We start from the raw sequence: 144,179 nt of genomic DNA on the forward strand, positions 1-144,179 counted from the left end.
CAAACAGCTGCCCCCAATCTAAATACTTCAGTTCCTGCCTAATATTGTTATAATTAGCCTTCCTGCAATTTAGCACCTTCACCTGAGGACTACTCTTATCCTTATCCATAAGTACCTTAAAACTTATGGAATTATGGTCACTGTTCCTGAAATTCTCCCCTACTGAGACTTCGACCACTTGGCTGGGCTCATGCCCCAATACCAGGTCCAGTATGGCCCTTTCCCTAATTGGACTATCTACATATTGTTTCAAGAAGCCCTCCTGGATGCTCCTTACAAATTCTGCCCCATCCAAGCCCCTAGCACTAAGTGAGTCCCAGTCAATATAGGGGAAGTTAAAATCAGTCACCACTACAACCCTGTTACCTTTACATCTTTCCAAAATCTGTCTACATATCTGCTCCTCTACCTCCCACTGGCTGTTGGGATGCCTGTAGTAAACCCCCAACATCGTGACTGCACCCTTCCTATTCCAAGGCAGATGAGGCCTTGGTTTAACGCGTTAACTGAAAGCCGACAGCTCTGACAGTGCAGCACTCCCTCGCCATTGCACTGTGGTGTCAACCGGAATTATGTACAAGTCTCTGCAGTGGGAATTGAACCCACAAATTATCTGACTCAGAGGTGAGTGTGACCCACTGAGCCACAGCTGACATAAACAGGCAGATAAAGAAAACACAGGAAGGGAGACAGGGAGAGAGAGAGGCAAATGGAAAAACAGGGAGGTACGAGAGAGAGAGAAGCAGACACAGCCAGTCAATCAGACAAAGAGACATGAATGCAGATAGGGGCAGAGAATGAGAGAGAAAATGGAAAAGTGTGAGAGATAGAGAGCAACAAACAAATCCAGTTAGAGACAGAGTTGGATAGTAATAGACAGAAGCCTAGAAATTACTGTTGGGGATATTGGTGTACAGTTAATACCGCTATCAATTTTACAGGTGTTCATTTTTAAATTAGTTGATGCCTCTGCTAAAATAATGAACAAAGGAATGTGTTGCAAAGGAATTCACAGGTTTTTGACGTCAGATTCTGGCAACGAAGAGCCAATTAAGTTAAAAGCTGCCAGTGAGTCATCCGATCGGAGGCAGAGTCTGTCCAGCCAGTGTTTGCCTGCTGACTAATTCCTTCATTCTCCTTTCTGATCTGAGCATTTATCTCTTGTCTGTGTTAAGAAGTCCCTGAACAGCTGTAACAGAGAATTGCTTAAATCCTGTGTGCAGCCTTTTTAATGGGCAGGGAATCAGAACTAATTACTGGCTCTCAGAGCAGTCCTGGCCTCACAATGAATCATACAATCATGCAGCATAGGCCATTCAGCCCACCAAGCTTGTGTCAGCTCTGAACAACTTACATTTATATAGTGCCTTTAACATAATAAAACATCCCAAGGCGCTTCACAGGAGCGTTGTGAAGCGAAATTTGACACCGAACCACACAAGGGCAGATGGCTTGTTCAACGAACTCGGTTTTAAGGAGTGTCTTAAAGGAGGAAAGTGAGGGTACAGAGGTGGAGGTTCAGGGAGGGAATTCCAGACCTTGGGAGGCCTAGGCAGCTGAAGGCACGGCTGCCAATGATGGAGCGATTAAAAATCGGGAATACTGAAGAGGCCAGAGTGAGAGGAGCGCAGAGATCTTGGAGAGGTGTGGGTGTTGGAGGAGATTAGAGATAAGGAGGGGCGGGGCCACAGTGGGATTTTAAAACAAAGATGAGAATTTTAAAATTGAGGTGGTGTTTAACTGGGAGCCAGTGTAGGTCAGCGAGCACAGGGGTGATGGATGAAAGCGAATTGGTGCGCGTAAGTACACAGGCAATCAAGCTGTACAACTAGTTCCACTCCCCCCTGCTCTTTCCCCATAGCCTTACATATGTCTCCTTTTCAAGTATTTATCCAATTCCCCTTTGAAAGTTATTAAATCTGCTTCCACCACACTTACAGGCAGCGCGTTCCAGATCACAATTCACCGTGTAAGAAAAATCTCTCCTCATCCCCTGATTCATTTGCCAATTATCTAAAATCTGTGTCCACTGGTTCCCAACCCTCCTGGCCAGTAGAAACTTTCTCCTTATTTACTTGTTCAAAACCAGTCATGATTTGGGATCCCTCTGTTAAATCTCCCCTTAACGTTCTCTGCTCTAAAGAGAACAAACCCATCTTCTCCAGTCTCTCCACATAACTAAAGTCCCTCATCCCTGGTACCTTTCTGGTAAAATCTTCCTCTGCAACTTCTCCTAAGCTGGTACTGAGAATTGGACACATTACTGCAGATGAGGCCTCACCAATGATTTATAAAGGTTTAGCATAACTTTGTTGCTTTCACTGCATCACATCCCTGAGTAACTAATAATGTTGGCCTGGAAACAGTATTCATTTTTAAAAGAGACAATTTTCTTGACTATCTCATTGACATTAGTAAGGTTGGGCAGAGATAACATGAAAAAGCTTGCACTTATAAAAGCCCCAATTTTAACCCCCTTTGCCTGATGAGAATGGGGTGATCATGGGGTTAAAGTCCCAGCTCCTATTGCCATTTAACATGCAGAGCTTGGGCAGCAGGTGATGACCTCATTCACATTCGATGATGCGATTCAGACCTCGATGGCAATTTAACAACGAACAGCTGCTATCAATGCCGGGTGCTAATTTTGGGTGACCAACTGCGGTCGGACATATTCCTGGAGGTTTAGTCACACGATTTCCTGCCTCCCCTCCTCAAATCTCCAATATTTTTATAACAAATAAACAAAAGTGCTCAAAGGAAAATAAACTATCATTTATCTTCTGGGTTTTGCTTTCAGCAGTGTCCAATAGATTAATCTTTAATTCCCGGAGACTGCAAGACGATTCTAGAGAGGTGGCAACATCATTAGCTTCACCAGGAGTGAAGAAGCAGCGGGCCGAGTAGAGGGTTGAAAATTTTGTCCTCTAAAGGTATTCGTGGGTCATGAGTAGGATTCCCAAATGAGGCATCTCGGGTCCCAGGCTTCCCAATCACTTACGCACCACTTGCGTGACTGTTGTGGAACTTTGACACCAGGCTCGAGTGGGAGTTTGGCTTGGGCCTCAGGCTGAAGGGTCAGGGCATGCTTGATACTCAACCCACTCACTCCACGCTCACCCAGTTAAAATCAGGAGCAAACAGCACCTTTCACAACCTCAGGACACCACACATCACTTTGCAGCCAATTAAGCTCCTACAAACAGCAGTAATGAGATTATCTGTTTTATTGATGTTGGTTGAGGGATAAATTGTGGCAATCTCCTCAGCTCTTCAATATGGTACCTTGGGATCTTCTACTGCACTTGAGGGAGCAGTCCAGGCAGCAAAATGGGAAAGAAACTATTTTTGCTGTTTTTCCACTTTAAGGCAATTAAACCCCGCTCATTCCAAATTCTCACATGCTTTTTTGGCCGTTCCTGTGACTCAGCCCAAGTCAGTCAATTACATATTATAACGAGAGCACACGGTTCAGCAAACACGAGTGTTCTGCTTTTCCCATCTGCGATGCACTGGGGTAAGTTAGACTGGGAGCTGCGAGGTGCAGCTGCTGCCCTTATCAGCTGAGATGGGCAGAAGCGAAGAGCCTGCGGACCTGGACAGCATGGACTGTATCAATCGCAAACCCTTATTTTGGACATTTTCCCCTCAGACCTGGATTTGCAACAGCGACATTTGACTTTGGAGACAGAGGGGCACGGCAACGCAAGAAAGCACACAAAGTGGACACTAGGAATGATGGGCTGTGCCCTGCCTTTCTTAACCTTATTTCCAGTATCTCCCTATCACTTGCAGAGCTCCCCGTTTGTGTGGTGTTGAGAGCTACAGTATTGGTGCTCCTCCAGCTCCTGTTTTCTGTCAGTGGTTGCACAACTTGGTAGGCAGAGCAGACATTGTTTCAGGCGGGCAAGTGGCATGCACATATGAATGTGCACATCCTTCGATGAGGTGGAACTGGTGTACTGTCCCTTTAAGTGTACTCCAAGACTAGTAGAATCACTTGTGGATCCGCTCCCTATGGAGGCCCAGTACTGTGGAGGTTCAGGCTATCTGGGTGGCTGAGAGTTCAGATGGTATTTCAGTGTTTGCAGAGTTTGCTCTTTTCCCTGTGCCCAGGTGATGATTTAAAACAAAATGAGGGGCAAGAGGTGAGTGCAGCCTCCATCAGGAATACAGGATTGGCAACAGTGCCTCGACTTACCTTAGCTGCCCTTGTGAGTTCATTGAACTTCTTCCTGCACTGGGTGAGTTCTTGTGATGGCCTGGACCCTTCATCAAAACTATGTTACACTTTTATTTAAATGAAATCCCAAATAAACTTTTTATTGTACTTTTTTTTCTCAAAACATAAATAACAATTGCAAAATGTCACAGTTTTCAGTAGTTTGATACAGTATTCAGAACATGACTAAACACTTCACAACCGAACTAACCAGCAACGTGCTAAAAGCTTGAGCCTGCAGTGGAAGGCAATAACATTTGTTTGGATGATTTCGAGTGCAATATGTACAGAGGATCGATAGGTACTTACTGAGACACAAGTGTCTCCCCTTCCAATCGAGCATTGACCCAAAAATTACCATGTAAAAATTGGTTCCTTAGTTTCTCTTCGAAATTGTGGTGCATGCTATTAAATCTCTCATGCACCCCCCACCCACATCCCACATACACAACGCTTCCTATGAAGTACCCCGATTTCTCCTACCTGATGTGGAAACATCCCCTTGCACCAGCAGGCTCCTTTCAAGTGGGTCGCCGGCTGTCTTTTTTAAGCTTCCACATTATACCCTGTTCTGACTGAGTGTGGCTGGGCCTGCACATCTCTATTGATTTTACTATCGCCTACAACATTTCGTGCAAAACATTGGGGGGTGGATCCGAGACTCACAAGACACACTCACCTTGTATTGAGATCCACCAACCCGCCCTGCCCTGTTTGACCTGTGGTCTCACACTGTGGCATTTAACCTGTGCTCACTGCAGTGAGAGTTACATTTCTGCATGTGAAATGCATTAAGCCATTTGAACAAAGTCTCTAAGACTTTTTGTGAATACCCTGTTCTGGGTGGGGCAGGTTATGTAACGCCTAAACTACTCATCGCTTAACCTTTATATGATTCAGGGACTAAGTGCTACACGTGCATACCATTATGCCATTCCTAAGGACACTAACAAACCAGAGCTGGATACAAACGATATATCCAGAATGAAGGCCATGTACCTATCGCATCTGGAAAGGGTTGTCTTTCAGGCTGATTGGATTATGTCGCAGGGATGAGAATAGAACAGTGTAGCAAAAGGAGCAGCCAGCAGTGAACTAAAGTAGGCAATGGGGAAAAAGAGAACTCCGGGAATCATTCAAGAAGCAGTTAAATAAAAGCAAAATACTGCGGATGCTGGAAATCTGAAATAAAAACAAGAAATGCTGGAAATACTCAGCAGGTCTGGCAGCATCTGTGGAGAGAGAAGCAGAGTTAACGTTTCAGGTCAGTGAAGTATCCAGGTTCTTGAGAAGCAGTTAAATATCGTGATGGGGAATTAAAGACACCTGTGGGAGGACGTGTCGTGTGGGCCAAGTGACAGGAGGTAGACATTTGGCCCATTGTACCTTTGCTGTTGAGACGAGCAGGCAGCTCATTGACCAAAAGTAAAAGGGTAGGTTAATGTTTCAGATGCAATGAAGGATCTGCTGAAGTGTTGACTGGCCTTTTCTCTTTCAGATGCTGGTGGTCCTGCATGTACTGACAGCAGTCTCCGTTTTTATTTCAGATAACCAATATTTGTCTTTAAAACAAAAAAGGTTTCTGTTGAGTCGGGCAGATCTTCTCAGGTTTATAAAGCAAGGCAGCACACCTGCAGGTGGGTACAATGTCATTGCTGTGCATTAATGTATGACATTTGGAAATACAGGGTGAAGCAACATCTATTGGTGATAAATTGTATGGCAGCAGTTGAATGTTCCTGGACAGAGGCAGTGAGGTTGTTGCAAACTCCTGGTAGAAATGCTTTAGACAGGGTGATGGGAGGCTATGGGGACTGGCCAGTGTCACTCTAGTTTTAAAGTAAAAACGGAAAACACGACACAGATCAAACAGCATCAGTTAACGTTTCAGGGCCGCGCCGTTTCGCCTGAACTGATGGACCTTTCATGAATGATGAAAGCTCATCGCTGTCTCTCTCCACAGATGCGGCTTGACCTGCTGAGTTTTTTCCATCCTTTCCTGTTTTGATTCTAGATTGCCAGCATTCGCAGTATCTTTGCCTTTGGGTTTCCCATTTTAAAGATGGAACTGACGCGGTCCAAGAATGCAATTACACTACAGCAGCACCAGCTTGCTAGAGATCCAAATACCACAGCGACACTACATCACAATGACCGCTGGTTCTTTGCTGAAGAGCCACACTGAGTACACAGGCAAGCAGTTCCTTGCCAGCCTGAATTGTAGGATATTGGAATTCCAATGGGATTACAAGTCCTGGAAGGAGCTAGCTGGGGGAAGGGAAAACTTCTTGTGTATACTTCTTGTAATAAAATCATGAAAGGGTTTAACCAAATCACACAGAGGAAATCTTGGCCCCCTGGTTTTCCAGTAGCAATTCTGGTGAGTGGCATGTATATCTCTCCTCTGCACCCAGTGAAATTTTTACTCAGTTGTTAGAATGCAGAACTCACTATCACAGGGAGTAGATGAGACTAATAGTCTCGAGAGAGGCATTTAAGGGAAGCAAAAAGCACATGAGGGAGAAAGGAATAAGATATGTTAAGAGGACGGAGGCTTTCGTACAGCATAACCACCAGGATAGGCCCGTTGGGCTAAATGGCCTGTTTCTGTGCTATAAAATGTATTGTAATTCAATGAAGTACACAGCACTGGTTGTAAATTGGGCCAGTGTAAGTGCAGAGAAAGGGGCTAATTGTAGCATTATCGGGGAGGAAGATACTGGCATGGGAGGGTTGAAACACAGAATATATTTTATAAGAGTACGATGTTGTGTGGCCTGTTCCTATTTATGTTTATGTAGGGGAAGCTGGATAAACACAAGAGGGGGAAAGGATTAGAAGGATATGCTGATGGGGTGAGATGAAGAAGGGTGGGAAAAGGCTCATTTGGGGCATAAACACCAGCAGGGACCAGTTGGGCCGAGTGGCCTGTTTGTACTGTAAATTCTATGTAACTATGTTGTGCATACAAACATTATGGCATTGCCTCGGAGGTGAATGAAATGGATTTGGCTGCACCTAATACCAGACTGAATGGGAATCTCAGACTTTTCAAGAACTGGGAGCCTTGTGTGGGTGTGGGGGAGTAAACTGCAGAGTCCTGAGTAACTTCAGACGCTCCTGATGCCAGGTGTGCCCTAGCCTGATTCGGTCAGAGACCCGCGGCGTGCCAAGTGGCTGTGGCTGGTGCTCAGAGCCCGGGATTCCGTCAGGCTGCTGGAAGGCCGCTGCAAGGGGAGTGGGGGGGTGGGGGGTGGTGGTGGGGAGAGAGAAGAAACAGGGAACAGTGAATTCCGAGATACTGGCCTTGAAATCTGTGCAAGGGAACTGCTTGAACAAAATGAAGACATCCAAATTTGGAGCTGAAAAATTTGGTTCCCCGTAAAGGATCAAATCATAGTCATTACAGCATAGAATGGGGCCATTCGGCCCATCGAGTCTGTGCATGACTGGCCTTGTAAAATAGATACTCCCTCCCCTCTCAGGCTCTGAGCAGTGGTGGTTCCAAGTTCCCTTATGCCCACTGCTGGACCCAGAGAATATGACTAATTTCTCTCATTCATATAGGGTCACACCTCCGCCTAATGAGCGGGGCGGGGGTAGTAAGTGGCCATGGACAAACTCATGGGAATTTCTGGTGAAAGAAAAGGACTTGCATTTGCACAGTATAGTCACTGTTATAATGTAGGAAACGTGGCAGCCAATTTGCACACAGCAAGATTCCACACACATCAATGTGACAATGACTAGAAAATGTGTTTTTGCAATGTTGGTTGAGGGATAAATATTGGCCAGTGGGCCAAGGAAACCACCAGCTCCCCCCCCCCACCCCGATCATCTTCAAAATACTGGCCTGGAGACCTTTTACGGCTACCCGAGGGGGCAGACAGGGCCTTGGTTTAACGTTTCATCCGAAAGACAACACCTCTGACAGTGCAGCACTCCCTCAGAACTGTCAGCCTCGATTTTTGTGCTTGGGTCTTGCAGTGGGACTTGAACCCTGGGTTTAAAAGGACCTTGGGGTTACCAGGTACTGCTCCAGACTAGGAAACTTTGAGACCCTAGGGTCCCAGCGCCTCTGACAATGCAGCACTCCCTTAATACTGCACTGTGATGTCATGCAGAGAGCAGTGGGACGCAAAGCCCTAACGTTCTGATCCAGAGGTAGGAGCTACCTCCTGAGCAGGGTTAATACACAGCAGTGAAGATGGGTGAAGGAGGGGGGGGCGGTGGGGGGAGGGTGCCAGGTTAGCCAGGTAAACCCCATTAAAAATAACTTTAAAAGCTTGATCAGAAGGAGCTTAAATTGCTTGGATAAAAGATGAGATCTTGCAGGAGAGGGGCAGCAAAACAAACAGTTTACCTGATAGGTGTCTCCAGTTGTCCTGCTGCCCACATTCAGGACATTCAGAGAATTTGCTCGTTTCATCCTGCAAGAGAAACAAAGACAACACTTCAATAAAAGAAAAATACGAATTAGGAGCAGGAGTAGGCCACTCGAGCCTGCTCCGCCATTCAATGAGTTCATGGCTGAACTGATTACTCCACAATTCCACCTACCCCGATAACCTTCCACCCCGCTCATTATCAAGAATCTATCTACCTATCTATCTAAAATACTGCAGATGCTGGAAATCTGAAAAAAAAAAAAAAATGCTGGAAATATTCAGCAGGTCTGGCAGCATCTGTGGAGAGAGGACAGAGAGTTAACACACCCTTTTTGCCTTTGCTCCATGACCTTGTCAGTTATTCTCTGTGACCCTCTGTCCTATCAACACCTTCCCTTTTGTTATCTCTTGCCCCACCCCTGCTTTATTTCCTTAACACCTATTACATTTATAGCCTTTGCCAGTTCTGATGAAAGGCCACTGATCTGAAACGTTAACTCTTTTTCTCTCCACACATGCTGCCAGACCTGCTGATTATTTCCAGAATCTTTTTGTTTTTATTAAAGACAGCACTTTAATTTTTATCCTGCTCTATGAACTATGTACCATTCTCAGTCTAGGGGGGCGGAGTAGCTGACATGCTCTCAGAACTCTTACCTCACTCACAGCCTCCAGCAAGTAAAGAACTGCAGCCCAGTTACGCAATTACAATTTAATCTTCCCTGAGCAAAATGCCTAGCCTTGGGTTCATCCCAATAGGGCAAAGATAGTACCTGATGTAGGACTGAGACATGCACACGAGGACATCCCATAAAATACTCCCAGGGCAAGTACAGCACGGGGTTAGATACAGAGTAAAGCTCCCTCTGCACTGTCCGATCAAACACTCCCAGGGCAGGTACAGCACGCCTGAAGAGCGGAGGAAAGTGACGGAGGCTCTGGGAGAAGGCAGATTAACTGAAATGGCAGAGAAACGAGACTTAACGGAGATTTCCACCTTCGACAAGAGCAAGTTGAAGAAGATTGACACAGAGGTCAAAAACACTCTCCCCACTAAAGAAACTATTGATCAGGAGAAGGCGGACAGCAACTAGTTTCATTGCCACTTCTGTCAGCAATGGGTGGAAGAATCTCTAGGGTGCTTTTAAAAAAAAAAAATTTAAATCCTGGTCAAGACTGTGAATTGAACTACTGAAGGAGGCGAAGAATTGCCATAGGGCGTCTCGGGGCTGCTGGTCCCCTGCAGAGTCACTTTTGCTGTTTCTCTCAAGTTCCCCATTGCTGTAAAGGAAATGAATAATGCATAATAAAACTCAATTTGTGCAGAAAAAAAAACAGGTTATACAGAGTAAAGCTCCCTCTACACTGTATATAAAAACAAGGGTTACATACAGAGTAAAGCTCCCTCTACACTGTATATAAAAACAAGGGTTACATACAGAGTAAAGCTCCCTCTACACTGTATATAAAAAAAAGGGTTAGATACAGAGTAAAGCTCCCTCTACACTGTCCCCATCAAACACTCCCAGGACAGGTACCGCACGGGGTTAGATACAGAGTAAAGCTCCCTCTACATTGTATATAAAAAAAAGGGTTAGATACAGAATAAAGCTCCCTCTACATTGTATATATAAAAAAAGGGTTAGATACAGAGTAGAGCTCCCTCTACACTGTCCCCACCAAACACTCCCAGGACAGGTACAGCACAGGGTTAGATACAGAGTAAAGCTCCCTCTACACTGTCCCCATCAAACACTCCCAGGGCAGGTACAGCACTGGGATTGGCTGCCCACTGATTTGGGAGCCTGAGTGTTGAGAGCCTCAACGAGGTGCAGCTGAGAGTGCTGGTGGCAGTTGGAGGTTGCAGAGGTGGAGAGAGGAGCTGCACTGAGCAAGGGAGAGCAGCTACCAACAAGCAGTGGAAAACTCCAACAACAGTCTCCATTAAAGAGAAGAAAGGGACATTTTGTGGAAACAAGGCTTTGTCTGGAGGTGGGTGCTGAACACCAGTAATTTACTTTGGACTGTTGGGGGAGGAACAAGTGGCTGGAACAACAAGGGGTGGGGCTGCCAATTCAACAGGAATCTGTGCTGCTGCAAAAGCACACAGGAAAGCTCCCTCCCCACCCCAATTGCCAAGCCTGGGTCAGCTGAAGCTGCCCAGCTAAACAGACGGAAGGGGATAGATAGTGCCTGGGCAGCTTCAGCTGACCCAGGTGAAGACGACTCCCCCAACCAGAAGACCGGAAGACCAACTTCAAAGACTGTTTTAAGTGTACTGTGAGCAGCACCTCCAGAAAGCAAGTCATCCCTTCCAGCCTGTCTTTACCTCTCCTCTCTTACCTCAGCCTCTCCACTAACCTGTTGTTTGTTTGTTTGTCTTTTCAAATTTTTCTGTGAATCTGTAATTTAGTGTGCAAGTCCACAATTTGGGGTGGGTTTAGCTCTTGGACCCATGGCAAGCCCTTCATCACCGGTGGCGGGGCCCTCTACTACCTACGCAGCTGCAGCTTCTGTGGCTGCCCACGTGGCCCCGTCACCCTTTAAATTATTGACATGCAGCCATGGGGTGAAGAGCTATCCCCACCCCAACATGTCTATTGAGGCCTGCGTTAAGGCAATGGCCGTGGTTGTCGGCCCCTCGGCCATTGTTGCGGCCTCAAAGATGTATGGGAAGGCTGTGTTCTTTTTGAAGACCGAGCGGGCGGTGTCCCTGGCCCTGAGTAAAGGGCTCACTGTGGGGGGGACCTTCCTGCCAGTGGACCCTCTGGGGGCCACTGCGCATCGGATAATGTTGTCCAACGTCCCACCCTTCATTCCCAGTGAGCTTCTCCTCCCCCACCTGCACCATCTGGGGGAGGTGAGGTCGAGGATCACCCCAGTCCGGCTTGGTCTTCGGGAGCACAGCCTCCAACATGTCTACTCCTTCCGCCGCCAGTTATTTATGCAGCTGGCGCGGGAGGAGGACACGGAGGGCCAATTTAATGTGGAGTTCCAGGGGACAGCCTACCGCGTCTTTTGGACCTCGGACGGGGCGCGGTGCCACGTCTGCAAGGGGGTGGGGCATGTTCGGAAGAACTGCCCCAACCTCCCGGCCGCCAGCTCCACCTCGGCGGCCCAGAGTGGTTCCACAGCACCTCCTCCCACTCCCCCCGCACATCCAACAGACACCGCTCAGTCGGTTCCGGAGGCTGTGGTTTTCACAGCCTCTGGCGGGGAGGGGAGCGTCCGTCCGAGCGGAAGGAAGACGCGGGGAAAAAAGAAACATCGTGAGGCGCGTCCCCTGGACACTTTGACTCAACCCGAGCCTGAGCTCAGCCCAAAGCCCATTCCCATGGAATCCACCTGTCCCAGGGCTGGGCTCAGGCCCAGGGTGACTAAAAAAGGAAAAAAGGGTGCGGAGGCGGAGGCCTCTGATGACATGGAGGTCTCTGAGTCTCCGCGCCCAAGTGCGAAAAAGAGGAGAAGGCACCCCTCCACAGAAATAACACAGGGCCCTGAGGTGCAGGGCCCATCTGTTGGAGGGGAGCTGCCTCCTGTTTCTGGTCCTCAGGTGCCCCCTACCGCCACCACCAAGGCTGCAAAGTCCGGGCAGGTGCTCCCTATTCCTCAGGATGGAGGGGAGGGGATGGCCCCGGTACGTGAGGCCCCTCCTGAAGGAGTAAGTGGGGCCCTGCTTGTGGTGGGGGAGCCTGGGGAAACCGCCCATTCCGCCACTGCGACTGGGTCGGGTGTCCTGAATGAAGGGGAGGGCGAGGCCCCAGAGGGTCGGGCCTCCCAGCCGGAGTCCACCACCAACCAGGAGACACCCGACCCAGTTATAACTGAGAATGCTGCCCCATCTGCTGGGCCTGTGGGTGCTGGCGGAGCGGGAGATGGCCTCCTCTCGCCGCCTCCAGTCTCGGCTCCGGCTGGTTTCCCGGAGTCCGGAACTTCTGTCTCCCCTGGACCAGTCATTGGCCTGGGGATGGAGGTGGAGGGGGGTCCTGAACCGCTGGTGCCTACAGGCTCCAGTTTCACAATAGAACCCAGAGAGGACTCCTCCGCCATCGATCCTGGGGGTGGGATCGTGACGGAGGCGGGACCAGCTGGCGCGGCCGGGACGTCCGCCCCACAGTGTGTGGTGGATGTGTTGGCCGCTGGCGGTGACGACCCGGAGGAGGATGGGGATTCGGTGCGGGGCACGGAGGATGATCTTGATTCCATCGCCAGTGAGGTGGTGGAGTCCCTCGTGCCTCCCACCGAATCTCCTCTCATCCCCACGGCGGAACTCCGGGATTTCCTCGCGGCTTGCAGGGGTTGCCGCAATAAAGTTCAGCTGGCCCTCGACCGTTGGTCGAATCTGGCGCTGATCATCCAGTCCGTCCGTGCCGCCCTTAAGATAGCGGGCAAGCGCGCGGACGTGAAACTGGTTGAGAGGCGCCGTTTTAATGTGTTCCTCAATGGGTTGCTGGGGGAGTGGAGGGCCAGGTGCACTTCCACTCCCTCCTCACAGTGAGCTGTTGGTGACGGGTTTTAAGTACCTTTGACATGAAGATAACCATAGCCAGCCTCAACATCAACGGCAGCAGAGGGGCTCACCGCAGATTTCACAATCTCTCAGTCCTTAGGGAAGGGAGATACGCGGTGAGCTTTCTGCAGGAAACCCACACCGTTCCGGGAGACGAAGCCACCTGGCTCCTGGAGTGGCAGGGTGGGGTCTACATGAGTCACCTCACCCCTATTTCTAGTGGGGTGGCTATCTTGTTGGCCCCGACTTTTCAGCCGGAGATCTTGGGGGTCAAGGAGCTAGTGCCGGGCCGCTTGCTCCACCTCGCCGTTCGCCTGGGTAGCGTGCCGCTCCACTTTGTGAACGTGTACGCGCCCAGGCCCGGCGCTTTGCAAGCGCGCTTCTTTGAAGAAGTGTCCGCTCTCTTGAGCTCCATCGATAGCGGCGAGTGCATCATCCTCGGGGGGGATTTTAACTGCACCCTCGAGGTGGGGGATCGCTCCGGTCCCCAGCGCGGCCAAGCGTCGGTGGAGAAGTTGAGGGGACTGATCAGCTCCCTGAACTTGGTGGACGTCTGGCGGAATCTCCATCCCGACTCCAGCGCCTTCACATGGAGGTCTGGAGGAGGGGGGTCGCGAATCGACCGCCTCTACATTTCGCAGGCGTACGTCTCCCGCGTTTCGGCGGCCTCCATGCGGCTGGTGCCGTGCTCGGACCACCGCCTGGTGTGGGCGGAGTTCACTCCGCTCCGCACGCGGGCGGGGTCCGCGTACTGGCACTTTAACAACCGGCTGCTGGAGGACGTGCGATTTCGGGACTCGTTCTGTCGATTCTGGGCCGACTGGAGAAGGAAGCAGGGGGGCTTCCCCTCCTTGAGGCTATGGTGGGATGTGGGCAAGACTCACATCCGCGTCTTCTGTCAGGAGTACGCGAAGGGGTCGACCAAGAGGCGGGAAGCCGAGATCGGGCGCCTTGAGAGGGAGGTGCTCGACTTGGAATCCCGCCTCGGTCATGCCGTCGCGGACCCGGCACTGTGGCAGGCGTACAAAGAGAAGAAGGGCGCGCTGAGGAACCTGCAGCTCATAGGGTCCCGAGGCGCGTACGTGAGGTCGCGGATCCAGATCCTGGAAGATTTGGACCGCGCCTCACCCTTCTTCTACTCGCTGGAAAAATGGCGGGGGGTCCGTAAGCAGCTCGTCGAGCTGCTGGCCGACGACGGATCCTCCATCACGGATCCGGAGGGAATGGGCCTCCTGGTCCGGACGTATTACAGTGCGTTGTTCTCTCCGGATCCGTCCAGCGAGGATGCGCGCAGAGTTTTGTGGGAGGACCTGCCGCAGGTCAGCCCGGAGGGCGCCGAAGGATTGGAGGCTCCGCTCACGTTGGCGGAGCTGACTGGCGCCCTCCACCAGCTCTCGAGGGGCAAATCCCCAGGGCTGGATGGGTTGACCGTGGAGTTCCTCAGGGCGTTCTGGGACGTCCTGGGGGACGATTACGCGCGGGTCCTGGGGGAAAGCCTGGCGACCGGGGAGATGCCCCTCTCGTGGCGCAGGGCGGTCATCGTCCTGCTGCCGAAGAGGGGCGATCTCCGCCTGCTTAAAAACTGGCGTCCGGTCTCCCTCCTCAGCACGGATTATAAGATCTTTGCCCGGGCTATGTCTACCCGCCTGGGCTCCGTGCTGGCCCACATGATCCACCCCGACCAGTCCTACACGGTCCCGGGCCGGTCCATCCAGGACAACATCCACCTGGTCCGGGACCTGATCCATCTTTCCCAGAGGACTGGTCAGTCGGTCGCCTTTCTCTCCCTCGATCAGGAGAAGGCGTTCGACAGGGTGGATCACGATTACCTTTTCGGGACTCTGCGCGCTTTCGGACTCGGGCCGCATTTCGTGGCCCGGGTCCGACTTTTATACGCCGCCGCAGAGTGTCTAGTCAAAGTTAACGGGTCCTTGACGGCGCCCCTTCGATTTGGGAGAGGAGTGCGTCAGGGGTGCCCCATGTCCGGCCAATTGTATACCATCTGCGTGGAGCCCTTCCTGTGCCTGCTTCGCAGGAGGTTGACGGGATTGGCTCTGCGCGAGCCGGCCATGCGGGTCGTCCTCTCGGCTTACGCCGACGACGTGCTCCTCGCAATCACAGATCCCGTTGACTTGCGGAGGATGCGCGACTGCCAGCAGACCTTTTCTGCCGCGTCCTCCGCGAGGATCAATTGGGAGAAATGTTCCGGACTCCTGGTTGGTCAGTGGCGGGTGGACTCCCTGCCGGAGGAGATGACACCTTTTGCGTGGAGCACCACGCACCTCCTCTATCTGGGAGTCCACCTTAGCCCCGCTGAGGAAGCCTGGCCGGCAAACTGGCAGGAGTTGGAGGCGAAAGTCACCGCTCGGCTGGGGCGCTGGACAGGACTGCTCCGAGTGCTTTCCTACAGGGGCCGAGCGTTGGTCATAAACCAACTGGTGGCCTCCATGCTGTGGTACCGGTTGGTCACTTTGGCCCCGCCCCCTGTATTTGCCACCAAGATCCAGAAGAAACTCGTCGATTTCTTCTGGGGCAAGAGGAAACACTGGGTCTCTGCCGCGGTCCTGAGTCTCCCGATCGAGGAGGGCGGTCAGTCGCTGGTGTGCGTCCGCACCCAGGCTGCGACTCTCCGCCTTCGGACCCTGCAGAGATACCTGTACGTCGAGCGTCCTCCCAGATGGTGTGCGCTGGCGACGTATTTTTTCCGCCAGTGTCACTGCCTTCAAGACGACACGCAGCTCCCGGTGGAGTCCATTAGCCGCGCCTCTCTGAGGGAGTTGCCTGTCTTTTACCGGGATCTTTTCCGAGTCTGGAACATGGTCGCCTCCAGTCAGGGCGCTCCCCCGCCGGCGGAGGAGAGCGCCTCGGCTGTCCGGGCGGCCGACTCCGGGGACGGTCCGGCGGGCGGAGGAGTAGCCGAAACCCCCGGGACGCCCCTCACTGCGGGTGGCGAGGGGGCTCGGGAGTGCGGAGCGATCCCGGCCGAGCTGACCCCCGCTGGGCCGGAACTGCTCATCGGACCCAGGCCCCGAAACCCTCCTCGGGAGCCGGTCCCGCACAACCCGAGCCGCCTCTCGGGAATGCCCTCCGTGCCATTCCAATCGGCGCGGAGGGGTTTCCTGTACGGGCTGCTCCTGCACACTTTCCACTTCCTCGCCCTCGTCAGCCGGCCGGACACGCCCTGGCGGTCCGCGTTGCCAACTGGCGGCGAGGGGAAACCCCGATGGAGGTCTCTCTACGCGGGAGTCTTCCCCCTTTACATCGGGGACCTGGGGTGGAGGGTGCTGCACAGAGCAGTCCCGTGCAATAGGCTTTTAAGTAGGTTCACGGACTCCCAGGCCAGCTGTACTTTCTGCGGCCTGGACGAGTCCGTGTTCCACATTTATACGGAGTGTGCGAGGTTGCAGCCCCTATTTGAGTATCTGAAGGGGCTGCTCCTCAAATTCTGGCTGCACTTCAGTCCCACGCTCCTGATCTTTGGGCACCCGGTGCGGAGGGGCTTGGGCCGGGAGGAGGATCTCCTCGTCGGTCTGCTCCTGGGCCTGGCCAAGGTGGCAATTCACAGGTCCAGGTTGCGGGCCGTCGGGGGGTCCGTCCTCCCCGATTGCCTGCCCCTCTTCCGCGGTTACGTTCGCGCCCGGGTGTCCCTGGAAAAGGAGCATGCGGTGTCAGTCGGTACGCTTGAGGCCTTCCGCGACCGGTGGGCACCGCAGGGACTGGAGTGCATCGTCGACGCCGAGAATGGCATTTTAATTTGAGTTTTTTGTTTATTTATCTGTTTTAATTTATTTTAAAACTGTAAATATGTACATAAAGGGGGCCTGAGGGATAAAGGCCCCCTCGTCATGAAAAATATAAAAGGGGCCTGGGGTATAAAGGCCACCTCAAAAAAAAACGGGGGTTAGAAAAAAAAAAAAAAAACAGGGTTAGATACAGAGTAAAGCTCCCTCTACACTGTCCCCATCAAACACTCCCAGGGCAGGTACAGCACTGGGATTGGCTGCCCACTGATTTGGGAGCCTGAGTGTTGAGAGCCTCAACGAGGTGCAGCTGACAGTGCTGGTGGCAGTTGGAGGTTGCAGAGGTGGAGAGAGGAGCTACACTGAGCAAGGGAGAGCTTCTACAAACAAGCAGAGGAAAACTCCAACAACAATCACCTTTAAAAGAGAAGAAAGTGACATTCTTTTTTTGTTGGAAACAAGGCTTTGTCTGGAGGTGGGTGCTGAACACCAGTAATTTACTTTGGACTGTTGGGGGAGGAACAAGTGGCTGGAACAACAAGGGGTGGGGCTGCCAATTCAACAGGAATCTGTGCTGCTGCAAAAGCACACAGGAAAGCTCCCTCCCCACCCCAATTGCCAAGCCTGGGTCAGCTGAAGCTGCCCAGCTAAACAGACGGAAGGGGATAGATAGTGCCTGGGCAGCTTCAGCTGACCCAGGTGAAGACGACTCCCCCAACCAGAAGACCGGAAGACCAACTTCAAAGACTGTTTTAAGTGTACTGTGAGCACCACCTCCAGAAAGCAAGTCATCCCTTCCAGCCTGCCCTTGCCTCTCCTCTATTACCTCAGCCTCTCCACTAATCTGATGTTTGTTTGTTTGTCTTTACTACACATTCAATATTTTCAGTTAAATCGCTGATATTTGGTGTGCAAGTCCACAATTTGGGGTGGGTTTAGCTCTTGGACCCATGGCAAGCCCTTCATCACCGGTGGCGGGGCCCTCTACTACCTACGCAGCTGCAGCTTCTGTGGCTGCCCACGTGGCCCCGTCACCCTTTAAATTATTGACATGCAGCCATGGGGTGAAGAGCTATCCCCACCCCAACATGTCTATTGAGGCCTGCGTTAAGGCAATGGCCGTGGTTGTCGGCCCCTCGGCCATTGTTGCGGCCTCAAAGATGTATGGGAAGGCTGTGTTCTTTTTGAAGACCGAGCGGGCGGTGTCCCTGGCCCTGAGTAAAGGGCTCACTGTGGGGGGGACCTTCCTGCCAGTGGACCCTCTGGGGGCCACTGCGCATCGGATAATGTTGTCCAACGTTCCACCCTTCATTCCCAGTGAGCTCCTCCTCCCCCACCTGCACCATCTGGGGGAGGTGAGGTCGGGGATCATCCCAGTCCGGCTTGGTCTTCGGGAGCACAGCCTCCAACATGTCTACTCCTTCCGCCGCCAGTTATTTATGCAGCTGGCGCGGGAGGAGGACACGGAGGGCCAATTTAATGTGGAGTTCCAGGGGACGGCCTACCGCGTCTTTTGGACCTCGGACGGGGCGCGGTGCCACGTCTGCAAGGGGGTGGGGCATGTTCGTAAGAACTGCCCCAACCTCCCGGCCGCCAGCTCCACCTCGGCGGCCCAGAGTGGTTCCACAGCACCTCCTCCCACTCCCCCCGCACATCCAACAGACACCGCTCAGTCGGTTCCGGAGGCTGTGGTTTTCACAGCCTCTGGCGGGGAGGGGAGCGTCCGTCCGAGCGGAAGGAAGACGCGGGGAAAAAAGAAACATCGTGAGGCGCGTCCCCTGGACACTTTGACTCAACCCGAGCCTGAGCTCAGCCCAAAGCCCATTCCCATGGAATCCACCTGTCCCAGGGCTGGGCTCAGGCCCAGGGTGACTAAAAAAGGAAAAAAGGGTGCGGAGGCGGAGGCCTCTGATGACATGGAGGTCTCTGAGTCTCCGCGCCCAAGTGCGAAAAAGAGGAGAAGGCACCCCTCCACAGAAATAACACAGGGCCCTGAGGTGCAGGGCCTATCTGTTGGAGGGGAGCTGCCTCCTGTTTCTGGTCCTCAGGTGCCCCCTACCGCCACCACCAAGGCTGCAAAGTCCGGGCAGGTGCTCCCTATTCCTCAGGATGGAGGGGAGGGGATGGCCCCGGTACGTGAGGCCCCTCCTGAAGGAGTAAGTGGGGCCCTGCTTGTGGTGGGGGAGCCTGGGGAAACCGCCCATTCCGCCACTGCTACTGGGTCGGGTGTCCTGAATGAAGGGGAGGGCGAGGCCCCAGAGGGTCGGGCCTCCCAGCCGGAGTCCACCACCAACCAGGAGACACCCGACCCAGTTAGAACTGAGAATGCTGCCCCATCTGCTGGGCCTGTGGGTGCTGGCGGAGCGGGAGATGGCCTCCTCTCGCCGCCTCCAGTCTCGGCTCCGGCTGGTTTCCCGGAGTCCGGAACTTCTGTCTCCCCTGGCCCAGTCATTGGCCTGGGGATGGAGGTGGAGGGGGGTCCTGAACCGCTGGTGCCTACAGGCTCCAGTTTCACAATAGAACCCAGAGAGGACTCCTCCGCCATCGATCCTGGGGGTGGGATCGTGACGGAGGCGGGACCAGCTGGCGCGGCCGGGACGTCCGCCCCACAGTGTGTGGTGGATGTGTCGGCCGCTGGCGGTGACGACCCGGAGGAGGATGGGGATTCGGTGCGGGGCACGGAGGATGATCTTGATTCCATCGCCAGTGAGGTGGTGGAGTCCCTCGTGCCTCCCACCGAATCTCCTTTCATCCCCACGGCGGAACTCCGGGATTTCCTCGCGGCTTGCAGAGGTTGCCGCAATAAAGTTCAGCTGGCCCTCGACCGTTGGTCGAATCTGGCGCTGATCATCCAGTCCGTCCGTGCCGCCCTTAAGATAGCGGGCAAGCGCGCGGACGTGAAACTGGTTGAGAGGCGCCGTTTTAATGTGTTCCTCAATGGGTTGCTGGGGGAGTGGAGGGCCAGGTGCACTTCCACTCCCTCCTCACAGTGAGCTGTTGGTGACGGGTTTTACGTACCTTTGACATGAAGATAACCATAGCCAGCCTCAACATCAACGGCAGCAGAGGGGCTCACCGCAGATTTCACAATCTCTCAGTCCTTAGGGAAGGGAGATACGCGGTGAGCTTTCTGCAGGAAACCCACACCGTTCCGGGAGACGAAGCCACCTGGCTCCTGGAGTGGCAGGGTGGGGTCTACATGAGTCACCTCACCCCTATTTCTAGTGGGGTGGCTATCTTGTTGGCCCCGACTTTTCAGCCGGAGATCTTGGGGGTCAAGGAGCTAGTGCCGGGCCGCTTGCTCCACCTCGCCGTTCGCCTGGGTAGCGTGCCGCTCCACTTTGTGAACGTGTACGCGCCCAGGCCCGGCGCTTTGCAAGCGCGCTTCTTTGAAGAAGTGTCCGCTCTCTTGAGCTCCATCGATAGCGGCGAGTGCATCATCCTCGGGGGGGATTTTAACTGCACCCTCGAGGTGGGGGATCGCTCCGGTCCCCAGCGCGGCCAAGCGTCGGTGGAGAAGTTGAGGGGACTGATCAGCTCCCTTAACTTGGTGGACGTCTGGCGGAATCTCCATCCCGACTCCAGCGCCTTCACGTGGAGGTCTGGAGGAGGGGGGTCGCGAATCGACCGCCTCTACATTTCGCAGGCGTACGTCTCCCGCGTCTCGGCGGCCTCCATGCGGCTGGTGCCGTGCTCGGACCACCGCCTGGTGTGGGCGGAGTTCACTCCGCTCCGCACGCGGGCGGGGTCCGCGTACTGGCACTTTAACAACCGGCTGCTGGAGGACGTGCGATTTCGGGACTCGTTCTGTCGATTCTGGGCCGACTGGAGAAGGAAGCAGGGGGGCTTCCCCTCCTTGAGGCTATGGTGGGATGTGGGCAAGACTCACATCCGCGTCTTCTGTCAGGAGTACGCGAAGGGGTCGACCAAGAGGCGGGAAGCCGAGGTCGGGCGCCTTGAGAGGGAGGTGCTCGACTTGGAATCCCGCCTCGGTCATGCCGTCGCGGACCCGGCCCTGTGGCAGGCGTACAAAGAGAAGAAGGGCGCGCTGAGGAACCTGCAGCTCATAGGGTCCCGAGGCGCGTACGTGAGGTCGCGGATCCAGATCCTGGAAGATTTGGACCGCGCCTCACCCTTCTTCTACTCGCTGGAAAAATGGCGGGGGGTCCGTAAGCAGCTCGTCGAGCTGCTGGCCGACGACGGATCCTCCATCACGGATCCGGAGGGAATGGGCCTCCTGGTCCGGACGTATTACAGTGCGTTGTTCTCTCCGGATCCGTCCAGCGAGGATGCGCGCAGAGTTTTGTGGGAGGACCTGCCGCAGGTCAGCCCGGAGGGCGCCGAAGGATTGGAGGCTCCGCTCACGTTGGCGGAGCTGACTGGCGCCCTCCACCAGCTCTCGAGGGGCAAATCCCCAGGGCTGGATGGGTTGACCGTGGAGTTCCTCAGGGCGTTCTGGGACGTCCTGGGGGACGATTACGCGCGGGTCCTGGGGGAAAGCCTGGCGACCGGGGAGATGCCCCTCTCGTGGCGCAGGGCGGTCATCGTCCTGCTGCCGAAGAGGGGCGATCTCCGCCTGCTTAAAAACTGGCGTCCGGTCTCCCTCCTCAGCACGGATTATAAGATCTTTGCCCGGGCTATGTCTACCCGCCTGGGCTCCGTGCTGGCCCACATGATCCACCCCGACCAGTCCTACACGGTCCCGGGCCGGTCCATCCAGGACAACATCCACCTGGTCCGGGACCTGATCCATCTTTCCCAGAGGACTGGTCAGTCGGTCGCCTTTCTCTCCCTCGATCAGGAGAAGGCGTTCGACAGGGTGGATCACGATTACCTTTTCGGGACTCTGCGCGCTTTCGGACTCGGGCCGCATTTTGTGTCCCGGGTCCGACTTTTATACGCCGCCGCAGAGTGTCTAGTCAAAGTTAACGGGTCCTTGACGGTGCCCCATGTCCGGCCAATTGTATACCATCTGCGTGGAGCCCTTCCTGTGCCTGCTTCGCAGGAGGTTGACGGGATTGGCTCTGCGCGAGCCGGCCATGCGGGTCGTCCTCTCGGCTTACGCCGACGACGTGCTCCTCGCAATCACAGATCCCGTTGACTTGCGGAGGATGCGCGACTGCCAGCAGACCTTTTCTGCCGCGTCCTCCGCGAGGATCAATTGGGAGAAATGTTCCGGACTCCTGGTTGGTCAGTGGCGGGTGGACTCCCTGCCGGAGGAGATGACACCTTTTGCGTGGAGCACCACGCACCTCCTCTATCTGGGAGTCCACCTTAGTCCCGCTGAGGAAGCCTGGCCGGCAAACTGGCAGGAGTTGGAGGCGAAAGTCACCGCTCGGCTGGGGCGCTGGACAGGACTGCTCCGAGTGCTTTCCTACAGGGGCCGAGCGTTGGTCATAAACCAACTGGTGGCCTCCATGCTGTGGTACCGGTTGGTCACTTTGGCCCCGCCCCCTGTATTTGCCACCAAGATCCAGAAGAAACTCGTCGATTTCTTCTGGGGCAAGAGGAAACACTGGGTCTCTGCCGCGGTCCTGAGTCTCCCGATCGAGGAGGGCGGTCAGTCGCTGGTGTGCGTCCGCACCCAGGCTGCGACTCTCCGCCTTCGGACCCTGCAGAGATACCTGTACGTCGAGCGTCCTCCCAGATGGTGTGCGCTGGCGACGTATTTTTTCCGCCAGTGTCACTGCCTTCAAGACGACACGCAGCTCCCGGTGGAGTCCGTTAGCTGCGCCTCTCTGAGGGAGTTGCCTGTCTTTTACCGGGATCTTTTCCGAGTCTGGAACATGGTCGCCTCCAGTCAGGGCGCTCCCCCGCCGGCGGAGGAGAGCGCCTCGGCTGTCCGGGCGGCCGACTCCGGGGACGGTCCGGCGGGCGGAGGAGTAGCCGAAACCCCCGGGACGCCCCTCACTGCGGGTGGCGAGGGGGCTCGGGAGTGCGGAGCGATCCCGGCCGAGCTGACCCCCGCTGGGCCGGAACTGCTCATCGGACCCAGGCCCCGAAACCCTCCTCGGGAGCCGGTCCCGCACAACCCGAGCCGCCTCTCGGGAATGCCCTCCGTGCCATTCCAATCGGCGCGGAGGGGTTTCCTGTACGGGCTGCTCCTGCACACTTTCCACTTCCTCGCCCTCGTCAGCCGGCCGGACACGCCCTGGCGGTCCGCGTTGCCGTCTGGCGGCGAGGGGAAACCCCGATGGAGGTCTCTCTACGCGGGAGTCTTCCCCCTTTACATCGGGGACCTGGGGTGGAGGGTGCTGCACAGAGCAGTCCCGTGCAATAGGCTTTTAAGTAGGTTCACGGACTCCCAGGCCAGCTGTACTTTCTGCGGCCTGGACGAGTCCGTGTTCCACATTTATACGGAGTGTGCGAGGTTGCAGCCCCTATTTGAGTATCTGAAGGGGCTGCTCCTCAAATTCTGGCTGCACTTCAGTCCCACGCTCCTGATCTTTGGGCACCCGGTGCGGAGGGGCTTGGGCCGGGAGGAGGATCTCCTCGTCGGTCTGCTCCTGGGCCTGGCCAAGGTGGCAATTCACAGGTCCAGGTTGCGGGCCGTCGGGGGTTCCGTCCTCCCCGATTGCCTGCCCCTCTTCCGCGGTTATGTTCGCGCCCGGGTGTCCCTGGAAAAGGAGCATGCGGTGTCCGCCGGTACGCTTGAGGCCTTCCGCGACCGGTGGGCACCGCAGGGACTGGAGTGCATCGTCGACGCCGAGAATGGCATTTTAATTTGAGTTTTTTGTTTATTTATCTGTTTTAATAAAGTTATTTTAAAACTGTAAATATGTACATAAAGGGGGCCTGAGGGATAAAGGCCCCCTCGATGTGAAAAATATAAAAGGGGCCTGGGGTATAAAGGTCACCTTGTAAAAAAAAAAAAAAAACGGGGGTTAGCTACAGAGTAAAGCTCCCTCTACACTACAAAAAAAAAGAAAAAAAAAAAAAAAAACGGGGTTAGATACAGAGTAAAGCTCCCTCTACACTGTCCCCATCAAACACTCCCAGGACAGGTACAGTACTGGGTTAGATAAAAAAAAACAGGGTTAGATACAGAGTAAAACTCAAAATTTTTTTTTTAAAAAACGGGGTTAGATACAAAAAAAGAAAAAAAAACAGGCTTAGGTAGAGTAGAGCTCCCTCTACACTGTCCCACTAAAACAATGCATGGGTTAGATACACAGCAAAGCCCGCACTAAATTGTGACTCAGGCCCAACCTCGGAAGGATGACGCAAACTACATTCACCATTGTCATGATTGGAATCATTTGCCCACGCAGCGGATAAACCCCGATTTAAATTGAAAAACCTGATTGAAGAGCTAAGGCTTACACTACTGGACAGCACCCAGGTTGATCTGGAAAGTGGGAAAGGAAGTGAAGCAAATGCACAATAGTAATTAGGCAGTACAACAACAACAACATGCATTTGTATAGGGCCCTAAATGTAGCAAAACATCCCAAATCACTTCACAGTAACGTTATCAGACAAAATTTGACACCAAACCACACAAAGAGATCATTAGAAAAACAAAATACTACGGATGCTGGAAATTTCTGTAGGTCAGCCAGCATCTTTGGTCCTGGACCTGAAATGTCAACTGTTTCTCTCTCACAGATGCTGTCTGTCCTGCTGATTATTTCCAGCAATGTCTGCTGCTTGTATTAGAGATATAGGAGGAGGGGGGACCAAAAGCTTTGACAAAGAGATTAGTTTAAAAATGCCTCATAAAAGGAGGAGAGAAGTGGAGAGGTTGAGGAAGGGAATTGCAGAGGTTTGGGCACAGTCTGCTGTGCGGCAAAGAAAATCAGGGATACACAAGAGACTGGAATTGGAGGAGCACAGAATTCTCAGAGACTTGTGGAGGTTAGAGAGATAGAAAGGGGGCAGAATGTAGATTTCAAAGCCTGTGGATTGTAGGGAAGACCAGAGGAGAGGCATTTTCCTACATCATCTGGTGCTGGCGCGTTTCGTACCCTGGGTTTTTCGGCCGCATGTCTTGCGCTGAGACACCTTTCAGCTTTCGGACAAGTTTCTCACTGCTTCTTCGAATGGAGTCGCGCAGTTTGGTGAAGGATCCGCTGCGTTTCAGACTCCCGAGTGTGTCCTACAGCGGGACATTAAAATAAAACAGCTGCAATACTTCGTTGTGTTATGCCACTCAACCTGCAGCAACACTGGTAGAAAAGGATTAATTAAAACAAATCATTTGGAGCGACTGAATCCCCTTTGAGAAGGAACAGCAACAATTTTGGCTGTAAACACATATATAGTTTTTGGTTTTACTTCAGCGAAGACTGTGTAGTCTTCACTGCCATAAGTGCTTGATCAGAAAATAAATATTTAACATAGTCGAACCTAAATTCACATTCTTGATCGTTTCCCAGGAGACAATTCTTAACAGGGTTAACTAACTACTACTTCATACACATCCTTCAAAATAACATCATCCATCAATAGATTTATTTATTGCAACCTCAACCTCAGGCGATTGTTTGCCTGTTTTGAGACTACATATGCCCACTGTTTTATTCTGTTTTATCCCCACTCAGTCACTTGGCAGAGGCGCTCACATCAATATCCAGAAAAAAAAGGCATAATGTTAGACACACCCCCATCCCCGCCTTAACACAATGAAGGTTATCAGACACAGAGCAGGAGAGAGGGAACAGAGGTAGATGTTATATAGTCTTCATATGGTGGGTATTGTTAGTATCAGGAGGGTCTCTGCATCGAAGAGACTGAAAAAGAGAAGAGAAGGGCGTTATAACGTGGCTGAAGAAAGATCCGACAGTTACAGATTTTAAAAAAATACAAAAGCAAAATAATGCAGATGCTGGAAACCTGAAATAAAAACAGAAAACGCTGGAAATACTCAGCAGGTCAGGCAGCATCTGCAGAGAGAGAAACAGAGTTTCAGGTCGATGACCTTTCATCAGACGGGCTGAGTACTCCCAGCATTTTTTGTTTTTATTTATTTTTTTAAAAAGTGAATTCCTGTGCTTATCAAACGTAACTGAATCAGCTGCAATATGGGTTAGAAACAGAGGACTTGATATAACTCCACCACTCCCCACCACCCCTCCAATCGAAGGGCAGAAGGAGGTCTTCCTACTGGTTTCACTGCCCAGCAGCCAGCAAGCCGAGTAAAGCTCCCTCTGTACGGCCTGAACAGTGTACCTCAGTCCCCTACTACATCAGTGTGGCTTTTAAAAAAAAAAATCCTACACCCGTTGCCGTTAGATTGGGAACTTCATGTTGAATTAGGGATGGTTTTGTATTTAATGGGGTGAGTGGGTAAATATTGAGCAGCCAATTTGTGCACAGCAAGCTCCCACAATCAACAATCTGTTTTTGTGATGTTGATTAAGGTTTAAATATTGGCCTGGACATGGGGAGAACTCCCCTGCTCTTCCTCAAAATAGTGCAATTGGATCTCTTACATCCCCGAACAAAGTAGCCAGGACCTCGGTTTAACATTTGATCCCAAAGACAGCACCTCTGCCAGTGCAGCACTCCCTCGGGACCGCACAGGAGTGCAGCCTTGATTTTTTTGTGTTCAAGTCTCTGGAGTGGGACTTCAAACCCACATCTCGTCTCGGAGGGCAAACAACTGAGCCACAGCTGACATTAAATCAATGATCTCCACTCATCATCCAGCCTGATCCACTCCTTTAGTCTGGATTCCTCTCTAGACTCATCAATGTCCCTCAGATCACACCTCCAATTCTTGGAGTGCAATGACTGAATCACTGCACCTCAGTCTCCTCCTTGCCTTTCAACGAGATGATGAAAATCTCATTTATTTCAATTCCTCAGGAGACAGCGTCTCCCCCACATTCAACCAACATCTCTGTTCATTGATTCCACTCTAGAGCTTCTTTATCTGTTTCCCTATACTCTAATCCCAAATTAGATTCCACCCCTGCTCTAACCCTAACCATTTCCTCCATGGATGATGCTGTCTCTAAGGAGTTTGGTTTCCTTTTTTGTGCTCAATACATTTCCCCTCAACAACTCTTAACCCTCTTTAAAGCTCAAGTCTATCCAGAATTAAATCCTACTCCTATATCTGGGGTAGCTCTTCCAGGACCTCTAACACAAGTCCCTTGAGAGAATACAAACCTGACAGGACTGTTCTCAATTCTAGCTCCCAATCTGCCTCTTGCATATTCTATTGCGGCGATTTCATCAAGGCCAGTTTCCTCTGCCTCCTTTATTCCAACGGCTTTTACTATCGACCAATCTCTACTCCTCTGATTTACTCTGCATCTCTTTCTACTCTTCTCAACCTTGGTGCCGTCCTGAGCCCTTCACCTGGGTTTTGGAATTAAAATATCGGATCTGCAGCAGTGGGAGATGAATAATAACAGACACCACACCAGTTTCCCTCTGCATCTACTTTACCTCCCAAACATAAAATATTACTCTGCACAATACCTCAAGGGATTCACTCACCTCGTGTGAATCTTGTAATGATTAGATATTTCTCCAGCAAGCAACTAATTCCCGTGATGTTTCCGCCCCACCCCCAACTGAACCCAGCCACAATACGTAATCCCTCCCTGCCTCCCGCTAAAAATCGGGGCCCTGAGTCTTTGATTATTTCAATACTAGAGCTGCTTTTTGTTGAGTTGGTTAACCTATGATGTACTTACCCCATTCCATTCTACTCCCATACTCACTTCCTCGCAACCCTCTGGCCCATTTGCAAATATCACAGCGCTGGAGTCCAGGTAGTCGCAGGGGTAGGGCCGCCTGCAGGGAAGAGTGTTGGGTGTGATGCCAGGTGCCTATGGAGGAAAGCATATGGATCAGTAAATGGGCACTGCTGACACCCAGAACATTCAACAGGATTGTGCACCTGTTGTTGGCACAATTCCAAAGTGAAATGTCACTTCAAACGATAAAATCCAGACATTAGTGTTCACAAGTTTCTTTGATTGGTGAACCCGGAGGTGTTGGACTGACAGGTTGCCCTGTGTGAATGCAGTCAGGTTAGAAGACAGGGTGCTACAAGATGGCCTCGTTAGGGAAGGAGAATGATCCCGAGAAGCGTCTTGGGACATTTTATTATGTTAAAGGCGCTATATAAATATACGTCGTTGTTATTGTGGAAAGGAAAAATCCAATTAGGAATCATGTTCCTGATCGGATAAGAAAGAATGTGTGGTCAGGCGGTGAAAGAAAGAACTTGCATTTAGTTAGTATCTGTCACAACCTTAACAAAATGCTTTAAAGACAATGAAGTACAAGTCGAGGGCCAGGTTGACTATGATATCCCAAACCCCACCTTGATAAATAATCGGCCAAAGCTCACCAGCTAGGAACAGACACTGAGACCAGACAGCACCCACGTAACCATATTCCAGTTTTCAGTACCTTCAGGATGGAAGGAGGTGGAGGGAAAGTAATCCTGCTTGTGCGACCCTAGTACTGTAAAGCCTTTGCAACTACAGTCTCATCTGTTCTTGTCTGCAAGTCTGATTCAGTCTCTGTGCTGCACCTTGCAACAGCTGGACAGTGTGTTAATGTGGCTGGAGTGAGATAAAGGATTCCTTTGCGGTGAATGGATTTCTCGACCATCTTTGACCTACTGACTGCGTGTGGTATATTTAAAATCTTTTACGCATCATCCAGCTGCACATACTTGGGCCATTAGACAAACATTCCTGCTTAATGTCTAGACAAGATGTACCTACCCCTAGCATGCCTCACTCTGACTAGAGAAGATAATTACTCTTCTAACCCCCCCAATTTTCTCTCATCCTTTCCTGAGTGTGCTGTCTGACACTGGGGTACAGTACCCTGGTACCTCACTCAAATAGGCTTTAGTAAGCCTTGACAGTGAGAGCAAGTAGGCTATTTAACAAGGAGGGCATCACAGCTGAGCCCAAAGTCCACATGCTCATTTTCCATCCAGGGAGACGGAGTGGTCACTGGATAGAGATTAGGTGTGGGCACTAAGACTGATATTTTCCCATCCCTCGTTCAGGGACACTAAAATCACTGCTGCCCGAGCTGGCCAATCTAGCTCAGGATATCCTCCTATTATCGATGGCTCATTCCACACTTGATAGTACTGTGTTCAGTTCTGGGCACCACATCTCGAAGGATGTACTGGCCTTGGAGGGTTTGCAACGCAGATTCACCAGAATGATGTTGTGCTTAAAGGTTCAGATTATGAGGACAGGTTGTACAGACTAGGCTAGTATTCTCTCTTGAGTATAAAAGATTAAGGGGTTATCTAATTGAGGTAGTTAAAATGGTTAAAGAATTTTGTAGGGCGGACAGAGAGAAACTATTTTCTCTGCTGAGGAAGGGGGGGGGGGGGTGGTGTAGAAGGTGGTGGGGTGAGTCCAGAACAAGGAGACATAACCTTAAAATTAGAGCTAGACCATTCAGGGGTGATGTCAGGAAGCATTTCTTCACACAAAGGGTAGTGGAAATCTGGAACTCTCCCCCACCCCCCCAAAAAACTGAAAAGTCAAAATTGAGAATCATAAGGTTTTGGTCGGGTAAGGATCTCAAGAGTAAATGGAGCTGAGATACAGGCCAACCGTGATCTAATTGAAAGGGGAACAACCTCAAGGAGCTACATGGCCTCCTCCTATTCCTATAGTGGACCAAGCTGTTCAGTCATTAGGGGAAAGGCCAATATTGAAGGCGGGGAGCCTGGTAACACGTCTATTTAATTAAAAAAGCTAGGCAATGCTTGTCAATGCTCCAGCATGTATCTGCCTGCCCATCCACTGTGTGGTATGAGTACATCTGAGAGCAGGGGAAGGAGGACAGCAGTAACAAAATGGGAACAATCCTCTGGAGGATCATCCCATTGATTTCGCTGAATAAAGTTTTGGAATAACGAAAGCGACAACTAAAACTGGGCCACGTCCCCCGGGGACACAACTACCTTTGGCAAGGAACCTGTTTCCCTTTTGAAGGGGATTGGAACACTCTTGTTCCCTTCCTGTTGCAGCTGCGGAGTTCCGTCACCACCTGGTAGTCCTGCTGTATCACTGAAAAGGGTAGATTCTGTCAATGTTTAAATCCAGCTTCTAGTTAAGAAAACAAAAATATTATTAGTATACATTTTAAATTTATAATCCAGATGATCCTAGCTCCCAATGGCTGAGTATACATCACAGAATCATACAACACAGGAGCCCATTCGGCCCCTCCTGCCTGTGCCAGCTCTTTGAAAGAGCTATCCAATTCACCCCACTCCCTGCCCTTTCCCCATAGCCCTGCAAGTATTTAACTAATTCCCTTTAAGAAGCTACTATTGAATCTGCTTTCACCGCCCCTTCAGGCAGCGCGTTCTAGATCACAACAACTCTGCATAAAAATCTCATCTCCTGCCTGGCTTCATTGTCAATTATCAAATCTGTGCCCTCAGTTTACCCACCCCCCCCCCCCCCCCCCCCAGCTAGTGGAAACAGTTTCTCCCTAATAACTCCTCATACACGAGCCTACTTTCAAAACCTAATGACACTTGTTGCAGTTTTAAAAGAAAAAATTGGTGAGTTCTCCTTCCCATTGAAGGCCAGCCCTTTTCAGTCTCCTTTTCTTTAATTCCTGCAACCCTCCCCCCCTCCCCCCCCCCACCTCCACCCCCATCAGATGGGTGTCTGCACCCAGAGGGACTCCCATTTACATCTATGAGCTCAGAACTCCAGAACAGACTGCCAGCTGATCCAGAACTGACCAATCCGAATAAAATTTGTGAACTGGTGAAGAATTCAGTGTATCCAGCCAGTAGCAGGGTCGGAGAGCTCCATTTGGCTGCAAGGTTATTCCCCGCAGTTGAAACAAACAAGGGCTCTCGGAGATAGTGGTGAATCCTCCCTCCATCAGTGACATCACCAGAGCAGTCTGGGAAAGGAATCCTCAAAATGGGGAACTTGAGTATATCCTGTGGCATTGCTTATGGGTGGTCTGGGGTCTGGCACGTAGTTATGATGTTCAGCTGCTCACTTGGCCTGTTCCTTTAAAGGTACTGCCCAGGGAAAAAAAGGTCCAAATAGGCAAACCCTGAAGGTCAATCAAGGGTTAATTGTTGAGGGAAGTTTCTGTGGATTGGCAGCTGCTTGTAAATTATCTGCCTGGGGATAGGCCAAATTATCATGGTTTAAAAAAAAAGAAATGGCATTTAAAAAAAAAATATATACATCTGATAGTTTTGAAGTGTGATGGATGTCTACTAGACACCCCCAACAAACACTGGGTGAATACATAGAACCATAGAATGGTTACAGCACAGAAGGAGGCGATTCAGCCTTTTGTGTCCATGCCGGCTCTCTTTAAGAGCAACTCGGCTAGTCCTACTCTTCTGCCTTTTCCCCGTAGCCCTGAAAATTTATTCTCTTTTGAAAGCCACAATTGAATCTGCCTCCACCACACTCTCAGGCAGTGTATTCCAGATCCTAACCACTTGCTGTGTAAATAAGTCTTTCCTCATGTCGCCTCTGGCTCTTTTGCCAATCACCTTACATCACCGTCCTCTGGTTCTCAACCCTTCCGTCAACAGGAACGGTTTTTCTCTATCTACTTTGTCCAGACCCCTCATGATTTTGAACACCTCTATCAAATCTCCGCTCATTCTTCTCCTCTCAAGGGAACAGCCCCAACTTTACCAATCTATCATCGTATATGAAGCCTCTCATCCCCGAAACCATTCTCGTAAATCCTCTCTGCACAAGACATTGCTGAAAAAGTACTCCCTAAAATTATAGATGGTCTGTAGTGCATGGGATTGGGCTGAATAGCTCCAAGCACTGGACCCTCTTAATTGTGGAAGGATATGAGGTGATGATTTAAGAGAATCATGGACATGTACAGCACAACATTAAAGTTTTTTTTTAGTTTAAGTGCAATTTTCCTATAATCTGTTGCTACCATTAAATTAAATAAACCCAGTGGCAATATTGTATACGAAGCTTTGTTAATCTGAAGTCGTTTGCAATGGTTGATTGTGCAGTTGCCCATGTCTATTCAAATGTTTTACAGGAGGGATCACATACAAGGCTTCTCCATTAGAAATACAGAAGTTTACAGCACGTCTGTGCCGACCCTTTGTTACAGCAATCAGCAACTAATCCCAAGGTCCTTCTCTCTCTCTCTCCCCACCCCCCACCTCCACCATAGTCCTACTTAAAATACTTATCCAGTTTCCCCCCAAACCTGCCATGGCCTCTGCTACATCCAACTGCTGTGGTAAAGCATTCAAAGCTCCAAAAAACCCTCGGCAAAAATAAATTTTGCCTAACCTCTCTTCACTGATAATTTTAAATTCATCATGGAGTCCCCCCAACCAGAGGAAACAGTCTTTCCTTATTCATCGTCACAATTCTTCATAATTTAAAAAACTTAACATTCCCCTTAGCCTCCTCTGTTCCATTGGATATCGTACCAGTGTCTCAAGTCCCTGATTACAACTATAACTTCACACCCCGGGCATCATCCTGGTAAATTCTCCCGTGAGGAAGGCATAAGCACAATGGATGCGGTACATCAAAGGTAGAGTGGATGCTTTTCACATTGCTTTTACTTTTTGTGCCCCCCCCCCCCCCCCCGATGTTAGCAGAACCCAGCCATCCACACATGAAAATTTTAAAACCAACAGAAAATATTTCTATGAAGCTGGACACCCTTCCCCTCCCACCCGTACTAGGGTGGTTTGAGAATTCTATGGAAGAACAGTATAGTAAAAACATACAGTTCGAATCAGAGGTTGTGGGATAACATTAGCATGAAGTGACAGAGAGTGAATACTTGGGGACTGAGCTGTCATGTGGATTGACACTATCCCTTTCAATCCCTTGACTGAATCCATTGCTTGACAATTAGATTTTTCATTATCTATAAATAGAAGTGTTAAAAGTCTTGCTCAAATAATGAGTACCTGGAGACTGTGCAGTAGACTGAAGCCTCAACGTGTTCCCAGTAGCTGTCTGCAGGGGTCAGTCCGTCCTAAATGTAACAAGAAAAGGGGGAATCCTCTTCAAAGGGTCCCAGCTGTTCATTCACCCTTGGCAGCAGGAAAGAGAAAGAGGGAGGAAAGAAAGAGAAGAAATAGAGAAAAAGAGAGCAAGAGAATGTGTGTGCGTGAGAGTGAACAAGGTGGAAGAGACAAAAAGAGAGCTCAAAAAGGAGTTGAGATACAGATCAGCCATGATCTAATTGAATGGCAGTACAGGTTCGAGGGGCTGAACGCTCTCCTGTTCCTATAAATCCTTTCACATCTTTTTTTAAACAATTAAACGTGGAATGTGTAAGCAGAGATCCCATGAGCAAAATGTGGACGGAAACCAAACAGAGAAAGGAACAAGGATATAGGGCACAAACAGAAGAGAACTCTATATGTATAATTGCTAGTATTTGAGGTACTTGCTAACTAGGTACTGCAAATAACTAGAGGTGCACTCATTCCTTCCTGATACTATCAGAAGTGACCCAAGGAACATGTTCCCTCTTCAGCTGCATGTGTCATTCACACTAACAAAGGCCTGATTATCTTCACGTACAATGCATAGGTAAAATGTTATGTCCTGGCCAACGTTTCTCCTGCAACCAAGACCACTAAGACAGTTTAAATGGTCATGTTAGTTTGTAGCATCGGGCTGCATGCAAAATAGTTGTCACATTTGCCAACGTAACAAGTTAATCACTTCAAAGTAATTCACTATCCATTAAGCAATTTGGAGCATTTGAGAAATGTGATAAGGTGCTGTATAAATCTGTTCAGTTTGATTTCAGTTTATCAGGGAATCTTTCATTCTGTATTCAACATTCAATCACATTCTTTCAGTAGATATAAATGATTAAAGGGTGATCTAATTGAGGTATTTAAGATAATTAAAAGGTTTCATAGGGGAGACAGAGAGAAACTATTTCCTCTGGTGGAGGATGTCCAGAACAAAAGGGGCATAATGTTAAAATTAGAGCCAGGCCATTCAGAGGTGATGTCAGGAAGCACTTCTTCACATAAAAGGTAGTGGAAATCTGGAACTCTGTGCCCCAAAAAGCTGTCGAGGCTGAAGGGTCAATGGAAAATGTCAAAACTGAAAATCGATAGATTTTTGTTAGGGAAGGGTATTAAGGGAGATGGAACCAAGGCGGGTAGATGGAGTTGAAATACAGATCAGCCACGATTGAACTGTATGGTGGTACAGGTATGAGGGGCTCAATGGCCTCCTCCTGTTCCCATGAACCCTTTCACTTTTTTTGGGCAATTAAACTTAAATGCAAATGCCAGAATAAAACCGCCCATCCAAAAAACCCCACAACAAAGACATATAATTAAGAATCATCATAAGGCTTTACAACTGGGAGTCACATTACTGCCATATTAGAGACAAGGTGCCAAAATATAAGGAGTCAGTAGTTAGACTGAGCTTCCAGCACCACTACTACTCCATCAGGAGAAATGAGCAGAATTTGGAAGGATTGAATGGCGATGAGGATTTTGGTGTAGACAGGGCTCATGTTCCAGAGTGTAGTTGTGGAATGCAAAGACTGGAAAGATCATAACTTAACTTTACAAAACCAGCTCAGAATAGATTGATATTTACTGGGCAGATTTTCCTCTGACCATACTTGGGTGTAAAGTATCGCATGGGGCCCCATTTCCCTTTACATTCTCTAATTGCACTTGAATGGAGCCAATCTGTCCAGATATGTTCTTCCCAATATCCGAATGTCCCACACCTTCCTGCTCCCTGTGTTGAATTCAAGACATATCTCACCATCTCCTACTTTCTTAGAACGCCTTACCATGCTTAGTCTTCCCTTCCTCTTCCAATCTACAAACTTTTGAAGATCTAACTTGTTACCTCATGTGCTGTGCTACTCTTTTCAACCTTAATGGTGCTCACATTGTGGGCCTTCATCCTTCATTCACTGGTCACAATAAAAAAAAGCACAAGGCTTTTTCTTCCCCCCCCCACCCCTGTATCCTATATCCTGGAGTAGGTGAATGCTGAATCTGTTGCAGGTGATTTTTCAAATGCGAGTCAGGCTGACTAGAATTTGCACTGCTAGAGACCACATATTGACAGCGTGCAATTAAGTTTTCCGTTTGGTTCTGGAAAATCAGATGAGCCAGCCCTCAAGTGGTTAGATGAAATAGTGCAGACACAGCAAAAGGAAGCAGAGATTAGGAGAGGAGAGGCCAGGCAGACAGAGAAAGAGGCAGCCATGAATCACCTCTGTGGGATGCACTAAAGAAAGAAAATGTAGTTAGATTATACCGACTACCAGGGCTACAACTATAGGAGAGCTTTGAACACCTCTATGGATTTCAGCTGTTGTTGGTAACATTGTGGGGCACTGATTGGAAGATGTTGAGTAACTTCACTGTAATAAGAAGCCTTATAATGGGGATGCGCTGTGCAATTGTCAACCTGACCATTATTGTTCCAAGCTACTTAAAAAGAAACAGTTAACTCACTTGGTGGGTACCTGCGCCAGTCTGGTGTGATACTCAGATTTACAGACATCGCAAGATCTCGGGTAGATCCCTGGTCTGTGCTGAGCGTACTGATCTCAACTTGGGTAGTCATAGGATTGCCTTAATTGGCTTTGGAACCTCTGGGATACAAAGAGTGAGGGAGTGGGGGAGGACAGGAATTCAGCTGCTGTTTCCAAACACCAAATAGCAGCCCTCCTGAAAACTGCAAGTGGGCTTATGTTGAGAAAGGACAGGAATATAGGTTCAGCAGGCCATTGAGCCCCTTAAGCCTGTTCCGCTCTGCAATTGGATCACAGGTGGAATCAGGGTTGTCTGTGATGCTGCCCTCGTGGAAGAATAGTTGCCTGACACTCAGTGCCTGGACTCAGACATGAAGGTGGCCAGTTGGGTGAGAAAGAGGGAGGGTTGGCTGTGACTTGTGGGACTGGGACTGAAATCAAAAACTTCAGGGAGGAGGGGGAACTTAGGGTGGAAAATAACCCATGAATACCCTTTGTGGGGAGTGTGCGTTCCAATACAATGGGCAGGGCGCAGGCTGACAGCCACAACTCCCCATATGGGAGGTTGTAGGCCTTGCCATAGCATCAGGTGACAACCAGGGACTTTCCAACATGGAGGAACAGATAAATAAAATTTAGTTGATGGTGGGAAATAGGACTGCGCGGCACTGGTTGGCTTGAATCTGGTTTTTAACCTCTCAAAGATTTAGTTTAGATCAAGTTCAAACTAAGAGGATGAAAGTCTCTGGCTGGAAGCAACCAATGTGGAGTCTCAGTCCAGTTCCTAGTGCGTACAATCCTACGGTGTAAATATCAGTTCGCAGTGTCACTCAGAGAATCACCGGGATGGCGGTGTGGGGACATGGAAAAATATCATGCCAGGGCAGTGAAAGGAAGCTCTTCTGAGTTGGGCCAAATGAGCAAAAGCTTTCCTCTGTATATAACCATGTGACACCTAAATTGGGGAGTGTTTCATTGGTACACAAAATGAAAAGTGTCCCATTCCCAGTACCAACATCCCTCACCTTGAAGAGCAAAAAAATTCACAGACAAACACAAAAACAAGTGTAAATGGTCGTGGGTCTTTGTGGTACAAATCTTAGTGACATTGACAAGGGTTATGAGCAGTTTGCCTGCTGACAGGCACGGTATGGTACAACACAACCTAGATGAGGGGGGACAAAAAGAACAGAGTAACATTTTTAAAAATATAAACACTTTCGTACAAAACTTTTTATATTGTAGAACTGTGAAGGAATAGTAAACCCATATTACTGGTAACAGAATAACAAAGCTTTACAATATCGCATGGAGCAAGCAGCAAAAACACTGCATCAGAGAAAAAGCCAGTTTGTTGTCAAACATCTGCCGTAAAGCAGGCATGAATTTAGCAAAATGCCAGAGGTATTGCACAGTAGCAATTAAAATCAAATCGCTCATTTACTGCTTAATCAGATGCAGGTTGCTTACTGACTGTTGAGTCTTGCCAGTACGTGACTGAGTTGAGGGATAAAGTGCTAACAATTTGGCACTTGTGCAGAATTTACAGCACAGAAACAAGTCCTTTGTCCCAACTGATGCATGCCATTTACGCTCTACACAAGCCTCCTCTCACTCATCTTCATCTCACCCTAACATAATAACCTTCTATTCCTTTCTTCCTCATGTGTTTCTCTAGCTCCTTCTTACTGCATCTAAGCTGTTCACATCAACTACTCCCAGTGGTAGCAAGTTCCACATTCTAACCAGGTTTCTCCCGAATTCCCTAATGGATTTATTAGTGACCATTTTATGCTTATGGCCCCATAGTTTTGAAAGTATGACTGGAGGGAGATGACTGCTGTGGTGACACAGCTCCCACCAATGGAGCACGTCAGCTACAATGAGGCCAGTGTTAAAGGTAAACTTCTTTCACAGAATAGTTTTACGGATTAAAAGGAGTTTTCCTGCTGAGACTGCATCATTACTGGAATCGACTGAGTAACTCTGCAAGATTACTACATTGATCATCCGCCTGGAAAGAAAGACCTATCATTTTCCCCCATCACAGCATCCACTTGGCTCTTGAACAACATTCGCCTTCACTACATGGAAGCCTATTTCAAGAGCTGAGCACTCCTAATGTACATACCTGCTCTAAAATCAATCCCAAATTCTACCCTCGCCAGTATGAAACTGTGTCCCTGGCCTTGTGACTTGTGATCATGATTTACAAGGTAGTAGTCCTGGTTCACCCTTTCTCGACTGTATTTTATCACAGCTTCTGCAAGGATCCCCCCCCCCCCCCCACCCCACGCAGCTCAGTTGCCTTCCTACAAGGCTAAAGAGTTGTAGTTTCTCTGGTCTTTTCTCATTGCTCAGCCCTCTGATTTTGGGGGATCAGCTTTGTGATTCTCCTTTGCTCCACCTCCAGGGTTTAAATACAACCCTTATATCATGGTGACCAGAACTGGATCTAATTATATTAAGTTGGAAAAAAATGGTGTTTTGAAAAAAACAAGTCAGTTCCTCATCTCAGTGCCAGGCTCTGTATCTTGCTATTCAGCTAATTCCCTATCTGAGTCTCAGGATCCTTATCCTGGATTTCAGTCAATTCCTTATCTCAGTCCCAGGTTCTGGACCTTGACATTTAGCCCACACACAGGCAGCTAAAACAATACTATCCATGCATTGCCTGGCTCCAAGTGCAATAGACTCACTATCAAGTTTGCTCTTGTAACACACCTTGATTGATTAGATTAGATTAGAGATACAGCACTGAAACAGGCCCTTCGGCCTACCGAGTCTGTGCCGAACATCAACCACCCATTTATACTAATCCTACACTAATCCCATATTCCTACCAAACATCCCCACCTGTCCCTATATTTCCCTACCACCTACCTATACTAGTGACAATTTATAATGGCCAATTTACCTATCAACCTGCAAGTCTTTTGGCTTGTGGGAGGAAACCGGAGCACCCGGAGAAAACCCACGCAGACACAGGGAGAACTTGCAAACTCCACACAGGCAGTACCCGGAATCGAACCCGGGTCCCTGGAGCTGTGAGGCTACGGTGCTAACCACTGCGCCACTGTGCCCCCCAGTGGACAGTGGAAGCTGGCAGGAGCAGCCGTTCCAGGTCAATTTAGGATAAATATTCATGTCGATATACAAAATAGAAAGACCTGAAGATATCGAGGGTCCAAACAGAACTGCTGCCAAGAATTTGTAGTTTTTTTTTTTAAAGTCCAATTTAAAACTTTTTACTTACATTGAAACCCAGCACCAGAAGTAGAAGAAGAGTACATGAGGAGACAAATTTAAACCTACTTTAATCCTGAGGCTGGAGGTGGATTTCTCCAGTTCCAAAGTAACACATTGAAACCTTGAGTCTCTCCAATCCCAAATCTCCACAAGAACGTTTAAGCAAGAACTTAGCTTTGCTTGAGCCAGTTATGATGGTGTGGGGCTCTTTCTCCACGTTCTCCCTCCTTCACAGTACCAAAACGTGGAGAGTCATCAGGACAACCCTGTGTCCCACTGAATGACATAGAATGTCAAAAACCATCATACAATTGTACAGCACAGAAGGAGGCCATTCAGCCCATCTTTCCTGTGCTGGCTCTTTGAAAGACATATCCAATTAGTGGATGATGAGAATGGACTTGGAGAAGGATAAGCCAAATAACCTTCTGTGATGGATGAAACCGCAGGTTTTGATCCAAAGATTTTGGGTGTCGTGTGCATCATTTGCTAAATAGCCGACTAATTTTTCGGTTACATGCAAAAATATTCTGTCCCGTGTTGTCGATCCACACAGGAAAAACATGTGGGCTGTAACCAAAGGTAGCACTAATAGACATTGAAAGGGTAGAAGTCCAAAAATTAAAGCAAAAAAAAAAAGCAGTGTGAAAATAAATCAGTAGAGGCGGTAAAACCACCAGGAATACTGGCCAGCCAAACAACAGAACACTCTGGAAACACAGTGCATCTGAAAAACCATTGGTCAATTATTTGGACGTGAAACACAAAACTCTCACAAAAGGTCTACATCCAAAACTCAATCCCATCTTTGCTATTTGCAGAATTTTCGGTTTTTATTTCATCTTTGCAGCATTTGCGGTTTATTTCCTATTTTTTTTTGATAGATACCAACTGGTCTTCCACGGCGTTGCTTACAGCGACTGCAGCGGGGGAAAAGAAACAGTTTGGAGGCTGAATACTGTGGCGGATGTGTGGCTATTACCTTGTTTGAATCTTCTCCGTTCTCAGACTTTATCCATACCCGTTTGTTGTCACCTGTATGGAAAGTAATGAGAGATTCAACTTTATCCCTTTGGTTTTGGTTTTAACTAACCCACACTTGCAGAGCAGATTCATTTAACTCAAATAACGCTTCACACAGTGACGTCTCTCAGAGGCACGTCAAGGACCTTGACTGGGATGGATATGTGAGGATGTAAAGCCAGAACAGAATACAAAGTCACCATGAGCACCCCTTGTATACTTTCCAAGGACCTCTCCCCTGCATCATTTGGAGGAAACACCAGAGGTCTTTCACACTAGTGAATCCAAACATGACCAATTATTTTTACAATTAACTTTCTTGCTGTCTTATTGAATAATGGTTGTGCCTTGTGCATTAATCAATTTGAGGTCGGTCCTGGAGAGGGCTGGGAGGGAAGTGGCTGGGATTATTGGAGAAATCCAAGCTCCAAATTATGAGAAGTGACTCGAGAGTTTTAATTTATCATCAACAACTTGCATTTAAATAGCACTTTTAATGTAAAAAGAAAGTCCCAAACCACTTCAGAGGTGCAAGGTAAAAATGGGTGTTGAGCCAATTGCTTCCTTCAGAAGGACTAATTAAAATCTCGGTCAGACGTGGGTTTTAAAGAGGGTCTTAAAAGGAGGAGAGGGAGAGGCAGAGGGGTTTAGGGAAGTACTTCTCACCTGAGGGGGCTGAAAGCACAGCCAACGATGGGGCAAAGGGAGGTGATGAGTTGCACTCTAGGCCAGAGACAAATGAGGGCAGGTATGTGTAACTAGTAATCAATAAAGAGAGTTTGGGGCAAGGCCACGAAAGGATTTAAATCACAAGGCTGAGAATATTAAATTTAAGGCATTGGGGTGCTGGGAGCCAATGTAAGTCAACAAAGACAGGATGGGAGAGCAAGACCTGGTCCAGGGACAGGATACGGGCTGCAGAGTATAGATGAGCTGGTTTACAGAGGATGGAGGACAAGAATAGTCAAGTCTGAGGTGAAAAAGGCATGGATGAGGGTTTCAGTACCAGATAGTCTGATGCAGGGATGAAGGCGGCAATGTCATGGAGGTATACTTTGTGATGGAGGGGATATGGGGGTAGAAACTTCAGGATTGAATAGAAGCTGAGGTTGTAAACTGTCTAGTTTAGCCGAAGAAATGGACAGGGAGGTAGATGGAATCAGAGGCAAGATACAGAGTTCATGGCAGGTACCAAAGAGATGCTTTGGTCTTATCAACGTTTAGCTGGAGTAAACTACAGCTCATCCAAGATTGGACATCAGACAGGTTGGCAACACAGGGGCAGTGGAGGGGCTGGGAGAGGTGGTGGAGAGGTAGAGCTAGGTGTTGTCCCCATGTCTGCAGATAGGAACATAAGAAATAGGGGGAGTAGGCCATACTGCCCTTCGAATCTGCTCTGCCATTTCTTAAAATCATGGCTGATCTTTGACCTCAACTCCAGTTTTCCACCTGATCCCCATATCTCTTGATTCCCATAGAGTCCAAAAATTTATCAATCTCAGTCTTGAATATACTCAACGACTGAGAACTGACAGCTCTCTGGGGTACAGAATTCCAAAGATGCACAATCCTCTGAGTGAAGAAATTTCCCCTCATCTCAGTACTAAATGGCCGACTCCTTAACTTGAAACTATGAATCTAATTCTAGACTCTCCAGCCAGGGGAAACAGCTTCTCAGCATCTACCCTATCAAGCCCTCTCAGAATCTTATCTTTCAACGAGATCACCTCTCATTCTTCTAAACGCCAGATAGTACAGGCCCAATTAATTCAAACTCTCCTCATCTCAGGAATCAATCTAGTGATGATGTTGTCAAGGGATGGCATGTAGATCAGGAAGAGGTGGGACTAAGGATAGATCCTTGCGCGATTCCAGTGTTAATTATGTGGTGTCTGGAAAGGAAGTCGTTACTCAATCAATTCCTTCAAAAAGGATCTGGATAAGTATTTGGTTAGGAATGAAACTTGACATTACAGATAGGTACAAACTGAGATGGTGAAATATACCACAGGACACAATGGAACCTGTGCTGCACGATAGAGAGCATTTCCTGTAGAGACAGGGGTGATTGCAGATAAGCAGGGGTGACTTTTCTGTCATTTTGGTTCTATCACCGTTGGGGATTGCTAAGTACTTACACACAACTTTCCCGTAGGAGATTCAATGAATGGGTAAAGTCCATGACAGGACAGATTGTACAAAAGTTATGGAAGCAGTTGCCTAGATGGCCTTTCTCTTGTTCCACGTTTTCTTAGATTCATACATAATATAACGGGCCCTACCTACTATATATCTTTACGCAAACCACTTTGTATAGTGTGCTTTTTTATGGTAGTCACTCAACGCTAACATGAGTCTCTTTGATAAATTATTGCCTTGTTATTCCCAGGGGCTCTCCAAGGAGGAGTCCACTTGAAATGTTTAACTCACCATCAACAGACCCGAACTCCCTCTCGTGGGCCCGTGTCAGGATCTCTTTGTACAGAGCCTCAGCCTGTCTGTATTTGCCTTGCTTCAAATAACAGGAAGCCTAGAACAGAAAAGGTGAGAATTACAGAGTTGTACACTCATTCAGTCATCTCAACACAAACTGCAGTCCAGACACAAGTTTCTATTTGCAAGGCAAACACAGTCTCCAATGCAACTCCTCACATCTCTATTGCTACTACTGTCACCAACATCCTCTGATTTTTCTGGTTTCCCCCATGCTGTAAATTCCCTGTCCTCCTCCTCCTTTCCTGCATTCATAGTGTTGAAACCAAGGCCTCTTGCACCATCTTCTATTCCAACTCATGTTTTCCATGACTTCAAAGCAGTGAAACCTTTCACCTCTCTCGGTATTCCCTTTCCTCATACCATCTAAAGTTTTTAAAACCTAAGCTTGGAGCTTTCTAATCGGTGATTTGTTTCATCTCAACTCCCAATCTTGGTGTCTTTTTTACTTCATTCACAGGATATGGACATCGTTTGTAAGGTCAGCATTTATTGTCCAGCTCTGATAGCCTTTAAGAAAGTGATGGTGAGCTGCCTTCTTGAATACAACGGAGTGGTTTGCTAGGCCATCTGAGAGGGCAGTTAAGAACCGACCACATTGCTGTGGTTCTGGACTTACATGTAGGCCAGACCGGGTAAGGATGGCAGATTTCCTTCCCTAAAAGGACATTAGGGAACCAGATGGGTTTTTATAACAATCCGTTAGCTTCACGGTCACCATTACTGATACTAGCTTTTTATTCCAGATTTATTTAGTTAATTTAATTTAAAGTCGCCCAGCTGCAATTGCAGGATTTGATCTCATGTCTCCAGATTATTAGTTCAGGCCTTTGGATTACTAGTGCAGTAACATAGCCACTATGCTACCGTGACGCTTCATTTTGGTTTCTCAAATGTGGAAAGTGTCAAATCATCACATCTGCCTGCTATTAAGATCAAACAAAACATCCTCTGGAAGGTGGAGCCCTGATGTCTGTGCGGTACAGGATGTCAATGTTGGGGAACTGCAACAATTTCCACTTTGATCCCAACTGCCAGCATCAAGCCCTTCCAAGTCATGCATAACATGGATTAGATACAGAGTAAAGCACCCTCTAATATGCCTCAGCTACTCCCTCAGAAAAGCACCCTTAATGCATCTGTGAGGCAGTTTCATTTCGCACACCAGCCTCCATGTGGCCTCTCCACAAACGAGGCTTCCAAATCACATCTACTTGGAACTGCACTGAGATTGTCCCAAACTGATTTCGCACGGGGCTTTTAATATTCAGCAGAGAAAGCTGCCTTTCACCCTACTGACCTTTGCGGGATTCAAACTTGGATCTGAGAAGTGACAAGTCTGTGCTTTAACTGCAGCCGGGCCTCAACAAGGTTGATTCTAATCCACATCACGCATAACGGAGGGATGGGTTTCCTCAGCTTCAGTCCATTGTCTCCAATATAGAACTACAGAATGACAGATACTAACTGCACAGAAGGAGCCAGTAAGCCCCACGTCTATGTCTTCTTCAACCACTTTCTGTAGCAAAACATTTCAGACAAAGCAATGCCTGGGACTAGGAGTAAAATATCTCCCAACTCCTCTCCTGACTCTTTTAATGACAATCAGTACAGCTCTGTGAAATAACCCCGTTTCTGTTTAAAAACTGTAAACAGACTACCTACCCCTCAACAACCTAGTTGGCAAGTATAATACTGAGCCATACTGCCCAAGGTAGGTCTCAAGAATGTTGCCCAATCTGTGTCGCATTCACTGATCTGCTGCGTGCTATAAGTGCTCTCAGTGCCTCTGGGCAAGAGGGGGATAATTCAGCCACTGATTTTTTTTGCTTTGTTCTTGGGATATGAGCGTTGCTGGACGGCACAGTGGCGCAGTGGTTAGCACTGCAGCCTCACAGCTCCAGGGACCCGGGTTCGATTCCGGGTACTGCCTGTGTGGAGTTTGCAAGTTCTCCCTGTGTCTGCGTGGGTTTTCTCCGGGTGCTCCGGTTTCCTCCCACAAGCCAAAAGACTTGCAGGTTGATAGGTAAATTGGCCATTATAAATTGTCACTAGTATAGGTAGGTGGTAGGGAAATATAGGGATAGGTGGGGATGTTTGGTAGGAATATGGGATTAGTGTAGGATTAGTATAAGTGGGTGGTTGATGTTCGGCACAGACTCGGTGGGCCGAAGGGCCTGTTTCAGTGCTGTATCTCTAATCTAATCTAATCTAAAAAAATCCCCCAACTGCCCTTGAGAAGGATTGCATCCTGGTGAAATGGACACACTTATGGACATCATGTGAGGATGGGGATTCAGGTGGGGCTGTGATGCCCCTACGTCAAATAACCTGCTGATACTCAACTGGATAGGCTCATACGTGAAGAATTGACATGCTTAATTGCAAAATCTTTCTCCTCTCTGTAATACTCTGATGAGCTCATTTTCTCACCAAGTTATTCTTCGTCTTGGCCACGTTGGGATCCTCTGATCCCAGCTTGGTCTGGTAGATCTCCAATGCCCGCTCATAGTAATACTCCACCTCCTCGTACTTCCCCTGGTTCTGGCATAGCAGCGCCAGGTTATTCAGTTGCTTTGCTACATCGGGGTGGTCCTTGCCCAGCACCTGAGGATTCATAATAATAAAATTAGCAAAGCTCATTCAAAGAAGACTTGCACATGTACAACACCTCATATAGCTCTCAGAAAGCACTTCACGCACCATGAATTACTTTGAACTGCAGGGACTTTGTTACTTAGGCTGCCAGTCTACAGATGGCAAGATTTCAGTGAGATGAATGATCTGCTAATTTGCTTTCTGGAGATGTTGGTTGAGGGAGGAATGCTGGTCAAGACACCAGAAGTACTCTCTGCTCTTAGAATCACACAGCGCAGAAGGCCACTCGACCCATCGTGCCTGGGCTGGCTCTTTGAAAGAGTTATGCAGTTAGTACCATTCTTCTGCTTTTTCCCCAGAACCCTACAAATTTCAAGTATATATCCAATTCCTTTTTGAAAGTTACTACTGAATCGATTCCTCCACTTTTCAGGGAGTGCACTCCAGTCATAACGACTCATTGTGTAAAATAAAAAAATTCTCCTCACCTCTCCCAATTTGGCAATTATCTTAAAACCATGTCCCTCCTACCAGCGGAAACAATTTCTCATTACTTCTGCTATCCTTTGAATAGTGCCAAGGGATTTTTAACATCCACCTGAACAGATAGGTGAATGTCTGATGGTGCAACACTCCCTCATTATATGCATAAGCAAGGCTTGAACTTTCTGATTCAGACACAATGGGCTGGATTTTCAAATGGGGGGGGGGGGGGGTCAGGAATTCGGGTCCAAACCCCATGCCTCAGCTGCATCACTCTTACAATACTATTTCTAGCTGTAGATGCCCTAACTGGGCAGGAGGTGAGCTTGGCGCCCAATTAGTGACAGTGAGCATCTCCAGGAGACGGGAGATGCCTGCTTTCTTCAGCAAGGCAGTGGCAGTACCCTGGCTCTCAGTTGCAGGCAGCTCCTTACGGGGCCAGTAGCGCTGACGGGAATGAAAGCGGCCATGCAGGAGAAATGAAGGTCCAGCGCTCGCATGGTGCAAGAAGGTACATTAAAAAACAGTTTTAAGACAAAGACAAATAACTTTGTTTGGCCCCACGGAAAACCCGACAGCTGTGCATTAACGTGTACCAGACTGTTTGGGGTTGTCAAAATAAAGTTTAAAAATTCCATTCTGCATCCGACAGGCCCCTTAACAAGCTCCTTAAGGAGCGTTAATCGACAGTGAGTGGGTCTCCCATTCCTTCCCCACCCCGCGGCCCTTTGAAAATCCAGCCCAAGGGTGCTACTGACTGAGCCACACTGTTAGTTAATAGCTTCAAGAGAGGAGGGAAGATAATGTGAGAGTAAAATATCACAAGAAGTTTTTAAGTTCGGGTGTTTTTAAGTTTTTGGGACCAATATGGGTAAGTGAGTGCAGTGATAACACTCCAGTTACGGTTCTGGCTCTAAATTACAATACACAAGGCACCTCTAGAGCTCTGCTGCTAATTATATATTCCATAAAGCATGGAAAAAATAGTTAACATTTTCGTCTTTTAAACCTAATTTGGAGACAGTTCATTTGAGACCTAAATTGGTTAAGGCTGAAAGCCATCTGGGATTAGTTAAAGGTGTCTGTGGGAAAGAATTCCTAAACGACCTCTTGGAATAAAAATGCTGACTCCAGGCATGCTACAGAAATCAGCAGTCATGAGAACTTCATCGCATTGGGGTAGAAAAAAAAAGGAGATATTCTGTGATGTTATTCATAATAAGGATTCACTGTTTTGTAAGGGACAAAGTGTTCTATCATATCAAGCACAAGGTATTCTGTGTAACCTGGCATATCTCTTTCAGCCAGGTTACATACAACAGAATAGCACACAGAATTATACAGAATTTTACAGAACAAAAATCAGGCCATTCGGCTTAACTGGTCTATGCCGGTGTTTATGCTGCACACGAGTCTCTTCCCACCCTTCTTTATTTAATTCATCTGCATTTCCTTCTCTTCCTTTCTCCCTCGTGTGTTTATCTAGCATCTCCTTAAATGGATCTACCTTTTGTTTTTAATTTGTTCATGAGATGTGGACATGGCTGGCAAGGCCAGCATTTATTACCCATTTCTGATTGCCCTAGAGAAGGTGGTGGTGAGCTGCCTTCTTGAACCGCTGCAGTTCATGTGGTGTAGGTACATCCACAGTGCTGTCAGGGAGGGAGTTCCAGGATTTTGTCCCAGCCATGGTGAAGCAATGGACGATATATTTTCAAGTCAGCATAGTGTGCGACTTGGTGGGGAACCAGCAGGTGGTGGTCTTCCCACGTGCCTGCTGCCCTTGTCCTTCTAGACGGTAGAGGTCAGGGGTTTGGAAGGTGCTGTCGAAGGAATCTTGGCAAGTTGCTGGAATGTGGTAATGGTAGTGTGGTAGTGAGTTCCACATTCTAATCCTTCTTCTTTGGCTTGCTTGTCTTAAGAGACAATGGGTAAGCACCGAGAGGTGGTCAGTGGTTTGTGGAGCAGCGCCTGGAGTGGCTAAAAAGGCCAATTCTAGAGGAACAGACTCTTCCACAGGCACTGCAGATAAAATTGGTTGTCGGTGCTGTTACACAGTTGGCTCCCTCCTTACACTTCTGTCTCTTTTCCTGCCAACTGCTAAGTCTCTTCGACTCGCCTCTCTTTAGCCCCGCCTTTATATCTGTCCGCCAGCTCTGGCGATCGCTGACAACTGACTCCCACGACTTGTGGTCAATGTCGCAGGACTTCACGTTTGCAGACGTCTTTAAAGCGGAGACATGGACGGCCGGTGGGTCAGATACCAGTGACGAGCTCGATGTACAATGCGTTCTTGGGGATCCTGCCATCTTCCATGTGGCTCACATGGCCAAGCCATCTCAAGTGCCGCTGGCTCAGTAGGGCGTATATGCTGGGGATGTTGGCCGCCTTGAGGACTTCTGCGTTGGAGATTCGGTCCTGCCACCTGATGCCAAGGATTCTCCGGAGACAGCGAAGATGGAATGCGTTGGCTGACATACGTTGTCCAGGCCTCGCTGCCATAGAGCAAGGTACTGAGGACACAGGCTTGAAACATTCAGACTTTTGTGTTCCGTGTCAGTGCGCCATTTTCCCACACCCTTTTGGCCAGTCTGGACATAGCAGCAGATGCCTTTCCCATACGCTTGTTGATTTCTACATCGAGAGACAGGTTACTGGTGATAGTTGAGCCTAGGTAGGTGAACTCTTGAACCACTTCCAGAGCGTGGTCGCCGACAACGATGGATGGAGCATTTCTGACGTCCTGTCCCATGATGTTCGTTTTCTTGAGTTTGATGGTGAGGCCAAATTCGTTGCAGGCAGCCGCAAACCTGTCGATGAGTTTCTGCAGACACTCTTACGTGTGGGATGTTAATGCAGCAGTCAGCAAAGAGGAGTTTCCTGATGAGGACTTTCCGTACTTTGGTCTTCGCTCTAAGACAGGCAAGGTTGAACAACCTGCCATCTGATCTGGTGTGGAGGAAAATTCCTTCTTCTGAAGAATTAAATGCATGTGAGAGCAGCAGTGAGAAGAAGATCCCAAACAGTGCAGGTGCGAGAACACAGCCCTGTTTCACGTCACTCAGGATAGGAAAGGGGTCTGATGAGGCTATGCTGAATTGCGCCTTTCATATTGTCATGGAATGAGGTGATGATACTTAGTAGCTTTGGTGGACATCCGATCTTTGCTAGTAGTCTGAAGAGACCACGTCTGCTGACAAGGTCAAAGGCTTTGGTGAGATCCATGAATCCTGCAAAGGGCAGGGGGGTGGGGGGGGGGAACGCATTCTAATCACTCTGGGTAAATCCTTATTGCATTTATTCGAAACTGTCTTAACATTGTGATATAATATATCTGTAAATCCTTGGATTAATTATATGCTTTTCCAGCATTTGCAGTCTTTATAGATCTCCTCAATTAAAAATGACACATCTCGCGAGTACCAGGGATCACACCAGAGATATCACACTTTGTGATGCTAATTACTTTGGACCTGGAGCTGAAATTGAAACACAGGACAAAAGAGGAGCAGGCCATTCAGCCCGTTGGACCTGCTCTACCACTCGATTAGATTATGGCTGATCTGTATCTCAATTCTATCTACCTGCCTTTGTTCCATAACCCTAGATACGCCGAATCATCAAAAACCGATACATCTCAATCTAGTAGAATTTTAATTATATCAGCATCCACAGCTTTATAGGTGAGAGTTTTTCAGATTTCCACTAAGCTTGCTGATTTCACTCCCGAATGACCTAGATCTGAATTTATTGTGTCTGGATTCCCCTCACCAGACGAAGCTGTTTCTCCATATCTACCCTATTCAATCCTTTTATCAGTTTAAACACCTTGATTCGCTTGTCCTTCAACCTTCTAAACACAAGAGAATACAAAACATGTTCATGCAATCCATCCTCATAATTTAATTCTTTAAGCCCTGGTATTATTCTGGCAAATCTTCACCTCACCCCTTCCAAAACCAAGCACTTTAAAACTTGTGAAGCTTCCTGTCCTTGCATTTACTTAGCAATAATCAAACTTTTGTGGCCTTGAACCGACACAGATCCGGCTTAAAAGAATAATACATTGTACATAATATCCTGTCCTTATAAAAGGGGACTTACTGCACTCACCATAAGCAACGTCACGGGATATCAACTAGTGTATAAATTAGTGGACCTCCCATGACGTTGCTCAATCTCTGTTTTCTGGGGCAGAGGCAGTTCGCACACTGTCTAGTTTCTACTATGTCGCTGGAATGTGTTCTTGTTTTTCTAACCTTTTCTCGGATTTCCAAAGCTCTCTTACATAGCGGTTCAGCTTCTTTGTATTTTCCTCGCTTGCCAAAAAGTACAGCAAGATTGTTCAAAGTGGCAGCCACCTGCGTAGGGAGAATAAAAGGCCAGGTTAGCACAAGGTGCTTTTTTTTCTACCATCTATAATTTCCTCATTAGATTCTTGAAGAGCTGAGTGCTCCCACGCAGAATTCAGTGTTCCACAGGCACTGGATGGCCTTCTACTACACTGCTCAGATTGCCGATATTCACATCTGAGGTTTGAAAGCACCTTTCAGCAAGCTGTACGACCATGGTGAGTGTCAGGCGAGACCGATTAGTCCACATCCAGTGATCACGGGCACACCAGCCAGGGTGACTGTAGTGATCAGCAGCTGGAACTCTGGCTTGTTTTCCCCCCTCCCTAATCCAGGGGCATTAAATCCAACTGGGGAGATGGTGGCACAGTGGTAATGTCACTGAACTAGTAATCCAGAAGCACAGGCTAAAGCCCTGGGGACACAGGTTTAAATCCCACCATGGCAGCTGGTGGAATTTAAAATACAATTAATTAATACAAATCTGGAATTGAAAGCTAGTCTCAGTAATGGTGTCACAAAACTATCGTCGATTGTCATAAAAACCAATCTGGGTCACTAATGTCCTTTAGGGAAGGAAATCTGCCGTCCTTACTTGGTCTGGACTACATGTGACTCCAGACCCACAGCAATGTGGTTGACTCTTAAATGCCCTCTGAAATGGTCCAGAAAGTTACTCAGTTGTCAAGGGCAATTAGGGAAGGGCAACAAATGCTGGCCTTGCCAGTGATGCCCACATTCCATGAAAGAATTTTTAAAAAACTGCCAGTCTGGTGGCAATCAATCAATTCAGCTCCAACCAGTGATTCAGAGACCAACACAACTTCTCTGGTAGTTATGGCACAGAAAGAAGCCATTCAGCTCAACAGGTCTGGCACCACACGAGCCTCCCCTCACCCCTCTTCATCTCATTCTATCAGCATTTCCTTCTATGCCTTTCTCCCTTATGTGTTTATCAAGCTTCCCCCTTAAACGTCATGTGGTCACGAGTTACACATTCCCACTACTCTCTGGTTAAGAAAGTTTCACCTGAATTCTCCATTGGATTTATGAGTGACCATCTTACATTGATGGCCCTTAGTTCTCGTGTCACCTGACAGTCTACCCTATCCAATCTTTTCATAATCCTGAAGACATCAGTCAGGTCTTGAGACATTTGGTTAATCTACATGATTTTTCAGTTTAAAAAAAAACTTGCATTTATGTAGCGCCTTTCATAAGCTCAAAGTCCCAAAGCGCCATTTATTTACTTCTGAAGTGTAGTCACTGCTGTAATAGGAACATAGAAAATAGGAGCAGGAGTAGGCCATTCAGCCCCTCGAGCCTGCTCCACATTCAACTAGATCATGGCTAATCTTCTATCTCAATGCCACTTTCCCGTATTATCCCCATATCCTTGATATCTTTTGATATCTAGAAATCCAACGTCCTCTGTCTTGAATATATTCAATGACTAAGCCTCCACAGCCCTTGGGGGTACAGAATTCCAAAAATTCACACACCTCTGAGTGAAGAAATTCCTCCTCATCTCAGTCCTAAATGGCCTACTGCTTATTCTAATGTCGGAAATGCAGCAGTCAATTTGCACAGAGCAAGATCCACAAACAGCTATATGATAATTTTAGTGCTGGTTGAGGGATAAATATTGGCTAGGAATCCCTTGCTGTTCTTTGAATAGTCTCGGGATCTCTTACGTCTACCCGAGAGGAGACAGGGCTTCTGTTCAACATCTCATCCGAAAGACGGCACCTCTGACACAGTAGCACTCTCTGCAATGGGAAAATGTGCTCAAGTCTCTGTAGTGGGACTTGGACTGATAGGCTTTTGACTTAGATGCGAAAGAGCACTAGACACTAGAACATGGGCAGCATATAATGGGATGGTGTTTTAATGGAGCAGCTGCTGCTTTACTCCAGCACGTGTGAAGAGCATTCAAGAGAGAGAAAATTCAGGGAAGCAACCTCCTTCTCCTTTAACCACCCACCTGCATAAAGAACCAACTATCCCAATGCATTCTGACAATCCTAGTTTCCAAATCCCTCCATGGCGTTGCCCCTTCCAATCTCTGTAACCTCCTCCAGCCCTACAACCCTCCGAGATTTCTATGTTTCTCCAATTCTGGCCTCTTGTGCATCCTCAGTTTTAATTACTCCACCAGTGGTGACTGTGCCGTCAGCTGTCTGGGCCCTAAACTTTGGAATTCCCTCCCTAAACTTCACCGCCTCTCTACCTTGCTTTCCTCCTTTAAGACACTCCTTAAAATCGAGCTTTTTGACCAAGCTTTTGGCATCTGTCCTAATATCTCCTTATGTAGCTCGGTGTCAAATTTTGTTTAATAATGCTCCTGTAAAGTGCCTTGGGACATTTTACTATATTAAAAGTACTATGTAAATATAAGGGGTTGTTGTATCAGTTGACAATCCATCCTTTCTGTCCCAGGTATTGTACGGCACTAAGCAGCAACTGATCATCAGACTATACAGCCTGGTTAGAGACTGTACATTATAACAAGAAACTGACCGCTGGATGATCCTGGCCGAGGGTTTTCTCTCGGATTGTCAGGGCATCGTTTAAAAGGTTTGCAGCTTCTTTGTATTTGTTCTGATCTCTGTAAAACAGGAGAAAAAGGATCTTTAGGAGGATTTCCCAGAGGCACTTTGAAGATCGTGGATGCAGCGACAACTAACGTTCTCTGCCATTGACTGCCCTTACAGCAGTTGAGAAAGTGCAGGCAGCAAGCACATAATGACTGCAAAAAAAGGCAAGTGTCCAGTTACTGACTAAATAACAAAGCAGAGAGATAATTTCCAAGGAGCGCTGATGGATTTGAGAGTAAATGATTCTTGCTTCCCACATTATTTACACTTCCAATACGGAAAAAGATTGGGCTTCCACTGATATATAATGGGCTGCTTTGCTTTTTTCATTACAAGTACAGCATATGGCAATAATATCTCTCAAATTATAGTGCTCTATAAGATTGCAACATTTGAACATTATGTGCTAATGTGATCTGGTCCCTGGCTTCCCTTAGTATTGTTTTTCTCCATCCCCCTCCACCCCCAAATATTCCCCCCCTTTTCTGAAGGTGTACAGTCCCTCATTATCCGGGCAATGGCAGCAGGTGCCTTCCAGTGCCTCAAGTTTAGATGACGGTGCCATTGGGTATGTGGAGGATGTGATAGCTGAGCCCTATCCTGTCTTTACCTGACATGTGCAATTACAGTAATGGCCACTGGACAGTGATCAGGGATTGGAATCTCAGCCAATCTCATTTTCCCTAATGTGGGGGTACTGCCCCAGCTGAGACGAGCTGGCTGACGGAACCAAAAAGCCCTCCCCATCTCTGCAACTTCCTCCAGCCCTTCAATCCTCTGAGATCTCTGTGCTCCTCCAAATCCCCGATTTTCATCACTCCATCACTGGTGAACATGCCTTCACCTTCCTAGGCCCCAAGCTCCGGAAAGCTCTCTCTAAACGTCTCGACCTCTCTCTTCTCCTTTTAAGATGAAAAGTTAAGAGTGGGATGACTTCTTGAACTGCAGCAGATGGCGTTGTGACGGTGCTCCCGCAATACCCAACGATAAAGCACTGTTTCAGATTTCCAGCATCCGCAGTATTTTGCTTTTATAATAAAGCACTAGCCTACTGTTACAGATGCAGACTAATCAATCATTGCGGTATAGAAGACCAGAGCAAAATGAAGTTATAACCCAGATTCATGTATTGTATCCCCATTTTATATTATAGACATCAATTGGGAATTTTACTATAATCTGGATTTGGATGGGGTGGAGGCAGGGACCCTGACAATTCCCAGTCATTGGGAGCAAAATGAGCAGGAAATAACAACCTTTTTGAAAATCAGGCAGCAGCTCACATGCTCGCGCTGTCATCCCGGAGATGAGTTATGACGTAGGGTAGGTTGTGGGGGGAAAAGAGGCAAACAGGAAATAAAATCTCAAGAGCAGAGAACAACAACAAAAAGGCAGGCGATAAGGAACTGCTTGCTGAAATGAAATGTTCTCTTTTGCCTTGAGAAAATCTACTGTTTTCCTCCTACCCTTCCAGGGGAAGGTGGGTGGCCTTTTCCTAATTCTGCCCTGAAGCCCAGATGGGGAAGAGCAACAGTGCCTCCAATCCTCCCATCCCGTTAAACCAAGCTTCTCATGTCGCACACTGAGGCCTCCATTCTGTGCTCTGTTTAGTTTAGTTTAGTTTAGAGATATAGCACTGAAACAGGCCCTTCGGCCCACCAAGTCTGTGCCGACCATCAACCACCCATTTATACTAATCCTACACTAATTCCATATTCCTACCACATCCCCACCCCACCTGTCCCTATATTTCCCTACCACCTACATATACTAGGGGCAATTTATAATGGCCAATTTACCTATCAACCTGCAAGTCTTTGGCATGTGGGAGGAAACCGGAGCACCTGGAGGAAACCCACGCAGACACAGGGAGAACTTGCAAACTCCACGCAGGCAGTACCCGGGTCGCTGGAGCTGGAGCTGTGAGGCTGCGGTGCTAACCACTGCGCCACTGTCCCTAGCGAATCTAAGCTGCCTTTACAATGGCATTTTTGACAACTCTTAATGGGTGCTGGCCTTAGCAAGTTTCAGCAACTTTACATTCAAGGTGCAGCTGCCTGTGTGAGGCCTGCATAAGGATCAACAGCTAGGGAACTGGTACGGGTCTCAGGGTGATATAAAAGCAGCTTTGGTAATGGGTCATGATACATGTCAAGGGAAAAAATATTTTTGAAATCCAAATTCTTGTTGATATATATTAGAAAGAACACTAAGTACCTCTAAGTGAATTGAAAAGCACAAATCTAATTCTTGGACTAAAGCTAGGCATTTAAAATCTTGATGACCTTCTGTAAACCCCTCAACAGCACTAATTCCTTCAGGTATTCATTATCCTCTTATTGAGCTAAATATAATTAATCTGCTGCCAAAATTCACCTGGAGATGACTGCATTGTAAAAGTTTGATGGAAATTTAAAAAAAATACTGCTCAGAATTTTGCAGTGCTATTTAGACACAAGTCCGTACCTGAAGGATCACACAGGCTGTAGGACTAAGATTTGCCAATTTACTATTTCCAGCGCAACATTCCAATTGAGGCACAATCCTACTTTGAGCATACTTATGCATTTAACAACTGTACTATCTTAACAAAAGTAAAATACTGCGGCTGCTTGAGGTCTGAAACAAAAACAGAAAATGCTGGAAACACTCAGCAGGGCTGGCAGCATCTGTGGAGAGAGAAGCAGAGGTAACCCTTCAGGTCGATGACTTTTCATCAGAGCTGGAAGAAGTCAGAGATTTAACAGTTTATTTCTATTTTAGTCTTTGCTACCAATTTTTGTACCAAGTTTCACTTTGAAACGGAAACCAGAGTCCCCAGCCTTGATGGATCAATTGGTATTTACCTTGTATGGAATGAAGCTATTCTGCCTGGCAATGGGAATGGGTGCCCATGCAGGTACTGTGTGTACATAAGATAAAACGCAGTGTAAAGAAAGTTAAATCCAGAGTACTGCAGGTAAAAGGATGAAAATAGGAGAAGAAGCACTGTTCCAAACCAGAAAAGGGTAAATTTAGAACTGACTTAGGAAGTTCTTCACAGACAAAGAGTGACCAACTTGCTCTCTGCAAATACTGACACACTCCTGGGGGACTTCCTGCAAATACAGACACAGAACCTATTAAAAGTATTTTTTTTTAAATCCAAAAAGGAGCACATCTCTGCTATGAGAGCAGAGGTGCGCTGTTAAAAAACTTAACAGAAAATTGCGCTTGTGGAAATATTTTGCAAAAAGGAGTATATTACAGCAGAGGTTATGTGCCAGTAATTCAAAAAGATGCAGAAACTTGATAACCATGCAGATCCATGAGACCTCGCACGCTCTGCAGTTGTACTAAACCGTCACCCATGGTTATAACAATTTGAAGTGATTGACTAAAGTATCATACGAGAAGCAAACTGATACAATAAGGTATACTGGCCCAAGTGCAATTTATTTCCAATTGTCCTTCTTGGTATATGAAGTAAGTTTGATGTTGACACTGACGATGTGGCTCTATAGCAATAAATAGATCATACCTGTACACCAAGGCGAGAATATTTAACATGGTGGCCACATCGGGGTGGTTGTGGCCTGACGTTTTCTCCAGGTCCTCCAGTGCTTGTTTACAGAGAGGAACGGCCACTTCATAGCGGCCTTGTGAAGCATACTGTATGACCAGATTGTGCAGCGTTCGCAGTCGTGCTGGGATCTCGTATCCTCCCTGCTGGGCTGCTGCTGCTGCACTGCTATGTGGCTGGCGCACTGCAACACAGTACAAGTACATGAATCAATCACTTCAGTGTCCAGTGTCCTCTCTGCTGCTGAATAAACACTATTTCCAACTCCAAATTTTCTTCCCTCCCCAGACAGACTTGATGATCAGTTTCAAGGGGTACCAGATTCTATCATTTACCTCTGCTAAGGAGGCCTTACTTAGCTTAGGCAACAAGTATTGAAAGATTATTCAATCGCAGGGTCATCACTGCCAGAGCCAATGTCCTCAGTCCAAATTGACCACTGACGAGAATTTAACTGAACCAGCCACGTAAATATTGTGGCTGCAAGGACAGGTCAGAGGCTGGGAATTCTGCAGCAAGTAACTCACCTCCTGATCCCTCAAAGCCTTTCCACCATTTACAAGGCACAAGTCAGGAGTGTGATAGAATACTCTCCACTTGCCTGGATGAGTGCAGCTCCAACAACAATTAAGAAGATTGCCATCATCCAGGCCAAAGCAGCCTGATTGACTGGCACCCCATCCACCACCTTAAACATTCACTCCCTCCACCACCAATGCACAGTGGGGGCAGTGTGTACCATCTACAAGATGCACTGCAGCAACTCATCAGGGTTCCTTCAACAGCACCTTCCAAACTTGTCACCTCTATCACCTGGAAGGACAAGGACAGTAGGTGCATGAGAACACCACCGCCTGCAAGTTCCCCTCCCAATCACACACCATCAGTGCCGCTAGGTCAAAATCCTGGAGTTCCCTTCCTAACAGCACTGTGGATGTACTTACACCACACGGACTGCAGTGGTCAAGAAGGTGAATCACCGCTATCTTCTCAAGGGCAAGCAGCCACCTCATCAAGATTAGTTAATTCAACACAGATTGTGAATCAAATACGGGACCTTTCTCTATAGCTCAGTAGCACTCCATGCCTTTATTAATTGAGCCATCAGGGGAACTGTGCATCAACATCTGACACAGATGATGTTCAGGTCTGGCGATGCAGTGGTTATGCTATGGGGCTAGCAATTTAGATATTGTCCTATTTCAAACCACATTACGGCAATTTGAGAAAGAGACTTCAATCAATCAATCGGTAATTTGTGGGGTGGCACCAGAAACAAACTCAGTGCGCAAACCGTGGGTTATTGTAAAAACCCAAACAGTTCACTCATGCCTTTATAATAATTAGGAGGAGTAAGCCGTACGGCCCCCGAGCCATTCAGTGAGATCACGGCTGATCTTCTACTTCAATTCCACTTTCCTACACTGTCCCTTGATTCCCTTAGTACCCAGAAATCCTTCGGCCTCTGTCTTAAATATGCTCAATGACAGAACATCCACAGCCTTTCAAAGTAGAGAATTCCAAAAATTCAGAACCCTCTGAGTGAAAATATTTCTGCTTATCTCAGTTCTAAATGGCCGACTCCTTATTCAGAGACCATGCCATCTCTACCCAGTCTGGCTCATACGTGAGTTTAGTCCCACATCATGTAGTTGGCTCTTAATGCCCTCTGAGGTAGCCTAGCTAGCCACTCAGCTGTACAAATGATTGCTACAGAAGGTAGCCCATCACCACTACCTCCTCGGGGCATCAAAGAATGCAGACGGCCTTGTCAACATCGCCCAAAATCCTGAGAATTAAAAAAAACTACTGTATCCGGGGAGACGGTTCAGGGATGATAGGAAAAATATACTAATTATTTCATTAAAAAAAGCACAAGTGAGACAGCCATCTCACTCTCCATAAACCTCCACCTCATTAAAGCCAACCAAATATTTAACACAGAACAAAATAACAAATAGCAACCTATGTCAGTCTGTCTCCACCCCTTAATTATCCCCGCCCTTTTTCTGTGAAATGTCTTTTATAAAGCCTTTCACCTTTCAGATGCAGGAACTTGTCTGCTTTCCTTTTGGGACCTTTCCAAATAAAGCTTCTTGCTCATCTACTAGCACTGATGGTTCGTTTCACATGCACATGTGCTGACCCCTTTGGCTGAAGAGATCCTACCTGAATTGCTTGTTCACTCGAGTTTTGCTACTATCAGAAGCAACTCCGAAAGTGTATATGATTTGGGGGAGGGAGGAGCAACTGAATTTAAAATAAAATAAAATTCCAAAGTTAGTTCTCCTAACTTGTACAAAATACATACACTGAGTCTGTTCATCCTCGTTGGGGAATAGATCATCCAGTGGAGCCTTTGACAACGCACTGTCTTTGTCTTCCTGTCAAGGTAAAGAAGGGAATCGGGAAGAACAGTCACAAGAGATTCAGAAATACATGACAATAGAGACTACACTTCACATTGACTGTAAACCTCTTTGGGACAACTTGTGGCCGTAAAAATTATCCCTGATAGAAAGGGAGCTTGCATGGACATCAAGAGAGGAAAGATTAGCTACCAACACACACTAAACTAATGCATGAAGAACTGGCCACTTGGGCGTGGAACCAGGGTTCTGACGGAATCAGCACCTTCTGGAGAGGAGGCAGGAAAAAGGGAAGAAATTGGATTTAAAAATTCATAGAATCATACAGCACAGAGGAGGCCATTCAACCCATCATACCTGTACTGGTTCTTTGAAAGAGCTCCAATTAGTCCCACTTCCCTGCCCTTTCCCATAGCCCTACAAATCTCTCCCCTTCAAGTATTTGTGACGTACCGCTGCTTCCTCGTCATCATACTTTTTGATTTGGTTCATGAATTCAAGGTGCTTCTTCTCCTCCTCCAGCTGTGCCACCATCTGTTCACTCTTCTGGAGCTTCTGCTGGGTGCTGGCCAACTCATCCCGCAACCACTGGTTCTCCTGGCACAGCCGTCGCACCTGCGCTCGTAGCTTCTGCTTCTCTGCCTCCACTGTACTGAGATGGTTAGACAGAGCAGTCACCACCTGAAAGATACATTTAAGAATAAAATTACATGGGGAAGTTAACCAAATGCTTCCAGTCCCTCCAGGAATTTATTTCAATGGCTTCTCTATTTCCTGCATCTTTAAGAAAAAACCATTAAAATGGTAAATATTTTATAGCTAAAATTCTATTCAATATAACTTTGGGTCTGTTGTTTCCAGGAGTCGGGATCTGCAAAAGCAGCAATGCAAAGGCGGTTGGACCTATAAAGTCAACTCAATCGGTGCAGTTTGCTGGAGGGAGCACTGCTGTCTCCATGGCTCAGAGAAACTCAAGCGATTCAATAACTGGCACTGCAGTGTTGCAATGAGAAGACATATCCTTGTTAAATGCCTCAGGATCTGATTATTTAAGAAACCACAGGGAAAAAGTTTCACTTTCTTTACGTTTGCCTTTACGTAAACCATACTGATGCAAACCAATTTTAAAAAAAGGTCAACAAAAAGCAAGACATAAAGATTGGATTTCAGATCCTTGAAGGAATGTGCTCTCGGCCTTATGGACTTTTTGATTCATCGTAATCAGTTATTTGTGGAAAGGTGCTGTGAAAGTTTCTTTTCCAGACATCTGCTAGGCTCCGAAACACTACAGTCCTTCAAGAAAGGATTTAAGGTTGCTGAGGTACGGTGTCCCGCCAACCAGTGTGTGTGTTGGTTAGTTAAGCTTACTTAGTGACATGTTTCAGCCAAACACTGTCTTGAGGAGTTTGAATACTTCACGGATCAGGGATTTATTTCTCAGAACCTTTCCTGAAATTTGCCGCAGGTTTTGCTTTCATCGCCCCTGAGGGTTAGCACAGGTGGTGGGTGCTTTTTGGTATCGAGGTGTTGCACCTAGAGTGGATGATCAGGTACCCCATCTTCCCTTTATGGGCCTGTCCTTCCCTCTGCTGTGGAGCTGGTCAGCAGTGGAGTGGGTGGGGGGGGGGGGGGTGGGGGAGGTGAAATCCAGGAATGTGCTCCGAATGGATTGGTGTTGTTTTCCCTTTTCAGTGCCTGCTACCCCTGGATGGTGTACCTGGTACCAGTGATAATCGTGTCCACACCCATCGTCTTCACTCATATATCCGTACCACGATGGAACACTTACTAGTACAAGGAGTCTGTTGGCATAATTGTGCATATTGGTATAGAAGTTCTGTAAGCTTCAGGATCAGGAAGGTTGTGAGGGGCGAGGGTGCACATGAGCTAAGAAAACAAAGGAGTACCTGGCGAGAGTTACAGGGGTGCGTATCTGTGTAAAAACAGAGGAACTCCAGAATGTGCCAAGTATCTGTACAGGAAAAGTGCCAATTGGAAAACACAGCCCATAATTTGCTTCTATACGTAGGAATATTTTGCATTCTTAAATCTTTGAAAATCCACAAGTACCACACCCCCTGTAAAATGAGAATTTTTAGGTACAGCAAAATACTGCACATATAAAGAACAAACAAAGAACAAAGAAAATTACAGCACAGGAACAGGCCCTTCGGCCCTCCAAGCCTGCGCCGATCCAGATCCTCTATTTAAACATGTCGCCTATTTTCTAAGGGTCTGTATCTATTTGCTTCCTGCCCATTCATGTATCTGTCTAGATGCATCTTAAAAGACGCTATCGTGCCCGCGTCTACCACCTCCGCTGGCAACGCGTTCCAGGCACCCACCACCCTCTGCGTAAAGAACTTTCCACGCATATCCCCCCTAAACTTTTCCCCTCTCACTTTGAACTCGTGACCCCTAGTAATTGAATCCCCCACTCTGGGAAAAAGCTTCTTGCTATCCACCCTGTCTATACCTCTCATGATTTTGTACACCTCAATCAGGTCCCCCCTCAACCTCCGTCTTTCTAATGAAAATAATCCTAATCTGCTCAACCTCTCTTCATAGCTAGCGCCCTCCATACCAGGCAACATCCTGGTGAACCTCCTCTGCACCCTCTCCACAGCATCTACATCCTTTTGGTAATGTGGCGACCAGAACTGCAAGCAGTATTCCAAATGTGGCCGAACCAAAGTCTTATACAACTGTAACATGACCTGCCAACCCTTGTACTCAATACCCCGTCCGATGAAGGAAAGCATGCCGTATGCCTTCTTGACCACTCTATTGACCTGCATTGCCACCTTCAGGGAACAATGGACCTGAACACCCAAATCTCTCTGTACATCAATTTTCCCCAGGACTTTTCCATTTACTGTATAATTCACTCTTGAATTGGATCTTCCAAAATGCATCACCTCGCATTTGCCCTGATTGAACTCCATCTGCCATTTTTCTGCCCAACTCTCCAATCTATTTATATTCTGCTGTATTCTCTGACAGTCCCCTTCACTATCTGCTACTCCACCAATCTTAGTGTCGTCTGCAAACTTGCTAATCAGACCACCTATACTTTCCTCCAAATCATTTATGTATATCACAAACAACAGTGGTCCCAGCACGGATCCCTGTGGAACACCACTGGTCACACGTCTCCATTTTGAGAAACTCCCTTCCACTGCTACTCTCTGTCTCCTGTTGCCCAGCCAGTTCTTTACCCATCTAGCTAGTACACCCTGGACCCCATGTGACTTCACTTTCTTCATCAGCCTACCATGGGGAACCTTATCAAACGCCTTACTGAAGTCCATGTATACGACATCTACAGCCCTTCCCTCATCAATCAACTTTGTCACTTCCTCAAAGAATTCTATTAAGTTGGTAAGACATGACCTTCCCTGCACAAAACCATGTTGCCTATCACTGATAAGCCCATTTTCTTCCAAATGGGAATAGATCCTATCCCTCAGTATCTTCTCCAGCAGCTTCCCTACCACTGACGTCAGGCTCACCGGTCTATAATTACCTGGATTTTCCCTGCTACCCTTTATAAAGATGCTGGAAACCTGCAATACAATCAGAAAGTGCTGGAAATACTCAGCAGGACAGGCAGCATCTGTGAAGAGAGAAACAGAGTTAACGTTTCAAGTCTGTGACTTTTCATCAGAACTGGCCAGATGGCTGGTGTGTGGCCTCACTCCATATACCCGCCTTTATTCCATATCCATAAGTAGCTTTGAATAACAAAAATCTATCAATCTCAGCTTTAAAATTTACAATTGATCCAGTATTAATTGCCCTTTGTAGAAGTATTCCAAACTTCTACCACTCTTTGAGTGTAGAAGTGTCTCCTAATTTCCCAAAAGGTCTGGCTCTAATATTTAGACTATGTCCATCAGTCCTAGACTCCCCAACCAGCAGAAATAGTTTCTCTCTATCTACACTATCTGTTTCCCTTAATATCTTGAAAACTTTGATCAAATCATCCCTTAACCTTCTAAAGAAGAACAAGGAGAGGCAAAATAAACTAAAGGGTACAATTCTAAAGAGGGTGCAGGAACAGAGAGACCTGGGAGTATATCAATCTTTGAAGATAGCAGGGCAGATTGAGAAAGCTGTTAAAATGGCATACTGAATCCTAGGCTTTATAAATAGAATACAAAAACAAGGAAGTTATGATGAACCTTTATAAAGCACCGATTTGGCCTTAACTGATCTTATTGTGTACAATTCTGGGCATCATATTTTCGGAAGGATGTGAAGGCATTAGAGAGGGTGCAGAAAAGATTCACGAGAATGGTTCCAGGGATGAGGGACTTCAGTTATGTGGATAGATTGGAGAAGCTGGGGTTTTCTCAGGGAAGATAAGGTTGAGAAGAGATTTGATAGACGTGTTCAAAATTGTGAGGAATCTAAAAAGAGTAGATAGAAACTGTTCCCATTGGCTGCAGGGTCGAGAAACAGAGGGCACCGATTTCAAGTGATTGGCAGAAGAATCAGATGCAACATTAGGAAAAACCTTGTTTTTTTATGCAGCGAGTAGTTAGGATCTGGAATGCACTGTCTGAGAGTGCGGTGGAGGTAGATTCAATCATGGCTTTCGAAAGGGAATTGGATAAGCACCTGAAGGAAGAAAATTTGCAGGGGAAAGGAGGGGGATCGGGGCTAGCTAAATTGCTGTTGCAGAGAGCTGGCATGGTCTTGACAGGCTGAGTAGCCCCCTTCTGTGCTGTAACCATTCTATGATTCTATTCTATAAATTGCAGGGAATACAATCCTAGTTTGTGTAATCTCTCCTCGTAATTTAATTCCTAGTCCTACCTGTGCCTCACTTAGCCCCAGTTCAATCATCTCCAATGACCTCTGGATCAGGCAGGTCTTCTCTTCCACTAGGTGAGCTTCTTCATCCTCGTTCATTCCGTTCAACGCTTCTTGCAGGTTCTGCAGGATGGTGTTGTTTTCATTCTTCAGTGCCTCCAGCCCCTGGATGACCTGCTTGGTGCTGGTAATGATCTCGTCCGCACTCAGCTTCTCATTTAACTGCACCATCGTGGACATGACGCTCTGGGTTCTGTGTGCAGGAGGTAAACAGTCCATTAGCAGGAATTAAATATTCATCTGCATTGATGCAGAACTCCCTGTGATGGAAAAGAAAACGCCTTAAGCTTTCCCATGAATATAAGTACTATCCACTGTATTACTTGACCACACATCAGAAAATCCCAGATTTATTTTCCGGTCTGGGCCAGGGTAGTTCATCTCAGATAGGGCATGGAATGAAGAGCTAAAATTGCCCCTTAAACCCCTGACAAGGAAGGGGGAAAGTAAAAACTGCTCCTGAAATGGGATATCCCCTACTGCCAAATAACCTGCTGAAATTTATCATTTAAACCCATACTTGGGAGTGCCCATGCGGACAAGATCCCAGAGAGGTGTAATGCCTGTGAGACAGTGTACCAGGAACATATGAAAGGAGGGCAGAAAATTAGAAGGAAGACACACTTGGGACCCAAGGTCATGCAGGAACTTGATTTCCTCCCCAATGTATCTGAAAAATTTTTGAATTTTAATAGCATCTTATCACATCTCTCAGTTTCAAAGTGCTTCATATAATAATAGTCACAGACTGGTGGCAGCCATTTTACGCATAGCAAGATTCCAAAAGCTGCAATTACAGGAATGACCAGCTAATGTTTTTGGGGGTGTTAGAAAGAGCAGTGATGCCCAGGATATCTGGGGATTCTCCACTCCTCCTTGAATAGTACCTATAGTGTCTTCTAAACTGCTCTGTTTGGTTCTGATGATGATGAATTATATACGTGGGTGACAATACCATATTTTCTACCAATTCTTAGCTCCGCAAAATCGTGTTCTAAGGACTGTAGTGGCTCAAGGGGAAGGCCCACCACATGACCAATAATATAGGACAACTAAGGATGGGCAATAAATGTGGCCTCACCAACATCACCCAAATCCTGAGAACAACTTATAAAAAAAAAAATGCAAAAAAAAATGTTTTAAAACTCAAAATTTAGTCTATCATATATCAAGTAGGGAAAATGAGGAAAAATAAATTGCTTTTTGGTGTGTGGTTTACCTCAGAATTTTCCTGATAAGGCACCGAGATAGCAGCTGTCCTGCTCGAAGATGAAGAGGTAGAATTCTTAGGGGAAATAGAGGAGACAAGGGCTATGGAATAGTCGAGAAAGAACTTGCATTTCTATAGCGCCTTTCACAATCTCAGCCCCAGAGCGCTTTTCAGCCAGTGAAGCCCTTTTAAAGTGAAGGCACTGTTGTAATGTAGGAAATACAGCAGCCAAATTGCGCACAGCAAGGTCCCACACATAGCAAAAGGATGACCAAATAATCTGCCTCAGTGATGTGGATTGAGGGATAAATATTGGTCAGGACACCAGGGATAACTCCCCTGCTCTTCTTCAAAATAGTGGCAAGGGATATTTTACATCCACTGCAGGGGCAGAAGGCCTCAATTTAACATCGCGTCCAAAAGATGACATCTCCGATAGTGCGATAGTGTGGCACTCCCTCAGTACAGGCTCTGGAGTGTCAGCTTGAATTTTGTGCTCAGGTCTCTGAGGTGGGGCTTGACCACCCCCACCCCCCAAAAGGGCTAACACTTGAGTAGAGAAAGGGTAAGTAAGGCTGAGAGGAAGGGGACTGCTGGGGCAGAATTACTCTGATTGATCTCTAGTGACATCATAATCCACTCTCCTTTTGAAATACATTCACAAAGCAGCTAGTGGCTGAAGATTTTATCCTCCTGAAGTGGCAGATGGCAAAAGCATAGAAGATTATTCAGAGAACTGGATAATTATCTGGAGAGAAAAAAATTGCAGGGCTACGGGGATAAAGTGGGGGGTGTGCGCCGCGGCGAGTTGCTCTTGCAGACAGCCAGCACAGACATGATGGGCCAAATGTCCTCCTTCTGTGCCGTAACCATTCTATGATTAAAACAACGAACGGGTACAGAAATCTTAAGTTCCCATCCTGCCTCGTTAGCTTTGATTTCCTTTTTGTTGTTCGTGAAAACATGCTTCTCTAAGGATATTGCAGCTCTTTCTAATGTGCTGTAATCACTGATGGATTACGACGTCACACTGCCACGTGACTTACAGAAGGATACTGCAAGGTTAGTTCTGCAATCACACTTCCAGTTACTCTACAGCATACATAGTGAACCAACCTCTGACCTATTCCCTTCCACCCACCCCTCCCCCACTATATAAAATTCTGGCCCAAGCATAAATATTGAAACCTAAACAGACAGGTTTAAATATAAAATGATCCCCTATTATCAGGATTTTTAAAATGTTCAGCTCATTAAAATAGTCAATTCACTGCCAAAGTTCAGGTAGCAATACCGGTGAACCTCAGCTGCTCTCCCACACTGAGTACTCTGGAGCACAGTTGTGATATTTAGCTGCTAACCTGGTTTATCCCTTTAAGGCCACTGCTCTAAATAGGCAAACTGAGGTCCTTATAGTTGGTTGTAAACTAAAGTCAGAGTGCGGTGGTAAAGGCTTGTAAACGGGTTATGCACTGACATTTACCTTTGTGACTTGGTTCAAATCCAGCTCCACCTGCAAACAATGGTAAGGTCTCAGTGGGTAGCCCCTAACTTGGCATTCATTGAAGTGGAAAATGGAAAGAAAAACACTCTGGTACAATAGGAGGCCCTTCTGGGAGGCTCTGGGTAGAGCTTTACTTGGTGTCTAACCAGGTTATATCTCAGGGCTTAATGCTGGCACTGGGGACCCTGAATAGAAAGCTCCCTCAGCTACACATCTCAGTTTGTAGAGCACAGAAATTGTAACTTTAAAAAAAGTCTGTATTTCAAAGATTAACTAGTTGGCTGTTTTAGCGATCATGATGTATTCATTGTCCAATGATTAAAGATTAGAAACTGTCGGAGGCATCCTGGTCAATAAGGCTATAGCTTTAATCTCCGGTCTGTGCTATTGGCTGATCTTGGCCAAGGCAAGGGTTTTACAATTGGTACATGCACTTCCTCAGTGAGAGGCAGAAAGAGAGATAGCGAGGCAGATTGACTTTACACAGAAAGTTGCTGAAGAATGAAGTGCTTTGCCACAGGGGATTGATTGGATTTATCTAAACTTGTCATTATCTTGTACACCTCTATCAAATCTCCCCTCAGTCTCCTTTACTCCAAGTAGAACAACCCCTGCTTCTCCAACCTAACCTTGTAACTAAAATCCCTTATCCCTGGAACCATTCTGGTAAATCTCCTCTGCACCCTTTCAAGGACCTTAACATTCTTCCTAAAGTGTAGGGGCCAGAACTGGATGCAATACTCTAGTTGAGGCCTAACCAGAGCTTTATAAAGAGCATAACTTCCCTGTTTTGTACTCAATACTTCTATTTAGAAGCCCAAGATCTCATATGCTTTTCTAACTACTCCCTCAATATGTCCTGCCACCTTCAAAGATCTATGCAAATTAAATGGTGAGAATAGAGTTGTTTTTGGCCAAACCGGATCTCTCAATGTTGGCCTTGCAAAGCTATCTGAGCAACAAAATCCCTTCCATTTCCCATCCGGCCGGTTGCGGAAATAAAAGCTGTTTTACGCACGCTGAAACCACTGTGTACATAAAACTTAGCCTGCAGGCAATTTCTGAACCAGGGGACCAAAATTAGAACAGGAATGACAGAGTGTCAAATGCAATCAAACAGGATCTCGCACAAAAAATGTACAGGGTTTGTCAGTCTTTAGCATTTTCTGGTGCCTTGCCCAGGAGTCATAATCTTCTTAAAAAAAAAATATACGAATGATTCAACAAATAAATTTAATTAGGTATCTGTGTTAAAACTGTTGCCAGTTTTCCTTCCTCTTTATCCTTCCCCGCCATCACATCACACTACTTTGCAAAGACCAAGGAGATGAACGGATCTTCACAGCTACATAAACGACGAGCTGTACAAATGTAGGAATCAGGATTAGGAATACAAAATGTTTGGGACGCACAGCTGGTCAGTCAGCCATTGGAGAGAGAAAAGAGGCTAACGTTTCAGGTAGGACTTTTCATCTGAACATTAGGATATTCCATATGCCTGCCTTCCCAAGATCCTTGTAGAGGGTCCCACTTGAAATGCTAAGCTGACTTTTCCCTTTCTGATGCCAAGTTGGCATTCTCTGTTTTGCTTCAAGATCCTGGTGGTGCCAGCACCTGGCATGTGAACGCACAGGAGCATCAATGGTGAACATGCTGCTGGAGTTTTCACTGTATTGGCTACTGTGGGAGTGGATGCCCCACATTACATTACGTCTCGCAATGCAAAAAAAAAAGTGGTGTACCAATTTTTAAAAATTATTAATTCTTTGAGGGAACTAAAATCGAACAGCTTCTTGCTCCATTGATCAGTGGCGTAGCTTTGTCACACTGCCTTGTGAGTAAGCTATAGTGGAAGGGAGTGGATGGGAGTATATCCAAGTCTCTATCTAACAACATGTCTGTGATCCGAGCCGCACCCATACAGCCAACTTGCCTGCCCTAAAGGCAAACATAACAAATAAGCTTTGCCCATCACAGGACTACAGTTAGGGGCCATCCATAAATGGCTGCATCTTTTTGCAAGTGTATTTTGCTTATCCTTTTCCAAAGGGGCTGCTGTAACAATTCTATACTTCAAAACAAATTTTAGACAGAATTATCCTGACAGTGAACACAAAAGAAAAGAATAACTTGCCTGACACTAGTGATCATGTGCAAAGTCAGTATTTCATTACATAGTTGCACATAATGTATATATACACAACACATTGAAATGTCTACAAGTACTTCATACAAAGCACTATCTTCGGAATTACAATGACGTAGGAAATGCAGCAGCAATTTTGTGTCCAACAAAAGAGAGTCTAACCATCTCCCCATCTTCAGGGTGTCCTAAAGTGCTTTACATCCAATGAAGTACTTTTCAAATGTGGTCACTGTTGCAATATAGGAAATGTGGCAGCCAATTTGTGCACAGCAAGCTCCCACCAACAGCAATGTGATAATGACCAGAAAATCTGTTCCAGTGCTACTGATTGAGGGATAGATATTGACCAGGACACTGGGGGATAACTCCCCTGCTTGTCTTTGAAATAGTGCCATGGGACCTTTTACACCCACCTGAGACGGATAGACAGGCCCTTGGTTTAATGTCTCATCCAAAAGATGGCACTTCCAACAGTGCAGTGCTCCCTCAGTACTGCACTGCAGTGCCAGCTTTGATTTTTGTGTTCAAGTCTCCGGACTGGGACTTGTACCCACAACATTCCAACTCAGAAGCATGAATGATACCCACTCAGGCACAGCCACAAATACCACTGCCAGAAATCAATGCCGCAGGATCTTTAACATCCACTGGACCAAACAGAGAGATGGGCCTTGGTTTAACGTCTGATCAGAAGGACAGTGGCCATAACAAAGCAGCACGCCTTCACTGTCGCAAGGGTGCATCAGCTTAGATCAGGGTGTCAAACACATTTTATATGGTGGCCCTGATTCAACTACCACTTGGCATAGGACACATCCACAAAGGTCATTTGGATACACTGGGACAGGAGGTGGTATGATTTTCGTAGGTTCTTTTTGGGCACAAAACCTGTGCAATGTATATCAATTTCTGGGTCCAGGCTCCTGCACCTAATCTGCACTGGTGGCTCCTTACTATTTTCAGACGTCCCTGATGGCTGCCTGAAATCAGCATTGGATGAATTTAAATTTGTGAAGAAGGGACCACTGAAGAAACACTAGGGAAAAAGCACCTCTCGTGCTCCACAACACAACTGCACTCGGCCCTCCTGCAGTTTCACCACCCTATCATTCAGGATTCACTGTAGCTTGACTGCTCCAATTCTGGCCTCTTAAGCATCTCCAATTTTAATCGCTCCACCATTGCCAGTTGTGCCTTCAGCTGCCTGGGGCGCAAACTCTGGAATTCCCTCCCTAAATCTCTCTGCCTCGTTCTCCTCCTTTAAGACTTCTTTATATCTACCTCTTTGACCAAGCCTTTGGTCATCTGTCCTAATATCTCCTTTTGTAGCTTGATATCAAAGTTTGTTCGATAACGCTGATGTGAAGCGCTTTCACTATATTAAAGGCGCTATATAGATGCAAGTTGTTGATGGTCCTGGCTGGTCTCCCACATTCTGCTCTCCATAAACTTGAGGTCATCCAAAACTCTACTGCTCATGTCCTAATTCGCACCAAGTCCCGTTCCCCTATCACCCCTGTGCTCTCTGACCTACACTTGCTCCCAGTCAAGCAAGGTCCTGATTTTAAAATTCTCATCCTTGTTTTCAAATCCCTCTATGGCCTTGCCTCTCCCGACCTATATAATCTCCTCCAGCCCCACAACCCTCCAGGATCTCTGTTTAGTTTAGTTTAGAGATACAGCACTGAAACAGGCCCTTCGGCCCACCGAGTCTGTGCCGACCATCAACCACCCATTTATACTAATCCTACACTAATTCCATATTCCTACCACATCCCCACCTGTCCCTATATTTCCCTACCACCTACCTATACTAGGGACAATTGCTAATGGCCAATTTACCTATTAACCTGCAAGTCTTTGGCATGTGGGAGGAAACCGGAGCACCCGGAGGAAACCCACGCAGACACAGGGAGAACTTGCAAACTCCACACAGGCAGTACCCAGAATTGAACCCGGGTCGCTGGAGCTGTGAGGCTGCGGTGCTAACCACTGCGCCACTCCCTCTAATTCTGGCCTCTTGAGTATGTCTAATTTTAATCGCTCCACCATTGCCACCTTTAGTTGCCTCGCCCCTAAGCTCCAGAATACCCTCCCTAAACCTCTCTGCCTCTACACTTTGCTTTCCTCCTTTAAGACACTGCTTAAAACCTACCTCTTTGGCCAAGCTTTTGGTCATCTGACCTAATATCTCCTTTTGTGGCTTGGTGTCATATTTTGTTTTATAATGCTCCTGTGAAGCACCTTATGACATTCTATCAGGTTAAAGGCACTATATAAATACAAGTTATTAATGATTCCTGAAGTCGGGCGAGCTGCCTCTGGATTTGCGACAGGTGCCAGCAGCCCACATCTATTATTAAAATGAGGCTTGAGGCCCAATTTCAGATGAGCTCCCATCCCATTATTACAGCAGGTTTCAGCTCGCAGTTCTTCAAATATTTTCCCTCAGAAAATGATTTTAATGACACAGCTATTTCATGGGCACATACATAATAGGTGTCAATAGCAGCACCAGCAAACATTGACTGCTGCTTCTTAAACAAAGGTTACCAATTCAGAAAATAGAACTTTACATAACTTTCCTGTGCACTTATCATATTTTTCACCAAACTGTACAATACTGAGAAGTGTAGAGGAAATGGAGGGACCTTGCAGTGCATGTCCACAGATCCCTGAAGGTAGCAAGACAAGTAGATAAGGTGGATAAGAAGGCAATCGGGATACTTGCCTTTATTGGCTGAGGCAGAGAACAGAACAGCAGAGAGATTATGCTAGAACTGTGTAAGACACTAGTTAGGTCACAGCTTAAGTACTTTTTACAATTCTGGTTACTACATTACAGGTAATTGCACTGGAGAAGGTACAGAAGAGATTTACAAGGATGTTGCCAGGACCTGAAAATTTTAGCTATAAGGAAAGATTGGATCGGCTGGGGTTGTTTACTTTGGAACAGAGAAGGCTGAGGGAAGATTTAATTGGGGTGTATAAAACTATGAGGGACCTAGACAGAGTAGATAGGAAGGACCATTTCCCTTAGCAGAGTGGTCAATAACCTGGGGGGCGGGCATAGATTTAAAATAATTGGTAGAAGGATTAGAGGGGATTTGAGGAGAAATACTTTCACCCAGAGGGTGATGGGGGTCTGGAACTCATTGCCTGAAGGGTGGCAGAGACAGAAACCCTCAACGTATTTAAAAACACTTGGATATGCACTTGAAGCACCATAACCTAAAGGGCTGCAGACCAAGAGCTGGAAAGCGGGACTAGGCTGGATAGCTCTTTTTTGGCTGGCACGGACACGATGAGCCGAATGGCCTCCTTCTGTGCTGTAAATTTCTACGATGCTCACCATGGTGGTGTATTTTCAGAAGTTGTATTCTTTCATCAGAGCTGCCTGTTGCTTACAAGCCAAGGCCTTTGAGCTTTTCATTCATGTTCACAAAGAAAAACAAAATTCATGTGAATGCTCTGGTAATTTATCCAATTGGTGCCAAATGTGTTCTGTGTTACAAACTGCAGAGTTTGGGGTGGGGGGGGGGGTGCAAAAGTTATAGCAAAGACTATTGTCAGAGCTTAGAGAACCATTACTTTGGCTTTTGAAAAAAAAGCTAAATTATCTTTTGCACTGAAAGTGCCTATGGGTGTAATAAGCAGTACTCTGACATACTGCACAACACTTTTATTACATTACTGCATTGTGGGATTCAGATATTTATCACCTATTCCAAAAATAATTTACACCTGGATCTAACACAACAACAACCAGCACACAGGCTAATTTGACTTTCTAACCAGGCTATACGGGACTGGTATATGCAAATGTTAGTGCACAGAAGGACAAGAACAACAGATGCATGGGAACACCACCACCTGCAAGTTCCCCTCCAACCCACACATCTGAATTGGAAATATATCACCATTCCTTCACTGTTGCTGGGTCAAAATCCTGAAACTCCCTCCCCAACAGCACTAAGAGTACATTCCCACCAGATGGACGGCAGCGATTCAAGAAGGCGGCTCACCACCACCTTCTCAAGGTCAATTAGGGATGGGCAGTAAATGCTGGCCTTACAGATCTGCCCCGCTCCTGCACCGTAACAGTCACCCGAGCCATGTTCCACTTCATCTCGAGATTAAAGATGGACAGTGTCCGCAGCAGCACCATGTACTAATCTCTAGATAGAGGGGGAAAAACGTACCCAAAGTCGCCCCCATCCTGCTGGCCACCTCTGTGTGCTCCATTCAGTTGGACCACCTGTCCCTCGTGGAAAACGTTTGTGCAGAAAAACACCTTTGACCACAAGTCCATCAGGCAGTGGTCCACGCATAATGTGTTCGAGGCTCTGCGAGAAAAGAAGACGGTGGATCCTGTCGGATGGTTCCCCGAGCAGACTGTCAAAGTCATTTGGCAGAATGCCTAACTGGCAGAACTTTCAAACGAGCACGAAGACGTGAGAAGGGCCCTGCCTGTCAGATCTTCCATGAACACAGGGAGTCTCGCTCCCTCTGCATGCTGCCCTCGAGGTAGCTGTGGTGGGGAAGAGACTTGCCCACCTCCTTCTGGAATGTGCCTTTACAAAAATGGTCTGGAAAGACATGCAGTGGTTTTTGTCAAGGTTCATCCCGAGCAGCTCTGTAACACTGGACTCTGTGCTCTACAGGCTGTTCCCAGGGATGCACACCGAGATAAACATCAACTGCTGCTGGAGGACCATCAACTTGGTGAAAGACGCTCTTTGGTCTGTCTGAAACTTGTTGGACTTCCAGTGCAGAGTTGCCCATGACAAAGTGTTGCAGACTGGCACATTCCAAGGTCCAGGGCTATGTGCTGAGGGACGCACTAAAGCTTAGGGCAGCCGCCGCAAAAGCTCAATGGGGAAAGGCCACAGTTAAAGGTCTTTCCACCATGTATACAGAGGGGCTGGAAACTGTATAAAACCCCCTGGGCTGTAAGATTCACATCAAATGTATGTGGTAAATATCACACGTAATTGCCATTGTATTGAGGCATCTCAGAATGCCACAGGCTGCGTGGAAAGGACTTGAACCATATTACACTTTCTTTAATGACCAATTTGACAAGTTATGGGATGTACTTACAGAAATGTTATGAATATATTTTTTGAAAAAACTGCTGGCTTGCCATTGCCACCTATATCCCATAAATCCATAATAAAAAGATGAAACCAAACACATTCAACACATTATTTTATGAGAAAGGTATTCAATTCATCTCGCTACCATTCCAAATATTACAAACAAAAGAATTCATGAAGGAATGAGTGTTCTCTCCCCCACTCCTCTCCCCTTCATTTGCTTAAAACCTAATTCTTTCCTAACTTTTGCCAGTTCTGATGAAAGGTCACAGACCTGAAACGCTAACTTTGCCTCTCTCTCCACAGATACTGCCAGACCTGCTGAGTATTTCCAGCACTTTTTGTTTTGTTTGATTTCCAGCATCTGCAGTATTTTGTTTTTACTCTAAAAGTGTTATATTGGCTGTAAAGTGCTTTGTGACCTCCTGAGGTTCAGAAAGGGGCTATGTAAGTGCAAATTCTCTCTCATGACCCTCTTCCCGTTAGTAAACAGGTTACGAGTTCTGTACCACATCAAAGATTCAAGTAGCACATTAAATTGACGATGTTTATGCCATTAACTCCATGAACATCTGCAACATGATTAACCATCATGTAAGGACGAGTGGAATAATTAATGGGAATCTCATCAGATTAAGAGGGCACACTCCGGCTGCTTGGCCACCTTTCAATAACTTGCTTTCCATTCCTGAATCTCCGGTTTCTGCTGAGGCAACAGGGGGAGCAGCAGTTGCTACAATGCACGCTGTGGGTTGGTGCTTTCCAGAAACTTTTATTACCAGGATCTCCACAGGGATAGATGCGCACACATTTAAAACTCATAAGCAGACCGACACTTCCTCTACCCTGCTGTTTTCTTCCCCCTCTCCGTCTCCCAGCTGCTGATTCTTGATCAAGTACAGCTCTGTGAGTTCCAGAGCCCCCCTGGCCTTCTTCACATATGAACCTAGTGAAGGTACAGGTGGTGTTTGACTGGACATGATCTCACAGACAAACACAATTATCTCCCCATCCAACTTGCAAGCAAGAACTGGCTGATTGTTCCTCACCCCTACTTTGCCCCTTATTGTCAGCCCAGCTGAAATCAGCTAATTCAGTGAAATCAGCTAATTTCCTGGTCAGTACGCCTCTGTTACACAGTAAATAGTACACTCAGTCACAACACCTTCGGCAAGATCATATCGATTGGTGTCAACTGAATTTGAACTGCAGAAAAGATAGGAGCACGAAGCCAAAAACCACAGGTAGAAGGAAAGTAGAGAGAGACATACCATAACAGATAAAGGAATAAAATGCACAGACGTTACTCACAAGCCAAAGAGTTGCTTTGTTTCTCAATCTTCAGTGAAGCCAGAAAGTAGCTTGCCTAAGTTGCTTGACAAGCAAAACTCCTCAGCTCCAAGAGAAGTGCTGACATTGAGTGTATAATTATTATTGTTATTAAATATATAATTACATATTTATTCACAGCTTCGTCGCAATGAGTGATTAAATGGCAGGCTACTGCAGCAAGTTAGCACAACCTTGCAGATAACTACTAGTAAAATACAGGCAAATTAAGGCATGCAAATTGGATGTAAAAAAAAAGCTGAATTTTACCCCGTGCTTAATAATTCCTGCTTTCCTGCAAGCCTGTTTTTAGATAAAGAATTTCTTAAAATATTAGCCTTCTCTATATACATGCATTAAAGCAGTGTTTCCCAGAGGCAATGAGAAAGAATTGTTTGAAGATCAATACTGTGTGCCCCACCTTGTGACAACACTCTGTTAAAGTCAGCCGTTCTGTTATGATTGGAAGGTTACAAAGAGAAGAGAAAATGGTTGAGGCATTAGGTAGCACACATCGCAACAGATGTTTCGGTAAGTAAACAGGGAATTCCCGAGGTGCACGTTAATCTCAGCGGAATACACAACGCAGAAGTTGCAGCATGCTTAGTTAATGGGGGCTGGAATATAATGGTAAACCAGAGAACAGTGTTGTTATTACACCTGGGTAGTGTATTGAGGCCACCTGCACTTAAACCTATGCACTTGCATGTCATGCCAGTATGTTTTTCCTGCAATAGTCTTATCATTCCCAACACACATATGTAACAACTAGTAATTCACCCTGATGTTTGGATGTGAAAAAAGGTTTCCTCCAGATATACACAAAGTTTAGAAGGGCAAAACAAACAACTCCTTGTACTCTTGGCTGCCATTTATTATTTAAATAGACATGGCGTGAAAATTCCACAACAGGTGCCTAGGGAAAATACTGGGATGAATAATTCCAAAATTCTTTCGGAGTGTCCTGGGAGTGAGCCCACACTTCTTGGCTGGGGAGCTGTGTCTTATACCGGAAAGGTAATTGGGAATTACCTCATGAGCATGAGGTAAACATATATGATCACCCAACAACCTACCACAAGGATGATGATGCCAGAAAGGAGAGGATATACTAATCAGGAAACACTGAACAGGCTGGGGCTCTTTTAGAATCATAGAAAGTTTAAGGCAGAGAAAGAGGCCACTTGGCCCATCGTGTCTGTGCCTACCGAAAAATTATCCATCTATTCTAATCCCATCTTCCAGCATTTTGTCCGTAGCGCTGCAGCTTACAGCACTTGAGGTGCACATCCAGACTCCTTTTGAATGAGTTGAGGGTCTCTGCCTCAACTACCCTTTCAGGCAATGAGTTCCACACCATCACCACCCTCTGGGTGAAAAAGTTTTTCCTCATCTCCCCTCTAATCTTTCTACCAATCACTTTAAATCTATGTCCCCTCATCATTGACCTCTCTGCTAAGGTGAATAGACCCTCCACCTCCACTCTATCCAGGCCCCTCAAAATGTTGTACATTTCAATCAGATCTCCCCTCAGCCTTCTCTATTCCAAGGAGAACAACCCCAGCCTTTTCAATCTTTCTTCATAGCTGCATTTTTCCAGTACTGGCAACATCCTCGTAAATCTCTTCTGTACCTTCTCTAGTGCAATTACATCCTTTCTGTAATGAGGTGACCAGAACTGCACACAGTACTCAAGTTGTGGCCAAACCAATGAGTAATACAGTTCCAGCATAACCTCCTGCTCTTGTATTCTACACCTCGGCTAATAAAGGAAAGGATTCCATATGCCTTCTTAACCACCTTATTGACCTGTCCTGCTACCTTCAGGGATCTATGGACATTCACTGCAAGGTCCCTTAGTTCCTCTACACTTCTCAGTATTTTCCCCATTAATCGTGTATTCCTTTGCCTTGTTTGACCTCCCCAAATGCATCACGTCACACTTCTCCAGGTTGAATTCCATTTGCCACTTTTCTGTCCATCTGACCAGACCATCAATATCTTCCTGTAGCCTACAGCTATCCTCCTTACCATCTTTTGTGTCGTCCGCAAACTTCCTGATCATGCCCCCTACATTTACATCCAAATCGTTAATATACACCACAAAAAGCAGGGGTGGACCCAGTACTGAGCCCTGCGGAACGCCACTGGAAACAGCCCTCCAGTCACTAAAACAGCCGTCAACAATTACCCTTTGTTTCCTGCCACTGAGCCAATTTTGTATCCACCTTGCTGCATTTCCCTGGATCCCATGGGATTTTTTTTTTTACCAGTCTGCCATGGGGAACCTTGTCAAATTCCTTGCTAAAATCCATGTAGACTACATCAACTGCACAACCCTCATCTATCTTCCTTGTTACTTCTTCAAAAAATTCGATCAAGTTGGTCAAACAAGATCTTCCCTTAACAAATCCATGCTGACTGATTAACCTGTGCCTTTCTAAGTGATAGTTTATCCTGTCTCTCAGAATAGATTCCAATAATTTGTCCACTACTGAGGTTAGACTGACTGGCCTGTAATTAATTCGGTCTATCCTTCACTCCCTTTTTAAACAGAGGTACAATGTAAGCAATTCTCCGGCACCACACCTGTATCCAGTGCGGACTGGAAAATGATGGTCAGACCCTCTGCTATTTCCTCTCTTGCTTCTTTTAACAGCCTAAGATACATTTCATCTGGCCCTGGTGATTTAATCAACTTTCAAGGATGCTAATCCCATTAATACTTCCTCTCTCCCTATGTTTATCACATCCAATACTTCACACTCTTCCTCCTTAACTACAATATCTGCATCATCCCCCTCTTTTGTGAAGACAGATGCAAAGTATTCATTAAGAATCATACCAATATCTTCCACTCCTACACATAGGTTACCTTTTTGGTCTTTTATGGGCCCTACTCTCTCCTTCGTTATCCTCTTAATGAATTGATAAAAAATCTTTGGGTTCACCTCGATTTTGCTTGTCAATATTCTTTCATGCCCTCTCTTTGCTTTCCTAATTTCCTTTTTGATTTCACCCTTCCACTTTCTATACTCCTCTCGGCTTTCTGTAGCATTGAGTTCTTGGTGTTGGACGTAAACTTTCCTTTTCCGCCTTATCTTACCCTGTAGGCTCCTTGACATCCATGGGGCTCTAGATTTGGCCATCTGACCCTTTTTCTTTGTGGGAACATGTCTACCCTGAACCCCTTGAATCTCCCACTGTTCTGACACTGATTTACCTTCAAGTAGCTATTTTCAGTCCACTTTCGTTAAATCACTCCTCAGTGAAGTAAAATTGGCCTTGCCCCAGTTGAGAACTCTAACCCCTGTTCTATCTCTGCCCTTTTCCACAATTATGTTAAAACTGACTGAATTATGATCACTACCACCAAAACACTCTCCCACTGCCACTCCTTCCACCTGCCCTCTCTTGTTGGACTTGCTACATACTGGGCAAAAAAGTTCTCCTGAATGCACCTCAAGAATTGTGCTCCCTCAATTCCTTTCACACTAAAACTATCTCAGTTAATATTGGGGTAATTAAAATCCCCGACTATCATAGCCCTATCGTTTTTGCACTTCTCAGAAATTTGCCAACATATCTGCTCTGTCTCCTTCTGACTCTTTGAGGGTCTATAGTACACTCCCAGCAGTGTGATTGCCCCTTTTTTGTTCCTTCGCTCAATCCATATGGCCTCATTTGATGAACCTTCCAACATATCATCCCTCCTCAGAGCTGTAATAGTTTTTTGACCAAAACTGCCACTCCCCCTCCTTTCATATCCCCCTCCCTATCGCATCTGAAAACCCAGTAACCAGGAACGTTGAGCTGCCATTCCAGTCCCTCCTTAAGCTATGTTTCTGTAATAGCTATGATATCATACTGCCACAAGTCTATCTGCACCTGCAGCTCATCTGCTTGATTTGCTATACTCCTTGCATTGAAATAGATATCCTTGAGCACTGCCAAACTCTTTTTTTTTTACATTTTCTAACCCTTGTTTCCTCTGTCTTCCAGACTCATCCATTAATTTTCCGCCTTCCATTTTAATTTCTGATTTTATCCCAGCTGCGACTACCCTCAGGTCCCCATCCCCCTGCCAAACTAGTTTAAACCATCCCCAACAGCATTAGCAAAACGTCCCGCAAGGAACTCAGTCCCGGCTCTGTTCAGGTGCAACCCGTTCAGCCTGTACAGATGCCATCTCCCCGTAAGCCGGTCCCAATGCCCCAGGAATCTGAAGCCCTCCCTCCCGCACCATCTTTCCAGCCACGCGTTCATCTGTCTTATTCTTCTATTTCTATACTCACTTGCGCGTGGCACTGGGAGTAATCCGAAGATTACTACTTTTGAGGTCCTGCTTGCTAATTTCTTACCTAGCTCTGAAGAGAAGATTGAGTGGTGACCTCATAGAGGTCTTTAAAATTGTGAAGGGGTTTGATCAGAAGCTGTTTCCACTTATGGGGGAGACCAGAACTTGGGGGGCCATAAATATATCCAATAAAAATATTCAGGAGAAACTTCTTTACCCAGAAAGTGGTGAGAATGTGGAATTCTTATCACAAGAAGTGGTTGAGGTAAATAGTACAGATGCCCTGAAGGAAGAAGCTGGATATGCACCCGAGGAAGAAAGAATTGGACAGATATGCTGATAGGGTGAAATGCAGACAGCAGTGAAGGGACTTGTGTTGAGCATAAATAAATTAAGGGATAGGCTGGGAAAGTGTTGACGTACAGCAGCCGTGATATTGAATGGCAGAGCAGGTTCGTGGAGCCACATGGCTCATTCCAGCTCCTACTATGTTCTTAGAAACACCAGCATTGAACAGTTGGGCTGAATGGCCTGTTTCTATACTGTACCTTCTGTGCAAGCAAAAAAAAAAATTTATCCCATTTACTTCTGTCGAGGGTAGCCAGGGTGAAAGTTTGGACCATTAACCACAGTGATCCCTAAATGTGCTCCACCCTGAGTACATTCCCAAATACGTTTGATTTATCGTTTGCATTTTCACTTTAAAAATTCCTACTAGAGCTTGATCATCTTTCCATGTTACAAAATGTCATCAACCAACCTGCTTAATTGGTGAAAAGATTGTGTTTGAATATGATCCGGGTGAATGATTACATTTGAGATTAAAGTAATAATCATTCAACTGATTAACAGTTCAGACAGGAGCAAAGAATTGTGTCACATTAATAAATACATTGGTATGAGATCACAAAATTAGGGAATAGTTGTGCAATTAAATTAATTAGCAGTTTAAATTACTCACCAATTGGCTAATGAGCAGAGCTTGTTAAGTTAGTGAATAAATCAGTTGACTAATTTAGTAATTATCAATTACATAAGACACATCAAAATTAGGAGCAGGAGTAGGCCATTCAGCCCTTTGAAACTGCTCTATCATTCAATAATATCATGACTGATCCCGCACTATTCCCATATCCCTCAAGTCCTTTAGTATCCAAAAATCTATCGATTTCTGTCTTGAATATACTCAACGACTCAGCATCCACAGCTCTTTGGCGTAGAGAATTCCAAAGATTCCCAATGCTCTGAGTGAAGAAATTTAAATATAAAATAAAGTATTAAATGAGATAAGTGATAAATATAAAGTAAATGTAAAATAACTAAATAAATAAAATGTAAATTATAAATATTAAAATAACTATAAAAGTAATAAAATATAAAAAGTTAATTATAAAATAAATACAAATAAAATATGAAAAAATTAAATATAAAATTTAATAAAATAAACATAAGCAAATGCAATATGAAAATAGTAAGATAACAAAACAAAATATAAATAAATTAAATATAATTAAACACAAATAAAGTATAACAAATTATAAATTAAACATAAAATGTAAAATAAAAATAGTAAGATAACAAAACAAAATATAAATAAATTAAATATAATTAAACAAAGTGTTGTAAATTAAACATAAGAAAATGTAATAAAGGAATAGTAAGATATAACAAAATAAAATATAAATAAATTAACTATAATTAAACACAAATAAAGTATAACAAATTATAAATTAAACATAAGATGTAAAATAAAAATAGTAAGATATAAAAAACAAAATATAAATTAAAATATATTTAAACACAAATAAAAAAGTAAAACAAATTATAAATTAAACAGAAGAAAATGGAATACAAAAACAGTAAGATATAACAAAATAAAGTATAAATTAAATATAAATAAACACAAATAAAAAAGTATAACAAATTATAAATTAAACATAAAATGTAATATAAAAATAGTAGGATATAACAAAATAAAATATTAAATAAATTAAATATAATTAAACACAAATAAAGTATAACAAATTATAAATTAAACATAAGTAAATGTAAAATAAAATATAAATAATTAAAATAAATATATAAAAATTATAAATAAATATAAAACATCAAATTGCTAATTAGCAAACAGATGAGTTTCGCATTAGTTAGTTAAGTGGTAGTTAATAGCTGGTTAACGGGTAACGTGCATCATGTAATCCATGACTGTGGGATGGGGAAGGGGGATTTGGGCCTGGCGCTTCCCTACTGCTGCACTCACCGCTCTCCGCCGGGTTCCGGGCCGGGCTGCTGCCGGTAACGAGCCCTCCACCCCTGCCCGGTGCCCGTTCCCCTTTCCCCTCAGCGTTAACCGCCACCACTCTCCAGATCCCTCGCCTCCCGTCTCCAAGGACCGTTGCTATGTCACCGCCCCACCCGCGGAGAGAATGCCCCGCCCCTGGCAGCTGGAGGGGCGGGGACTGCTGGGGGATGGGGCGGGGCCAGCGCTTTTCACGTCACGTGTTCGGAGCCGGTAAAAGGGGGGGGGGGGGGTTTGCGATGATGTAATCGGCTGGACCGGCGCCCGTCACGTGATCTTAGCCAGGTTAAGGCTCCAGCGGAGTTGGTGTCAAACTTTGTTTTATATTCATTATTAACCATTGTTACCCTTATTTTTTTAAAAATGTTATTCCATCTGTTAAAAAGAGACACCAAAGCAATCACAGCCAATTCAATGCTATTTTGGAAGAGTAGTCACTGTTGTAATATAAGAAATGTCACAGCCAATTTGCGCACAGCAAGCTCCCACAAAACAGCCATGTGATAAATGACCAGATGGAATCACAGCATAGAATGGTTACAGCACAGACAGAGGCCATTCCGCTGGTCGGGTCCGTTTCGACTCTCTGCAAGAGCAACTCATCCATCCCACTCCCCTGCCTTTTCTGCACAGGCCTGCAAATTGTTTTCTCTTTGGATAAACTATTTTTGTGATGTTGGTTGAGGGATTACATTAGCCAGGACACTGCTTTACTTTAAAATAGGGCTGTTAATGAACACATGAAAGGGCAGACAGGGGTCTGAGTTTAAATGTCTCATTGGAAAGACGGCACCTCTGACAATGCAGCACTCCATCCGTACTGCACTGGGAGTGTCAGACCGGATTACTTGCTCAGGCCTTTAGAGCGGGACTTGACACCATTACCTCTGACTCAGGTGAGTGTGCTGCCCACTGAGCTATAATACATGTGATTTTCAGTTATTGCCCATCTGACATCACCACGTACCTGGCAACCTTTGACCTTCCTGGAGCCTGGTCAGAGTGACCACCTTTGCCGACAAAATTCAATGCCTCCCGTTATTTCCCTTTATTTTAAAATTCTCATCCTCGTGTTCAAATCTCTCCAAGGCCTCACTCTCCCTATCTCCGTAAACTCCTCCGGGCCTACAATCTTCCAATATCGCTGCACTCCTCTAATTCTGGCCTCTGGTCCCCAATCTCCATTGCTCCACCATTGGCGACCGTGTCCTCAGCTGCCTGGGTCCGAAGCTCTGGGATTCCCTCCCTAAACCTCTCCGGCTCTCTCCGTCTCCTCCTTTAAGAGGCTCCTTAAAACCCACCGTCTTTGACCAAGCTTTTGGTCATCAGTCCTAATATCTCCTTATATGGCTTGGTGTCATACTATGTTTCATAATCGCTTGTGTGAAGCGCCTTGGGATGTTTTACTGGGCTTAAGGCGCTATATAAATGCAAGCTTTTCCTGCTGCACTTTTGCTGCTAATGGATGAAGGGGGGAGGCTGGGATGGGGGAGGTAGAAGAATGTCACCATTAACAGGGAGTGGGAGAGAGAGTTTCAACATTAATTAAGGGAAAGAATGTTGCCTTGGACCAAGAAGGGTTGGAGGGCAGATGATTGCAGGATGGGGGAGAGGTTCAATAAAAGTATGAACTGGGAGGATGGAAGGAGACAATCGCTGGAAGGGAGCAGAGGGTCTTTTTTGTGATGAAAACCTCACATGCCAAATGGAAAATATTAATTTTGTCAAGCAGAACTTTGCCTGCGACTTTTACTGAAAACTGTCACAAATAACTTTAAAAAAAGAACAGCTCACAGCCCAAAATGGCCACGAACATTTGCATGTGGAAAAAAAAAAGCAAAGGATTAGACTGGAGACAGACATGATTCACTCATAGCCAGAACAATGGGGTGCTCTCTGATTCCAATTACCCGAGATAGCCTTATCAATGTGATTGTCAAAAGCCATCGACACCCATTGACATTGAAAGAGCTGACTCCCCACTGCCCTCACCCGCCCAACCAAGTATGTCTGGGCAGCCTGAGGGGAGAGCCTTGTATTTCAAAGAAAATTCTGGAAGAACCTCAAAAACACAAAGAGGTGGTTATGTCATGTGACTGCTTGTGCAACTCTGGGAGTTTGTGAGTTGTGAATCAGAAGGCAGACTGCAACTGAAATCGATCAAGGCAACAGCTCTCTCTCTCTCCTTCTCTCCTGTAGAGATCCAGCGAAGCCTCAAACTGCAGCCTCAAATCTACAAGACCCCTCAAACCAACTACTAGGATACAAGCAAGTCTGCAACCATGCACATGGCCCAGCGAGGACTTCAGGATGACAATTTCAACCAAAGACTCGGGGACTACTGAACTGTATTTGAATTCCATTTATTACGGACTCTACTCCAACCTCCCAACTCTTTTTTTTCCCTCTGTAATCTACTTGTGTGTGTGTGCGTGTGTGAATGTGGTGTGGATGCGTAGCGTATTTTAACAATTTTAACCGGTTTAGAGTGATAACAATAATAAACTTACATCTTTCTTGTTTAAACGCAAGAAAACCTATCTGATTGGTTCATCTGCAATTATATTAGAGGAACAGGAAGAAGCACTCACTGAGGTGGTAAGTTCAATCACTGTTAAAAAAGGATAAACCCTGTTGCGGTCAAACCAGAGAAGGGACGAAAGGGGGAGCCCGAGACCCCTTCCTCACCTGGTCGTAACATTGTGAATCTGGGGGCGCGTTGGATTTGGGAGGGTGACTGTTTGGATAAGTGACGCTTTGACTGACCTGTTTAAAATCTGGATGTCACTCTCCTTTGCAGTTTTAAAAAAAATAACAGGCTATTATAAAATATAAAAACAGTTCTAATGTACAAATTCAACTTTCGGAGCTGTGCTCCCAGGCCCTACCAGAAATGCTTTTGGACGACACCTTCAGGCTTTCATATCATTGTGTTGTTTTTTTCTCCCCCTCTGGTCCAAATGAAGTAAAGATGGAACAAAAACAAGAAATGCTGGATTCACTCAGCAGGCCTGGCAGCATCTGTGGAAAGAGAAACAGAGTTAACGTTTCGGGTCAGTGACCCTTCTTCGGAACTGGGTAAAGATGGATACTGACTGAATCTGCACCAAGTGGAACCACTTGGCTTTCTGTCAGTAACCTCACAGCCTACAACAACAACTTGCATTTGTATTGCACCTTTAATGTAATAGAATGTCCCAAAACACTTCACAGGAGTGTTATCATATCTGGTGGCCATCGGTCTCGTGAGACGATGGTTTGTGCCTTGATGGCTAACTCTGTGTTGAACTTCACCTGGTGTGGCTCAGAAGCTGTGGAGTCATTTACAGCACAGCAGGAGGCCATTCGGCCCATCGAGCCCATGCCGGCTCTCCATGCAGACAGTCCCACTCCCCGCCTCAATCCCCAGTCTCTGCAGGTGAAGGCAGTGGGCTGAGAAGGTGCAGGATTCGCTGGCCTCGGTTTCCCTGGGCTCTCTTCTCAGCCAGCTGAACATTCCGTTTCTCCTTGTCTCTTCCGACGCCCCCTCCGAGCAGACAGCGTCCAGAGGTCCCGGCTGACGGATGGCTGTCTCCCAGTTGTCTGTGTCGATGTCCGCCATCTTCCTACCTCACTTGCGGGGTGTCCTTGTAGTGGAGGAATGGGCATCCAGCAGGTTGTGACCCAGCGCCCAGCTCATTGAGCGGAAGGCATTTGGGTATACAGCTGTCAACCCAGCCAATGAACAAGGCCAAGCCATCACAGACATGGTTGATTTAGTAATGAGTGTATGCTGATGGAATTAGCACGCTCCAGGACCTCTGAGTTGGTGACTTTGTCCCGCCAAGAGATGCCGAGGACACGTCTGAGACAGAGCAGGTGGAAACCAGTCTGCCTTTTCTCCAGTCTAGCCTATGTTGTCCAGGTCTCAATACTGTAGAGCAATGCACTGAGGATGCAGACTTGGCAGACTCACAGTTTAAGTGTTCTCTGTCAGCTTGCTGTTACAGAAGGAGGCCATTTGGCCTGTCAAGCCCATGCTTGCTCACAAGGGCAATTTAGCTAGCTCACCCATTCCCCATGACAGCGAACCACAAAAGGCGATATGAGGACAAATGGCCAAAATCTTGGTCAAAGGAGTTTTAAGGAATGTATTAAAGGAGAGTTAAGTAGAGAGGTTTAGGGAGGGAATTCCAGAGCTTAGGGCCCAGACAGCTGAAGGTACAGTCTCTGTTTTGCTATGTAAATGCAAGTTTTATTTTTCCTCATTAATTTTAATTGTTCTCTTTTTAGCATTGTCCTGATTTTGTTAAAATCTTTGACTGAAATTCCTGCTGGTGAGGGTTCTCCGACAATGGCAGATTGGGAAAAATTCAGAGACATTATACTCAATTTTTAAAATTACGAGATATTAAACAATTAACCTGAAGACCATATTCATTCCTGACCTTCGCTGCTGAATCTTGCTGCACTCTGCCCTGTGTTGAAAAGGGGGATTACAAGTTGCTTTGCCTGTGCCAGCCACAAGATGGGGATCATGGACAACCAAAGGGCAAGATGATGCAAGATGGCTTTGTGGACGATCCAACATTAATCCAAAGCTCAGGAATATTAAGGGATGGGGAAATGGCCAAAAGCTTGGTCGAAGAAGTACATTTTAAGGAGCGTCTTAGAGGAGAAAGAGGCAGAGAGGTTTAGGGAGGAAATTCCAGTGCTTGGGGCCCAGGCAGCTGAAGGCACGGCCACCAATGGTGGAGCGATGAAAATCAGGGATGTATAAGAGGCCAGAATTTGAGCAGCGCAGATATCTCAGAGGGTTGTGGGGCTGGAGGAGGTTACAGAGCTAGGGAGGGGCGAGGCATGGAGGGATTTGTCAACAAGGATGGGAATTTTAAAATCAAGATGTTGTTTGACTGGGAGCCAATGTAGATCAGAGAGCACAAGGGTGTTAGGGGAATGGGATTTGGTGCGAGTTAGGACACGGCAGTAGAGTTTTGGATGACCTCAAGTTTACGGAGAGTAGAATGTGGGAGACCAGCCAGGAGTGTGCTGGAATAGTCAAGTCCGGAGGTAACGAAGGCATGAATGAGGGTTTCAGCAGCAGATGAGCTGAGACAGGGACGGGGTGGGGCGATGTTATAGAGTGGAAATTGGTGGTCTTTGTGATGGCAAAAATATGAGTCTGGAAGCTCATCCTGGTGTCAAATATAGCATCGAGGTTGTGAACAGACTGGTTTAGTCTCAGATAGTTACCAGGGAGAGGGGTGGAGTCAGTAGCTAGGGAACGGAACAGAGTGGGGACTGAAAACAATGACTTCAGTCTTCCTGATATATAATTGGAAATGTAATTAGAGGAGTCCTCTACTGTCTCTAAATTATGAGACAGCTTATCTGACATCTAGTACTGGATGAGCAGAAATTTCCTCAAAGTAAACATTAGGAAGGCTGAAGTCATTGTCTTCGGACCCAGCTCCACTCTCTGTTTCCTCACCATCGACTCCATTCCTGTCCTTGAAAACCATATGAGACTGAACCAGACTGTTTGCAACTTTGGTGTAACATTTGACCCTGATGTTCAGCACCATTCGCAACTCCTCAGATACTGAAGCAGTCCGTGTTCATGTGCAGCAAGACCTGGACAATATCCAGGCTTGGGTTGATAAGTGGCAAGTAACATTCGCGCCACACAAGTGCCAGGCAATGACCATCTCCAACAAGAGAGAATCTATACCATCTCCCTTTGACATTCAATGGCATTACCTTTGCTGAATCCCCCACTAATCCTGGGGGTTACCTTTGATCAGAAATTGAACTGGACCGGCCCCATAAATATTGCAGCTACAAGAGCAGGTCAGAGGCTTGGAATTCTGCAGCGAGTAACTCATCTCCTGACTCCCCAAAGCCTGTCCACCATCTACAAGGCACAAGTCAGGAGTGTGATGGAATACTCTCCACTTGCCTGGATGGGTGCAGCTCCAACAACACTCAAGAAGCTCGACACCATCCAGGACAAAGCAGCCCGCTTGATTGGCACTCTATCCACAAACATTCACTCCCTACACCACTGCGCACAGTAGCAGCAGTGTGTACCATCTACAACAAGATTGTCCAACATACAGCCCGCGGGTCAGAATCTGACCCGCCAAAGGATGAGAAATTTCTGCTGGAAATCTGCCATTGGCTTCTTCCGGCCCGCCAAAACCTTCTGTGATTGACAATGGCTGCAGCTCCTTTACTGACATGGCAGAGTCACCTCACTGTGCATGTCCTCCTTTACCAAGATGGCGAACACTCTTCACTACCCGATGTTCTGGCTTCTTTAGTAAGATGGCAGTGCCTGGCCTGACCTGCCTGTCTGCTGGTGTTTCCTGCCCAAACTCCATTAATGCTGTGAAGTGCTTTTGGACATTATTACCTTGTTAAAGGTGCTATATAAATACAAGTTGGTATTGTTGTTGTTAATACCTGTTAATTACAATGGATTACCTTCTTTATAAGAGCACCACTAGCCATGCGGAGAAGCTAGCATGCTACCGTGCACACATATTGCACCATAAGTCAACATCTTTACTGCCCGAATCTAGGCAGCTTGGCTCAGTGTCACACTTGGTCCAATTAGAAGCCCTATTGCCACTCAGTCAGAAAGATGTGGAGTCAGGCCCTGCCTGAAGACCTCAGGAACTCCCTCCTCCATTCTCTCTCCCTCTCCCTCTTTTACTGAGTCTCTCAGTGTGCATCTGAGTTCAGGCAACTTAGTACAGACCAGGGAACCAGTAATATGGGATCTTCTGCTCTCAGTGGCTCACAGTCTCACCCCAGAGTCAGAAAGCTGTGGGTTCAAGCCCCACTCCGGAGCCTCGAGCGCAAAATCAAGGCTGATGCTTGCAGCGCAGCGCCGAGGGAGTGCTGCACTGTCAGAGGTGCTGTCTTTTTGGATGAGACATTAAACTGAGGCCCCATCCGCCCTCTCAGGTTGATGTAAACCATGCCATGGCCGCTATTTCAAAGAACAGCGGTATCCCGAGCAACATTCATCCCGCAACTGACATCATCCGACAACTGCCCCCGCACCGGTTTATGGGATCTTGCTGTGCTTGCCTACGTAACAACAGTGGACTGTCCGTCAAGCTGCTTCACTGTATGCAAAGCGCATCCAGAAGTTTCTGAAGAACTCGCTACCACGGGGAGTATTTGAGGCGAATGGCAAAGATGCAGTTAAGGGGTAGCTGGATAAGCACAGGAGGGAGAAGAGAAGAAAGGGATATGTTGATGGGGTTGGATGTAGTACGTTGGGAGGAGGCTCACGTGGAGCTGTGTGGGACACATTTCCGTGCTATACATTCGATCTCTCTCTCTCCCTCTCTCTGCGATTTGCTCAATAGTCGGCTGTTAATTGGCATAGATGCCGGAAGGTCAATTTTCCGCTATACTGCTACCAGCTTCCAGGAAGTCACAAGCCCCAAGCCAGTGATATTCTGTCCATTGATTTTAAGTCAGCATCAACTAATGTTCTGAGCCTGGGAACCCCACGGAGCAGTGTATTCACCATTAGGATAAATATAACAGCAGAAACACTCACTGATGGGGAGGGGACGGTGTCACCACATGTATTCTCTGGAGTTTAGAAGAATGAGAGGTGATCTCATTAAAACAAATAAAATTCTGCCGCGCACCCCCCCCGAGTTGTAGAGTCTAGAAGTAGAGGATCACAATCTCAGGATAAAGGGTCGGCCATTTCAGACAAAGATGAGGAGAAATTTCTTCACACAGAGGGTAGTGAATCTTTGGAATTCTCTACTGCGAGTGGGCAGTGGAAGCTCAGTCGTTGAGCATGTTCAAGACAGAGATTGATAGATTTTTGGGCAGTAAAAAGGAAAGACTTGCATTTATATAACGCCTTTCACGACCACTGGACACCCCAAAGCGCTTTACAGCCAATGAAGTACTTTTTGAAGTGCAGTCACTGTTGTAATGTAGGAAAACGCAGCAGCCAATTGGTGCACAGCAAGATCCCACAAACAGCAATGTGATATTGACTGGATAATCTGTTTTTTGTGATGTTGATTGAGGGATAAATATTGGCTGGGATACCGGGGAGAACTCCCCTGCTCCTCTTCGGAATAGTGGCCATGAGATCTTTTTCATCCACCTGAGAGGGCAGACAGGGACTTGGTTTGACGTCTCATCCGAAAGACAGCGCCTCTGGCAGTGCAGCACTGCCTCAGCAGCGCACCGGGAGTGTTGGCTGAGATTTTGTGCTGCAGGCTCTGGATTGGAGACTTGAACCCACAACCTTCTAACACAGGAGGCGAGAGTGGTTCAGCGCAGGGGCAATTGTCACAACGAGGATTTAATATCTCAAACCCGCAACACGCACACAGAGATATTGCGAGGCATTTTGCAAGATGGACAACTGCGAAGGAGAGAAAGAGAGAGAGAGAAAGAGAAAAAGGAAGAGCAGAAAACTGGGTGGTGAAGGATGGCTGTAGGCTCTCTGAACCTCGGCCGCACTCTCCCTCCTCCTCGCTGTTTCACACTTGAAGTGCGTGACACAGCAATGCTCCTGATGACAGATCCAGCAAGCTGCAAAACACTACAGAACAGTCTCACTCATCTCTTCATTCATAAGTTTGGGGAGGGGAGTGCAGAAAGCTCTGCGATTGGATAAGCTGCTATATTCGTAGCCACCTGAACAGTGACTGTCTCCATAATTTCCCAGCCACAATGTTATCCTTGGGGTATTTTTAGAACTGTGTGCGATTATTCTTCATGCAGCAGGGATGCCTGTCAGCTGTGACTCAGTGGGTGATGCACTTACATTTGTGACAGAAGATTGTGTGTTCAAATCCTTCTCCGGAAACTTGAGCAAGAATCCAGACTGATACTCCCAGTACAGTACCAAGGGAGTGCAGCACTGTTGGAGGTTTTTTTTTATTCGATCATGGGATGTGGGCGTCGCTGGCCAGGCCAACATTTATTGCCCATCCCTAATTGCCCTTGAAGAGGTAGTGGTGAGCTGCCTTTTTGAACCGTTGCAGTCCATGTGAGGTAGATATACCCACAGTGCTGTTAGGAAGGGAGTTCCAGGATTTTCACAGTGAAGGAACGGCGATATAGTTCCAAGTCAGCATGGTGTGTGACTTGGAGGGGAACTTGCTGGTGTTCCCATGTATCTGCTGCCCTTGTCTAGTTGGTAGAAGTCGCAGGTTTGGAAGGTGCTGTCGAAGGAGCCTTGGTGCATTGCTGCAGTGCATCTTGTAGATGGTACACACTGCTGCCACTGTGCGTCGGTGGTGGAGGGAGTGAATGTTTGTAGATGGGGTGCCAATCAAGCGGGCTGCTTTCTCCTGGATGGTATCGAGCTTCCTGAGTGTTGTTGGAGCTGCACTCATCCAGGCAAGTGGAGAGTATTCCATCACACTCCTGACTTGTGCCTTGTAGATGGTGGAGAGGCTTTGGGGAGTCAGGAGGTGAGTTACTCACCACAGAATTCCCAACCTGTGACCTGCTCTTGTAGCCACAGTATTTATGTGGCTGGTCCAGTTCAGTTTCTGAACAATGGTCACCCCCAGGGTGTTGATAGTTGGGGATTCAGTGATGGTAATGCCATTGAATGTCAAGGGGAGATGGTTAGATTCTCTCTTGTTGGAGATGGTCATTGCCTGGCACTTGTGTGGCGCGATTGTTACTTGCCAGTTATCAGCCCAAGTCTGGACGTTATCTATGTCTTGCTGCAAATGGATGTGGGTGCCGTCTTTCAAATACAAGACACTGTCTGCTCTCAGGTGGATGTAAAAGATCCTACGGCTGTTATTATGGAGAACAGCAGGGGAGTTCTCCCTAGTGTCCTGGCCAATATTTATCCCTAAAATGTATCTGGTCATTATCACATTACAGATTGTGGCACCAAAGCAAAATACTGCAGATGCTGGAAATCTGAAATAAAAAGAGAAAATGCTGAAAATACTCAGCAGGTCTGGCAGCATTTGTTTGGTGGGAGCTTGCTGTGCGCAGCTTAGCTGCCAGACTGGCTGTGAAGCACTTTGAGACATCCTGAGGTTGTGATAGGCGCTATATCAATGCAAGGCCAGAGGGTGAGTGGATGTTTATCCCTGCAGCATGGCTCAGATTGTACAGGGCGCTGCCCATTCCGACCCGCAACCTCCCAGGTTGGCATTCCTGCACTGTGCTGGGGTTCCAGTCTGAATGGGCAACAGAAAGAGGGAGGTGATGAGGCTCCACTAGTCGCCTAAAGGTTAAGTGACACTGAGCTCGTTTAAATGCCAGAAGCGCAAATTGAAGGGCAGTCGATAAGTGAGGACAGCTGCATGGGGAGAGAACTTCCCAGTTTCATAACCCAACAGCTGTGCTGTTCAGCTCATGCCTGGAATGTGGAATGTGACGGACACTCGATACAGGGAGCAATCCATCACTAAAACTCCAGAATATCAGCCACTGACTCTCTCCCCCAATCCCCCACCAGCAAACCAGCTCTGCTTGTGATGTTATTTCTTGACCCCTGTCCCCACTCCCAACAATCCCCAGTGCTCACGCTAGGACACTGCACTTGCCCAAATGCCTCCTCCTTCCATGGAGTGCACCTGAATAGTGTTCGAATAGGGGCTATTCGACCGCATGGGGCATCATACTTCTGCCCTTACTCAATGTGCGGGCACACGTGCACACGCACACACGCAAACACACACACAACTTTTTCACCCAGGGTCAGTGCACAAAGCATTCAGGAGTGGGAATCCTGTTTTTTCACCATATCTCCTCTCCGCGCTCCCCCCCCAACACACAATCTTTCACAAGGTCTGGGGGTGCTGAGGCCAATTACAAAATTCCAGTTGGGATCAGCCAAGCTCAGTGCACAGACCAGGAGCTTCCAATCCGGGAACAGACAAACAGAACCAGGGACAGAGAGGGAATCAAATAGGCAGATGCAGAGCAAAGCGGAGGCTTACAAGGAGATGCAGGGAGAGAAATGCAGAGAAAGTGAGCGAGACACTAACAGAAAGCAAGGGGCTTAGAAATAGAAGGTGTGAAACAGAGAGAGGGAGACAGGGAGTGTGAGGGAAATGCAGAATGCAAGAGACATTTGGAGACGCAGAGAGTGGGTGGGACATAGAGAGAAAGAGGCAGTCAGAGCGAGAGAGTGATAGAGACACAGCAAAAGAGAGAGAGAAAGTGAGAGGGTGGCAGGAAGAGAGCAGGCGATGACAAAGACTGCATGATGCATAGAGATGGTGAGATGTTTAGAGAAAGAAATTAGATCACCTCTCCTTCTAAACTCCAGAGAATATTGGCCCAATTTAGTTTAGTTTAGAGATACAGCACTGAAACAGGCCCTTCGGCCCACCGAGTCTGTGCCGACCATCAACCACCCATTTTATACTAATCCTACACTAATTCCATATTCCTACCACATCCCCACCTATCCCTATATTTCCCTACCACCTACCTACACTAGGGGCAATTTATAATGGCCAATTTACCTATAAGTCTTTGGCTGTGGGAGGAAACCGGAGCACCCGGAGGAAACCCAGAGTCACAGGAAGAACTTGCAAACTCCACACAGGCAGTACCCAGAATTGAACCCGGGTCGCTGGAGCTGTGAGGCTGCGGTGCTAACCACTGCGCCACTGTGCCACATTGATAGTTTAATTTGACTGCATGTGTCTAGGACACAGAAACAGCCATGAACGAGTAAATAATGTTTTTTAGTGAGCTTGGTTGGAGATAAATAGTAGCCAGGAAATAATGTCACCTGAGAGGGCTGACAGGACCTCAGGTTAGTGTCTCATCTGAAAGACAGCACCTCTGACAGTGCAGCACTCCCTCAGTACCGCCCAGAATTACCCATCTAGATTACATACTCAAGTCTCTGGGACTTGAACCCACGACCGTCCACCTCAGAGAGGAGAGGAGAGTGCTACCCACTGGTAGCAAACAGCTTAACCCCCCAAACAGCTCCTGGTTTCACTCGTCTCCACAAATATGAGTGAAGCTGGGCACCGGGTTCATCGATATCTGAGCTCACCCTGTTTACAAGCCAACCTAGCTCATCATGTGGGCCTCAGGTCTTTAACTCTGGACTGTTACATATCGTCCCCTCCAGGCCTTGCGTTTATGACTAGGCCGTGTATCTCCTAATCTCTGCCATGTCTATAAAACCTGAATATTCCGTCTCCATTCTCATGCTTATTCTGGCTGCCTTTCTGGACTAGAGCTCATTACATTTTTCCCCACATTATACAACACTTCAAGAGTATTTCATTGGTTGTTAAGCATTATATAATGTTAAGTTCTTCCCTCATAGTACGTCAATCTCTTTTTCTTTCTCCCAGGGCCCTTATTTCCTGTCTTCCCTCCTTCCCGTCACCCAATAACGGCAGGTACTGAGGTACGGTAGCATAATGGTTAGGTTACATCAAGATTGGCGCAGGCTTGGAGGGCCGAATGGCCTGTTCCTGTGCTGTACTGTTCTTTGTTCTTTGTTACTGGACTAACAATCCAGAGACATGAGCCAGAACTGCTCCAGAAATGGCTGCTCCTCCTGAGACCCCCAGGGATCTATCCTTGTCCCCCCCTCCTCCTTACCTCCCATTGGAGGTTCGGGGAATCGAGGCATATGGGGCATGGGTAGGAAAGAGGTAGAAGATCAACCATGATCATATTGGATGGCAGAGCAGCCTCAAGGGGCTGAATGACCTTCTCAAGCTCCCATTTCTTATGTTCTTATGAAGCCGCCAAACCCCCCCTCCCCACACACCCTGCCCCCATAAACCAGGTCATCCAGAGCTCTGCTGTCCGTGTCCTAACTCGCACCAAGTCCCGTTCCCCTATCACCCCTGTGCTCTCTGACCGACACTGGTTTCCCGGTCAAGCAACTTCTTGATTTTAAAATTTCCATCCTTTTTGTCAAATCCCCTCCTATCTCTGTAATCTCCTCCAGTGCCACCACCCTCCGAGATATCGGCGCTCCTCTTATTCTGGCCTCCTGTGCATCCCCGATTTTAATTGCCTCACCAATCACGGCCATGCCTTCAGCTGCCTGGGCCCTAAGCTCCCTCCCTAAACCCCTCTGCCTCTCCCCCTCTCGTTCCCCCTCCTTAAAACTTACTTCTTTGACCAAGCTTTTGGTCATCTGACCTAATATCTCCTTATGTGGTTCAGTGTCATACCTATTTTTATCATGCTCCTGTAAAGTGCAGTGGTACATTTTGTTATGTTAAAGGCGCTTTATAAATATAAGTTGTTGTTGTACATTGGCGCCCAGTCCTCCAATTTAAAATTTTCAGTTTCATGTTAAAAGTAGCTGGCCTGACCCTCTGTAACTGTATGACCTCCTCCAGCCATAAAATGGGAAGTAGAAACGACAGAAAGTGAACAGCCCCTGAGTGCAATCGAGAGAGCTGGAGAGAGGAACAGTCAGGGACCTCTCCATCACCTCTTAGCAACTGTTTAATGGGCAGTTCACCCGTTTATAAGGAAATTTGTGTGTGTTTGTGTGTGTCTGTTTGTGTGTGTTTCTTTGAGTGTCTGTATGTCTCTATGTGTGCATGTGTGTATCTGTGTCTGCGTCTGTAAGGCTGTGTTTGTGCACCTGTATGTGTGTGCGTGCCTATGTGTGTGTGTGTGTGTGTGTGTGTGTGTTTGTGTGCGTTTGCATGTGTGTCTGTATGCCTGTGTGTGACTGTGTGCCTTTCTGTGTATGCGTGCGTGCCTGTGTATGTATGTGTGGATATGTTCCTGTGTGCTTATGTGTGTGTGTACCTGTGTGTGTGTGTGTGTATGTATGTGTGTACACCTGTGTATGTACCTGTGTGTGTGTATCTGTGTGTGTACACCTGTGTGTGTGTGTGTGTACCTGTGTGTGTGTACCTGTGTGTGTGTGTATGTATGTGTGTACACCTGTCTGTGTGTGTGTGTATCTGTGTGTGTGTATCTGTGTATGTAACTGTGTGTGTGTGTATGTGTGTACCTGTGTGTGTCTGTGTGTGTGTATGTATGTGTGTGTACCTGTGTGTGTACCTGTGTGTGTGTACCTGTGTGTGTACCTGTGTGTGTGTATGTATGTGTGTACACCTGTGTGTGTGTGTGTACGTGTGTGTGTACCTCTTTGCAGATGAGAGCCCCATGCTCTGCTGCCACCAATGCGGTGGGACACTTACTCCCAGATACATACAGACAGACACAGCCCGCCACGATCTCTGTGCTCCTCCAATTCTGGCCTCTTGTGCATCTCCTGTTTAAATCACACCACCATTGACGGCCATGCCTTCAGCTGCCTGGGGCCCTAAGCTCTGGAATTCCCTCCCTAAACCTCTCCGCCTCTCCCTCCCCTCCTCTAAAACACTCCTTAAAAGCTACCTCTTTGACCGTGCTTTTGGCCACCTGCCCAAATATATCCTTATGTAGCTCGGTGTCAAATTTTATTTGTGAAGACGCCTCGGGACAACTTACTACGTTAAAGGCGCTATATAAATGCAACCATTTGCTGTTGCAGTTGTTGCTGAGAAGCACAGAGGTGGAGTAAAACCTTCAACCAGCCTCCATCCATCACAGGAAGCATTCCTGGCTGAATGGAAGCTAAAAATAGCTCCAGCAATAAATGTCAGCCCACATGTTTGAATGTTCAGTCTCTCTTTTTTATAACACCCATGTGGTAACTGTATCCTCGACCCTGCACAGATAGATTTGTCTGGAATTGTCTCGTTAATCAGTCCTCATATTCAGTGGCTGCTCATACCAGCTGCCTTTAACAGGTGAGATAGGGGAAAGAAGCTGAGAGGTGCAAAGGAGCTTTCGAGGACTGCGGTTTATGGCCGAGGGTCTAAGAACTGACCTACACTCTGGGTCTTTTTGGTAATCTTCCCACTTCTCTCCTGAGGATAGTGGGCTGGATTTGAAATCAATTAAAATAATTAATTTAAATAAACTTACGCCGCCTCCTGATATTTCCCCCCCCCCCCCCCCCATGTGATCTTCAGCCCGGCGGCCTCCCACGCCTTTGGATCCTCGCCTGGGGAAACGAGGGACAACATAATGGGGAGGAGGTAGGTTTCTCAGTGCGGGGGAGTGGGGGTGAAACGGGGTCAAATTAATGTCACGGGTGGAGGGGATGGTGGAAAGGGTTGTAGTTGAAAGTTTGTGTAGTTTCTGGGGGGGGGGTGAAGGTCAGAGGGTAAAGGTAAGTGTTTCGAGGTGGGGGAAAGGGCAAGTAATTTAATTGTTCACACCCTCCCCGTGATCGGGGGGCGGGGGACGGCCCAACCCCGCTATTTAAATCAGCCACCGCACTTGGAGTTGCGGCAGCTCTTTGACGTGCGGCCCGCAATTTTTTGCGGCCTGCCCCTGCAGGCCTCCGAATTCAACCCCGTGACTCCTGTGCAGTTCTGCAAATACCCACAGAGACAGGAGAGGAGATTTACGTTCCCCGTTAATTATAATGTAGCGGTAAACACATTTTACCAATTACTTGGAGGGCGGAAATCGTAAACTTCAACTCACCCAATACTCTGTTGCTTCTGTCCTAACTCGGCCCAAGACCCGTTCGTCCATCACCCCGGGCTCCTGGCCCGGCAACAGCTCAAGGCCGCTGAGGTGTGACAACCTGAGGTGTGGCGGCCTGAAATGTGACACTTATCGTGAGATGTCCTTGGAAAAGTGCGACACTCCGCCAGCACATTAGGCAGAAGGGGTTAATTTGGTTGCTAAGGCAATTGCCAATTGAAGGTAACGTTTGTGAGGACGCTTGGGTTCAACTGTTAATTTTAAGTCCGAGTTCGATAGATTTTTGTGAACCGCAGTATTGAGGGATACGGGGCAGTGACGGGTATATGGAGTTAGGTCACAGATCAGCCATGATCACATTGAATGGCGGAACAGACCCGAGGGGCTGAATGGCCTCCTCCTGTTCCTGTGCTCCCTTGATATTAGGCCTTGCATGATGGGAAAATGAATTGGGCCAATCATCTGGGACGGGCTGCACGTCATATTTGTGACGTTCCTGATTTCCACCAGTTAATCTCTGGGAAATAGGAGTGACCTTGAACAAGGATACGCTGACCTCGACGCACTCCTGCCACGTGTGACTCTAGGCGATGAGTGCAAACTCGCAAAACCTACCCTTTGGTTTTCAACATCTCTTCTGCTGAATTCTAACCTCCTTGCTGTGTTCATGTAGATGTTGCATGGAAACCCAGTTCTGATTTGTGCTGCAAGTCTCCTAAACTACTGAACAACAGCAGCTTGTGCATTTATATAGCACCTTTAATGTAGTCCCAAGGCGCTTCACTGGAGCGTTATCAAACAAAAGTTGACATCAAGCCAAAGAGGGAGATGTTGTGATAGGTAACTAAGAGCTTGGTGAAAGATCGTCTTAAAGAGGGAGAGAGAGGCGGAGAGGGTTTAGGGAGGGAATTCCAGAGCTCGGGGCCCAGGCAGCTGAAGGCACGGCCGCCAGTGGTGCAGCAATTAAAATCGGGGATGCACAAGAGGCTGGAATTGGAGCAGCGCCGAGATCTCGGAGTGTTGTAGGGCTGGAGGAGACTACAAAGATAGGGAGGGGGTGAGACCATGGAGGAACTTGAAAACAAGGATGAGAATTTTAAAGGCATTTCAGGGGTGATGTGTGAATGTGACGTAGTGCGAGTTAGGATACAGGCAGCAGAGTGTTTGATGAATTCAAGTTTATGCAGGGCAGAAGATGGAAGGGCGGCCAGGAGAGTGTCGGAATAGGTGCTGGAGGAGTACTGAGTCAAACCAGGAAAGCCAAATATTTGGTCTGTGCTACGTTTGGTGATCTCCCCTCAGTGGAGACTGAAAACAGTATAACAAGCCTTTATACTACTGGACCAGGGGAGAACATATTAACCGGGGCATCTTATCACTATCCAATGACCTTCTTGTTGCACATGGCCTTGAGCAGACACAGCTGTTGTCCCCCTCCCGTCAAATACCCTGTCTCTAAGTGTAGACATGAAAAACCACCACTTGGCTGAGGTACCAGGCATGCCAGTGTTTGTAGAGCTGTGGCCAGCAGGAGTCTACGCAAAGACAGCAGGAGCAAATAGCCATGCAGTATTAACAGAGAAAGAGTTCACTTTCCACAACCCCAGAGGTCCCAAAGTGCTTTTCAGCCAATAACGCACTTTGTGAATGTAGTCACTGTTGTAATGTAGGAAATACGGCTCTAATTTGCGCACAGCAAGCCCCCGCAAACAGCAGTGTGATAGTGACCAGATCAGCTGCTTTTAATGTCAATTGAGAGATAAATATTAGAGTGGGCGTGAGGGAGAACGTCCCTGCTCGTCATCAAAATAACCAGAATAGTGGCCATGGGATCTTTTCTATCCACCTGAGAGGGCAGGCAGGTTTAACACCTCATCCAAAAGACAGCACCTCCGACAGTGCAGCACTCCCTCAGTACTGGTACCAGGAGTATCAGCCTCGACATATGGGTTCAAGTCTTTGGAGTGGGCCACGAACCCACAAACTTCAAGACTCGTAGGGGAGAGTGCTACCCACTGAGAAAAGGTTGGCACATACCCGTCACCTAGCAGATGGTAAGTTAACCAAGTGGCAATATTTCACTGGAAGAACTGCTTCCACTAATGTTGCATCAGATTGGCTGCGATCTGGGGTATGTGACTGGCACACTCAAGTTGTGCTTAGGATGGGTTTTCCACTCTTGGCATCACTAAGGATAAGGACGTCAATCTGTACACAAGGAATTGGCAATGCCAAACAGCAGCTGTGGTTGTCGACAGAGGACAAGGAGACAGACAGGCAGTACAAGTGGAACTCGGGGTCTAAGCCTCACCAAAGACAGACACCAGTCAGCTAAATGTGAACACAGAAAGGGATTACAGCACAACGAGATGGATTGTCAATTCGAGGGCAACTGCTCAAAAACCCAGCAACTGGCTGAGCCTCACACACAAAGCAGGTTGCAGGCACAATCCCCTTGTCTGTGCTTAGATCGCTGGAAATGACAGGGGAGCTACAGCTGCTCACAGCATCTCAAGGTTAGGAAGGGAGAAAGATCAGCCAGGGTTTCAGCTCCCTGTTACTTTCACTGCACTGAACTCCATGTGTGTGCGTGTGGATATTGCAGGGGGAGAGGAGCGGGGCCGAGCTGTGATATAAAGGGCACCAATAACCCGACAGCAGTCACTGTCTAAACTCCAACATGAAATATTGTGATTTGAGTGAGATAACAAAAAGCAGCAGACAGCCAAAAAACCCCACCTGTGCATAATATGGGCAGTGTAGAAGTTCCGGTACTAGACGAGAATTGTCTAGTGGAGGAAATTTTAAAAACTGATGTAATCAATGGACTGGGGTACACAGTTCACACAATAAAGACGCAGCTTTACTCTGTATCTAACCCCGTTTTTTTTTTCGAGGGGGCCTTTATTCCTCAGGCCCCCTTTATATACACACTTATATTTTTAAAATAACTTTATTAAAACCAGACAAATAAACAAAAAACTCAAATTAAAATGCCATTCTCGGCGTCAACAATGCACTCCAGTCCCTGCGGTGCCCACCGGTCGCGGAAGGCCTCAAGCGTACCGGCGGACACCGCATGCTCCTTTTCCAGGGACACCCGGGCGCGAATGTAACCGCGGAAGAGGGGCAGGCAATCGGGGAGGACGGACCCCCCGACGGCCCGCAACCTGGACCTGTGAATTGCCACCTTGGCCAGGCCCAGGAGCAGACCGACTAGCAGATCCTCCTCCCGGCCCAAGCCCCTCCGCACCGGGTGCCCAAAGATCAGGAGCGTGGGACTGAAGTGCAGCCAGAATTTGAGGAGCAGCCCCTTCAGATACTCAAATATGGGCTGCAACCTCGCACACTCCGTATAAATGTGGAACACGGACTCGTCCAGGCCGCAGAAAGTACAGGTGGCCTGGGAGTCCGTGAACCTACTTAAAAGTCTGTTGCACGGGACTGCCCTGTGCAACACCCTCCACCCCAGGTCCCCGATGTAAAGGGGGAAGACTCCCGCGTAGAGAGACCTCCATCGGGGTTTCCCCTCGCCGCCAGATGGCAACGCGGACCGCCAGGGCATGTCCTGCCGGCTGACGAGGGCGAGGAAGTGGAGAGTGTGCAGGAGCAGCCCGTACAGTAAACCCCTCCGCGCCGATTGGAATGGCACGGAGGGCATTTCCGAGAGGCGGCTCGGGTTGTGCGGGACCGGCTCCCGAGGAGGGTTTCGGGGCCTGGGTCCGATGAGCAGTTCCGGCCGAGCGGGGGTCAGCTCGGCCGGGATCGCTCCGCACTCCCGAGCCCCCTCGCCACCCGCAGTGAGGGGCGTCCCGGGGGTTTCGGCTAATCCTCCGCCTGCTGGACCGTCCACGGAGTTGGCCGCCCGGACAGCCGAGGCGCTCTCCTCCGCCGGCGGGGGAGCGCCCTGACTGGAGGCGACCATGTTCCAGACTCGGAAAAGATCCCGGTAAAAGACAGGCAACTCCCTCAGAGAGGCGCGGCTAACGGACTCCACCGGGAGCTGCGTGTCGTCTTGAAGGCAGTGACACTGGCGGAAAAAATACGTCGCCAGCGCACACCATCTGGGAGGACGCTCGACGTACAGGTATCTCTGCAGGGTCCGAAGGCGGAGAGTCGCAGCCTGGGTGCGGACGCACACCAGCGATTGACCGCCCTCCTCGATCGGGAGACTCAGGACCGCGGCAGAGACCCAGTGTTTCCTCTTGCTCCAGAAGAAATCGACGAGTTTCTTCTGGATCTTGGTGGCAAATACAGGGGGCGGGGCCAAAGTGACCAACCGGTACCACAGCATGGAGGCCACCAGTTGGTTTATGACCAACGCTCGGCCCCTGTAGGAAAGCACTCGGAGCAGTCCTGTCCAGCGCCCCAGCCGAGCGGTGACTTTCGCCTCCAACTCCTGCCAGTTTGCCGGCCAGGCTTCCTCAGCGGGGCTAAGGTGGACTCCCAGATAGAGGAGGTGCGTGGTGCTCCACGCAAAAGGTGTCATCTCCTCCGGCAGGGAGTCCACCCGCCACTGACCAACCAGGAGTCCGGAACATTTCTCCCAATTGATCCTCGCGGAGGACGCGGCAGAAAAGGTCTGCTGGCAGTCGTGCATCCTCCACAAGTCAACGGGATCTGTGATTGCGAGGAGCACGTCGTCGGCGTAAGCCGAGAGGACGACCCGCATGGCCGGCTCGTGCAGAGCCAATCCCATCAACCTCCTGTGAAGCAGGCACAGGAAGGGCTCCACGCAGATGGTATACAATTGGCCGGACATGGGGCACCCCTGACGCACTCCTCTCCCAAATCGAAGGGGCGCCGTCAAGGACCCGTTAACTTTGACTAGACACTCTGCGGCGGCGTATAAAAGTCGGACCCGGGCCACGAAATGCGGCCCGAGTCCGAAAGCGCGCAGAGTCCCGAAAAGGTAATCGTGATCCACCCTGTCGAACGCCTTCTCCTGATCGAGGGAGAGAAAGGCGACCGACTGACCAGTCCTCTGGGAAAGATGGATCAGGTCCCGGACCAGGTGGATGTTGTCCTGGATGGACCGGCCCGGGACCGTGTAGGACTGGTCGGGGTGGATCATGTGGGCCAGCACGGAGCCCAGGTGGGTAGACATAGCCCGGGCAAAGATCTTATAATCCGTGCTGAGGAGGGAGACCGGACGCCAGTTTTTAAGCAGGCGGAGATCGCCCCTCTTCGGCAGCAGGACGATGACCGCCCTGCGCCACGAGAGGGGCATCTCCCCGGTCGCCAGGCTTTCCCCCAGGACCCGCGCGTAATCGTCCCCCAGGACGTCCCAGAACGCCCTGAGGAACTCCACGGTCAACCCATCCAGCCCTGGGGATTTGCCCCTCGAGAGCTGGTGGAGGGCGCCAGTCAGCTCCGCCAACGTGAGCGGAGCCTCCAATCCTTCGGCGCCCTCCGGGCTGACCTGCAGCAGGTCCTCCCACAAAACTCTGCGCGTATCCTCGCTGGACGGATCCGGAGAGAACAACGCACTGTAATAAGTCCGGACCAGGAGGCCCATTCCCTCCGGATCCGTGATGGAGGTTCCGTCGTCGGCCAACAGCTCGACGAGCTGCTTACGGACCCCCCGCCATTTTTCCAGCGAGTAGAAGAAGGGAGAGGCGCGGTCCAAATCTTCCAGGATCTGGATCCGCTACCTCACGTACGCGCCTCGGGACCCTATGAGCTGCAGGTCCCTCAGCGCGCCCTTCTTCTCTTTGTACGCCTGCCACAGGGCCGGGTCCACGACGGCATGACCGAGGCGGGACTCCAAGTCGAGCACCTCCCTCTCAAGGCGCCCGATCTCAGCTTCCCGCCTCTTAGTCGACCCCTTCGCGTACTCCTGACAGAAGACGCGGATGTGAGTCTTGCCCACATCCCACCATAGCCTCAAGGAGGGGAAGCCCCCCTGCTTCCTTCTCTAGTCGGCCCAGAATCAACAGAACGAGTCCCGAAATCGCACGTCCTCCAGCAGCCGGTTGTTAAAGTGCCAGTACGCGGACCCCGCCCGCGTGCGGAGCGGAGTAAACTCCGCCCACACCAGGCGGTGGTCCGAGCACGGCACCAGCCGCATGGAGGCCGCCGAAACGCGGGAGACGTACGCCTGCGAAATGTAGAGGCGGTCGATTCGCGACCCCCCTCCTCCAGACCTCCACGTGAAGGCGCTGGAGTCGGGATGGAGATTCCGCCAGACGTCCACCAAGTTAAGGGAGCTGATCATTTCCCTCAACTTCTCCACGGACGCTTGGCCGCGCTGGGGACCGGAGCGATCCCCCACCTCGAGGGTGCAGTTAAAATCCCCCCCGAGGATGATGCACTCGCCGCTATCGATGGAGCTCAAGAGAGCGGACACTTCTTCAAAGAAGCGCGCTTGCAACGCGCCGGGCCTGGGCGCGTACACGTTCACAAAGTGGAGCGGCACGCTACCCAGGCGAACGGCGAGGTGGAGCAAGCGGCCCGGCACTAGCTCCTTGACCCCCAAGATCTCCGGCTGAAAAGTCGGGGCCAACAAGATAGCCACCCCACTAGAAATAGGGGTGAGGTGACTCATGTAGACCCCACCCTGCCACTCCAGGAGCCAGGTGGCTTCGTCTCCCGGAACGGTGTGGGTTTCCTGCAGAAAGCTCACCGCGTATCTCCCTTCCCTGAGGACTGAGAGATTGTGAAATCTGCGGTGAGCCCCTCTGCTGCCGTTGATGTTGAGGCTGGCTATGGTTATCTTCATGTCAAAGGTAATTAAAACCCGTCACAAACACCTCACTGTGAGGAGGGAGTGGAAGTGCACCTGGCCCTCCACTCCCCCAGCAACCCATTGAGGAACACATTAAAACGGCGCCTCTCAACCAGTTTCACGCCGCGCGCTTGCCCGCTATCTTAAGGGCGGCACGGACGGACTGGATGATCAGCGCCAGATTCGACCAACGGTCGAGGGCCAGCTGAACTTTATTGCGGCAACCCCTGCAAGCCGCGAGGAAATCCCGGAGTTCCGCCGTGGGGATGAGAGGAGATTCGGTGGGAGGCACGAGGGACTCCACCACCTCACTGGCGATGGAATCAAGATCATCCTCCGTGCCCCGCACCGAATCCCCATCCTCCTCCGGGTCGTCACCGCCAGCGGCCAACACATCCACCACACACTGTGGGGCGGACGTCCCGGCCGCGCCAGCTGGTCCCGCCTCCGTCACGATCCCACCCCCAGGATCGATGGCGGAGGAGTCCTCTCTGGGTTCTATTGTGAAACTGGAGCCTGTAGGCACCAGCGGCTCAGGACCCCCCTCCACCTCCGTCCCCAGGGCAATGAGTGGTCCAGGGGAGACAGAAGTTCCCGACTCCGGGAAACCAGCCGGAGCCGAGATTGGAGGCGGAGGGAGGAGGCCATCTCCCGCTCCGCCAGCACCCACAGGCCCAGCAGGTGGGGCAGCATTCTCAGTTATAACTGGGTCGGGTGTCTCCTGGTTGGTGGTGGACTCCGGCTGGGAGGCCCGACCCTCTGGGGCCTCGCCCTCCCCTTCATTCAGGACACCCGACCCAGTAGCAGTGGCAGAATGGGCGGCTTCCCCAGGCTCCCCCACCACAAGCAGGGCCCCACTTACTCCTTCAGGAGGGGCCTCATGTACCGGGGCCATCCCCTCCCCTCCATCCTGAGGAATAGGGAGCACCTGCCCGGACTTTGCAGCCTTGGTGGTGGCGGTAGGGGAAACCTGGGGACCCGAAACAGGAGACAGCTCCCCTCCAACAGATGGTCCCTGCGCCTCAGGGCCCCTTGTTACCTCTGTGGAGGGGTGCCTTCTCCTCTTTTTCCCAGTTGTGTGCGGAGGCTCAGAGACCTCCATATCATCAGAGGCCTCCACCTCCACACTCTCCTTTTTTTTATTCACCCTGGGCCTGAGCCCAGCCCTGGGGCAAGTTGACTTCCCGAGATCGGGCCTTGGGCTGAGCTCAGGCTCGGGTAGTGTCACGATATCCAGGGGACGCGCCTCTCGATGTTTATTTCTCCTCCGCGCCTTCCTTCCACTTGGACGGTCACCCCCCTCCCTGCCGGAGGCCGTGAAAACCACAGCCTCCGGTACCGACTGAATGGTATCTGGTGGTGGTGTAGTGGGGGTGGGAGGAGGTGCAGCGTCGCCACCCTGGGCCGCTGAGTTGGAGTTGGCAGCCGGGAGGTTGGGGCAGTTCTTACGAACATGCCCCACCCCCTTACAGACATGGCACCGCACCCCGTCCAAGGTCCAGAAGACGCGGTAGGCCGTCCCCTGGAATTCTACATTGAAGTGGCCCTCTGTCACCTCCTCCCGCGCCAGCCGCATGAATAACTGGCGGCGGAAGGAGTAGACGTGTCGGAGGCTGTTCTCCCGAAGACCGAGCGGGACTGGGGTGAGCCCCGTCTTTACCTCCCCCAGATGGTGCAGGTGGGGAAGGAGGAGCTCACCAGGGATGAAGGGTGGGGCATTGGATAAAATGAGCCTTTGCGCAGTGGCCTCCAGGGGGTCCACTGGCAGAAAGGTCCCGCCCACGGTGAGCCCCTTGCTCAGAGCCAGGGACACCGCCCGCTCGGTCTTCAGGAAAAACACTGCCTTCCCGTACATTTTAGAGGCTGCAACAATGGCCGAAGGGCCGACAACCTCGGCCATTGCTTTCACGCATGCCTCTATAGTCATGTTCGGGTGGACGTAGCTCTTGACCCCATGCTTCGTTGTTAATAAAGCAAACGGTGACGGGGCAACAGGTGCAGCTGCAGCAGCCGCAGCAGCATATGAACGGGAAGGCCCCGCCACCGGCGAAGAGGGGCTTGCCATGGGGTCGCAGAGCTACGCCCACCCCCAAGAAACAAAGCACACGACAGTTTTCTTAAACACAAACAATATGATGGGGGAGGGGGGGATCGGAATAGAGGAGGATAGGGCTGAAAAGGACAAGGAGAGGAGAGGAGAGGATAGGTGGCCGAGTGATGGAAGAGAGAGAACAGCTGCAAGGATTTTACAGTTCAATTGGTGGTTGGAGCACCTTCCTGCAGAGTCGACACTCCACTCTTCCAGTTAGGGGAGGGTTCTTCGCCCTGGTCGGTTAGAGCCGCCCGGTTCTCTCCCTTTTCTGTTGTTGTATAAGGATTTTCTTCAGCCGGGCAGCTCCAGCCGTCCCGAGCCACACAGTTGGGGGTGGGGAGGGAGCCCCTTTTGTGCAGGATGGCAGATAAACACAAGAGCTAGTACAGGGGCTCCCTATAGAATTTGGCAGCCCCACCCCTGGATCTTCTGGTGCCTTCTCCCTCCCCCAACAGTCCAAACAACCAACAGTTCACTGGTGCTCCAACACCCACCTCTCCAAAATGACTCTCAGGTCTTCTTAGTCTTGAAAAAGTGCAACAGTTCCACAGTAAATACAACTGTCTCCACTCTATAGTCACCTCTTTGCAGTTATTCCACTCTCCTCTCCCCAGTTGCTGCAGCCTCCACTCTCCTCTCTGCAATTGCTGCAACACAGGCACAGCTGCTCCCCCTGATTGCTGGCAGGAAGTGCTTCAAATTGACCAGCCAATCCCAGTGCTGTACCTGTCCTGGGAGCATTTGATGGGGGACAGTGTAGAGGGAGCTTTACTCTGTATCTAACCCCGTGCTGTACCTGTCCTGGGAGTGTTTGATGGGGACAGTGTAGAGGGAGCTTTACTCTGTATCTAACCCCGTGCTGTACCTGTCCTGGGAGCATTTGATGGGGACAGTGTAGAGGGAGCTTTACTCTGTATCTAACCCCGTGCTGTACCTGTCCTGGGAGCATTTGATGGGGGACAGTGTAGAGGGAGCTTTACTCTGTATCTAACCCCAGTGCTGTACCTGTCCTGGGAGTGTTTGATGGGGACAGTGTCGAGGGAGCTTTACTCTGTATCCAACCCCGTGCTGTACCTGCCCTGGGAGTGTTTGATGTGGACAGTCTTTCGATAGCTTTACAGCTTTACTCTGTATCTAATCCATGTTGTACCTACCCTGGGAGTGTTGGCTGCTGCCACTAGGTAACTGAAGTGGGATAGTGTCACATTCTCCAGGATTAACATCCCTCACTGAGTGGACACAAAATTCATACCAAATAAAATTAGAGTTGGCTAAACACCTTTTCATGGAGGCACTGCCCTCTTAAGAAAAAATAAATCAGGATTCAGTCGGGCTCTGTATGAATGGCCACAACATCTGTGCACTGCTACAGATGAGAGTCTGCTGCAGCGAGCTGGGAATAGAGCTGAACTTTCAACTGATCCATCAACCCCTTCTCACCTGTCCAGCAATCAGTTCACGTCCTGCCTTTGACAGCATGTGTCAGCTCGGCTCACACACACACTGTGTGTGTGTAACAGGCAAGAGGCTTCAGCCAAGGGCAGAGTGTTTCTTGGCCTTCAGCTCTCCTGCGCATTCGCGTTTTCTCCGAGGCTGACTTTTCCTGCCTCCCTTCTCGCCTTCTTTGCAATGCACTGGGACCAGTGTGTTCAGCCTTGCTTTATGTTTGTTTTATATAACTTAAGACGAATTCAGGAGAGGGACTTTTCCAGGATGCTTTAAGCCCCAGGCAGCAAAAAGCTGCAGGTTTGATTCCCTCAGCTTTTGCTCGCTTAGAAAGAAGAAAGGACTCGCATTTATACATCGCCTTTCACAACCTCACAACATCCCAAGGCACATTACAGTCAATAAAGTCCTTTTGATGTGTATTTACTGTTGTAATGTAGGAAACATGGCAGCCAATATGCGCACAGCGATGTGATTGTGACCAGGTCATCGGTCATTTTGGAAAGGTAGATGGAGGTGAGGACTTCCACGGAGTTGAGGTCCAGGGGGAAAAAAAATAATGAAGTGGGCGACTTTATGAATGTGCAACTCCAGTCAGGAGCCAGTCTCCCTGCAAAAGGTGGATGAGAAGTTGTGGGGTGCACATTTCCTGATTTCCCATTATGTGTTCCCAAAGATCAGCACTCCACACCAGGAATGAACATTCCCACATCTGTCCTGAAGTAACATTCGTGCCACACAAGTGCCAGGCAATGACCATCTCCAACAAGAGAGAATCTAACCATCTCCCCTTGACATTCAACGGCATTACCATCGCTGAATCCCCCACAATCAACATCCTAGGGGCTACCATTGACCGGAAACTGAACTGGAGTAACCATATAAATACTGTGGTTACAAGAGCAGGTCAGAGACTAGGAATTCTGAGACGGGTAACTCACCTCCTGACTCCCCAAAGCCTGTCCACCATCTACAAGGCACAAGTCAGGAATGTGATGGAACACTTGCCTGGATGGGTGCAGCTCCAACAACACTCAAGAAGCTCGACACCATCCAGAACAAAGCAGCTCGCTTGATTGGCACCCCATCTACAAACATTCACTCCCTCCCCCATTGACATACAGTGGCAGCAGTGTGTACCATCTACAAGATGCACTGCAGCAACGCACCAAGGCTCCTTAGACAGCACCTTCCAAACCTGCGACCTCTACCACCTTGAAGGACAAGAGCAGCAAATACATGGGAACATCACCACCTGCAAGTTCCCCTCCAAGTCACGCACTATCCTGACTTGGAACTATATCGCCGTTCCTTCACTGTCGCTGGGTCAAAATCCTGGAACTCCCTTCCTAACAGCACCGTGGGTGTACCTACATCACATGGACTGCAGCGGTTCAAGAAGGCAGCTCACCACCACCTTCTCAAGGGCAATTAGGGATGGGCAATAAATGCTGGCATAGCCAGTGACGCCCACATTGCATGAATGAATTTTAAAAAAGATTAGGACATGGTGCCAGGAGTCCCGTCTTCGACCATACTAGGGGGGTGAAAACTTGTGTTTACATTCCTGTGCCACCTGATCGGGAGGATGATGAAGATTCTGTAATTAAAACGTTCATGCAGAGTATTAATTCAGGGTGGGTGAAAGGTATTCCCACTCTTAATCGCTACACAACGAGCCCTGGAGAAAAGTGAACTGGCAGGTGGAGGACAGGATGGGGTTCCTTCGCTCTTCCACGGTCGAATAGCTGCTGTCCAGAATTGTACATCAGAATTGGTCACTGATGACCTCCTTCCGTAAACTTCAGTTCATTCAAAACTCTGCTGTCTGTATCTGAATGAGCTCCACCATTGGCGGCTGTGCCTTCAGCTGCCTGGGTCCTAAACTCTGGAATTCCCTCCCTAAACCTCTCTGTCTCTCTCTCTCTCTCTGTCCTCTTTTAAGATGGTCCTTAAAACCTACCTCTTTGACCAAGCTTTTAGTCACCTTATCTCCTTATATCTCCTTATGTGGCTCAGTGTCATATTTTGTTTTATAATGTCCCTGTGAAACACCTTATATTATATTAAAGGCACTATATAAATACAAGTTATTGTTGTTTAATAAGCATAATAGTTAGCTATCGTCTTTCCATGGAGAAGCAAAGCTGTTAAAAATGGAACTCGTAACAACACGCAAGACTTAGATATGAAACACAGCTTTAGAATTCAGGGGACGGTCCAAAAATGATGGAAGTTTCACTGCTTCTCATATTTCCCTGCAGCTGTCCCATCTCCAGTTTAGCTTCAGTCCTTTAGCAGGACCACATGACCCCTTGACTGCAAACAGCTGCCCCCTCAGTTGGACAAGCTGCCAAGCATACCATTGCACAACAGGGCCCAACTGTAAGGCCCTGTGCCACCCCATCCCCCCACCTCCCAAGGTTAAATACAAGCACAGCTATTCCATTAAAGGGAGCATTCCTTATAAGGAAATGTTAGTTATTATGGCGAATATTTGTATTGGAAGCACCCCGCTCTTCCAAAATAACTTTCTCATATAGCAAAACTGAGGGAAAAGTTGAATTCCCCAGACGAGACTCTAGCCAACCTATGGCCTGGATAAAGGGGCGTTATCTTCTGTAGTCATGCTGCCATCCTCCTTTGCTTGGACTTCGACCCTTGGATGAATGGCCTCAAGTTTACCAGAATAAAGGAAACAGGTTGAGATGAGTTGCCCAATGTCTCAACTGATATTAAGCCATACAATAGCCAGGAAAGTCCTGGGTTGAACGCTCGAAGCTGTGCTGAGGTTGTTGAGGTAACTCATCGGGTGAGTATTCCACCCAAGTTGGTAGTTAAGCTACGCACACCAAGCAGGTTCCTGGTGCAGCGGTCAAAGTAATGGTGAGGGGAGCACCGGTTAGGGTGTCACCATGGACTTCAGCACCTCCTAGTGCCTCAGAGGGGTTTCAGGGTGGGAAATCAGCCTAAGTTCCAGCTTCGATAGCTATACATAGCCTTAGTTAGACCACACCTGGAGCACTGTGTTCAGTTCTGGGCACCACACCTTAGGACGGATATATTGGAGGGAGTGCAGCATAGATTTACCAGAATGATATCTGGACTCTAAGGGTTAAATTATGAGAAGAGATTACACAAACTAGGGTTGTATTTCCTCGAATTTGAAGGTTAAAGGGTGATTTGACTTAAATTTTCAAGACATTAAGGGGAACAGATAGGGTAGATAAAAAGTATTTCCACTGGTTGTGGAGTCTAGGACTAGGGGGCAGAGTCTAAAAATTAGAGCCAGACTTTTGAGGAGTGAAATTAGGAAACACTTCTACACACAAAGGGTGGTAGAAGTTTGGAACTCTCATCTGCAAATGGCAAATTGATGTTAGATCAATTGTTAATTTTAAAACTGAGATTGATAGCTTTTTGTGATTAAGGGATTATGGAGTTAGGTCACAGATCAGCCATGATCTCATTGAATGGTGGAACAGGCTCGAGGGGCTGAATGGCCTCCTCCCATTCCTATGTTCCTAGTCTCTATTTGGACTTGGCTGTATGGGTCACCTCGTTCATGTCCAACCAGATGCTCATTGGTTAGGTGCAGGCCTGGCTGAATTTTGGTTGACCCCAAAGTGGCCTTCCTCCAGGAAGAGTCAGAACCTTCAGGAGATGAGGTGGGGGGGGGGGGGTTGGGGGTAATGAATTTGAGATCCGTAATCCTGCTACCCAATAGGTGTAAAATTCTATCCTACCTGTGATAGCTGTGTTGCATTTACTGATTGCAGTAAAAGACACTTTGTTGCTAATGACATTTTTGGCAAAATTATCTCAAACTTACTCCCGCAATTTTGTCTGATAACACACTTCTGTGGAGCGCCGTGAGATGTTTTTACTACGTTAAAGGCCCTATATAAATGCAACTTGTTGTTGTTAGTTAATAATGTGTAGACTTGCAACAGCCCAAAACACAGGTTAGACCAATTACTAATGGGAAGATTAAGCGATGGGTATGGTAGTGTAGTGGTTATGATACTGGGCTATTAATCCTAGATACCTTCAATAATAGCGCGTTCAAATGGTAATTTGAGGTTAGCTTAATTTTTAAATAAAATCTGGGGATAAAAAGCTGTAAAGGTGACAATGAAGCTGGTTCACGAATGTCCTTTAGGGCAGTGGTTCTCAAACTTTTTTGTCCATGGACCACTTGGGCGGGGCACCTACCGGTCCTACCCCACCTACCTTCACTTGCCACCACAAATAAACTCATCAAAATTAATGGGAAGAAGGGTTTTGCTTTTGATGCGGCACAGTGGCGCAGTGGTTAGCACCGCAGCCTCACAGCTCCAGCGACCCGGGTTCAATTCTGGGTACTGCCTGTGTGGAGTTTGCAAGTTCTCCCTGTGTCTGCGTGGGTTTCCTCCGGGTGCTCCGGTTTCCTCCCACCACCAAAATAACAAAGAACAAAGAAAAGAACAAAGAAAATTACAGCACAGGAACAGGCCCTTCGGCCCTCCAAGCCTGCACCTCTATCTAAACATGTCACCTATTTTCTTGACTTGCAGGTTGATAGGTAAATTGGCCATTATAAATTGCCCCTAGTATAGGTAGGTGGTAGGGGAATATAGGGACAGGTGGGGATGTGGTAGGAATATGGGATTAGTGTAGGATTCGTATAAATGGGTGGTTGATGGTCGGCACAGACTCAGTGGGCCGAAGGGCCTGTTTCAGTGCTGTATCTCTAAATAAAAACAATGAGGTGACCAAACACACTTTGAGAACCACTCCTTTGGGGAAGGAAATCTGCTGTCCTTGCCTGGTCTGGCCTATACGTGATTCCAGTCCCACAGAAACGTAGTTGACCTTTAACAGCCGCTCAATTGTATCAAACAGAAGAAAGCCAACCACCATCTTCCCAGGACAACTAGCAATGGAGATTAAATGTTGGCCTTGTCAGCGATGGCCACGTTCTGAGAAAGAGTTAAAACTTTGAGTTGTAGGGATGGGAGGTAGAGTACAGATGCGGAGGGGGGAAGTGAAATTGTTGATATATTTGTGCAGACCAATGGTTAGACCACAAATGTGTGAGGTCCATTATAAAACGGGCACTAAAACCTTACTTTTTTTAAACTGTGTACACCAGATGAAGGTTGATATCAGGGAAGAGGGACTTTGAAGGACTGAAATTATTTCTGCTTGCAGCTGAGAAGGCGGAGAGGAAATTTAGAAGCAAATTATTTGACCAATTGAATTTCTGCCGGTCACTCAGGATGCCAATCTCAGCTGTTGCACCGTGGGAGGTACGAGAGGAAGTCATGGGCACCTAGCAACTGAGCAGCTGGGGATCGGGAGGGGAGGGATTGTCAGGCGGAGAAGAGACAGAAACAGACATGTTACTCGCACTCTGGGGTGCGTGGCTTGTGAATCTAACGACGAGGCTAACTAAATTTTAAGCTTGAACAAGTAAGAAAACTGGTTATGATTTGTTCCTCATTGAGATTTCTTTGGAATGGCCTAGGCCCAAAGCCTTTTTGGGCCAGGAGCATGTTGTGCAGCATTGCTAATGTGGAATAATGTGCAGCCACGAACATTCTAGGCACCGGCAGCAGCCTCCACATGCTTAATCATGAGAATTCAATCCTACGCTGTGATCCCTCTGTAAAGGAGAATAGAGTGATTGGTATTCATAGACGTTCTATATGTAGCCAGGCTTAGATTTCAAGTCCTGTGTTGCTTTTTTTGCTGTGCCTTACCTTCGCAAGAGCGTTCTCTCTTTCACGTCTTAACCACTAAAACAAAATGTTAAAAAAAAAAGGGATCCCGGGCTTTATAAATAGAGGCTGAGAGTATTAAAACTAAGAAATTATGCTGGGCCTTTCTAAACCTGTGGATCAGTGGGTCACACTCTCCCCTCTGATATCAGAAGGTTGTGGGGTCCAGTCCCACTCAGAGACTCAACTGCAAAAATTCTAGACTGACATTGCGGTGCTGAGGGAGTGCCGCACTGTCAGAGGTGCCGTCTTTTGGATGAGATATTAAACCCAGGCTCTCTCAGGTGTACATAAACGATCCCATATGACTATTTTGAAGAAGAGCAGGGGAGTTCTCCCCGGTGTCCTGGCCAATATTTATCTCTCTATCAACATCGCAAAAAACTGATGATCTGGCCATTATCACATTGCTGTTTGTGGGAGCTTGCTGTGCACAAATTGTCTGCCACATTTCCTACATTGCAACAGCGACTGCACTTCAAAAAGTACTTCATTGGCTGTAAAGCACTTTGGGACATCCTGAGGTCATGAAAGGTGCTATATAAATGCAAGTCCTCCTTTTATCCCTGGTAAGGCCTTGGAGAGGTCGCAGAAGAGATTTCATCGAATGGTACCAGGGGATGAAGGGACTTTTAGTTATGTGGTGAGTCTAGAGGTGGTGGAGACAGAAACCCTCAATTCTTTTAAACTTCTTCGAAACTTTTCACTCCATTAAAGGCACTATAACTTGCTGTTACCTTTATTTAATGATTCCCCGTGTGGAAAGGTGACTCTATGATGATGTATATTATTATTACTTGAGGTAACCTTGAAAGCAAGAAAATTGAGTTTACAATAAGTTTTCAATAAGGGAAACAAACTAGGGTTATAATCCCTGGAATTTAGAAGGTCAAGGGGTGAACTGGTTGAAGTTTTCTAGATATGAAGGGGAAAAGATAGGGTAGATAGAGAGAAACTCAATCCGCTGGTTGGAGAGTCTAGGACTAGGGGGAATAGTCAAAAAATTAGAGCCAGATCTTCCAGGAGTGAAATTAGGAAACACTTCTACACACAAAGGGTGGTAGAAGTTTGGAACTCTCTTCCTCAAATGGCAATTGGTGTATGGAGTTAGGTCACAGATCAGACATGATTTAATTGAATGGCAGAACAGGCTCGAGGGGCTGAATGGTCTCCTTCTGCTCCTACGTTCCTACAACTGCTTGAGGTAATGCTATCGTGACTGGTCCCTCTTTCTATTCGTCTTCCTCATTCGCTCTATTTATCTGTGATGGTCTCTGTATCCTATCTCTGTCTATTGGTTTCTCTATGTTGATCTCTTTCTGTTGGTCTTATATTCTGGCATCATGCTCTGTAATGGTCTCTCTCTCTCTCTAATTATTTATTTATTTAGAGATACAGCACTGAAACAGGCCCTTCGGCCCACCGAGTCTGTGCCGACCAACAACCACCCATTTATACTAACCCTACAGTAATCCCATATTCCCTATCACCTCCCTACACTAGGGGCAATTTACAATGGCCAATTTACCTATCACCTGCAAGTCTTTAGATGTGGGAAGAAACCGGAGCATCCAGTGAAAACCCACGTAGACACAGGGAGAACTTGCAAACTCCGCACAGGCAGTACCCAGAATCGAACCCGGGTCCCTGGAGCTGTGAAGCTGCGGTGCTAACCACTGCGCCACTGTGCCGCCCAATTCTATGACTCTTTCCTCCCCTCTCTCTCTCTCTTCTTCCTCTCTGCCTCTCTCCCTTCACCCCTGCTAGCCTCTAACCTTCTACCTCCCTCTATCTCTCAGTCTCTTTCTAAGTGTGATTCTGTGATCTCAAACAGATGCTAGCGAACTGCTAGCTTGCAAGTACCTTTGTGTTCATTGGATCACGTTGACGAGGAGAATGGGGCTGAAAACGAGTGGCTGGCTAATAGAAGCCAGGGTACAATGTGAGGGTAGCCATCCTGAGTCAGAAAGGCTCAGTAAAGGTCACAGGGCGTTTCTGCTGCTGTTGCCACCGCAATACACAAACACAACATGGAAAATCCGTAGGAGAGACTTGTCGCTGTGAATGCGTGAAGGAGGAGCATTGCACCTGTTGCCTTCCTTACGTCTGCTTCATGCCGTCAGCAGCCAGATATTTGATCCTCCAAATTTATTTTTAATTTCTTGCCAGGTTGCTGACGAGTATAAATTCACATGCAGCACTGGTCGAAGGAGCTGCTCCTAACGCCCTGGGCAGGGATGAATTAGGTTAAACCTTTCACTCTAATGTATCAAACAACAACTCACCTTCAGATAAATCATTTAACCGCAGTAAAACATCCCACAGAACTTCAAAAGCGTGTAAATAACATAAAAACGGACGGCAAAACGCGTAAGGAGATATTAGGATAGTTGGTGGGTGGTAGTTTTTAAGGAGCGTCTTAAAGGAGGAGAAAGAGGTGGAGAGGTTCAGGGAGGCAATTCCAGAGGTCGGGGACTAGACAACTTGGAATGAAGGACAAATGGCCCCATGATACATTTAAAGGGAACTAGATAAAGACACACTGACAGGGTTAGCTGAAGAGGGGTAGGGAGAGACTCGTGTAGAGGATATAAGTACATCATGCACCAGATGGGCTGAATGGCCTTTCTCTGTGCTGTAAATTCTATGTATTAAAGTAAATCATTGCCTAACATTAATGCACAGATGTGCATCCCCGTCAAAAGAGGCAAATCGGCAGAGTTAACGGGGCAGGAGGAAACATTATATGGAAATTTCCGGGACTATCTGGGATTATCCTGGATCACCTGTGCTGACTCCCAGCATTGCACAGAAGGGGGCCATTCGGCGCATCCTACCACTGCCGGCCCTTTGAAAGAGCTGTACGATTGGCCCGCTCCCCCCCCCTGCTCTTTTCCCACCGTCTTGCAAAGGTCTCCTTTTCAAATATTTATCCAATTCCCTTTTGAAAGCTGGTACTGAATCTTCATCCACCGCCCTTTTCAGGCAGTGCGTTCCAGATTGTAACTCACAGCGCAAAAGAAAACTTCCTCATCTCCCCCATTAGTTCTTTTCTCAGTTATCTTATCCTCTGGTTATGAGCCCTCCTGCCAGTGGAAGAAGTTGCTCCCTATCTACTCTATCAAAACCCCTCATGATGTTAAGCACCTCTGTTAATTCACCCCTTAACCTTCTCTGCTCTGAAAAGAATGATCCCAGCTTTCCTGGTCTCTCCACAGCCAGACGAGCTATTTCTGCAAAATCCAAGAGTGATTCTCAATCAGCCCAGGTCACAGGATGGGAGGAGGAGGGACAAATTTGGTAAGCCTTGTCAGTAGGGAGAGATGGATGGCAGTGCTGTGCTACTGGCAGCAGTTTCAGTTGCACCTCCTGCTTACCTCAGCTCCTTAAACTGTCTGTACAATTGGACGTAAAAGACCCTCTCACAGCCACAGGGCATCCCAAAGTACTTTACAGCCAATGAAGTACTTTGTGAAATGTATCACTGTTGTAATGTAGGAAACGCAGCAGCCAATTTGTGCACAGCAAGATCCCACAAACAGCAATGTGATAATGGCCAGATCATCCATTTTCAGTGATGGTAACTGTGGGATAAATTTTGGCCAGGACACCGGGGAGAACTCCCCACTGCTCTTCTTCGAAATAGTGCCACGGGATCTGAGAGGGCAGATGGGACCTTGGATTACCATCTCTTCCGAAAGATGGCACCTCTGACAGTGCAGCACTCCCTCAGTCCTGCACTGAGAGGGTCAGCCGAGATTATCTTGTGGAAACAGCACCACCTTGTAGTTTCCATCTGAACCTGGGCAGACATTGGCATTAGAGTCATAGAGAGATACAGCACTGAAACAGGCCCTTCGGCCCACCGAGTCTGTGCCGACCATCAGCCACCCATTTATACTAATCCTACATTAATCCCATATTTCCTACCACATCTCCAACTTCCCTCAATTCTCCTACCACCTACCTACACTAGGGGCAATTTACAATGGCCAATTTACCCATCAACCTGCAAGTCTTTGGCTGTGGGAGAAAACCAGAGCACCCGGCGGAAACCCACGCGGTCACAGTGAGAACTTGCGAACTCCGCACAGGCAGTACCCAGAACCGAACCCAGGTTGCTGGAGCTGTGAGGCTGCGGTGCTAACCACTGCACCACTGTGCCACCCATTCCTCTATCATAACTGATTCAAACTGCTTCGCACCATCATGGGTGCACCACAAGGACTTCAGCAGCTCAAGGAGAAGACACATCATTGCCAGAACAATCTTGGGTAATAATTGGGGCATTGCCAGCAACACCCACAGGTCAAAGGGTGATCTAATCGAGCTGTTTAAAAATGATCTGATAGGGTAGCCAAACAGAAACCATTTCCTCCGGCGGAGGAATCCAGAACAAGGGAATATAGGAATCGGAGAAGGCCATTCAGCCCCTCAAGCCTGTTCTGCCCTTTAATTAGATCATGGCTGACCTGTATCTTAGCTCCACCTACCCGCCTTGGTTCCATATTCCTTAATACCCTTATCTAACAACTTTCAAATTATAGTCAGGTCATTAAGATGTGAAATACGAAATCCCTTCTTCCCACAAGGAAGGAATTTGGAACTCTCTCCCCAAATTCTGGGACAATTTAACCTTTCAATCCTCTGGAGCGTTCTCTATCAAGTCACTGACAGTTAAATATTCTTAAGTATTTATTTCATCAATGTCACGAACAACATGACTATATTTGCAGTAGCTCCCTGAGTAGAGAGGTGGGGGGGGGGGGGGGGGGGGGAGATATGAGCCGAGGTTCCCACTCATGCTCCCTGTGTGTAAATGTTGAGTGTGCGGTAGCGCTGGACTCGACCCTCAGTTGGCAATCACTGTTGACAACCCTCCCAACCTCTGCAACCTTCTCCAGCCCTCCAACAGTCCAAAAACTCTGTATTCCTCCAATTCAACCCGCCATTGATGGCCCTGCCTTCAGCTGCCTAATCCCTAAACTCTGGATTTCCCTCCCTAAACCTCTCTGCCCCTCTCCTTGGCATATGCCAGTATTTGGAGGGAGTTCCCAGGAGTGTGTCAGTATTTGGAGGGAGTTCCCAGGAGTGTGTCAGTATTTGGAGGGAGTTCCCAGGAGTGTGTCAGTATTTGGAGGGAGTTCCCAGGGGTGTGTCAGTATTTGGTGGGAGTTCCCAGGGGTGTGTCAGTATTTGGTGGGAGTTCCCAGGAGTGTGTCAGTATTTGGAGGGAGTTCCCAGGGGTGTGTCAGTATTTGGTGGGAGTTCCCAGGAGTGTGTCAGTATTTGGTGGGAGTTCCCAGGAGTGTGTCAGTATTTGGAGGGAGTTCCCAGGGGTGTGTCAGTATTTGGTGGGAGTTCCCAGGAGTGTGTCAGTATTTGGTGGGAGTTCCCAGGGGTGTGTCAGTATTTGGTGGGAGTTCCCAGGAGTGTGTCAGTATTTGGAGGGAGTTCCCAGGGGTGTGTCAGTATTTGGTGGGAGTTCCCAGGAGTGTGTCAGTATTTGGTGGGAGTTCCCAGGAGTGTGTCAGTATTTGGTGGGAGTTCCCAGGAGTGTGTCAGTATTTGGAGGGAGTTCTCAGGAGTGTGTCAGTATTTGGAGGGAGTTCCCAGGAGTGTGTCAATATTTGGAGGGAGTTCTCAGGAGTGTGTCAGTATTTGGAGGGAGTTCTCAGGAGTGTGTCAGTATTTGGTGGGAGTTCTCAGGAGTGTGTCAGTATTTGGAGAGAGTTCCCAGGAGTGTGTCAGTATTCGGAGGGAGTTCCCAGGAGTGTGTCAGTATTTGGTGGGAGTTCCCAGGAGTGTGTCAGTATTTGGAGAGAGTTCCCAGGAGTGTGTCAGTATTTGGAGGGAGTTCTCAGGAGTGTGTCAGTATTTGGAGGGAGTTCCCAGGAGTGTGTCAGTATTTGGAGGGAGTTCCCAGGAGTGTGTCAGTATTCGGAGGGAGTTCCCAGGAGTGTATCAATATTTCAAGGGGATCCCCGGGATAGTGTCCATATTTACAGGGGATCCACAGGAGTGTGTGAATATTTGCAGTAGCTCCCTGAAAGTATGTTAATATTTCCAGGTGGGCTCCTACAAAGAAAAGACTGAAAACACTGAGGTACATCTTTGTGATATGATACTTTTTACTGTGGGTGTCTAATTCTATATATAACCATTGTCTTTTTTTCCCTAAAATATAAAACTGTCAAACAATTTACCTGTCCGCTCCCCTTTTTATTGTAATTTTACTTTCTCGCCCTTTCCCTAGACTCTCGTCGGAAGGTTTGATCCTATAACCCACCCTTAATCCTCTCTACTCATCAGAGGGTTGTGGGATCAAGACTCATTCCGGAGATCTGAGCATGATATCCTGGCGGACTCTCCCAGTGCAGTACTGAGGGAGCACTACACTGTCGGAGGTGCCATCTTTTTTTTGCTGAGGCATTAAACTGCCCTCTCAGGTGGATGTAAAAGATTCCTTGGCCACTATTTCCAGGAGGAGTAGGGGAGTTCTCCCCTGTCTCCTGGGGTCAACATTGCTCCCTCAACCAACTTCACAATAGATTATCTGGTCATTATCACATTGATGTTTGTGGGAGCTTGCTGTGCGCAAATTGGCTGCCGCACTTCCTACATTAAAAAAGTGATCACAATTCAATAAGTACTTTATCGACTGTCGAGGGTTTTGGGATGTCCTGAGGTTGTGAAAGGCACTATATAAATGAAAGTCTTTTCTTTTCCCTCACGGAATATAGACCCACCCCTCATTGCTCTTGTATCTTGAAAAAAAAACCCATTATGGTCTAGATTAATTACGAGGCAGCATAAACACAACTGAGTGATTAGAAATTTCAATAATGCCCACACTTTTAATTTAATTTCAAATAACATCTTAAATTCACAATAAGATACATTTGGTTTGGTCAAATGTGGGGTGTGAATTTGATGGATCTCAATCTAGCTGAAGCCCTTTCCCCTCCCCCACACTGCTGTCCTACCCCCCTCCCCCAACCCTCCCCCACTCCCTTAATACCTCCATGTTCTTACAAAGTCAACCTTTTCTCTATCTGGAATTCCGCTCCCCAGATTGAATGATCTCCTTGTGGGTCTGCTCCTGGGCCTGGCGAAGACTGAGAATCACACACCCAGGACGTGTGGGGTCCATGGGGCGGGGTGGGTGGGGTGTGTGGGGAGTGGGTGCCCACTCAGGCTCCCCGCCAGCCTTCTGTGGTCTTCTCCGTGCCTGTGTGGCCCTGAGCAAGGGAACGTGCAGTGCCCACCAGTACGCTTCAGGCCTTTCACCGAAGCCAACTCTGATCGGGCATATTCCTGGAGGTTGCATCAACTGGCCCTCAACCTCTTACTGCCCCGCCCCCACACTCCCACCATTGGTCGGCTGAAACGTCCATCCTCCCGAAGCCCCGCCTTCCCATGCCCAGTTGGACATACTCCTCCTTACTCCATTGGATGATGCTTGGCTCTCAATCAAACTGCCCGACCCACTATGCCCCACCGCCAATAACTTTGCACACAAGACCATAAGAAATTGGAGCAGGAGTAGGCCATTCGGCCCCTCGAACCTGCTGCACCATTCAATACGATCATGGCTGATTTACCTCAATTCCACCTTCTTGCGCTATCCCTCCATTATTTATATAAAGACCAATAAGGATTCCAAAAGAATGAAAAAAATGTATACAATTCAACACCCCAATGATTTCCTCCTGAGCTTTGCTAAGGTTTGTGTCCTGGAGGTCAATCTGGAACTGGTTCGGGCCAGTCATGGAGGGCTGGGTTCCCTTGGCTTGGTCTGGGCAGCGCAGACAAGACTCTGGGCCTCAATAAGAGTTGGCTCTAGCCAAATTCGAGCAAGAGCCAATGAGAGTTGTTTGAGGTCACAAGTCTGCTCAGTTTACATGAACATGGCCAAGGAGTCCCTACTTGGACAGGCTGACCATATGGGAACAAGCCAGAGGAAGGGATTGCTGTGTATATAAAGAACTGTCACAGCAGCCAGAGTCCTGGGTCACCCATTCCTGAGGCAGCTGCGTGAACCGTGCAGGGGCAATCCGTGCAGAGCTAGTTTAATTGCTTGTATCAGGTAAGCCGCTTGTGAAGACACCTTTGCGGATCTGACCTTTGATAGTTCACGAATGCAAAACTCAGCCTGCCTTTTTTTCAGCAAGTCTTGGGAGCAAGAAACAACATCTTGAGTTTTTTTTTTAGGGTCTGCGGGAGAACTTTTTAAACCAATGATTAACAATTTAAGTTAGGCATCTTGGACAGAAAGGCACCACTTGAAAGCGGGGAGAGCTTCTGAAAAGAGCAGTTTGCTGGCCATCAGGAAATGGGCAACTTTTTGAACAAACTTCTTCCTGCAGTCATTTTAAACAAGAATTAAGTTTTGCGACTGCGTTGCGTCGGAATTTGGTTTCAGAGAACAGATGCCTAATTCTAAATGCACTTTTTAAGAGAAGATTAAACGATTCTGGTTTTTAAAAAAAAATCTCAGTATTTGCAAGTCTCCCTTTTTCCAAACAATTCCTACTTTAGTGATCAGATTAACTTTGATTTGATTTATAACTTTTTTTGTGTGGCCATTTCCACTGCGAGTTATTTATTATTAAAGGCGATTAGTTACAACACGGAGTAAAAACCCCAAGGCCGATTGTTTTAGCAGAGAGCTGGCTCCAGATTTCCGGCTTCTGCATTTAGGTGGCGCCCGCTGGAATTTGCGAAGCTCCAAAAACTTTCCCCCGGCCCCCCCCGCTTAAGATGTTCCACTTTGCCGAGCGGTTCGTTGGGAAGGGCAAACTCGCTCTCAGAGCCATCGGAAACGGTAGGATGCACAAATAGTACAAAAAGCAAATCTTCCGGCGCAATTCGCAGCCTGGCATTTGCTAATTTCGGAGATTTCTCCTGGTTGCACTAGTTGCAATTAAGTGATGATAAATCGTTTGGTCGGGTTGCATTCAGTTGTGAAGCTTTGCAAACCCTATTTAACACTTGCACTTGTTTGAAATGCAGGATGCGTGTTATTGCAAGGGCTGGTTTCGGTCAGGATACCAATATGGGAGCTTCAACTGGTCTCAAATTAGACTGGACCAGGACCAAACCTTGTTGGAATGAGGCATCTAGGAGTGTAGGCTGGGGATAAGCAGAGGAAATTACAATGAACCTTTTATAAAACACCAGTTCGGCCACAATTGTGTCCAATTCTGGGCACCACACTTTAGGAAGGATGTGACGGCATTAGAGGGGGTGCAGAAAAGATTCACGAGACTGGTACCAGGGATGAGGGATTTCAGTTACGTGGATAGATTGGAGAAGCTCCTCAGAGAAGAGAGGATTGAGAGGAGATTTGATAGAGGTGTTCAAAATCATGAGGGGTCCGGGCAGAGTATAGAGAGAGAAACTCTCCCCATTGGTGGAAGGGTCGAGAATGAGAGGACACTGATTTAAGCTGATTGGCAAAACAACGAAAGGCAACAAGAGTAGAAATTTTTTTTAACGGAGCGAGTGGTTGGGATCTGGAATGCACTGCCTCCGCCACACTCTCGGGCAGGTTCAATCAGGAATTTCAAAAGGGAATTGGATAAGTATCCAAAAGGGGGAAAAAAAATTGCAGGGCTATGGGGAAAAGGCAGAGTAGTGGGTCTAGGTGAATTATTCTTGCAGAGGGCCGGCTTCGACTCACCGGGCCGAATGGCCTGCTTCTGTGCTGTAACCATTCTATGCTTCTAGTTTGACTTTCACCCCTCACTTTAACTTGCTGGAAGTGAGAGCTGATAACAGGGTCATTGACCTCAGTGCATGAGGTGACCAACAGCCCATCTCCTTAACCCATGGAATTTAATGACTGAAAGGACAGCGGAGAAGGAACCCAGGTGAATTGGAGTCAGATCAGGTGCAGAAAGAGAAATAAAGAGAGGGAAGGAAGGAGTGGATTTGACAGAGAAAGGAGACAGAATAGAACAGTAAGAAATTGTAAAATTCATAAAATCTCTAACAACTATTAATTACCTGCTGTAATGAGACGGAAACATTTAAATTGTTCCCCTTCCGTGCCGGAGGGATTGAATGGCATTACATTAACAAGGGCACTTATGCTGTTAGTTATGAGCCCTAACTTTCTGTGACAAGTTGACTGGGCAATTCCAGTAAGTTCTTAAACATAATGGGGAGGCTATGGGCGGGGACTCTGTTCATGCGAAGCTATTAGTGGGGTAGCGTAAAACAACCAGTGAGTTCTGGAGATTCACAACGCATGATATAGCAGGCTCAAGGGGCTGAATGGTCTACTCCTGCTTCTATTTCCTATCTCCTCAGCCTCTGAACTTGCTGGCTGATTAGCACATTAGCGCTGCATGCATTGTGAACTCTCTGTTAGTTTTCCAGAAAGATTTGGCCCATTGTCTAATTGCAACCTTCACCTTCCCGTTGGGAGGCATGTGTGTAGTCCAGGGGTAGGATCAGGATCTGTTGAGGTTCCTTCCCCATCGAGTGATATATTGTCACTTGTTGCATGGGCTCACACACACTCACACACTCAAGGAAGGTGTGAGGTGCAGGAGCCCGATCAGCATCTGGAACCCGTGAAACACGCTAAGCTTTCCAAAACAGCTTCTTTGTGCCATTTAGTCCAGAGACTGTCACACTTTGTATTGGATTTGATTGCACACTCCCACTTAAGACTTGAGCGCCTAATCCAGGCTGACATTCCCAGTGCAGCACTGAGGGAGCACTGCGCTGTCGGAGGTGCAGTCTTTCAGATCAGACCTTAAACGGAGGCCCCGTCTGCTCGCCCGGATAGGTGTAAAAGATCCCATGATACTATTTGGGGAAAAAAAAGAGCAGGGGAGTTCTCCCCCCGTGCCCTGGCCAATAATTATCACTCAACCAACGTCACTACAACAGATTATCAGGTTATCATCTCATTTGTGGTTTGTGGGATCTTGCTGTGTGCACGTTGTCTGCTGTGTCTCCCACTTTACAACAGTGACTGCGCTTGAAAATTGTTTAGTTGGTTGTAAAGGGCTTTCAGCTGCCTGTGTTTGTGAAAATGCTGTATAAATGTATATTCCTTATTCGAACTGGCACCATCGTAGCTGCGATGTGCTCCCTCTAATGGACACACATGCAATTACACAGTGTGTCTTGCACAATGGAAGTTTCTCCAGCTCAGTAGTCGCACTCCTGCCTCTGAGTTCAAACCGAGTTCTGTAATCTCCTCCAGCCCCACAACCCTCCGAGATCTCCGCGCTCCCCCAATTCTGGCCTCTTGAGCGTCCCCGATTTTAATTGCTGCACCATCAGTGGCTGTGCAATCAGCCTAAACTCCGGAATTTCCTCCCTAAACCTCTCTGCCTCTTTAGCTTGCTTTTCCCCTTTTAAGACGCTCCTTATAACCTACCTCTTTGACCGAGCTTTTGATCATCTGCCCCAATATCTCCTTATGTGGCTCAATGTCAAATTTTGTTTTATAACGCACCTGCGAAGCGCCTTGGGACATTTTATTACTTTAAAGGCGCTATATAAATATAAGTTGCTGTTGGTCAATCTGTGAAACCTTCGATTGTTCATGGGAAGGGTGTGAAGATACAAAAACAACAAATCTGACTAACCGTGGAGAAAATCATTTGGGAGAACAGTAAACTTCAAGAATACTAGCAGGAGATTCATGAGTTAACTGACAACACTTCATTATTCACCCAGTTCACACACTGTTGTAATTAGCCTCAATAGCAGTTTCTAATGTCAGCTACGTTTCCATAATCTCTAAATACTCTCGGGTTATTTGAGAACCACAGTGCGTTAATCGTATCTATTAATGGACTGTGCTATGAAATGTTTACTGCTAAAATTAAACTCACACAATACGGCCATAGTATCGCGAAGCTCAGATATTTTATTAAAAATTGCATTAGACACATGTGCCAGCCATGGTTCAGTGGCCAGCTCCCGCCTCTGAGTTAGGAGGTTGTGTGATCAAGTCCCATGTTATTTGAATGCAAATATCAAAGCTGACACTAGAGTGCAGTACTGAGGCGGTGCTACAATGTCAGAGGTGCTGTCTTTCGGATGAGACATTAAACCAAAGCCGTATCTACCCTCTTAGGTGGACATAAAAGATCGCATGGTGCTATTTTGAAGAACAGGGGAGTTCTCCCCGGTGTCCTGGTCAATATTTATCCCTCAACCAACATCACTATAAAACAGTAAAATAAAAGCAAAATACTGCAGATGCTGGAAATCTGAAACAAAAACAAGAAATGCTGGAATCACTCAGCAGGTCTGGCAGCATCTGTGGAAAGAGAAGCAGAGTTAACGTTTCGGGTCAGTGACCCTGCATCGGAACTGACAAATATTAGAAAAGTCACAGGTTATAAGCAAGTGAGGTGGGGGTGGGGCAAGAGATAACAAAGGAGGTCTAGATTGGACCAGGCCGCATAGCTGACCAAAAGGTCACGGAGCAAAGGCAAACAAAATGTTAATGGTGTGTTGAAAGACAAAGCATTAGTACAGATTAGGTGTTAATACACTGAATATTGAACAGCAGCAAGTGCAAACCTGAAAAAAAACAGTGGGTAAGCAAACTGAACAAACAAAGATGAAATGAAATAAATGCAAAAAAAAGATTGTAAAAAATGTAAAAAAGAATGTAAAAACAAGGAAGAAAAAATAACTAAAAATGGAAGTAAAATGGGGGGCTGTCATGCTCTGAAATTATTGAACTCAATGTTCAGTCTGGCAGGCTGTAGTGTGCCTAATCAGTAGATGAGATGCTGTTCCTCGAGCTTGCGTTGATGTTCACTGGAACACTGCAGCAATCCCAGGACAGAGATGTGAGCATGAGAGCAGGGGGGAGTGTTGAAATGGCAAGCAACCGGAAGCTCAGGGTCCTGCTTGCGGACTGAGCGGAGATGTTCCGCAAAGCGTTCCCCCAGTCTGCGCTTAGTCTCCCCAATGTAGAGGAGACCGCACTAGGTCTCAGGTGAAGCAGCGATTTACTTGTACTTCTTTCAATGTAGTATACTGTATTCGCTGCTCACAGTGTGGTCTCCTCTACATACAAACCTACGCAATCTCGACTCATACTTTAACTCTTGGAGCCCCTGGTAACATTCTGGTGAATCTGCAATGCACTCCTTCCAAGACCAACATATTCTTTCCAAGGTGCATTGCCCAGAACTGTAGAGTATGTGTTTATTTGTTTGTGTATTTTATTTTGTGAACTGTTCTGTTGGGTGTCTTGCAGGACTTGGTCAATCTGCAGTCATGCCGTTCGGTAACACTCACAACAAATGGAAGCTGAATTATTCAGCGGAGGAGGAATTTCCTGACCTCACTAAGCATAACAACCACATGGCCAAGGCTTTGACCCTGGATATCTACAAAAAACTCCGGGATAAGGAAACTCCCAGTGGTTTCACTCTTGACGATGTCATCCAGACTGGCGTGGACAACCCAGGTGAGGGAGAGGGCAAGGAAACACATCTCTTCACTCCACCTTCCCTCCCCGCTCTCCCATTATGTTGTAAGGGCCAAGACATTCTTTATAGTCTGCCCACTCCCACCACCAGCAGAGCTCAAGCTGTCGCGAGCTGCCTTGCCCCTTGTTAGCTGAGCCTCGGTTGCCTCACTCTCGCCTCGGAGTCCGAAGGTTATGGGTTCAAGTCCCACTCCAGAGACTTGAGCACAAAAAATAAAGGCTGGCACCCCAGTTGCAGCACTGAGAGGGTGCTGCACTGCCAGCGGTGCTGCCTTTCAGATGAGATGGTAAACCCAAGGTCCCGTCTGCCCCCTCAGGTGGATGTAAAAGATCCCACGGCACTATTCTGAAGAAGAGCAGGAAAGTTCTCCCCCGGTGTCCTGGCCAGCAGTTATCCCTCAATCAAACAGATGAGCTGGCCATTATCACATAGCTGTTTGTGGGATCTTGCTGTGCACAAATTAGCTGCCGCATTTTCTACATTACAACAGTGACTACACCTCAAAAAGTACTTCATCGGCTGTAAAGTGCTTTGGGGGGGGGGGGGGTGGGTGTGAGGTTGTGAAAGGTGCTAGATAAATGCAAGTCTGTCTTTTTCTTTTCTACACCTTACCCATTTCATTTCCAAAATTGACCTCAGTTGCTCTGGTCTAGGGACGGATAAGGGGGAGAAATCAGTCGGGTAATGGACGGTGTCCAACACCCATTAAACTGCATCCTGGAACGATTTCAGGGGCCAAAATAATAGGTATTTTGTATGTACAAAAGGCACTGTTTGCCCCGTTGGGCAACAGATTGTGCACTAGTTGGAGTTTCTCTCCAACCTTTATCAATTCCTTTCAAAGTTTTAAAAACCCCCAATCATTTCACTCCCTTAACCTTCTGTACTCCAGGGAATACAAGCCTACCCAATCTTTACTCGTAGCTTAACTCTTGGAGCCCTGGTAACATTCTGATGAGTCTGCACTGCACTCCTTCCAAAGCCAACGTATCCTTTCTAAGCGTGTGTGTGACATCTGAGTGTGTGACTTGCTGCTCAGAAACTACTTGACCAGTCTGCAAGGGCAGGAATTGGGAGGGAAAGCTGCTTTACTGCTGGCAGGAGAATGGAACCAAAAGATGAGTTGGGGGGGGGGGGGGGGGGGAATGTTTTCAGAGTAACACAGGTGTCCTACCTCAGACGCTTCCTCTAAACATGAAGGCAGAGTCAGCCCATAATATATACTAACATAGAGAGTGGAACAAAAGCTGACTGGGATGAGTGGATATGAGGAGAGATTGAGTAGAATCTTCATTCTTTAGAGTTTAGAAGAATGAGAGGTGATCGGATTGAAACCTGTAAAATTCTTCAGGAGCTTGACAGGGTAGATGCTGAGAATATGTTTCGCCTTGCAGAAGAATCTAGAACACGGGGTCACAGTCTCAGAATAAGGGGTTGGCTATTAAATGACTTGGATATCGGAACGCAGAGTAAAATTTCAAAATTTGCCATTAGCAAACTTGGAGGTGTAGCAAACAGTGAGGATGATGCCAGTAATAACAAAAAATGCTGGAAATAATCAGCCGGTCTGGCAGCATCTGTGGAGAGAGAAGCAGAGTTGACGTTTCAGGGCAGTGACCCTTCGTCAGAACTTCGAGGATGATGCCAGTTGACTGCAACAGGACATAGATAGGCTGGCAGAATGGGCAGGCAGATGGAATTTCATTCAGAGAAGTGTGAGGTGATGTATTTTGGCAGAAGGGATAGGGAGAGGCAATATAGACTTAATGGCACAGTTCTAAGGAGTGTGCAGGAACTGAGGGACCTGGGGGAGCATGTGCATCGATCGTTGACGGTGGCAGGATATATTGAGAGAGTGCTTCGTAAAGTATATGGGATCTTGGGCTTAATAAACAGAGGCATTGAGGACAAACGCAGGAAAGTCATGCTGAACCTTTATAAAACTCTGGTTAGGCCACAGCTGGAGTATTGCACCCAGTTCTGGTCACCACACTTTAGGAAGGATGTGAGGGTCCTTGAGAGGGTGTGGAGGAGATTTACCAGAATGGTCCCAGGGGTGAGGGATTTTAGTTACAAGGTTAGGTTGGAGAAGCTGGGGTTGTTCACCTTGGAGCAAAGGAGATTGAGGGGCAATTTGATAGAGGTGTACGAGATTATGACAGGTTTAGATAAGGTAGACAAAGAAAAGCTGTTCCCATTAGCTGATGGTACAAGGACGAGGGGACAGAGATTGAAGGTTTTGGGCAAGAGACGCAGTGGTGACGGGGGTGGGAGGAGGGGGAGTTGGGGAAATGTGAGGAAGAACCTTTTTTACACAGCAAGTAGTAATGACCTGGAACTTGCTGCCGATGAGGTTGGTGGAAGTGGGGATGATTGATTTCAAAAGGAAATTGGATGGGCACTTGAGGGAAATAAACTTGTCGGGTTACGGGGATAGAGCAGGGGAGTGGGACTGACTGCAGAGAGCCAGTCGCGATGGGCCGAATGGTCTCGTCTGTGCCGTATTGTCTTTATGACTCTGAGGTGGGGTGAGTGCTCAAACATTGAGCATGTTCAATACAGCGGTCGATAGATTTTTTTGGATACTATGGGATTGGAGGGATAGGGGGATAGTGCAGGAAGGTGGAGTTGAAGTAGATCAGCCGGGATCTTGTTGAACGGCGGAGCAGATTCAAAGGGCCAAATGGCCTACACCAGCTCCATTTCTGATCTTGTATCTTGGGGCAATAATGAACGATTGTGAGCAGTGCGTATTGTGATGTATCAATCTGATCACCTGTGCCCTTAATATATTGCAATGAGGTTTTGTTGCTGTCCCTCAGGTCATCCCTTCATCATGACCGTGGGCTGCGTGGCTGGTGATGAGGAGTCTTACGAGGTCTTCAAAGACCTTTTCGATCCCGTCATTCAGGATCGCCATGGGGGCTATAAACCAACGGATAAGCACAAGACTGATCTGAACAACGAAAACCTGAAGGTTAGTCATCGGCTGCGGGCAGACTTTCTCCGTCTCCTACTTTTATTATTGGGAGGGAAAGGGCCACCGTCTGTAGACCGGGACAACACCAAGATTGAAAATTAAATGAAATAAATCTGCTAGTGCTGGTTAGTTGTCACTCGGCATTGCTTTCGAGAGCCTGAGGACTTCCATATGTAGAGTTTTACAGCACAGAAACAGGCCATTCAGCCCAACTGGTCTATGCCAGTGTTTATGCTGCACACGAGGCCTTGTCAAACTTTAGTTAATCTCACCCTATCAGCATATCCTTTCTATTCCTTTCTCCCTCATGTGCTCATCTAGCTTCCCTTTAAATGCATCTATGCTTTTCGCCTCAACCATTCCTTGTGGTTGCGAGTTCCACATTCTCACCACTCTTTGGATAACAAAGTTTTCACTGAGTTCCCGATTGGATTTATTAACATAGAACATTACAGCGCAGTACAGGCCCTTTATTGTTGACTGTCTTATATTTATGGCCCCTAGTTTTGGACGACTCCCCCTGCCTCCCCCCCCCACACACACGGGTGGATTCTTCCTCTATACATTTACGCTTTCAAACCCCCTTCATAATTTTAAAGACCTGTATCAGGTCACATCTCAGTCTGCTGTTTGAGACTGAAGAGCTCCAGTCTTTCCTGAGAGTCGTACCCTCTTAGTAGAAGGCTGTATGAGGGAATCACAAACTGAAGGTAGAATGGAGTTCCACAGTTTTGAGGATCCTAGGAAAGAATATTCCCAATGAGTATTTAATTTCACCACGGGCAGGAGAGGGCATATTTCAATTTGGGAGGAATGATAAAGCAGAGAAGATAGGTCGCAGCAGAGCGAGAGATAAGAAAGTTTGAGTTTTTCTTGGAGCTACAGGAGTGATAGAGCAGTGTAGCCTCCATCACAATGGGAGCAGCGTTCTGACGTGGAGACCGTGAAGCTTTATAGACATGCGTCTTTTCTCAGTTCGCTCGGCCGGTGTCTTTGCCCAGTAAAATGGAACTAACATTATAACATGAACTAAGTGGAATTTGTCCGGCAATTTGCAGCTCACCAGTGGGAATGGCTCCTTGCAAAGAGCACAGGTTGGAGAATTCGTGTCACCACCGATCTTCCTGGGTAGTGCAGGTTCCCGGTTAGGAGCTCCGCAATGATGTTATTTGGGAGGTATTCCATGCAAAGGGTTTTTGAGAGACTGAATTAATTACATTAATTATTTTGCTCTTTAACATCTGGAACGCGCTGCCTGAAAGGGCGGTGGAAGCAGATTTAACAGCAACTTTCAAAAGGGGAACTGGAGGGAACAATTTGCAGATGGGAAGTGGAGGAGAGCCAATGGGATAGTTCTTTCAAGGAACCTGCGCTGGCATGGTGGGCCGAATGGCCTGCTCCTGTCCTGTGTTGTAGGATCATAGAACGATACAGCAGAGAAGGAGGCCATTCGGCCCATCATGTCAGTGCCAGCCCTTTGTAAGAGCTGTCCAATTTGTCCAAAAAATCTCCTCTGCCTTGCTATAAAGGCCTTCCTAAATTGTGGTGCCCAGAATTGGAAACAGTACTTTGGCTGGGGCCAAACTAGTGTTTTCTAAAGCTTTAGCATAACCCCCTTTGCTTTTGTACCCAATGCCTCTATTTATAAAACGCAAGATCTATTATCTAACTGAACTTCCCCTCGCCTGACCCAGTTTCTCTTGACTTTGTGTAGGGCGGCGACGACCTTGACTCCAACTACGTCCTGAGCAGCCGAGTCCGAACTGGCCGCAGCATTAAGGGGATCGCCCTGCCGCCACACTGCAGCCGCGGGGAGCGTCGTCTCATTGAGAAGCTTTGCATAAACGGTAGGTTAGTTACAGGTGAGGAGAGAAGTGCGGGGGATTTGACAGCAGCTGGGGCAGTGATGGACAGTTAACTCTCTCCACCTGCTTGAGATTTCTTCTTTAAAAAAAACGTATCCGTGCAGAACAGGAGTGTGATAATTGTCATCAACAGCTCCTCCCACACCTGTGACCTCCACCACCTGGAAGGACAAAGGGCAGTGGGTGTATGGGAACACTTCCAAGTTCCCCTCCAAGCCACATGCCATCCTGACTTGGAACTATATCATTATTCCTTCACTGTCGCTGGGTCAAAATCCTGGAACTCCCTCCTTAACAGCACTGTGGGTGTACCTACCCCACATGGACTGCCGCGGTTCAAGAAGGCAGCTCACCACCACCTTCTCAAGGGCAATTCGGGATGGGAAATACTGTTTAATGTTGCATTGGGTAAAATTGACCAGTAAAGTAATTAAATGGAAATTTGGCCTGCTCGCCTTCCCCTCTGAGCTTGTGATTTCTGACATTATCAAATCACTTATTATGCTTCTGTTTGTAAAAGATTGAACTGCTCGCCCCTCATTTGGGAGTTTTAATGTCTGGTTCTCCTTGGCAGCTCTCAACAGTTTGACCGGTGAGTTAAAGGGCAAGTATTACCCTCTGTCCAGTATGTCTGATGCGGAGCAGCAACAGCTGATTGATGACCACTTCCTGTTTGACAAGCCCGTTTCCCCCCTGCTCCTTGCCTCTGGTATGGCTCGTGACTGGCCAGACGGCAGAGGAATTTGGTGAGTGACCGCAAACACATTGAGCTCGCAAATGCAGCACATAACAATACATCGAGCCTGCAGCACAGAAAGAGGCCATTCGGCCCAACATACCAGTGTTTACGCTCCACATATGTCCTCCCAGTGTACTTCACCTCACCCTGACTACATACCCTTCCATTCCTTTCTCCCTCACATGCTTATCCAGCTTCCTCTTAAAACGTATCGACACTGTTCACCTCAACCACTCTCTGTGGTAGCGAGTTCCACGTTCTCACCACTCTCATGGGGAAAGAAGTTTTCCCTGAATTTCTTGGTCACTATCATATTTATGGACCCTTAGTTCTGGTCTCCCCCACAAGTGGAATGGAAGCATCTTCTCCACATCTACCCTTTCATATTCATAAAGACCTCTTTCAGGTCGCCCCTCGGCCTTCTGTTTTTCCTGAGAATAGAGACCCAGCCCGTCCAGTCTTTCCTGATAGTAAAACTCTTTGCATTAGGCCACCCCCATAAAGTTGTTCTGGGTATGTCTGATAGTCTGGATTCTGAGCCCTTGCCCTCCCATAATGTGGGGCATTACAAGTCATTTTGGGTACGAGCTGTTAATAGCTCTCGACGGTGCTTGCCATGGCAAGGGCACTGAGCATGCCGGGCTAGAGAGGAATGTGGAGAGGCAAGGGTCTGAAAGCAGATAGTGAAAGATTCGAAAACCAAAGTAGAGTTATTGAGAAAATTCTCATTGCGAAGAGAAATGGTGGAAGCTGCTTTGCATAGTTTACAAGAAATGGCCCAGGAAATGGGTTGGCATGCATGAGGTGGAAGGATGTGATGCTCGTGATCGACCAGTTCATTTGGTATTTGAATGATTTTTTGTTTTGCTGTTTTTTTTTTTAAAATAGGCATAACGACAACAAGACCTTCTTGGTCTGGGTGAATGAGGAGGACCATCTCCGTGTCATCTCCATGCAGAAGGGCGGCAACATGAAGGAGGTCTTCAGACGCTTCTGCGTGGGCCTGAAGACGGTAGGAAGTTTTCACTGCCGCATTTCAGCTATCCAGTAGTTCCTTTTCTCAGTGCGTGTGTGGACACTGGCTGCAGACATGGATGAGCTTGACTGTCATCACGCCACAGTTGAGATGCTAGTCAGCACTCTGTCTAGCTAACATGATGATTGGCCACTTTGTCCAAGAGCGATTGCCACCTCGAAAGGAGGAATTTGGGGAGGACAATTGGTGGACGCTACTTTCCAGTTGGGGACCAATAAACCCAATAGGGAATTCGGGAGCATCTTGAACCAGAGAGTGGTGAGAATGTGGAGCTTGCTACCACAAAGAATAATTGAGGCAATTAGCATCGATACATTGAAGGGGAAGCTAGACGAGTACATGATGAAGAAAGGAGTGAGGTTACGCTGGTCGGTTGGGAGGAGGTTCCATGCGGGGCATTAACGCTGACATGGACCATTTGGGCCCAGTGCCTTGTTCTGTGCTTGTAAACTTGACGTAATATTGGAGCTTCATTATAAAACTAACATTCTTACCTGATACAGATTGAAGATATTTTCATACGTGCTAACCGCGGTTTCATGTGGAATGAGCATCTTGGTTATGTCCTGACCTGCCCCTCTAACCTGGGGACCGGCCTGCGTGGTGGTGTCCATGTGAAGATCCCTCACCTGTGCAAGCACGAAAAATTTAATGAGATCCTCAAGAGGACAAGGCTCCAGAAACGTGGCACAGGTGAATGCGCTCGTTTGGTTCAAGTTCCCGTTCCATCTCTACTATGGGATGCACAAGTTGGCTTTGGCAACACTGCAGTAGGGAGTAGAAAATTCGGTTAACGCCTACGGATGCATGTCGCGCCCCACACTGGCACGCATATGTGATAAGCACATCCAAATAGAGACAGAAAAGAGCAGAAAAAAAAGAGGTTTGAGGCAATATCAGAGTTTCTTGTTGCTGTGCTTCAAGCTCACTGTAGTCCTTTTTGTAGGTAGATCTTGCTTTTCGTTGGTTCCCAGCATTCTTCTTAAACCTTGTTCTCTGTAGGAGAACATGTGTCGTCAATGGGTTTTCAGCTCTGAGAGAAAGAGATGGGAGCAGAAAAGAGAGAGAGGTCTTTTCAGTCCCGGAGCAAACAACTTTGAGTTTTAAACCTCTGTGGCAAGTTCACATTCAAAAAAACTCCAACAGCCAGTTAGTCATGTGACTAAACTGGTCTGACCAGGTCTTCTGTGTATTGGAGAAGCAGGGACTGGGTCCTTTGTTCCAACACTGTCTGCTAGTATGGGAAAAAAGGGCTTTCAGGCGAGGGACCTGGTAATTCCTTGTGATAGGCCCTCTTTTCTTCCCAGTAACAATTTTAAGTTTTAATGTTCATGTGGTGAAGTTAATGTATCTCATTCTTGGGAGGAGGGGGCCTGCATGACACTATGCAAAATGGTCAGGTCTGTTTTTCTACCTGGCAGTGACCGCATTGCACTTCCAAAGTTGTCACGTGCTTTGAGGTTTAGCGTAAAAAGGTGTTGTGATAAGTGCAACAGCTTTCCTGCTGTGGCATAGTGGGCAACAATTGAATGTGTGCCCAGTCACCAACAGAATATTGGGAGTGGGAGAGGGGCAGGAGTAGACGTTGATGGCACTCGCGCACGTGTTGGAAGTGCTGAAACACTTACAAAGCTTTCTAAGCACTTTCAAATGCATTATCGCACTAATGGTTGAAGTATTTTTACACCTTTGGTACATTTTGTCCTGTGTTCAATTTGATGAACTCCAGTGTGTTGCAGGGAGGGCGGTTGTTGTAAAGGCTTTCTGATGGTACGTTAGACTGAGACCTCATCTGCCCATTCTGGTGGATATTGACGATCGTGTGGCAGAATGGACAGTCGGACATTCTCCCAATGTCCTGGGTGAAATCCCACGCCCTCACCCACCACTAACATCAGATAAAATGGTCATGCTATTCATGGGAGGTGACAGGCCGCCACATAAACACAATGGCTGCCACATTGGCCAACATAAACAACAGTTGACTGCACATCAGGGTAACTCATGATAGCTGAAGCATGTTTAGGCATCTTGATAAGAGTGCCAGAGAGCCCTGCATATGTCGGTCGCCTTAGTTGGCAAACGGTACACTAATTGTTTTCCTTCGGCTTACTAGGTGGTGTCGACACTGAAGCTGTTGGCAGCGTCTATGACATCTCCAACGCCGATCGTCTGGGCTTCTCCGAGGTCGAGCAGGTCCAGATGGTGGTTGATGGCGTGAAGCTGATGATCGAGATGGAGAAGCAATTGGAGAAAGGCAAGAACATTGATGACCTCATGCCAGCACAGAAGTAAACAAAAGAAGGGGAGGGAGAATAGGAACTCTGAGCTGCCTTGGAACATCACAGGTCATGAACTTTGAACTTCGGAGACAGGTTCTTACTCTTGTACTTCTTGGCCACAGGCTTGTGTCTCAAATAAGGATGACATCTTTTGAGGAAATGGAAGATTGGCTTCATCGCGTGAAAGAGTTACTCAACACCTCTTAATATTGACGACACATTAATAAAACATGGCCCCAAAAGATCGCCCCCTTGTTCTGCTATGTCGATAAGTTGGGCAATTCAGAGATGAGCATGTTAACTTCAGAAATAATCACAAATTCTCTCCTGATCATTTTAACCCGAAATAGTCAGGACTTTTCCACAGAACAAGCCGGTCGGCCTTGCCTACCGCCTTTTTAATTGATTTATTTGACTGCAGTTGAGCTGAATCCTTTGATCTTGACTGGTGGTTGGCTGAGGGAGGGGGGGACTCAGTAGAACTTGTCTCAGGTACCATCTCCATTTTGATTTTTTTGGGTCTCCTACAAGGGGCTCTTCCTGTCTTAATGTGTACATAGAATCATAAAATGGATACAGCACAGAAGGTGGCTATTTAGCCCATTAGGTCTATGCTGACTCTCGGCAAGAGCAATTTAGCTAGTCCCTATTCTATCCCTGTAGTCCTGCAATTTTCTTTTTCCCTTTGGGTGGCATAGCTAATTTCCTTTTGAAAGCCACCATTGAACCTGCCTCCATCACACTCTCGGGCAGTGCATTCCAGATCCTAACCACTCACGGCATAAAAAGACTTTTCCTCATGTCGCCTTTGGTTCTTTTGCCGATCGCCTTAAATCAGTGTCCTCTGGTTCCCCACCCTTCCACCAATGGGAACAGCTTCTCTCTACTCTGTCCAGACCCCTCATGATTTTGAACACCTTGATCAAATCTCCTCTCACCCTTCTCTAACCACGTAACTGAGGTCCCTTGTCCCACGAGCCAGTCTCGTAAATCTTTTCGGCATCATCTCCAAAGCCTTCACATCCTTCCGAAAGCATGGTGCCCAGAATACTCCAGTTGAGGCCAAAGCAGTGATTTATAAAGGTTCACCACAACATTGTCATAGGTTGCATTAGAAATGAAATGAGGGAAGTGAGCATTGCATTGATTTAGGTCGATGACCTCTCACCTCAGAATTTCAGGTCAAATCTAGCTTAGATGAATAGCAGTAACTCTGACCCGAGAGAGACCTGCAGAATTGGCAGTGCACTGGGAAGTTCTAATCACAGATTTAAGGCAGGTGAACTGGGGAGTTAACCAATGCTAGATGTTGCCTGAGGACCCATGACATTGAGGCAGACCGAGTGCTACTATTTGCCCTCTAGAAGAGCTGGACAGTCAATACGTCAGTGCAAGTGGCCGAGACTTCTATGTGAAGACCATGTCCACATTAATCACCTGTACCTTTAGGACAAGGGAATGGTCTTGCCATACCTACCTTGACAGACTGATATTATCAAGTCACTGGCAATGTGTTTTACATAGAGTTCACAATACAGAAACAGGCCATTTGGCCCATCGTGTTTATACTCCACATGAGCCCCTTCCCACCAGCTTCATCTAACCCCATCAACATATTCTTTCTCCCTCATGTACCTTTCTAGTTTCCCCTTAAAATACATCTGTTAATATTGCCCTGGGGTTCAACAGGTAACCTGAAGACGACTGATATTGGAGCACTGTTCAATTTCACCTGTTCAGTCCAGTGCTAAAGAGGGTAACATGCCAACCCTGCCCGCCATGGCTATACCCACAACGCACTGTAAGTGACACCTCTCTAACTGACATGAATGCACATGGAAAACAATTACCCTCCTTTGACCGATACAGACAGTTGCCCGTGTTAAGTAAGGGTTATGTAAGAGTTAGGGACTGCAACCTTTGACCCCAAAAGGTGGGAGATCTAGTTCTGAACACCATAAAATGTGCATTTATATAGCACCTTTTAATGTAGCAAAATGCCCCAAGGCGCTTCACGGGAGTGTTATCAAACAAAATTTGAAAGCAAGCCACATGGAAGATGCTAGGACAGACGACCAACAAAAGGTTTTAAGGGGCAACCTAGAGGAGGAAGAGGTTTAAGGGAGGGAATTCCAGAGCTTAGGGCCCAGGCAGCTGAAGGCACAGCTGCTGATGGTGGAGCAATGGAGAGATGTGCAGGAGGCCAGAATTGGAGGAGCGCAGAGCTCTTGGAGATTACAGAGCAAGGGAGGGGGCAAGGTCATGGAGGGATTTGAAAGTAAGGAGGAGAATGGTAAAAGTCGAGGTATTGCTGGACCAGGAGCCAGTGTAGGTCAGCGAGCACAGCAGGCAATGGGTGGACATGCCTCGGTGCGAGTTCGGACAAGGGCAGCAGAATTTTGCAAGATGTCATTTTAACCAAGGGTCACGTCAAAGTTCCCACCACACAACCAGCCCCATCTCCTGTTGTACCCTGACAAGAGGGTACAAGAGGTGAGGGCGAGAGGGCAGGTGTGAAGTGCTCGATACTGATAGGGTGGAAATAATACTTCAAGCCTCACGCTAGCACCTCATAGCCTGGAGTAAAACAGTTGCGGTACATTAATCCAGGATTTGTGGTCGTTAGCCATGGTGCACAAGATGACTAGATCTAACGCGACAGCACCCAAACCCTTCAGCGCTCTCCCTGTGGGGCTGATTGCAGTTCTAATAAATTAAAAAATGAGTACTAGATACTGCCATTGGTCATGAGACCTCAACACTCATTCGTATGGCTCACACGCAAATTTTAAAAAGTGTGCACGTGTTTTTTTGACCGAGTTCTTTACAGCCTTACTTGGTTAATGAATGGTAATAGATGTTTAGATACACACACACACACACAGAGTACATTTACCTGTATTATTGCTAAAACAGTGTCACCATACTCACATTCGTAGCTAGGCCGCGGATTTTGTTGGCCAACACGGATCTAAACGGCTACAGTCGAGCCTGATGGTGTCTCCTCATCTCTTCATTCATCTGTAAGCCAATGGCTACAAACTGTGGAACTCCTTAAATGTGGCAGTTGCCTCCCCTTCAAAGTATCTCCCAACATCCCCTAACCAGCCCGTGTTTTATCCCCTCGCCCTAACCCTAGGGTATCCTAGAATATGGGCCTTGCTGAAAATTTCTCAAATGAAAAATCTCAAATTTGAAGAAATGACTGATGTGGTGCAACCTCACATGATCAGGGGTGAAAGATGGCACCACAAACTGAGTAACGATGATTAAAACTAGGATTAAACCCAGGCCAGACGGATCTACCTTCACTTGTTGTGCTCCCGTCATAAAATGATACAGCACAGGAGGCCATTCGGCCCATCGTACCTGTGCCAGCTCCTTGAAAGCTATACAGTTGGTCCCACTCCCCCCTGCTCGTCCCTCACAGCCCCACAAATGTTTCCCTTTCAAGTATTTATCCAATTCCCTTTTGAAAGTTACTGCTTCCACCCCCCTTTCAGGCACCGCGTTCTAGATCACAACAACTCACTGCTTCTCCCCTCTGCCAATGACCATCAGTCACTCTTCGGAAACTGGTGAGTGAACACGGTGCCGAGGTAAATGTTAAGCAAGTCGTGCGTACAAGGTCCACCTCTGGTCACCAAGTCCAGCCAGCAGAGGCAGTAGCCACACAGGATCCATGGACACAGAGCCTCTATCACCAGCTACGGTAGCGTGTTACAAGACGAGTAATCCAGAGACTTGAGTTCCCACTATAGCAGCTAGGGAACTTAAATTCAATAGAGTAAATAAATGTGTAATTAAAAAGTAATGGTCACCATGAAATTACAGGCTCACTAATGTCCTTCAGAGAAGGAAATCTGCTGTCCTTACCTGGTCTGGCCTATATGTGAACCCAGACCCTCAGCAATGTGGCTGACTTTTAACTGCCCTCTGAAATATCCTAGCAAGCCACTCAGTTGTATTCTCAAGGGCAATTAGGACATGGGCATTCCCTACACCTATGATCGTTAAAATAAACCTCCCAGATAAACTCAAGCAATGATAGCAATCAAGGAGAGAAAACAGCACAGACAGGAGGGAGATACCAGGACATTACAGTCTTTTCCAGCACAGAAACAGCGCACCATTTGGTGTGTTTCCAGAGTACTGTAGACATCGGGAACTCCGTGCTGAGGAGGTTGGTCACACGTGGGCTTGGTGTGGGCAGCACTAGGACAGGGGAAGAGAATTCGAAGCTGTCCCCCTGATTCCAGCAGGGTATTCGAAAGCTCAAAGTCCGGGAGTGAAGTCAGGACTGGACAATCGAATAAGCAGGTAATACTCACTGGTTGGGGTCATAGGTGAAGAATGGCCAGTTGGGTGGGGGACACCCCGAGACTGCCTCCAGGGTGGAGACACAAGACTGGGGCATGAGAGACCATAGCCAGGCCCATGCATATACCTCTACAGAGAAACGGCAAGGGACACCCACACCTTGTATTTCGATAGAGTATTTAATGTAGTAAAATGACCCAAGGCATAGGGGCATTGACAAACACAGTTAGACATCAAGCCACATAAGGAGATAATGGGGCAGGTGACCAATAACTTGGTCAAAGATCTAGCTTTCAAGGAAGCAGAGATTTAAAGGAGGGAATTCCCGAGCTTGGGGCCCAGACAGCTGAAGGCACGGCCGCTGATGGTGGAGAAATTAAAATCAGGAATGCGCTAGAGGAAAGCAGAGATCTTGGAGGGTTACAGGGCTGAAATAGGTTACTGAGACAGTAGGGGAGGGGGGGGGGGGGTGGGGGAGGTGGGGAGAGAGAGAGGCCATGGAGGGATTTGAACACAGAGATAAGAATTTTAAGTCAAGTTGTTGCTGGACTACGAGCCAATGTAGGTCAGCGAATACAAGTTTATGGACTGGGGAAGGTCCAGGAGGAACTCGGCATCTCTCTGTGAAGGGAACAACCAGCCACCAGTTGGCGCAATCCTCCTCCCTTGCTGAAATTGGGAACTAGCCACTCTGGAAACTGGTGAGGGTAGGGGACAGGGACACTCTCTCAAAGCCAACCCATGGCCATGGTGAAAATTGGCAGCATCCCTGTTGGATGAGAAAGTGGATTTGAAGACCAGCTCCCAACCGCGATCAGCGTGTGTCCAGAATTTAACACAACACACACAAAAGAATTAACTTCAAGTACTCTTTTATATACATACAACTCAATTACATATCTAGAGGCTCGGAGGGCTTATAACTTAGCACTTTTTAAAAACTCTGGAAAGTTGACCAGTGTTTTCTACAGAATAATACAGTTACAAGCAGAGTTTTTTTTTTGTTTTCTTTTATACAGGAATTTTTATACAGTTCAATATTCTCTTCAAAATCAGATTCACATCAGCTGTGGTCAAACTGAACCAACAGCCTGACCCCATGGCGAGATTGGGGGAAGGGATGATCGAAAGATAGCCAAGGCAGATATTAGTCGTTTGGTAGTACAGAACTTGAGTATTGCTGAAAACAGAGACATTTTGTTGAAGCTTTTCATCTTGCACTCATCAGGACAATACACAAGAATACCAATGTAAAGGAAGCAACAAATTTATACTGTATGAGAAGAGTGTGCTGATTGGTCGGTTCTCTTCTCATACAGTATAAATTTGTTGCTTCCTTTACATTGGTATTCTTCTCAATTGTCCTGATGAGTGCAAGACGATAAGCTTCGACAAAATGTCTCTGTTTTTAGCAATATGCAGATAATAGTCTCGTCCGAGGCGGGGGGGGGGGGGGGGGGGGGGGGGGGTGGGCTCCCACTGTGACAGTAATTAAAACAATGACCTTGGAATTTTTTTTAAAAATTACACATCTGAAATAGCGGTTGCCAACCCTCCAGGATTGTCCTAGAGTTTCCAAGACACTGTAGCGAGCAAAACACTGGGATTAAAAAAAGGGCGTTAAAAAGAAAATAGTGTTTTACTCACTCTCTTTCAAACACTTTTGTTCATTAAGGATAAAAATATTGGCTGATGGGGAAGGAAATGGTTGTTTGACTGGACAGGGTAGTTGGAGGAATATGTCCAGCCAGAGCTGGCAACTCAAGTCTGAAATGCCACACATCATCTTCACAATGGCGCACAGCAACCAAGGACTGGAAGGCTACCACAATGAGGGGGGGTAAGTGGGGGGCAAGATGGTCAAGAAGTTTTCTTTTTTGAGGACAACTCAAGTTGGCTAGCTACCCCTCTGTTCCATAGCAAATTGGCTAGTGCCAATTGGTTAAGTGTTGGCTTCAGCAGGGAAAGAAGGGAGAGAAAAAAAACAGAACACATATCCACACCTGACTGCTACCTGATGACCCTTGTCTGGAAGTGCAAGTGTGAGCTTCAGTTGAGGTTGGCGGTGAAGCCTGTTATGGTTGAATAGCCTATGAGCACTCACTGTATTGACAGCTAGAGTGGGGGTGGGGGGAAGCTTTCCTTACCCTTGGTCTGTCGGGCCGACTCTCAAAAGGTACAGTCACTGCAAAAGCTCAAGAGGTCACAGTTCAAAAGGTAACACTTCCTCCGTGAAGCCTCCATCTCAAAATGCAACCGTTCCATCTCCTCAGCAACCCCCCCCCCCCGCCCCCCCCTCCATTGCAGCCGCCAAAGAAAGCACCCATGCAAGTGCTGCCGAGTTGCAGGAAGATGTTGCGATGAAAAGGGCTGCCAATTTAGACTGTTGTTTCAAACCAGGACCCTGGGGCCTTGCTCACACCTTGGCAGGTCTACTCGTGGCCTGGCACGAGATTGGGCGACACCCAACTTGGCAAAATGCCTTTAAACTCTTGGGTCAAGCAAGATAGGATGGGAGAGTGGGGGGGGGGGGGGGTGCATCAGACATTGGTGCATTGCGATGCAGAGTAACTCGGCAACCATCTAAGAGAAGGGAAGATAAACTGGGGATCACCATTCAAATAGAGAATTATTTGGCTATTAGTCAATAGCCCATTTGAGATAACGGTTGGAGTTTACCCCAAGGGGATCCCAATCACTGTGGCCCGAACATTCTCACTTGGCCTTGTCACAGGCTGTTAGGTAATCTACAAGGACCTCATTGCCACCAGCATCTCATATAGAAATAATCAGTAACCACTGTGGCCCAATCCAAAACATACTCCTCCACACAGGCTCACTCATGAAGACTGAGCAGATGGTCAACTCCTACTGTGGCCCAATCCAAAACATACTCCTCCACACAGGCTCACTCATGAAGACTGAGCAGATGGTCAACTCCTTGAATCATTTGCAGAAGTGGGACTAACGTCAACTTAGTTGCAGTGTAGCTAAAGTCCTCAGCTGTCGGACAGATTGCACAGCCCATGCAGTTTATGCACCATTTACTGCCAGTTAACATGAGGTCCCAAGTCACTGATTTTGTCAGGAGATCACCATGAGCCAATTTTGAGAATTTCATACCTTTCTTTGCACTCATTAAGGGAAGACTGTTGGCAATGTGGACAAACACACCCTCCATTACAGGCACCAATGTCATCAAACACTCCCAGGACAGGTACAGCACGGGGGCTTAGATACAGAGTAAAGCTCCCTCCACACTAGGGTTGTCCAACTTTTTCGCATGGTGTGGGGGTGGGGGCAGGTTACATTTTTTGTCTCATGTAGGGGGCTGGGAAGACAATTTTGGAAAGATAAAGGCATGAAAATTTTATCCTACTATTAATCAAAAAAAAAAAAGGGGTTAGATACAGAGTAAAGCTCCCTCTACACTGTCCCCATCAAACACTGACCAGGACAGGTACAGCACGAGGGTTAGATACAGAGTAAAGCTCCCTCTGCACTGTCCCCATCAAAACACTGACCAGGACAGGTAAAAAAAAAAGGGGTTAGATAAAAGAAAAAAAACCAGGGTTAGATACAGAGTAAAGCTCCCTCTACACTGTCCCCATCAAACACTGACCAGGACAGGGACAGCATGGGGTTAGATACAGAGTAAAGCCTCCCTCTACACTGTCCCCCATCAAACACTCCCAGGACAGGGACAGCATGGGGTTAGATACAGAGTAAAGCTCCCTCTACACTGTCCCCATCAAACACTCCCAGGACAGGTACAACACGGGGTTAGATATAGAGTAAAGCTCCCTCTACACTGTCCCCATTGACGGGTCTCAGTTAAACCCTACAATAGCTCTCACTAGTGTGAGATTTTTCCCCTTTGTTATCTGCTTCATCTCTCCTCTTTCAGGACAGGTTATGGTTTGCCGATAATACCCACCTCTCTGGTATCTCGCACGAGTGCCCATTCAAATGCCAGTCTGGACTGTGAGTGACAGCAGGCTCTTTGACCATAAGGGCATCACAGCCCAGGCCAGCCCTCTCCCACACATACTCACTTTTTCAATAAGAGTTAATAAATGGAAGTGACAGGGGGTTTGGGTGACTGAACGTTTCCATCTCTGATCCAGGCACACAAGAGTTCACCTGTGTTATAAGTGAGAAGAGACAAACAAAAATGGCCTAAATGTCAACATTAAGTCACACAAATATTCCTTCACAACTGATATCCATTTTTAGCAATCCTGAAGATGAAGGTGAGAGGTAGCAAGTGGAAAGATCCCACATACAGGTCTCAATAACGGGACGAGCTCAAGGGAGCAACGGCCTCTCTTCTGACCTTGCCCATCAACATTCCTGTCTCTCCCAGTCACGGGGAAAACAGTCGGAAGCTAAGTAATCCTTCGGTTTCCCTCAGTGTAACTCGAGTGAGATAAGGCGGCTGTTAGTAACTGGAATATTTCACTGAACTGAAAAGATTAACCAAAAAAAAAATCAAAATGAGCAGGAAACATCTAAAATTCTGGACCCAAGAGTAAGGTCAGACAACAGGTCCTGTCTCAGCCTGATACTGTCGTGTTTAAGATGCTTGCTCCACATCTCTGCTAATGTCCCCTTGATGAGAGAGGCGGGGATAAAGGTGAATCTTCACTCGACAATGGATCATTTTTTGCAACCATTTCTCATTCCTAGATCAGTCACAGGTCACGGGCATCGCCCTGGACTGCACTAACAATGTAATTCAAGCTAAAAGTCGAGGGCTACCCCTGGTGTACTGTCAACTGTGATTCCAATGACGAACACTCCCTTTTTGCCTTTCCGAGTGAGATTTCCTTACGTCTGCCAAGTAACAGAAACAGAGACGGGAGAGGAGAGAGGGGAGACGGGAGAGGAGAGAGGGGAAGAGGAGAGAGGGAGAGGAGAGAGGGGGAGGGGAGAGGGTGAGGAGAGAGGGGAGAGGAGAGAGGGGAGAGGAGAGAGGGGGAGGGGAGAGGGGGAGAGGAGAGAGGAGAGAGGGGAGGGAAGAGAGAGGGGAGAGGAGAGAGGGGAGGGGAGGAGGGAGAGGGGAGAGGATAGAGGAGAGAGGAGAGAGGGGGAGGGAGAGGAGAGAGGAGAGAGGGGGAGGGGAGAGGGGAGAGGAGAGA

The 144,179-nt window shown here is 47.5% G+C and overlaps 2 protein-coding genes across 6 annotated transcripts; one reads left to right on the top strand and one right to left on the bottom strand.

Moving 5' to 3' along the window:
* Positions 1-4,361: 4,361 nt before the first annotated feature.
* klc3 (kinesin light chain 3) lies at positions 4,362-80,839 on the bottom strand. Of its 3 annotated transcripts, XM_068018966.1 has the most exons (16): positions 80,772-80,839; positions 62,870-63,119; positions 58,502-58,729; positions 57,991-58,063; positions 55,638-55,863; positions 52,041-52,128; positions 49,428-49,529; positions 44,521-44,694; positions 42,025-42,124; positions 39,554-39,606; positions 32,756-32,823; positions 29,765-29,870; positions 27,510-27,644; positions 24,828-24,958; positions 8,586-8,652; positions 4,362-7,449 (listed from the first exon to the last, which is right to left on the bottom strand). In XM_068018966.1, the coding sequence occupies exons 2-16, from the start codon at positions 63,104-63,106 to the stop codon at positions 7,360-7,362; spliced, it is 1,878 nt and encodes a 625-aa protein (XP_067875067.1). In that variant the 5' UTR covers positions 63,107-63,119; positions 80,772-80,839; the 3' UTR covers positions 4,362-7,359. The 3 variants fall into 3 exon arrangements, with proteins under 3 accessions (XP_067875067.1, XP_067875068.1, XP_067875069.1); XM_068018967.1 differs by lacking the exons at positions 27,510-27,644; positions 29,765-29,870; positions 32,756-32,823; XM_068018968.1 differs by lacking the exons at positions 4,362-7,449; positions 8,586-8,652; positions 24,828-24,958; ... (1 more) ...; positions 29,765-29,870; positions 32,756-32,823 and adding an exon at positions 34,977-35,072.
* A 31,100-nt stretch (positions 80,840-111,939) lies between these two features.
* On the top strand, positions 111,940-134,949 carry LOC137353207 (creatine kinase M-type). Of its 3 annotated transcripts, none has more exons than XM_068019266.1 (8): positions 111,940-112,027; positions 125,582-125,794; positions 128,639-128,793; positions 130,511-130,643; positions 131,236-131,407; positions 132,289-132,412; positions 132,940-133,129; positions 134,553-134,949. In XM_068019266.1, exons 2-8 carry the CDS (start codon positions 125,602-125,604, stop codon positions 134,729-134,731), a joined length of 1,146 nt encoding a protein of 381 aa, XP_067875367.1. In that variant the 5' UTR covers positions 111,940-112,027; positions 125,582-125,601; the 3' UTR covers positions 134,732-134,949. The 3 variants fall into 3 exon arrangements, with proteins under 3 accessions (XP_067875367.1, XP_067875369.1, XP_067875366.1); XM_068019268.1 differs by lacking the exon at positions 111,940-112,027 and adding an exon at positions 120,347-120,424; XM_068019265.1 differs by lacking the exon at positions 111,940-112,027 and adding an exon at positions 121,086-121,162.
* The last annotated feature ends 9,230 nt before the right edge of the window (positions 134,950-144,179 follow it).

The sequence above is a fragment of the Heterodontus francisci genome, chromosome 40, assembly GCF_036365525.1.
Source record: "Heterodontus francisci isolate sHetFra1 chromosome 40, sHetFra1.hap1, whole genome shotgun sequence".
In the NCBI taxonomy this organism is placed as follows: Eukaryota; Metazoa; Chordata; class Chondrichthyes; order Heterodontiformes; family Heterodontidae; genus Heterodontus; species Heterodontus francisci.

Bases quoted from the DNA above. Each gene is read 5' to 3' on its own strand.
- klc3 (XM_068018966.1), bottom strand. From the start codon at position 63,106: ATGTCCACGATGGTGCAGTTAAATGAGAAGCTGAGTGCGGACGAGATC. The intron at 58,730-62,869 runs GTAGGACTAGGA...TGTATCTTTCAG, and splicing joins TGGGGCTAAGTGAGGCACAG to GTGGTGACTGCTCTGTCTAA. The intron at 32,824-39,553 runs GTAATAGCCACA...TGTTACATTTAG, and splicing joins ACGGAGAAGATTCAAACAAG to GACGGACTGACCCCTGCAGA.
- LOC137353207 (XM_068019265.1), top strand. From the start codon at position 121,099: ATGTTCCACTTTGCCGAGCGGTTCGTTGGGAAGGGCAAACTCGCTCTC. The intron at 131,408-132,288 runs GTGAGTGACCGC...TTTTTAAAATAG, and splicing joins CCAGACGGCAGAGGAATTTG to GCATAACGACAACAAGACCT. The intron at 132,413-132,939 runs GTAGGAAGTTTT...TACCTGATACAG, and splicing joins TCTGCGTGGGCCTGAAGACG to ATTGAAGATATTTTCATACG.